Below are 144,179 nucleotides of genomic sequence, written 5' to 3' on the forward strand. Positions count from 1 at the left end.
CCAGGCAAATCCAGGCCTTGGAAGCTGCCCTGCCACTGGCCTGAGGGAAGGACAGTGGGTCAGCAGCAGTTTCCAGACTTCCTCAGCTACTTCCTCAACAGACCAGACCTCCCCAGCAAGTTTCCAACCCCCATGTCCTAGTAATAGGATGTCCCTAGAGATGGAAGCAAGATAAAGGTCACCTACCCAGAATCCACTAATGTGCTTTAAATGAGGCCTGCAAGCTTCCTTGGTTGTCTCTCTGTCTCAGTAATGGAAGACCCCAGCATGCTGGACTTCTGCAGAATAAAACACTCTTTGCATTCATTGACATACTATTTGAGTCCCAGGGTATCATTCTTTAGCGAATCATGGACCCTTACGAAAGGACTTTTTGACTTTGACTTTTTGTTACTGGGTAACTTCAACCACTGTCAATCTGGAGGTGCTGATGCCTGCCAAAACGGAGCGAAGCCCTTGTATTGTTAACATGACATGCCCCAGCATCTGAGGACTGACCTAATTACTGCTGCAAACACCAGGCAGTAGTCCCTGGGTCACTAACAGTCTGTCTTAGCTTTGATAGTGCCAGCTGGTTGGTGACTTCATTAGCCATTCTCCAGAACCGAGTTTGTATAGCTCATGCTTGGCTCTTCCATCACCCTCCTTACGCCCACTACCACACGGGTTTTGTTTTCTGTTGTCACTGGTGCACGGTTTCACTTTCAGTTCCCTGCCTATCTGGTCTATAACTTGGGCCACCTTTTCCCTACCCTCGTACCACTGGCTCAGACACCATGCTCCAGCTTCTTCTCTTACTCAAGTCTTCTAGAAGATTCCAAACGCTGTCAGCCTCTGCAGTGTGGCCCGAGTTAAAGGACAGATGGAATCACGAATGCCCTTCTCTCCCTCAGAATTGTCCTCATCCTCATTTTCAGCATCTTGAAACTGGCTGTGATGTTCTCCCCCCCACCCCCAAGCCTCTCACCCTACAATCTAGCCATGGGTCTGTTGTTATTACTGTCCGTTTTGGCTTCTGTTTCCCCTATACCTGCCTTCTCTAGCTATGGAAATCCTACCCTTTGTTCAATAACAGACACATGAGCCACCTCTTCGGGAAGCCCTTTTGCATTCTCCTAAGACCAGTCATTTGCTTGGCCCTCTGCACCCTCAGCACACCTGTGGCATCTTCCGCCTGCTGTCTCTTATCGTTGGTCTGGCCACTCTGCTCACTGCCAGTTCACAGAGGGCAGGAGTGCTGCTCTCTGTCACTAGGGTCAACAGATTGGCTCTAACTTGTCTTAGACATGAGCTGATAGTGAAGCCTTGTAGCTTCAGTGTCCTCTGAGAGATAGCCTGCAGTCCTTGATTTACCACACCCCCACCCCTTCAGAGGGTGTTGAGGGTTTCCTTAGAAACTGCCACTTCAAAGCCACAGAGGGGAAAAAAAAATCTAGCTAAATCAGGCAACGTTGCTACCTTCTGAGGATGCTTTCCTGTCCTCCTGCGCCCGTGCATGGCCTCCAGTCAGATTTTGATACTTAACTATTGAACAAACCAGCATTCGCACACATAGTCACTGAGGAGAAGTGAGGGTGCTCAGAGAAGGTCCACAGAGAGCTGACCTCTGCCCCCAGGCCCTCTTTGGAGGTAGGACAGCCATCCTTACCGGGATAGTTCCTTCTCATAACTGCCCCAAGGGTATGTGGTAATTCCTCCGCCCGGAGGGTGTGTCTTTCTGCAACCGCCAGAAACACTTTGGATTCTCACTCTGGCCTCTAGAGTGACCTGGTGCTTACTTTCATATATATATATTTTTTAACAATGATGGGACTGGAACCCAGGGCTTACTGTTCTGCCACCCACTTACCTCAGCAGGCTACAGGCTTTCTTTTTTACTTTTAAATTTTCCAGGTGCCCTGGGTTGCTCTTCCTAGCGGGAGTCCTGCCCTAAATCCGAGGCATTTGCATTTTCTCAAGGACCCTTTGTGGCAGGTAGGTCCTTGCCTCTTGCAAATGACCTTGAATAACACTGCCCTCTGCACTCTTTCTGGCAACCGCAGGAAGAACGTCTTGCCTGCTGTGAGTCTGGGGCCTTTTAGAGCAAGGCAGGAAAAACAAACAGCCTGTCCTTATTCACCCATTACTGGTGACCAGTGGATTAGGCATTTAGGACTTGGATTTGCAGTTTGTGAATTGATTAAACAAGGAGACTCTACGGAGCAGCTCCCATGGGTCCTAGTCTTTCATGCCTCTTTTACAGAGGAAGAATCTGAATTATGACAAAGTTTGGCGCACTCAATTCCCAACCAGACTCCCCCTTCGGGCTCTTTATTCGCGCTGAATCACGGGCCTGACTGTCGCCCAGAGCAGAGAGGGCGTCTCCTGTGGCTGGCGGATTTTTACTGCTTCCTTTTCATACTTATTCACCTCTGTCTGATCTCAGTCCTTGCCTGGCCACTCCTGCATGCCCCACAAACACGGAAAACCGCTGCCCTTTTCTCAGCCATTAGCTAGCAGGAGAGAGGCGTGCTTCCCCACTGAGGGCTGCCGCCGTCATGGCGTGGGGGTGGGGGCGCTAAGAGGTAGCCTCCATTCACCAGGCCTGAGCCCACAGGCTCCCTCACCAGGCCTACATCTTCTGGGTCTGGTGAAAAGAGAAGGGGGTTGGGGGCACCCTCCTGGGAGGCCGATCCCGAGGCTTTCTCTGCCTTAGCGCCGTTGTCTAGGCTTGCCAAGTCCCACGAGTTGGCAAACTGGAGAAGTGCTTTCAAAGCCGGCCTTCGCCCTCCTTGGCAGATGCCTCAAAGCCGTCTTGCTTTGCTTTGCCTGTGCCTGGGAGTCTGTACAGGGCATTTGTTCACACGCCTCAGTGGGGGCATCCCTGGAAGCGGCTCACAGAGGCACAGTGGGAGCTCGGCTGGATGACCCTTGAGGCAGGACCACTTGGGTGGGCGTCAGGAACAGGGGCCAGGTGGCTTGAACACCAGAATGGGGAAGGGATGTGTTAGAAGCTTTCCCAGCTCCTCAGGAAAAGTGTTTAAGGACTGGGACGCATTGCCCAACAGTTACTTTTATAAGCTGTAGGCAGGGCACTGAAACTTTTTCTATTTCTGTTTTGTTTTAGTTATCCTGTTAAAATCATAATAAATACATCGGGACATAGAAATGAGTACTCCGGATCAGACAGAAGTGAAGATGGCCTTGGAATTTACTGGCCTCAAAACGTTTTTCTAAAGTTTCATTTCTGAATCTTCAGAGACAGTCATTCTCAAAGCTTTAAAATGAGGTCCTTTGAAAAAAGCCAGGCACCTTTAATCCCAGCACTCCCAGAGGCAGAGGCAGGGGTCTCTGTGAGTTCGGAGGCCGGCCCAGGTTACAGTGAGTTCCAGAAAACAGAGTTACATAGTGAGAATCCTGTCTTCATAGACAAACAGACAGACAGACAGACAGACAGACAGACAGACAGGCAGGCAAATAGATGGGCTTATGTGAACATGATTGGTACCAATCCAGACATCACAAGTAATGGCCCGACTAGGGCTGCCAATCAAGATATAATTATTTATTTTATGTCTATGTGTACACTGTAGCTGTCTTCAGACACACCAGAAGGGGGCGTCCGATTCCATTTCAGATGGTTGTGAGCTACCATGTGGTTGCTGAGAAATGAACTCAGGACCTCTGGAAGAACAGTCAGTGCTCTTAACCGCTGAGTCATTTCTCCAGCCCCTAGGGTTGCCAATAAAAATGCCAAATACCATTTCTGCTTCTAGAAACACAGCATTTGGGCTGGTATAGCATTACAACGACAGTCAGCCTTATAGGAGTGCAGTGACAGCCAGCCCCATGTTAACAGTGACAGAGAGCCAGCCCATTCCTTGCCTCTGGCAAAAAAAAAAAAATGTTTTATTAGTTCCAGTGAACTTCTGTTGAGATAAGTTAACAACAACAAAATTTAAGATTTTACCGATGGTCTTTTCTGTGCATTCTATTGTTACAGGAAGACCACTCAGTCTGTGGCTGGGACTACACTCAGTTATACAGGGGTAGGTGTGGCTTCAGGTGTTTAGGGTAAGGGTTTGTTTGTTTGTTTGTTTTTTAAAGGCAAAAGCTACATCCTGGTATCTCTCTCTCAGCTGCAGGGGAGGTTTTGCACAAGCAAGCGGTTTAGCAGAAGCTAAGATCAGTTAGCTGGGGCCCCTTGACCTCAGGTTGCTAGAATAGAGCTGGGTAGTTTTCCATGGGGTTCTCCATCAAGGAGATCAAATCTAGTTAAATCTAAAATGTCCTCGACAAGAGTACAAGATGGAGGACCTTCTGTATGCCTGCCCTGGCACGTTACCTTAGGAAAGACTGTGGTCTCCATGCAACACAACATGACCTGGCAAAAACGACTCCCACCAATACACTTGCTTATTAAGCAGAAAGTCAATCTTTCCTCCCTGAAATGTTTTTTAAAAATCAAGTTCCCACAGTTTTCTTTGGCATTGGTCCTTTGTGGCTAGGGTGTCAGGATTTTCTTCTAGTTTTACTGAATAAAAAGCACATTTTTTTTAAAGTTTGCTTTTGTTTCAGAAAAGATAAGTGACTATTTTATTCAGGTACCTGTCCCTAACAAACAATGGTCAAAATACAGCATCAGCCAGCCCTAGTCTCACCGTTACTCACTATCAAACATTATTAATTGAGGTATTTAATAGCATGAGTACTTTAATTACTTCATCTTTTAGGACGCCTTGACTTTGCCTATTTATTTACAAAAGATGTTCATAAAATATAATTGAACTAACTTAAGGTTTGTATGCACTCTTTAATTTTTTTTTTTTTTTGGTTCTTTTTTTCGGAGCTGGGGATCGAACCCAGGGCCTTGCGCTTCCTAGGTAAGCGCTCTACCACTGAGCTAAATCCCCAGCCACTTTAATTTTTTTTTCAAAAGTATTTTATGTGTATGAGTGTTTTGCCCGAATGCACCTAAAATGTCCTCCGCAAGACATGGGTTTCTGGTGCAAACATCAGGACGACTGCAACTGGAGTTACCGGCAATTGTGGCCATGTGTGCATGCCGGGAACTGAACCCAGGTCCTCTACAAGGGCAGTCAGTGCTCTTAATTGTTGAGCCTTCCCTCCAGCCCCTTGAATGTTTTCTATACAGCATAGAAATAAATTTTATTTAAAAAATGTTAAAAGGTTTATTTACTTTATTTTACATGTATGAGCAAACATGTATGAGTTTGCTAACATGAATGTATGTGTATCTCATGCATGTATAGTTCTAGAGAAGTGAGAAGAGTATGTCAGATCCCCTGAAACAGGAGGTTTAGGTGGGTGCCAGCCATCATGTGGGTGCTGGGGATTGAACTCGATCATCTGCAAGAGCAGTAAGTGTCTTAACACACAAGCCAACTCAGCAGCCTCTTGACCGCTTTCTATAAAGCATAGGAGTGAATTTTATTTTGATCTTGTAAAAGGTAAATTATAAATTCTTTCTGAAGTAGGGAAAGAATATCGACTGATTGATGGCCTTGCACAAGCACCTCTACTCCAACCAGCAAACCAAACAGGAACAAAACACCTCTGGTGCTTGTGGTCCACAGTCTATACGTTTTGTATTGGCTTTGTCTCCCTTGCCCTGCCCTTAAGTTGACTTGCTTATTATATTTCAAACTTGCTGCTTGCAAGGAATGTCCAATTGGTTTGCTTCTGTCTTGTATTTACAAAGAAGGCCATGGGGCCGGTTCACAAGCGAGCGGCCCTGGAAAGACAATGTCCTTTCCTTCCTGAGACAGATATTTCAGGATTGGGGAAGCAAGGTTTCCTGTGTTCTCACAAGGGGCTGAGAAAAAAAAAAAAAAAAGAAAGAAAGGAAGAAAGAAAGCCAGGGTAATTTCAGAAAGAACTCAGCCTGGGCTAAACAGGAGACATGCTTTTGTGCACAGCTTTCTCCTACAGGGAGAGGCCTGCCTAGCCTCGGGGCTGCAGGCATGGGAGGAAGTAAGGCCACGATTGTAGCTGGACAGTTCTCTGGCAGCCTGATACCCAGGGCAGGACTCACTGGAGGTCAGGACTTCCTTCCCTCCACCCATCTCCCGCGCCAACCCCCACTGCTACGCGCTTTGATCACACAGCAGTTGTGTCTTACTTCTGTCCTCTTTCTCACCAAAGAGCATCAGGAACTTTGGCTCCCTCTAGAAATGTTTGTGTAGTTTAGATTGAGTTTACACCTTGTTGCTGTATCCTGCATGCGCGACCCCGTCAGGCCAGCTTTCCTTCGATTTCCTTTTACATTGTCTTTCACTTTTTATTAATAAGTTTTTAAGTTAGTGTGCAAATGTCGGTATGAAGTTATCGTTAAGCTATTTTCATTCTTATGTGTTATTACTGTACTTTGCTTAATTCCGTCCCTTCTGCCAGTGGTCTCTATATCCCCTCTCCTCCCATCTTGTTCCCGTCCTGCCTTCAGACTCCTCATTACAAATTCACAACGTACATGTTCCATTCGTTTCTTTTATTTCCCCTCTTTTAAGATCTTCTAACTCTCACGCTCTCTTTTCCAGTTTCATGCACACACATTACGGATTTAAACCTAAGTTCCACATGTGAGAGAAAACTCGGCATCAGTTTTTATAAGTTGGCTTTTTCACCTAACATAATGATTCCGAGTTCCATCTATTTTCCTGCAAACCACGTGATGTTATTTTGGACCTTTTTTTTTTTTCTGATTTTTGTTTGTTTGATTGTTTGTTATTTGAGACAAGGTTTCTCTGTGTATCCCTGACTTTCCTAGAACTCACTCTGTAGATCAGGCTGTCCTCGGACTCGGACTCAGACATACTCCTGCTTCTGCTTCCTGACTGCCACCTTGCCCTGGCCTGCGGGGGATGGGGGGGGTGGGGGGGTGGGGGGTTCAACGGAGACCTAGGAGGGGGCGAAAGAATGAGGGACAGGAGGTTCGAAGAAGAACAAGTCTGATCAAGCTCTCAAATTTTATTTCCATACAGTGGCTGATAAAGGCAAGCCAGCGGGAAGGCCAGGCTGGGCCCAAGATCAATTTCACTATCGTCTCCACCCTCCTATAGCCCTAAACTGTAAATTGCAGGTGCGTTGATAAGAGCAGATAACAGGCTAGGTTTCTCCCAGGGTGTAAGTGGGCTTGATATCTCCGAAACATTCCTGAGACAGAGGGTGGGTAAGCGGGCTTGGCTCCCGGCACCACCAAGGCCTGGCTATTGCTTGAATTTTTAAATAGATCGACAAAATAACATTGAGTATATGTTCCATATGTTTTGTTTTGTTTTTGTTTTAGAGATAGGGTCTCTCTGTGTTGCTCTGGCTCTGCTACAACTCACTCTGTAGACCAGGCTAGCCTCAAACTCAGAGATCCGCCTGCCCTTGCTTCCGGAGTGTTGGGATTGGATTAGAGGAATGGTCTGCCATGCTCAGTGATTTTAATGTTTAAATTATTATTTTATTTTGCCTTAGTTTTTGAGACAGGGTGTCATGTAACGCAGACCTGCTATGGACCTGAGGATGACCTTGACTCCCGATTTTCTGTCCTGCAAATGCAGAGATTACAAGGATATGCCAACATGCCCAGTTTTCAATGTGTTTCACATTAAAACCATCCATGAAGTTAAACAGCAACGGCAAAGCCCTTGGCTTTGTCAAAGAATAATGGTAATGATATGTCCACGAAAGAGAAGAAACGCAGCAACAAAATGACAGAAAGCGGCTGTTGGAGAGGCCGGAGTGGGCGGAGGAGAGGGGAATAATGACAACCTCATTATTTTCTCATCTTCCTTAGCCCGGAGGAAATAGACACCATTGGAGGAGGTCTAAAATTAATTTGTGAAATAGAAAGTTAAGTGTCATCAAAATTTAGAAAGTCACAACTATTATAATGAAAATTCAAATTATGTAGTAAAACTGGAGTGTAAGTCAAGCATTAGAAATGAACAAAACCTTTAAAATGAGAACATGGTGAGCAATAGATTATGGTTATACTTGTAAGCAAGATCGTTTATTAAAAGAAATAAAATTGGTTTTAAGAAAACAGCTTTAATACAACTTGGTACTGTCCTAAAATATATATATCTATCTAAAAAAGTTACTCAGAATCAGAGATAGGGCTTAAATGCCCAGAAATATCTCTCTAATAGTGGAATTCCAGGCACTGTGGCATTTGGGAGGGGGAGATATTTTTGGACTGAGCTTTCCCGGTCTCTAAACTCAGACCCTGCGGTTGCCAGCTCATAAGACCAGCCTTGTGTGCCTCGGGGTTTGTTCTGGATTGTTGAACTTCCACAGGGCAGGGCCTGGGGACTCTTTGTCTAATTCCAGGCATTGCAAAGAGGGATCTTTGTGAGGACACGCTCTCTGGAGCATGTGACAGAAAGTAGGTGGCTGGGAACACTTGCTCTCTGGAGTCACTAAGAGTGGCTGCTAGAGAAGCCTCGAGGATGTTCTGGTAACTATTTTGGGCTTTGAGTGGGCTAGTTGATATAGCCAACCATTTGTATTTAACAGGCCAGTGCTTGATTTACCCAGATTTTCCTATGTGAGCTAGAGTCAGGCAACCCTGGGTTAGAATGCCAGCTCTTCTAAGTACGGACTGCACAGCCTTGGGAAGATGACTCAAGACTCTGACCCTGTTATCTCATCTGTACAACATGCTTACTGTTCACTCACTGGCCCGTTGGTAGGAGCCAATCATCTATTACACGCTTGCCGTGTTAGAGCCTGAGCCAAATGTTCCTTCTTGGAAGAGAGCTCCTTAGATTGTATTCTAGTGGAGCGTGATAGAAAAATAGGCACAGAAATCAGAAAACAAATGCATAATGTATCAGGTGGATTAGGAGAGGAAGGAATAGAGGCGCAGCAGTGAGACAGTATGAGTGTGTGTGCACGTTGCGTGCACTCCTGTGCACCGGTTGCTTGTGACAGGATGGAGGAAAGACTGCCTGAATGAACCACGTGAGCTACACGGAGACGTGGAGAAGAACTCATTCCTGCAGAGGAGAAAGCAGAGACTGCAGCAGCAGACGAGAAGCTAAAATGTAGTAAGGTAGAAGGAGAATGGTTAGCGTCTGAGGACTGCGTAATAGGACTGAGGATGTCTTAGGCTAGTCTAGCCCAAAATAAGAACCTGAGATTCTGCTGAGTGTACTTGGAAATCATGGGAGGTTCTGTGCAGAGCAGTGGTAACTCTGCTTTCTCCTCAGGGAGGATTATTCTGTGGAGGGTTATACAGCATGAGGGGAAAAGGCTTAGGGATCACAAACTCAGAGCTACCCTGGGGCGTGACTTGACTTCATCTCAAAAAGGAATTGTTCTGCCTTCTGAGTTGAGAATAGACTGACTATGCAGAAGGGGCATCAGGGAATATAGTGAATTTAGAAGAAAGATTCCAGGACCAAGGGGGTGGTGGGAAGTGGTTGGCTCTGGGTCTAACTTAAAGCCCTGCAACCAGATTTCTGATAGGTTGAATGTGAGTGAGAAAAAAAGAATCAGGATGTCATGGAGCGGCCAGAGTGGAGCTCTACGATATACAGCGATAGAGGTGTTATGGTGCAGCAGACGAAGGGCCCACATTTCTGTGATAGCTGTGTGAGATACCTGTTATATACAGGCATGGTAATTCTGAGTTAAAAATGAGAAGGAGGGGACTGAGATTTAGAGGTGACGTCACGGGGGAGATAATCAATTTAGTTATTGCAGCTTGAATCTGGGGTCCGGATAACATCATACACTGAGTGACTGTGGGTAGAAAATAAGAGAGACCTAGACCAAGACACTCTAATCCGGAGGGACCAGGGGGATGAGGATAAGCTGGGGAAGCTTCACCTGTGCTGAGGTAGGTGGAAACAAGGGGTAGACCTCAGAATGCTGTGAAATAAGACACCAAAAGACAATGCCGAGATAACGTTAGCTCTATTCAAAGCTGGACATACCGAGACACTCATAGTGATCTTTTCTTTGGGTGAAGGAACCTGATCAAGAATAGGAAAAAGAGGGGGCTGGAGAGATGGCTCAGCGGTTAAGAGCACCCGACTGCTCTTCCAGAGGTCCTGAGTTCAATTCCCAGCAACCACATGGTGGCTCACAACCATCTGTAAAGAGATCCGATGCCCTCTTCTGGTGTGTCTGAAGACAGCTACAGTGTACTTATATATAATAAATAAATAAATCTTTAAAAAAAAAAAAAGAATAGGAAAAAGAATGAAGATCCTTGGTGGAGGTGCTGGTAAAGATTCTTTGCTCAATCAGACATTAACCAAGCTTAAGGCCTCCTTGTAGCCTCATCTCTAAGCTTCCTTGTCCAATCCAGTTCCAGCAGGATCCCTGCCAAGGCAGTGTGGCAGTTTTTTTTGTCCTGGTTGTCTGGCCAGGTCCCTCGTCATCCACACCCCCAGGCTATGTGTGACTGTGACCACTCTGCCTGTCTGTTCTGTCAGTTTACCCAGAATTCCTTTCATCCCAAGTTTCCTCTCAGTAATTTTCTGGCTGCTGACCTCCACCCTGCTCCTTGGCCATTTCTTCCAGTGGCCTGCGCTGTATTTGTAGTTAAGTCCAGCCTCTCTCCTATGCTTCAAGAACCTGTTGCTGGGGTCTCTGTGCTGATTTACTCGGAGTAAAAGTTTGCCTTTTTAAGGTTTAAAAAGTGTCACTGAACAATATCTTCCTTGAAAACAATATGCTCCTTCCCCAAAGGAGCAGGAACATAGGACAATGGGAAAGGTAGCTGAAGGTAAATTTCTGTCGTGGAAAAGCCTGCTGTTAGTATTGTATACTGAGGGTGTATCAATCTTACATCAGTTGCTTGCTCATCTTTTCCCATACACACACACACACACACACACACACACACACACACACACACACACACACACACACTGTATATATATATACATATAAATTCATCTATCTATCTATCTATCTATCTATCTATCTATCTATCTATCTATCTATCTATCTTTTCTTTCTTTCTTTCTGGAATGTTCTGTGTCTGCTGGGATTTGGCAGGGACTTCAGAGATGGCCCAGGCTATTCTATCTGATTGCTTTATGTCCTGCTTGGGATGTGGTGCCATTATTAATGCTGAAAAACTACCCTTGAAAATGCTCAACTGGGGGTTGGGGATTTAGCTCAGTGGTTAGAGCGCTTGCCTAGGAAGCACAAGGCCCTGGGTTCGGTCCCCAGCTCAGAAAAAAAGAACAACAACAACAACAACAACAACAACAACAAAAAAAAAAAAAAAAAAAAAGGAAAATGCTCAACTGGATTGATTAAGGGTGAACCAAGATATAGATCCTCCCAAACACAGCACTTCTTAACAACCAATTCCAGGGCAAACCGAGGAGGCAAGGAGTGGTGCCTTGAGCATCCTCAGGACCCAGTGTATGTGGATGCTACCACAGTCAGCCACCCATCCCACGAATGAGAGATGTAATGGTGAAGAGAAGAGGGAGGAGATGCGGTACACTGGGAAGAAGACCAGATACAGCGACCCAAGTCTGTCTCTTGCTACTGACATGAGCTTTAAACAGGAGCAGTCAGGGTGCAGCCAGGAGGATTGATTGTATAATCAAGCATCGCCGGCCTGAGTGTGGTCTGGTTGAGCATCATTTTAGTTCTTGGCCTACAAGGTGGCTCAAAGAAATTCTTATTGCTTGAGATAACAATATGCTCTCTGTAAGATAATTATAGCTACAACCTGACCGTCATAGATAATTGCCCTCATTTGAGGGGCTGGTCTGTCTGGTCACTCATGCTTGAGGGTTATTTAAATCCTTTGTTATTAAGGTATTTATCAGTTAGCTCTATCAGTTCCTGGAATTTAAGGTGACGGCACATCTAGATACCTTGTATATGTGTGTGTGTGTGTGTGTGTGTGTGTGTGTAGCTTGTGTGGCTCTGTAGCCATGGGTGGCCTAGAGCTTGATATGTAGACCAGGCTAGACTCAAACTTAGCTAGCACAAGACTTTTGCCGCTAAGCAGGGATGACAGGTGTGTGGCACACCCAGCAGGGCTGTAGGAGTCTGACACACTTTTTTATCTTTCCGTTTTAGTAGGAACTGAAAAAAAAAAAAAAAGCAATCAGAGTAGTGACTCAAAACAGCTAGGCCTTAAAACTGAGCTCTGTAAAGCATGCTTTGGGGCTGTTCTCAGGCCTAAAGGAAGTGCTGCGTCCTCTCTTGCACACAGCCTTCCTGAGCTCTGCCTCCTCCTGCTGCCTCTTCTTGGCTGCAGACCTGACTTCTCATGGGGAGATGCTGGTTTCTCAAACTCCACAGATGACTCTTGGCGCCACCAAGACCCTGTTTCCCTCTTAGCCACTGCCAGCACTTGAACTCAGTCACTCAGAAGAGGATGTCTCAAACTTCTATCTTTTCCCTCCTAGTCAATAAATTAATCATCAAATTTCTCCAGCTCTCTCCTCCTGGTATTGCCCAAATTGGACCTCTTGGCTGGCTATTGGGTACCACTGTAGCTACCCTAACCCAAACAGACTATTGACTTCCTCGACTTCACCAGTGAGCTTCTAACCATGGTTGCTGAGTTTGCCCCTTGCCTTAGAACGTGATACACGCAGAGTTCCCACTGTGAGACTCAAAGCTCCACCCCCTCCGAGCTCTGCGGGAGTCGCTCAGGCTTGGAGTCACTCAGTACTGGGCTTTTTTTTTTTTTTTTTTTTTAAACTCATTGGGTTGGCTCCTTCATCTTCTGGGGGTCTTGATTCCTTCCCTGACTCTTCATCAGAGGTAGAGTCATTGTGAGGGGATCGTTCCAGCCTCGGTGAGCCTTTGGAGCTTCCCATGGTCTCCATTTCCCTATCTCTTGCATCACTCCCCAGCCCCATCCCCAGCTGACAGTCATCAGCTGGGTTGTGCTTATGCTCACAGCTTGCCCCGGTGTCGTCGCGAGCTCACTTGCTTCCCAGTTCTCGGAGCTTTTGCATAGCTCAGAACTGAACTGAGAAGAATGCATCAACCAATTATTTCAAATATAGCATGTTTTGTAAAGAGTGGTTTTCTGGTTGATGAATCTACATGTAGTCTATGTACAGTTGGTGGGAGGGGGCTTCTGTGAGACATTCAGACATTGTGACCAGCTCTCCTTGTGAGTGCCCACAGCGAGGAAATTTTCTGCCAGTGATTTTGCTTCATATGACAAAAGACCCCGTCTTCTGAAGTCAAAGTCAGCCTTTGGCTCGCAGTGGGTTGACATCCTTCCTCCCTGGGTTTCAGAGAAATTCACACCTTCTAGAAGCTGGAAGACAGCTCTGGAAACATTTAGCATAGTACTTAACATTTCTATTATAAGATAAAAATGGAACCTGGGGAGGTAGTGAGGCCGGGCCAATGTCATGTAAATGATCAGACCCTGCCCTTCTCAACCGGGGTTCTGCTAGGTCAGCTTGGTCCCACTCTGGACCTTCTAAGGAATGTGTCTACACGGAGGGTGCTGGAAGCTGTACTTGGGAGGAAAAAGACTAGGGGGAAAAATGGAGAGGAGGAGGGAGCTAGCACCGGAGAGGGGAAGGATGCTAACAGGAGGTGGAGGTTGGGGTGGGAGCGGTCCTGTGGAGAGGCTCTGGAATGTGAATTTACAATACATAGGCATAATCTTCTTTTGAAAGGCTAACATTTTGGCGGGAGGCTGGCAGAGCTAGCTATAAGATAGGGACAGTCTTACTCTTAGCATTTTAGACTAACTTCCTCCACTCTCTTATCTTCTTAATTTCACAGCAAACAATGGGCTATTGACTAAGCTTTCAGAGCAGTGGGTGTTCTCAGAGGGAGGCCGGTCAGAACACCGGCTCCTCTGGCTTTTGCTCCAACTCCTAACCGCCACTCAAATCTACGAGAAAGAGGAGAGCTGGGGATTCTCGCTGTTTCGCATTTCCATGTTCTAGGGGTGCACATAAAGTGCCTGGCCATGCATTTCTATACATTTGTATGTGAGTACATGTGTGTGCGCACTTACATATAAGTGTGAACCCTTGTGTGAGTGTGTGCCTGCATGCATGGGTGTATGCCCTTTAGAAATATATTCATGTGCGCATGCATGTTGGTATACATATATATGTGTGTGTGTCTTGTGTGTGTATGAGTATATGCATGTGAGTGTGTGTTAGCACAGGGTGGAAGTATACAAGTCCTTCAGTTTTACTTTTTTCAGGGAAGAGATGTTTGAAATGAGAATATTAACATCTGTTTTTGATGTTAAAAAGGGCAAGAAACCAGCTCCAGAGCTAGTCCCCAAACTCCATGCCCAGGTAATAAGGAAACCAACCAGCGAGTCACTTTAAAGTGTGTAGCGAACTACAGCAAGACCCAGCAGGCCTTGCAGGCACATTGGTTGGAACCTATGAGGAAATGGTATTTGGGTCACTTCCAGTAGAGACCCCAACTTCACTGAACCACTCAGCCTTTTGCTACAGATGGGGAAAATCTGGACATACTTTACACGTTTTGGAAGGCAGTTGTAGAGTATATGAATCACACAGGGAACTCTTGTGGGGTGGGGTCCCTAGTCTGTTTGGCACAGACCTGCCACATGCTATAAAGAGCTGCCAACATCTTATTCTTTTCTATACCATTTCTCAGTCTCCTTTGGGATGGTGCAGAACTCAATGGCCTGATGCACAGATGACCCAGGGTGTATAGGGAGAAAGTACTTCAATTGCTACTTAGAATTTTTTCTCATAATTTCAATTTGTAGTGTATATTTTATGGTAGTCAAAATATTTTAATGTGTGCAGATATAATTTATAAATATACATCTTTAAAACTGTTTATTTTAGGGCTGGGGATTTAGCTCAGTGGTAGAACGCTTACCTAGGAAGCGCAAGGCCCTGGGTTCGGTCCCCAGCTCCCCCCCCCCAAAAAAAAACACTGTTTATTTTATGCATTTTGGTACTTTGCCTGCATGTATATCTGTGCACCACGTGTGTGCCTGGTACCTGTGGAGGCGCGAAGAGGGACTTGGGATCCCCTGGGACTGGAGTTACAGGCAGTTGTAGGCTGCCCTGTGTGTGCTAGGATTCAAGCCTGGGTCCTTTGCAAGTGCAGCAAGTGCTCTTATCCAAGGCGCCATCTCTCCAGTCCTATAAATCCCATATGTGTGTGTGTGTGTGTGTGTGTGTGTGTGTGTGTGTGTGCGTGTGTATCTCCATAAATAAATGTATCTTATATAACATGTCATATATTATGTATCTCCATGCATTTTACCAAAAAAATGTATTGGGGGCTAGGGAGATGACTCACTGGGTAAAATGGCTTCCATGCAAATGGAAGAGCCTCAGTTTGAACTCCTAGCACCCATACAAAGCCAAACGTCTGTAAACCCCTATAAAGTCAGATGTAGTACTATGCAATCTCCTAGTACTGGAGCTGGAAGATGAACATGGCAGAATCTTTGGAATCTTGGAAGCCAGCTAGCCTCATGAACGAAGTGCAAAACAAGACAACCCATGTCAAACAAGGAAGACAAGGACTAATGCCTGAGGCTGCCCTCCGACTTCCATAGATGTATACTGTCATCTGCATGCCGGCATCCACACACACAGGATCTCTGATGCCGGAATGATGATACCCACACGCGTTGCTAAGGACAGATCTTCACACAGTCCACGGACTTGAATACTGGTTTCTTCTGCAGGTTCCCTCCCAGACACACACAGAGGTACTAACTACTACCTTACCAGCTCTCAGGAAATCCCTTAGCTCACTACAGTTAAGAAGTAAAATTAGCCCTCAAAGAGCCTTTGTTCTCATCCTTCTTCACACAAGAACCTTTCCAAATATGCTAAGAAACAAACCTGGTCTTGAAGAACAGGACATGAAAGCAAACAAACAAGGTTTGTGGCAAAAATAAATAGCTTTCCTCAGTCTCCAGGAAATTCAGGCATGAAAGCCGGGGGAATGTTGGCCAGAACACTCAGCCATCCCAGAATGACTTCTCGTGGTGACTGTCTCAGAGTTTCTCACTCACTGAGCATCCTTAGTACCACGAGAGATAGACAGAGGGAGAGGAAGTTTTATGTGCAAACTAGCTGCACAAACACTGAAGTTTAATGGAAAGAATGACCCATCAAAGGACCCATCACTTTCTCCTGTGTACATGATTTAAATGTTCTTGGAAACTTAGAACCTTACAGGATTATTACTGGAATTTTGGGGATCCGTTCACGGTTGCCAGAGGCTAACAGGAAATCAGGGTCTCGCTCTTAAGGGAGTCCTTAGTAGGGAGTCTTTCTAGTAAAAGAATTTAAGAAGATACTCAATGGACGCTAATGACATTTTTATTAGAGTTTAAAAGAAAAACCCCCGGGGGCAAGCAAGCTGTAAATCTCAGCAGCTGCCCAGAGGAAGAGTGGAGGAAACAGTGGCGGTGCATAACTTTTGTTGTGTTTTATAAAAAGAAAAAGAAGCCTGGGATATGTCTGGTGGAGGAAGGGGGTGCCTCTGGGGGCCCATGCTCTTGCCCCTGAGGTACCAGCCACTGGATTGTCTAGTAGAACAGAGTTTATTTAGGGCATGGGGGAGGGGAGTTGAGGGAGTAGAGACAGAGAAAGGCAGAGAGGGGGGAGGAAGGAAGGGAGGGAGGGAGGGGGAAGAGAAGGGGACACAGAGAGAGGCCGGTCATGAAGAGAGATGTGTGTGTGTGTGTGTGTGTGTGTGTGTGTGTGTGTGTGTGTGTAGGGGAATGGGGAGAGAAGGCACAGAGAGGGGAGAGAGGAAGAGCAAGAGCAAGAGAGAGAGGAGGGGCAAGCAGCCCCTTTTATAATGAGTCAGCACACTTGACTGTGCCAGGTAACTGTGGGGCAGGGCCTAGATGACATGCCAGCACTTTTAACCCCAAAACTCTGCAGTTGGAGGCAGGTGAGTCTCCAAGTTTAAGTCCAGCCTGGTCTACAGTCAGCCAAGGCTACAGAGAGAGACTCTGTCTTGAAAGCCAACAAACAAGAACAAAATAAACAAGCAAGAAATGGGAGGGAAAAGGCACAACATTTGTTTACTGCTAGTGCGGGAATGACACATGGAAATCTGCTGTGGAAACAGGCAACTGTACACGGAAAGGGCAAGGAGACGTTGCATTCCTTCTGGCTTAGAACAGTTGCAGACCCAAGCAAACCTCACGGCTGCTCCGCTTGTAGGCACTGCACTAGGGTGTGGGAATTCTGGGAAGGAAAAGCACAGTATTACATTAAAGGAATAGTTATTCTGTCTAACTCTTTAGCATGGCTTAACAGGAGCCTGCTTCCTAGGGGTGGCTCCTTGCCTAGGTGAGGAACTGTTAGGTCCCCACCCAGGCAGAGAATCTAGCCTCTTGACATCTACCATCTACCAAAGAAATGAATGACAGCCAGAGAAGCCACTTCCTGCTTCCAGACTGGGGCAGGAGTGGCGTAGGAGGCCAGGAGGCCTCGTGTGGAATTTACCTTTTGGAGGCTATCAAAGTGAAGCACCAGACTACCCAAAGAGTCTCAGGCTTTTATATGTAAACTAAACTGGCGATAGACCAATTAGCAGGAGAAAAAGCCAGTGAACCCACTTACTGTGCCTATGTGCATAGGAGCCATGCCATCCTGAACCTCAAAGTAGGGGAGACACAAGTAGGGTGCTGATGTTAGTCTCAGAGGGGAAGTGATTGTTAGGGGAAATGAGTAGACCCTAAGAACAGACAATAGCTTGTAAAGAAACCAAGTGGGATCCAGAAACACAATGGCTTGTGACCAAGTCTATCTCGGTGTGGTGACATTCCCGTCTTCCTTCCCGTGGGGTGAGCTTAGCCTTCCCTGGCTACTGAGATATCGGGGAAGAGATGGACAGCAATTGTGTTCCTTCTGGGAGACCATCCAACAAGAGAACTGGCTCTTGGGAGTGGAAGCAGGAGTGTGTGTGTTTTCTCAGACTCCCTCTGAGGCCTTGAAATTTTGTTGTAGTGCAAAGGGCTCTACATGGCAGGGTATGATGTTCCGAGCCCCATCGAAACCTTGGGAATCCCTAGCACCCCAGAGTGAACGTGGTCTGAACCCAGTGCCCCTTCCACCCTGGCTGAGACCCAGAAGGATGAGAGCGGTGTCACCCTTGCCAAACTGCAACTGAAAAGTAGTCCTTAATGACTGGAGCTTGCTCACCCACTTCCTGAACACTTGCCACTCTGAAGTGATCTATCAGAGAGACCACGGGGATGGCTGGCACTTTGCCCTTATGAGATGATAGGGCTGTTTTATAGTCTCGAGTTTTGCATTAGAATAAACTCTTCAACCTCGAGCACTGTCAACACTTATCCCCACATTCTGGGGATGGAAACTGGCAGTGTGTGCAGTAGACTCTGTGCTTGTTAGCCTAGCCAGCAATGCCTGGTCCTGCTCCTTTGGCCTTTGCGATAGGTCTGTACCAAGGTATGCCAAGGAAGAAATGTTGCTTTTGCTTAAGATGGAGAAGCCAAGTCCCATTTACTGTTTTACCTAAAAGCACTAAAACACCAGATAAGAGAAAAAAAAAATCACAAGAGCCTAGACATCCGGCAATGAAATACAGAGATCCATAGGAGATGGGAAAGAAACGAGCCCAGATTTATGTGTACCCCAGCTTTTTGCAGAGACTACAGCTCGGGGACAGGGAACTCGGGTGGTATCTTTCTGAGGTGAGGAAAGGAAACTAAGTGTCCAGGAAAAGTGATGCTTCTTTTTTTTTTTTTTTCCGGAGCTGGGGACCGAACCCAGGGCCTTGCGCTTCCTAGGTAAGCGCTCTACCACTGAGCTAAATCCCCAACCCCAAAAGTGATGCTTCTTATGCAGTTCACAGGCCAGAGAGCTTCAGGGAGAGGGCTGCAAAGACGGAGACTCGCTAATTTGCTTCTGATTCGCCACACAGATGTGGCGGAGGGCCCCTCAGCACCAGTCTGTGAGGAATCCACACAGACCAGCGAAAGAACAACATGAAATAACCAGAGGGAACGGGCTCCTTACCCGCGCCGAGCTGGGTGCGCCTCCTCCTCTCAACCAGGCTGGAGAAGAGTCTCACACCAAACAGGGCAGCGAATAGAGCATTTAGAAAGCTCTTACCTCTGAAGTCATCCAAACAAACAGCTTCTCTTGGAGAGATGTTTAGAGAAGGAAGAGGCAGACCACAGGCTAGGAAAAAAAACATACTTACAAAGCACGGAGTTAATACAGGGTTTGTATCTACAATATACAATGAGCTTACGTTTAAAATGACCCAAAGATCTTCATTGACACTCCAGTCAATAGGATATTCAACATTATTAATCACGCAGTCCCCCCCCCCCCATCTATAGAAATGTGCCCCTATTTAAGTGTGTGGGATCGAGGAGATCGGTAGTCCTACCTGGTGTTGTCAAAGGAACACGCTCTGCTACTCTCATGCCTTGCTGAGGGTGAGAGGTGAACGGCACGGCCACCCTGACAAAGTCATGCTTGGTTTCTTAAATCCTTGAGTGTGATCCACCTAGGAAAGAGAGCATGCGTGTATCCACCTCTTTCAGTTTCCTTGGGTCTCAGTGAGGAAGTATGGCAAGCTGAGTGGCTTAAATCTTCAAAAAAGCATTGCCTCCAACATCTGGAGGCTGGAAACCTGAGGTTAAAGGGTCAAGAACCTCACGCTGAAATCTGAATGGAGTATCCTGCCTGGACTGTTCGTAGCTTTGGGTTGCTTCTGGGCAGGTTTTGTAAACCTGCTTGGTTACAGGTGCATATCTTCAACCTCCTCTTTAATTTCTATGTGGCCTTCTCCCTGTCTTTATATGGGATCTCATATGGATCTTGGCCATAGATTGGGCAGTCTTCTGAGTAGCTGGGGCTATAAATGGGTGTCACCGTGTCTGCCTACATTAGAAGTTTCTTAATCATCCAGGAAAATCTCCCTATTTCAAGATCATTAACTTAAGTCTTTTTTGCCTATGTAAGGTAATTCTTGGTTCCAAGGCTTAGAACATGGGTATCTCTGGTGTGGTTATTATTCACATATATGTTTACTAAATTTGTATGTTTTAATGTACATAGTTCTCTATATCTATCTATCTATCTATCTATCTATCTATCTATCTATCTATCTAGAAATGTCACAACAGAATCCATTTTTTGTCCAATTAATATATGATAAATTCCAAAAGAAAAACATGTTGGCTAGTTTTTGTTAACTTGATACAAGTGAGTCACCTGGTAAGACAGAATCTCAGTTGAAGAGCTGCCTCCATCAGATTGGCCTGGAGGCGTGTCTTGTGGGGTATTTTCTTGATTAATGACTGATGTCCAGTCTCCTCTGGACAATGTCATCCCTAAGGAGAATTGCACAAAAAAGTGAGCTGAGCAAGCCCTGGAAAGCAATCCAATAAGCAGCATTCCTCCATGGTCTCTGCTGCAGTTCCTGCCCTGAGTTCCTGTCTTGACCTTGAGTTCCTGCCCTGACCAACTTTGATAATGGACCATGAAGTATAGATGAACTAAATCCTTTCCTCCTCAAGGTGCTTTTGCTTCTAGTGTTTATTTTAGCACCAGAAAAGTAAACTAGAACAAAAAACTCAGCCTGATAAGTTACTCAGACTGCATTTAAACACAGCAGGGCTCTGCTTATTGTACTAAGTCAGTTTGCCACAGTTCTTTGGAGTCCTCCCAGTCACTACTGAGCAAGGACTTTTTCCAGAAAATTGAGACTTCTTGGGGAATGGGCAAATGACTTGTTCAAGCTTGGCTTGGTTGTCATTACTAGGACGACTCGGGGACAGATGTGGGGCAGATCCTTCAGTCTGCAGCCTGTGTCCTCCCTCTGGGGACTCAAGGATAAAGGAGGTAGCAATCATTTGACAGCTACATAGTAACTAACGAAGGGAAGCTGGGGGTCCCGTACTTGAGAAATTGATCCATTAAGATTTGTGACTTTGTTGTTGTTGTTGTATAACTGGATGACTTATTATGTTTAATTGTATATTTTAGTAGAGCCCTTCACATGGCCAAGGGCATATGTGGCACATGCCTTTAACACCAGCACTTGGGATACAGGCTGGTGGATCTTGGTGAGTTTGATGCCAGCCTGGTCTACATAGAGAGTTCCAAAGTAGTCTATGTAATAAAGAGAGCCTGTCTCTAAACAAATAAACAAACAAAATACCCTACTAAAACAACGACAAAAAACCCAAAAACCCTTAACATGAGATCTACAGTCTTAACTTTTTAATTCTATAGAATAGCATTGTCAAGTCTACGTACAATATTGTACAGTAGGCCTCCAGAACTTAATAGTTTCACTGAAACTCTTTGACTGGGGATACACAGCTCCCAGCTCCCAGCTCCCAGCTTCCTCTTCCAGTCTCACCGTTGCCCCTGGGCCACACTTACCTGACCCTGGACTTCCAGGGGAAGGGGATTGCTCTTGGTCTATAATTAAGCAGAGAAGAAAAGGACTCAGTATCTCAGCAGTTTGTTTCCTCACCTACAGATGTCTCATCTCCTGTCCCTGGGGAGTCAGGAGATGATGGAGCGACAAAGATCCTTGGGTCTTCCTGAAGAGCTGACGATGGAGTTTATATATTTTTCATATGACACCTAAGGGCTCTGCTGTCAGCTTAGGACCTGAGGGACTCCACCTACCACTTCTCCTTACAGCCAATCATAACTCCTGCAGGAAGGACTCGTCCACATACTAGACCACTCCCACTTACACATGACCCCCGTTTCCATCTTCTCCTCCAGCCTTTTCCCCTCTATGTGAGGACCACGCACTTTGATTGCCGCCTGTCCCCTGGTAAGGAATGGTTTTCAGCAGACGAGGGGCTTGTTGTGTGTTTGATCCCTGCTCCAGTGTTTATTCATCATGTGTGCACATTTTCTACCTGCATCTGGGCTTCAGGTTGAAGAGGCTGGTTCAGGACAAGCCTTTCTGGATGGCAAAAAGCCATCCTCTACCCACTCCTTCATGTGTTAACTTCTGTTCGTGCTGCAGTTGAATCACCGGCAACCTAAGGGAAGGAGAGTTTATTGACTTACATTTTAAAGGGTAAGGGGAACGAAATAGGAGAGCAGATAGAAAGTGAAGCTGAGTTATGAATCCTCAAGGTTCCTGTCTTCAGTTAGCCTCTACCTCCTAAGAGTTTCACAGCATTGTAAGTGTTATGGCTGGGAACCAAGTATCCACATATAAATGGGAGACATTCCATATTTCAACCACATGACTGAGTACTTGCAAGGGACTACCAGATACTCCTGATAGGGATAAGGAAACTGCTTTGTGTATCCTGTATTTCTTGGGTTGATTGTTTTAAAGAAGGGGAGGGAGGCTAACAGTCCATTACCCCCTCTGCCTGCTCCATGGATAGGGAGACTCTGAATTGGGTTATACAAGCAGTCTGTAGTCTCCCCCTCCCCTTCCCCCTCTCCTTCTCTCTCCCTCTCCCTCTCCTATCTTCTCTCTCTGTAGGAAGGAATCCTGGATTAATTTTTTTTAATTGGCAAAAATTTCACTTGTGAAGGAGATAGCAGGATTTGCCAAACTAAGCCTCTAGAAGAAAATATAACCAAAAGTGTGACATAAATCCACATTCAAACATTGGCAAGTGTGAAACATTGAAGAATTTTGTGTGAAGATTATATTGTCAGAGAAAAATTAAGTTAAGCCAGGCTCTGGCAAGTGTTTGCAATGAGCACAGGATTGTTCAAGCTGCTGGAACATTTTTGCAAGAAGCCAAGACATCAAATTCAGCCCAACCCAGGGATCCAGAAGGCTGAGCCTTCACTTCAGCCTCCAATATATACGAAATTCACCCTAGCCACCAATATGCACAAATTTTACTTCAGGATTCAGTATGTATAAACTTAATTGCTGTGCTGGTTTATGTCAACTTGACATAAGAGTCATCAGAAAGGAAGGATCCTCAATAGAGAAAATGTTTCATAAGATCCAACTGTAGGGTATTTTTTTTTAAATTAGTGATTGATGGGGTCCAGCCCATTGTTGGTGGTCCCATCCCTGGACTAGTGGTCCTGGATTTTATAAGAAAGCAAGCTGAGCAAGTCATAAGGAGCAAGCCAGTAAGCAGCATCCCTTCATGGTTTCTGTATCAGTTCCTGCTTCCAAGTTCCAACCCTGTCTGAGTACCTGTCCTGACTTCTTTCAGTGATGGACTATGATGTGGAAACGTAAGCCAAATAAACCCTTTCATCCCCAACTTACTACGTTTCCGCAGCAATGGTAACACCAACTAAGGTCATTGGTTTGCATCCCAAGGATCCAACAAAGATTCCTGGGCAAGAACAGATACTTTTATGTCCTGCACATCTTATAGGCAGAGAAGAAATCAAATGCATTTTAAAATATTACTGAGCATCCTGATAATACTGTACGCTAGGGCTCCAGATGGCACAGGAAAGAGATGGTCCCGGCTCTTTTAGAATCCACACTCAACAGACTCTTCAACAAACCAGAATAAAAGGCAACATGTAGCACCCACCCTGTTGGCAACACAAGCAAAAGGCTGGGAGTATGGGGGCCAGAGTAATAAGTTCTCCTTTTCTCCTCACAGCCTTTAAGGAGAGAAGAATGTTGGAGAATACTTCTTTCACAGAAAAGAAGTGGACATTTGATCTGGGTACTGAAATAAAAAGAATTTGAAAAGGATGGGAAGGAAAAGCCAAATTGTGACTGAAGTTGATATGTAGGGTCATAGGATGCAAGGGAGGATTCGGCAATGAGGCAGAGACTAAACAGCCCTGGCTCCCTTCCTGGATGCTCTTCATGCCTGGGAGAAGAGAGTGTGGTTTTGTACATCTACCCAAGGCGTCTAAGCACCCAGGGAGGGCAGCTGCCCAGTCAAGGAGCTGGTCTCCTGCTGTTTCTCCATCTTGTCATGCACATTGGCCCAGTAGATATGGGGAAGACACTTGTTGGCCTGTGTGTCAGTCACATTAGTGGCTGTGTTTGAGGTAACAGGAGCCAGTGTTTCCAGTCACCTTCTCTGATTGTGTGGGGTTAAGACTGCTCTGGCCATTCATCATTAGAGAATCAAAACTAAGCTTCCCCTCTGTGTGGACAGCAGATCATGAATCCCTTTCTCAGGTGTTTGTTAACAGTATCCTTTGACTCTAGGTTCCCTTCTATTTGGGGTGCCTCAGGCTGGAGATGTTCACTTTCTGGTGAGGTCAGCTGTTGCTGTGTTATGAGGTACAGTGCAGCTGTAGAGGGCTTGCCCAGAGCAGCCTCTGTGCCCCACAGCTGCTCCTGGCTAGCACCAGCTGCTCTCATTAAGGTGGCACACCTGAGCGCCTGCCAGGGCCTCTGAAGCTGGCTGGGTTAGGGAAGCATGCACTGCACTCTTCTCCACAGCTCAGGCAACTGTAGTTTGCTTAAGGTGCTGAGCTCACCAAATACTTCACAATGAGACTGAAGTTCTGGGCTTCTGCCTGAGTTGGCATCTTGAATTCTCTAAGCCAATATTTTTGAGAAGGTGAGATTGTTGATGAGTATAGATCTTTTTTGGGAAGAGCTGATAACTGTTAAGCTTCGACAAGGTGGTTTATCTTTCTTGTTCTGTCCTTTTTAAGGTGTGTATTTCTTACACGCCTCGTCGTTCTCACTAAGGGAATTTATACCGAATTATGTATTTTCATTATGTTTTCCAGTTTTGTGTGTAGGTCTGCATATCTATGCAGAATGGTGGCTTACATTCATAATTCTAGCAGTTGGAAGGCAGAAGCAGGAAGGTTGCTTGGGACCCTCTCTCAACAAAAACCAAAAGCAAGAAAAGAAATGATGCATAAGAAAGCAAAGGTCCCTGAGTTTATGTTTTGTTTGTGTATATATATACCCATCTGGCTTGGTTTTACACAGACAATTAATTATATATCAGAAGGAAATTTTTACCTCCTTCTCCTTCTATCTTGCTTAGTATTGCATTGATCATATACATGTACACGCCCAATAGATACTCAACATGTATATAATACGAATATGAAATATGGTGTGCCAGATCATTTTATGTCAACTTGACACAAGCTAGAGTTATCTGAAAAGAGGGAACCTCAACTGAGAAGACAATCCTCCACACGGTTTGGCTGAAGCGAGCAACAGCTCACGCTGCTGAGGAAGTCACTCCTCCATTGCTGGTAGGAGTGTAAACTTGCATAGCTACTTTGGAAATCCATGTGGCGGCTTCTCAGAAAATTGAGAATTGATCTAGCTCAGGACCCAGATATAACGCTCCTGGGCACATACCCAAAGGATGCTCCATCCTACCATATGGATACGCCGGGAGCCAAGCTCGCTTACACAGCCTCTGTCTCAGGACTGTCAAGCCCACTTACACCCTCCGGCACGCCTAGCCAGTTGTTCGTCCTTTATCACTTTTACAGCTTCTGTCTCCAGCCGTCTGTTCTCATCAGTCTATACCTGCAATGTACGGTTTAGGGCTATAGGGAGGGTGGTGATGGTAGTGAAATTGGTCCTGGGTCCTGGGTCCTGGGTGATCTTCCCTCCTGCTTGTCTTTATAAGCCGCTGTTTTTTAATTAAAGTTTGAGAGCTTGATCAGACCACAGAGCCTCCTGTCCCCCATTCCTTCGCCCCCTCCCAGGTCTCCTCTGAACCCCCGCAGGCAAGGGGCAAGGACACTTGCTTAACTATGTTTGTAGCAGCTTTATTTTAATAGCCAGCAACTGGGTACAACCTAGACGTCCCTTGACTGAAGAATGGATAAATGTGGTATATCTACACAATGGAATATTACTTAGCTATTAAAAATAAGGACATTATGAAATTTGCCAGCAAATGGATGGAACCAGGAGAGATCATCCTGAAGTAATTCAGATCCAGAAAGACAAACAAGGTATTCACTTGTAAGTGAATATTAGCTATTACTAAAGGATAATCATGCTGTAACCCACAATCTCAGACACGATCAATAACAAGGACGGCTCTAAGGAGGATGAACAGATCTCTTTGGGAAGGAGAAATAGGATAATTTTTGTGAGTAAATTGGGGCAGATGGGAATAGGACCAAGAGGGATTAGGCAAGAGGGAGGAGAAGGGATGGGAGGAGAGTGTTCTGGGAGAGACAACAGGAATTGAGCAGCACTTGCGGTTGCTGTGGAAACTCCCTGGAATCTATGAGGGTGACCCTAGTGAGGACTCCTAGTAATGGGGGATATGAAGCCTGAACTGGCTGTGTTCTGTAACCAGACAAGTTTTCAAGTGGTGGGACATGAAGATGTGCTGGGTGAATGGTGGTACAGAATTTGTGAGAGTGGCCAACTAACGACCACTGGTCCAAATTGCCCAGGCCAGGAGAGGGAGCCCATGCTCGACAGTGCCTAGATGGCCAGGAACCAGAGGCTACCCAGGATAGAGTCAAGCAGGACTGGCAAAAACAAAAACAAAAACAAAGTCGTATTTTGCTATACTCATACATCAGTGCCTAGTCCAATCGTCATCAAAGACGCTTCATCCAACAACTGATAGGAGCAGATGCAGAGCAGCTTTGGGAGAGACCCACAGCCAAACATTAGGCAGAGTTTGGGGAACCTGGCAGCAGAAAGAGTGGGGATTGTAGAAACCAGAGGGGTCAAGGACAGCACAAGAACTTGGCTCACATAATCAACTAAGCAGGGCTCATAGGGACTCACAGAGACTGATGGCAATCAGGGAGCCTGCATGGTTCTGACCTAGGTCCTCTGTGTACATTCCATGGTTGTGTAGCTTGGTGTTCTGTGGGACTAACAGTGGGAGTGTGTGGAGGTGTCTTTGACTTTTTGCCTGCTCTTGGGATCCTTTTCCTCCTACTGGATTGTTTCATCCCGCCTTGATAGGAGGGTTTGTGCCTATCTTATTGTAACTTGTTAAGCTGTTTTGTTGATATCCCTGGGAGGCCTGCTGTTTTCTGAAAGAAAACAGAAGAAGAGTAGATCTAGGGAAGAAAGGAAGTGTGTATGCATGCATGCCTCTGTGTGTGTGTGTGTGTGTGTGTGTGTGTGTGTGTGTGTGTGTGTACATAAAAATGCATACACAATGATAATTATAGAAGAAGATGTCATGAATTTGACAGGTAGTAGAGGAAAATGGAAGGAACTGGAGAGACTATTGGTTTTCTTTGATCTGATCATGACTGTGCCCTGGTTCTTCCCTCTCAAAGTAAGAAGGTATTTAACTCAATGTTTGATTTTTACAGGAACACACAGTTGAGAGTTTAAAAGTTGAACTTTTAAAAGAGATTGTGGATTTTTAAAGAAATTGGGTATTATACAGGGACCAAACTTTAAATGTGTTTGAATTCGTAAAGACTGGGATTTTTAAAGTTATTTATATTTTTAGTGTGAGATCTTAGGGATGAATGAAAAAAGAAGGGTTATGGCTTAATGATGATATGTTTGTGAGTCATGTTGACAAGGGGTTAATTGTGCTAGATAGTTTTATGTCAATTTGACACAAGTTATAGTCATCTGATAGGAGGGAACCTCAAATTAAGAAAACGCCTTCATAAAATCTGGATGCAGGCAAGCCTGTACATAGGGCATTTTCTCAATTAGTGATTGATGGGGAGGGTCCAGCTCATGGGGCCACCTCTAGGCTGCTGGTTCTGGGTTCTACAAGAGGGCAGGTTGAGCAAGCCATGAAGAGCAATCCAGTAGGCAGCTCTTCTTCATGGCCTCTGCACATATGCACGTAAGTGTAGCATCCATTATAGCATGGACAATCAGTAACGGTTCTTTTATCCTTAATTTATTCACTTCATTGTCTAATTTTTTATTATTTTAATTTCTCACATCCACACTGGAAGAAATAAGAAGTCCAAGGTAATATAATTTCACTGATTTCATATTCTCTGACCTACCTTCATGTTGTGCAAAAGCTTCCTTCAAGATTGAAACACTCCATTCTTCAGCAAGTATCTTAAGAAGGAAGATACACAACTGAAAATTGCTTCAGGAAGTCCCTGAAACTGACCAGATTCTATAGGCTATACCTTGCTAGACTAAGCCATAAAAGCTGAGAGTTCCTCTCTTAGATAGAAGGAAGTTGAGCTACAAAGAAGACTCCAAGACCAAACCAGAGGTCTAGAAGAAACGCAGACCAGTTAAGGTACCTGTCCACCTGCCTGTAGGCTGTTTGGTATGCACCATGTTCCTAGCTTGGTGAGTTGTCATGCGTGCTGGAGTGGGTTTTGGTTCTACAGCTGTCTTTGAGTCACTTCTGTTCCTGTAAGTAACCTCTCACCCATACTCCTATAACCCCAATAAAACTTACTGGTTTACCAAACTAGACCTTGGCAGTATTCTTACTTTGGTCTGTAATAGGAACCCTATCTGGGGTCAGTAGACAAGTGTGCTCCACCTTCTCAGAAAGTTTTGTCTTCCAATACTTCAGGGGGACAATAAATTCCCATATCCACTGAGACATTGAACCAATCCTTTTTTTTTCTCTTATTCTTTTTTGAGACTGGGGCTCTCTTTGTGTTCCTGTCTGGCCTAGAACTCAATAGGCAGACAAAGCTTGCCTTGAACTCAGAGACCAGCTTTTCTCTGCCTTTTGAGTGCTGAGTGATGGGATTAAAGGCCTGGTCCATCAGGCACAGATGTTACTGTGTGTGTTTTTGCTTTGTTGTTTGTTTGTTTGTTTTGTCTTTTTTTTTTTTTTTTTGAGTTAGGGTCCTGATTTTTAACACAGGCTGTACTTGAACTTGGGATCTCCTTGTCGTAGCTTCCTGACTGCTAGGTTTACAGTCATGTGCCAACAAACTCAACATAATATCATTGTGAGGAGCAATGTGAACCTATTGAGGACAATGCTTTCCCCCACCCCCATAAAAATCTCCTTCAACCTGGTATTTTATTGCTTCTCTGTGAGATTAATTTTATTGAAACATCACAAGTACTCTCTAACGTTGCCACTGGGAAATACCTGATTGTTTGCATATAATTTATTAGTCCCAGGAGTGTGTGGTAGCAATGACAGCAGCAGAATGCCACAGCATTTCCATAATCTGAGGAGAATTAGGATGTCCTTTCCATCCTACCTAGTAATACAGGAATGAAGCTGAAAGAGGTGATTGTCTTGGTTGCAAATGAGAAATAGGTATAGGTGTAAGGAGGCCTGCCCATGGCCACTGAGCACTGGGAAGTCTGTTTAGTGACAGGGCCTGATTATTGGCTTAGATCTGCCAGCCTGGAGCATCACTTAGGACCACAGGACATTCAGAAGAGAAGCTTGACTGTTTCGTGGTTGTTACAATTTAGGGGCTTCTAAATGTATGCCCTTGGTTTGCAAGCTTTATAAAACTGGCTAGTAAAATTGTTCCCACATACTCTGAGTGGTATCCTCTATAAATGGGCAACTGGGCCAGATAAGGGTCCCAATTATACCAAAACCTTTGCTTTGCAACCATGTGAGTCAGGTAGTTCAGCTTGCAACCATGACTGCCTATGCAGTGATGGCTTGTCACCATGAAAACAGGGGAAGATGGTGGCACAGAGAGACCTTTGCGTCATAGGTTGCATTACTTTCAAATTAAAAAAGAATTTTTATTTCATGCGGATGAGTGCCTTGCTTGTATGCATGTACGTGCACCACGAATCTGACAGGTGCCTGTGGAGGTCAGAAGAGAGTGTCGGGTCTAAGTTACAGATGGTTGTGAGCCACCGCATGGGTGGTAAACTAAAGTGAGCTTGGTGAGGTCTTCCTACATCAAAGGTGGGACCTCTAGCTCCCAGATAGAGGCCCTCGGCCAGCACAGAAAGGAAATTGCCATGCTCTTTAACCGAGCCCTCTCGTTAATAACATATCATATTGTAGGCATTTTTTCCCCCAGAAAGCAGCATCTTGAAGTGTGAGAAGATGGGGGTTGCAAAGGTTTTGTACACACAGACCTGAAAGCTTTGTAAGCATGTGAGTGGAGGCTGAGGACTTGAGAGCAAACACCGGCGTTTTAAAGGCAACATTGCTTCGTATAATGCACGGTGCAAGCTGTTCATTCGTTCCCACCTCTGCTGTCTCTGGTACTCCTGAGGGGGTCCATCGGGGATCTTTGTTAAATTCCTGGTGTCCAAGGCTTCTCTGGAAATTAGGTTTCTTCTCTTGCGTCAGCGTTCTACCCAAATGTAGGCGCATATGGGAAAGGGTGCCGTAGGATGTCATACAGATGAAAGCAAGTACAGAGCGAGGCCTGTCATTGGACGAGAAGGAAGGATGGGCGGGAGAAAAGTTTTAGAGAGGAGACTGGAGCGAGGCAGGAGAAGCAGCGGAGAGAACACGGAGGCTGATGTTAAGATTCCTCTCTGCACCTTTACAGGTTGTTATGAATGTTCTTAAGGGATGGATGTGTACAGGGCTTTGTGTGTGTAGGTGGACGGTTATATCCTTATCAATTGGTTGTAAGTTAATTGTGTGGATGCATTATACGTTAAGCATTTAACACATAAATCTGGCTGTTGGGTTCCAGTTTGCTGAGTAATGGTTTCACTGGCTGTTGGGAGTGTGAACAGAGTTTGTGACAGGAAGCCATGCTAGTCTATAAAATGATTGGGGCTAGCATGGTGTGGGGCCACGCTAGCACAGCCCATGGAATGCTATGTGAGTCTCAGGCGTGCTAACAATCGCCAAGGGGAGGGTGTGTGAAAGTGGTAACAGAGAAACAGCTAGAGAGCGCGGATCCTCTGGATTGGGAACTCGCAGGAACCAGGATGAGTGTTATCATTTATAATTTTACAGCAACAAGGTACAGCAATCAAATCCAGATCACGGTGTAACTGTAGTAGCTCCAAGCACTTCTAGGCTTTAGACTGTGTGATAGTAGTGTCCCAGAATTACCCTTATGACACAGTTCACCTTAACTTCTTCAGCCTCTTCTAGGATCCCTCACCATACCTTCTGCCTCAGACTTAGGTCATCTGCCCTTTATCTCCTGTCTGAATTGCAACCTGTGGACCACCAATGAATATTAGCAAAGCCTTCTTGCCTCCACAGGCTGTAAGTAACATGCTCTCCTCTGACTGTGAGAGGTGCTCTTCACGTATATGCAGCTGAAAGGTCTATATTCAATCAACATTTAACTACTATTTATATAAAGACATCTGATATTTATGTAAAGGTTCTTTACAGTGTTTTCCCATGTGCTCCTGGTTCTGGCAATACTGCCAGGTATAGGGCATCCGTGTCTAATGAGGGAAACAGACTGTTTCGAAAACTTGTGCAAATTTACACAGCTGGTGAGCAGGCGAGCCGTGACAGAATCCACACAGTTTTCCGATACAAAGCATTTTCTTAGCACAGGACCAAAGATTTGGATGAGAAGAGTGCACAGGTAGTAATAGGAGATAGTCCTGTAGAGGCTCTTGTACCTGGGCAGGCCCACGGAGTGAAGGGTGAGGTTTTAAACCAAAGGAAACACCAACCTTTAGCCACTGTTCAGAGGCTAATCCAGGTAGAGAAGCACAAGATAACAAGGTGTTACTGCAAATGTTTGCTCTACATTCAAACCGGTCTGTTTCTGATTGTGTCTTCTTGTCCATCTGGAGGCAGGGGAAGTGAGGTACAGACAGCAGGGGCACAGGGGGCACAGGAGGCTGCCACAGCTCTCCGGGGGCTTTCAGGATTTAGGGATTTGGGGTTTGGCAAGAGGGATGGAGAATAATTTCAAAAGCACAGTTTAGGTTCTATTGTCCATGCTAGAATTTCTGTTCTGTATCCTGACAGGTGAAGGGTGGAGGAGGGCCCTCAAATTCTTTTGTATTCTTCTAGTCTTCCAAAGAGAATTCTAGACATCAGTGGTTTTGACGATTAACTAACTAGTTACTTCATGTGTGTGAGCATGTAGGTGTGTGGAAGGTCTGGGGTCAACTTTGGTTGTCACTCTTCAGGAATTGTCCACCTTATTTTTTTCCAGACAAGATTTCTACTACTGGTACTTGGGGGTTGTCACTTTGGCTAGAATGATTGGCCAGTGAGCCCCGGGGAACTTCCCACCCTGGCACTGACTTATAATTGTGTGCCACCACACCCGTCTCTCTCTCTCTCTCTCTCTCTCTCTCTCTCTCTCTCTCTCTCTCTCTCTCTGACATTTCAGCTTTTATTAGTGTGAGTAAAGAATATTATTTTAGTTTCTTTTTTAAAAGTCTGTTCCTTTTACTCTTTTAACTCTACCTCCCACCAGAAGGCACCTCAGGTCCTACCTTCCACAGACTTTCATTTGCAGCCCTCCACATTTTAGTTGGTTTTCAGAATGAATTGCTTGTTACAGATTTCACAGCTGATTAAGGAGCTAACTGCTGCACCACAGAGCTGGGGTTTGAACTAAGATGTCTCTCTCCTGAGCCCAGCCCCCACCCCACCTCCTATGTAGTTTCTCAGGTAGGCTGTTAGTTACTCTGTCTCAAAAGGTACTTGGGCTCTTTCTAGTCTGCATTCAATCTTCTCTAGAAAACTCAAGAAAGAGTAGAAGCCACTGACTGCTCCAGAGAGTGTCTGACCTTGTAACCCTGACCCAACTTAAATATCCTTCTGTTTCCTACTACATTCCCAGTGCTTTACAAACTTTTCAAATTTTGTTTTTTTGAGAATTTCGTGCATGAGTATACTGTAATAGTTTCCACATGTCTGTCTCTTTGACGCCTTCCATTTTTCTCTACTCCCTCTCAATTCATAACCTCTTCTATAATTACTGTTGCAAATGCATGTGTGTGTACCTACCCCCAACCCCCCAACTCAATCCAGTGCTCATCTCTGGAGAAAACTGATTCTCCTTACTCAGCAGCCATTGCTTGTCTGTAGTTCTTCATCGAGGGCTTGGGCCTTGTTTAATTTACCCCTCCATGTTGGGATATTTCCTGGTCTTGTATAGTTCTAATGTGGGCAGCCATCGTTGAGAGCATCTCTGTCATGTCTGGTCGTCTGGCTCCCACAGTCTTTCTGCTTCTTTCCTTTCTGCTATTTGAGCATTAAGTATAGAAGTTGTGTTATAAATGTTCTAATAGGATCTGGGGTCCCCACAGCTACTTCCTCTCTGTCTTTTGACCAGTTGTAGATCTCTATAACAAAGTTGTACATTTCTATAAGTAGTCTCTGCTGCAAAAAGAAGCTTCCCGGTGAAGGGTGAAAACACTTATCTAGACAGCGTTTGATACAGCTGTCATCTGGCCTCACCCAGCATTTTCCTTTGGTTCTTGGAGTTGAGCTCAGGTCCTCATGCTTGCAAGGCCTTACCAACTGAGAATCACAGATAATCTTTGTTTGTTTGAGACAGGGTCTCTCTTTGTAGTCTCCACCGTCCTGGAACTCAGTATATAGACCAGGTAGACCAAACCTTCAACTCACGGAGATTCACCTGGCTCTGCCTCTCAAGGGCTGGGATTAAAGGCATTTGCCACCACATCCAGCATAATATATAATCCTATTGAGTGGGAAGCTGGGAATAGATCTTCCTCCAGGTCTTGAACACATAACCACTCTTGAACACATAACCAAAGGACTTTACATCCTACTACAGAGACATGCTCATATGTGTTATTGTTGTTCTATAAACAATAGACAGAAATTGGAGACAGCCTAGATGTCTATCAACAGATAAGTGAATAATGAAAATGTGGTGCATTTATACAATGGAATATTACTCAGCTGTTAAAAGAAATGAAATCATGAAACTCTCAGGTAAATGGAAATAGAAATAGAAAACAAAACAAACATCCTGAGTGAGTTTAAACAGACCCCGAAAGACAAACATGGTATGCATTCTCTTTTGTGTGGATGTTAGTTTTTAAGCCTTCGATAGACCTGCTACAGAGGTTAGGCATAAAGGTCTAGAGGGCAGGGAAGGGAAAGTAGAATATATTTCTGTTTATGGAGAGATGTGGAGGGGAGCCTAGAAGGGAGGGAAGGATAAGAGGGGGTAAGGGATAGGGTATAGGGAGGGACAGCTAACACTAAGGGCTGTTTGAAGTATCACATGGAAACCTACTGTAGTAAAACTTCTTAAAATATATTCATATACGAAAGAAATCTAAATGGGATCACCAAACAACAGGAGAGACAAGGCTCAACCGAGATATCTCTCAGTGAAATCTCCAGTGCCCGAAATGGATTATATCTTATTGAATTGTTGGGCAAATGAACCCCATGGGAACCCCCAAACAACTCAGGATAACCCCAAATAACAACTAAGGTTATTGGTTGCTCTTCACAAACTGATGACAAGGTCCTATTGCTGAAGACAACACCTACATACCTTAGTGAACGTGGAAAAGTCGACCTAGTGTCTGCCTAGCGCCTTCAACCCTACTGACTAGTGTGGATGGTACTGGAAGGTACTCTGCAACCAGCCACACACCCTTTGATCTGCAACGGAAGCCTGCCTGCCTGCCATGGTGGTGTAATAGTGGCACAAACGTTGCAGGAGTAACAACTATTATCAGATTACGTTTTAAGTTCACTTCATCAGATGGAGCCCATGCCTGACACTGTTCAGGTGGCTAAGGACCTGAGACTGGGTAGGCCAGGGACCTAGGGGAAAGAGCAAATACTGTTGTTCTACTAAGGAATATGCAAGAAAGTGACTCCTAATGACATTCTGCTATATACAAAGACCAGTTTCTTATTTAGCCATCACCAGAGAAGCTTTCTTCTGCAGTATGGGAACAAATACAGAGACTCACTACTGGACATTATGCAGAATGAAGATATCAAACCCCTCCACTTACAGCTCAAGAAACTATGTAGAAGCAGAAAGATTCTAAGAACCAGTGGGTTTCCTTCTCAACCCCCAAATTTCTCCCAATTCCAGTTGTTTCTTCCAGGATTTTCTCCCTCACTCCCTCCCACTTGATCCTTCCTGTTCCTAACCTGACATGCCCCCAGTTCATCTACAAAATCAATTCTATTTCCTTTTGTCCCCCTCCTTAAGCCCTCCTTGTTACTTAGCCTCTCTAGGTCTGTGTACTGTATCATGACTGTCTTTTACTTTACAGCTAATATCCACTTATAAGTGAGTACACACCATGTTTGTCTTTCTGGGTCTGGTTTACCTCACTGTCTTAGTTAAGGTTTCCACTGCTGTGAAGCAGCACCATGACCAAGACAACCCTTATCAAAGACAACGTTTAATTGCCTGCAGAGGGTGCGTGGACTGGAGCCTAGCAGAGTCATCATCAAAGAGACTAGAAAGACTTCTTCCAGCAACTGAGGGGAGCAGATGTAGAGTCCCAGAACCCAACATGAGGCAGAGTTCAGGGAATCCTGCAGAGGAGAGAGGGAAGAAGGATTGGTCAGGGACACACCAGGAGAACATGGCCCACAGAAATCAACTGATTGGGACTCAGGAGAACTTGCAGGTATTAGGGAGCCTGTAGGCAGAAAGGGAGGCTGAGGGGAGAGGAGGGAGGGAAGTCTTCTGTTAGGATATAATATATGAGAGAAGAATAAAATTAGAAGAAGGATGATGATGAGGAGGAGGGGGAGGGAGAGAGGGATAGGGGGAGGACCCAGTGATGGTGGACATTGCTTTCTAGACACAAGAGGACTGATACGTATAAGAAGTCACAGAGACTGTAGCAGCATGCACAGAGACTGCACAGGCAGATGGGCCCCCTCTATGAGAGGGGACATGGACACAAGCCTCTATCCTGAACCCAGAAGCTTTCTCTGTTTGAGCATCATTCACAAAGGAAAATTAATTCTCTCCAATGATAGGTTAGTTTTCTCCAGTGTGGTTTGTCTCCCTGGATACACAAACCACACTGAGGGGCCGGCCCCATGCCCAGCAGTAGATGGGCAACACAAAACAAACCTAATGGTGGTATTGGAGATGTTTTGTTTCATGATGTGTTGTTTGGGCTTTTTCTTTTTAATATGCCTTTGCTTATTATAATGGTTTCCGATTTTGTATCTATGGGTTACTGTGCTTTTTTCCCTTTCTGTTTATTTTATTCTCATTTGTTTCTACAGAGATGGAGAAATAAGACATGGAGTTTGAGGATTAGAATATATTGTATGAAAAAAATTATTAAAAAAAATTTACTGAGTAAACCCAGTGAAAAAATACGAATGAGATTTCCCATTCCCAGTTTCTTAATTCCTTTCTGTTTGTGTTCTTATCCAACAAGTGAGTGTTTGATTCCTACTGATATCCATGGCTGTGATTAGGTCACATAAAAAACCTACTCCCTGCACTTCCGTTCAGTGTGAGGGAGACATCAAACCCGCAGGTATCCATGTTAGAGCAGGGACAAATCACCAAAGTGATTCCATAGAGTGATGGAGGAAGGGATGCTGGGTGGTCAGAACACCAGTGCAGCTCTGGGTGGTGAGGAAGAGGAAAAGGAGGAGGGGGAGGAAGGAGTCAGCTGGACCCAAACTGAGCTTCAGATGTGCAGATCTAAATGAGGTGGGCTGTTCCCAGAAAGCTATGTGAGAAACTACTAATCGGGTGGTTGAAACAAGAGAAATTTATGGTCTCCGAGCCCTGAGGGCCAAGCTTTCCAAGCAGGGCTGAGTGGGTTGTGTCCCTCCGATGCTACTTGGCCTGCAGATGTCTGCTTTCATCTACATATGAGGCCTCCCTTTTCAAGGACACCAGCTCTGTGGGAGTAGACACATCTCCACGACAGTGGTTTACCTTGGTCACCTCTGTAGATCCTTATTTTAAGCAAAATTACTCTCTGAGGCACTAGGGATTAAGACTCCGACACACTTTTGGGCTGGGGGAGGGCTGCAACTCGTCACATGACACCACCATTCCTGAATGTCCCGAAACGTCTGTATTACTCTTGCTCATATCATTCATTTGTTTTGTTTTTATTTTATTCTAGTTTTAGCAAACATGATTAGATATATAAAACAGATATTATATATTATAAATATCATATATTATAAACATTATACCATATAACTATATATTATAGGTTATATATTTTAAATCATATATAAAATTATATATTATAAATATATTTTATACAAAGGTAAATTACAAGTCTATATATTATATTATTTATATTTCAATGTTATATAAAATATATTCTATATATTATATATCTTATATATTATGTAAGTTGTTTTATATATTATATATATTTATTTCATTTTTTATTACGTAGGAAGCCTTTGCATCACCAACCCACAGCCCATGGACCATATGCACCCTAGGTTAATTTTACCCCCTAAAAATGTAAATACTTTTTTTTTTAAAGCTTTATTGTGCCGTTCCTCTTGGGTGAGAACACTGTATTTGACGTCTTGTCCTAGCTGACAGGAAAAATTGCCAACAAACCCAGAAGTTTCCTCCCTACCCAGGACATCACGCCGACTGTGGGCAATGTGTTATTCATTCATGTCTCCAGTGAATCTAACAACAATGAATCCTGAATATTTAAAGGGGCTGGACAAGTGGCCTTTAAAAAAAAAAACAAAAACCCGTGGGCTTTATTTCCTCTTTGGAACACTCTGATGAAAACAAACTGACTAGGCAGCATATGGTCACAATAACAGGTGGTTCTGGAGGTCCCCTGTGACTTGTTGGCCTGCAGCGCCTGGCCTCCTCAGAGCCTTGGAGGAGAACTGTGTTGTGCTGGGGACCTGCGTGGAGACTGCAGCACACAGGGAGCCAACAGAGCGTGTCTGCAGCTGGCCTTGCCTGATCTTGACTCATAAGTGAGCTGCAGGGAAGTGTAGACAATGCTGAGAAGATTGTGGGAGAGAGCTGTTGGGGGAAGGAAGTGAGACTGACCAGGGCTTCCCCCCAGCTGCTCACAGAGCTGTGCTTTCTGAGGCATGCCTTTCTCCACGGAGCTCAGTCAAAGGCGAACTAATCATCCAGAATGAAGACTGTATACACGCTCTCCCCCAAGACCGGGGCTCCCTTGAATTGGAGTACATGGCCATTATTGGTTAGGTACAGTAATTTATTTATTTTTGGGATAGAGTCTGACTATATAGCTCACGCTGCCCTGGAGTTTGCAACTTAGCCACTCTGGCTTTATAACTCAGGGTCTCCTTGCTTTAGCCTCACAAGTGTTGAGATTACAAGTTTGTACTGTCACAACCAGTTTAAGGTCTTTTAAAAACCACTTCCTTTTTGCCAGAACCACCTGGGCACAGGTGATCCGAGTTGTCTCAGAGCCATACTCACTACAGCTATGACCTGGTGGAAGTCACCCAACCCCAGGGCCCGTCTGTGAAATCGGGTTTGGAATGCTCTCTTCCACATTATAAAAGCCAGAGTCTGGCAGGGGATGGCTCAGCTGGTCAAGCGCTTGCCTGTCCTGTAAGCATGAGGACTGGGCTTAGTCTGTAGAAGCTACATAAAAATGGGTGGTGTGAGGAGCTGGAGGGATGGCTCAGTGGTTAAGAGCACTGACTGCTCTTCCAGAGGTCCTGAGTTCAAATCCCAGCAACCACATGGTAGCTCACAACCATTTGTAATGGGATTCAAGGCCCTCTTCTGGTGTGTCTGAAGACAGTGACAGTGTACACATATACATAAAATAAAAATAAATCTTAAAAAAAAAGTGGGCGGTGTGGAGGAGCACTTGTAACCCAGAGACAGGAGTCTCCTGGGGGCTGCTTAGCTAACCAGTCTAGTTGTGAGGTGCAGACCAGAGAGAGCCTCCTTTCAGAGGAGGTGAATGGGCGTCTGAGGATGATTCCTGATGTTGTCCTCTGTCCTCTCAACGTGCACATACACATGCACATGTTCTAGCACAGACATGCATTTGCACACACTAGATACATACACACACTCAAAGGTGAACACCCACATGCGTTAGAAAATTAACACTAGCACGAAATATGATGGTTGAAATGTAAGAGATCTATAACTGTCTCTACCTGAATGTTTCAAACCCTGACCAAGAAAACATTCTAGCAAACACGATGGATAGGAATGGTTTTGCCGTAAGCAGGGTCTGGTTTTGCTTTCTGAGCAGGACTCAGCATTGGCTAGGCCAGTTGCTCACGAGGCATAGTGACTGGCATGTGCAAACCCATCCCCCAACTTAGCATGGTTGGCTTTATGACTATTCGACTTTACGGGTGTGAAAACAATTACATATTCAAAGGAACTTCAAACTCTTTGAATTTTGATCCCCCTCCTGCTCCCTTAGCTGATATGGCAGGGAGCTTCTAGCACTCAGAGATCCTGAGAGTGACAAGACACTTTACTCCATAGTTGCTTGGCTAGGGTGTTCTGTAGGTTAAGGGGATCCAATGCAAGTCAAGTTATGGTGGCATTTTCATGTTTTATTGGGACGTGATCCCATTGGAAATGGTGGATATCTGTATTCTAAATGAGCTGCACTAAATGAAGGAAGTCCACTTGGGGATGTGCCTCTCATTAGCATAGTTAGTTACCTTAGTATGTGCTGCTAAACGGAGGTGGACTGAATGTGTGACTCTCTTTCTCTTCTGTGATGGCGTGGCTTGATTTCCCACCTGGGTCTATTCATCCAGGGTGTGGAGTAAGGTGGCCGGAGAAATCTGGGCATCATTTTCTCGAACAGCTGTTCCCTAGGAAGCCAGGGAAATTTATTTCTTGCTCACAGGGTGACAAGCATTTTTCCCAGATTTTCTACCAAACCACTTCCCATATATCTCTCTCATTTTCTTAGTTACATGCACATTCCAAATGCAAGGGGACAGGGTTGCCTTCAAGGACTCAGGGGCAGCATGGGAACCAAATTAGGCCCATATTCTGACAGAACAGAGGTAGTAATTGACATAGAATGAGTGTGACAGTAGTTGGTTTGGGGAAAGCTGACACAAAATTACTCTTCGTAAGTGAGCTTTGTTGAGAGAGAGAGAGAGAGAGAGAGAGAGAGAGAGAGAGAGAGAGAGAGAGAGAGAGAGAGAATTGTACTCATGGGAGCCATGATTAGGCCTTAAGGTGGGAGAGCATTAAAAAGGGATAGTAGATCGTGTCAGTGACAATATAATGAAATCTTGATGGGAAAGAGAGGCTTCCCTTTAGAACCTCAGGAGGGGCTTCATTAAGAAGGATAGCTTAAGGTAAAAGTCACCACAGAGGACCTGGAGAGATGGCTCAGCGGTTAAGAGCACTGACTGCTCTTCCAGAGGTCCTGAGTTCAATTCCCAGCAACCACATGGTGGCTCACAACCATCTGTAATGAGATCTGATGCCCTCTTCTGGTGTGTCTGAAGACAGATGCAGTGTACTCATATAAATAAAAATAAATAAATTACGGGGCTGGGGATTTAGCTCAGTGGTAGAGCGCTTGCCTAGGAAGCACAAGGCCCTGGGTTCGCTCCCCAGCTCCGGAAAAAAAAAATAAATAAAAATTTTTAAAAAAAGTCACCTTGGAGAGGGTAATGGGGTAGGGGGTGGAGGAACCCAGAAGAGAGCCTTCAGAGAAACCCCCAAAGGAAAGTATTTTGTATCCTTTCAGGAGATGGTAGGAAGTTTCACCCCATGTGACTTCTGGGACAGGCCACTTGACAAAGGACTTCGAGTGGCACTGGGAGGTACCAAAACCTGAGGTTGGGAAGTCATAGCTAAATATGGCTTCTGGATTCTCCACCCCAGAAAGAGAGGGACAGAAGTGCGGGGTGGGCTGGGGCATGACCAACTTCTTCAGCTGTGGGATACAGCTGTTTAGAGTGACCAGTGTCTTCAAGTGGCAGGCCCATGCTCTAACAGTAATTGGTAGTGTGGTTCATGTGCCCCAGTTGGAATGCTGACCTAGGATTTAGCCCTCTGGTTTGCCTCAGTCCTCTGTAACTTTAATTTTTTTTCAAATCCTATTTTTAATGATAGTTCCTAAATGCTCTAACCTCCCTTGTAGCTCACCACCCACCAGAGGTAGTAGGAAAGAATGGACACAGGGGAAATGGATCTCTTTAGAAAGGTTCTTTGTTGTCTGGAAATCAGCAGTTCAGTTTACAGGTTAGCAGGAAGCGGCAGCTCGATCTATTCGCAAACACTTCATGAATACACCAGAACTCCAGTTTGATAGTGTCAGGTTTGCAACAGTGGTGACAGGACCTAGCAGAGACAGCCAGGCCTCAGCCTCAGCCAGAGTCAGCAGGAAGGACCAACAGTAATGACCGGAGAAGTTCTTGGCTGTGCCTCTCTCAGGGAAATGAAGACCAGCAAAGACGTAAGACCCACAAGCATTGCACAGTTAGCTGTACCAGCAAGCCAAGCTCTGTCCCTGTCACTCTGTGATGTCCTATTTATACCCTCCAAATATCCCGTGTCCTCCACGTGCCTTGCCTCAGCATGTGCATCCAATCAGCCTGAGTCCTCGGAGTCCTGACAAATGCAGCTTAACTACACGATGTAAGGTGGACCAATACATGCTGTGTTATTAGCAAAGAGTACTTCATCACATACATGTCCTCTCATATGTTTGCTTTAACAGAACATCCTTTCTCTTGTGTCAGCTTCAGTGAAACATTCCTTCATGAGTCTGCCTTAGTCTTTCACCTGTGTCCACTTCAGCAAAACACTCCTTCATGTGTTTGCCCCAGCAAAACATCATCCAACACAACTGACTCTCAGAGAACCCTTAAGTTTCCACTTCATCTCTTCTCCTCCCGAGTAGGAGCGAATTCTTAGTAAGTCAAAGAAGGTCTAGACAAGCTTTGACCTGCCCAAGTTAGACATCGGAGGGTGACTTCCCCTGAGGATCGGCTAAAGCAAAGAGACTCATTTTAGTCTAGATGGGAATTTGTGAATGGAGGGTACTGTGGGGGGGTGGTATGCATGCAGGAGGAGGAGGAAGAAAAGAGGGAGAAGGAAGGAGAAGAAGGAAAAGAGGGAGAAGGAAGGAAGAGGAGAAGGAGAAGGAAGAAGGAGAAGGAAGAGAAGGAAGAAGGAGAAGGAGGAGAAGGAAGAAGGAGAAGGAGGAAGCAAAGAGGAAGAAAGACTTGGGGTTGTACCAGACTGGAGGGCCAGAATCAAAAGGTGAAGACAAAGGATGGTGCTTCCCCGTGAACCCGCTCAAGCTGAGCACCAGAGCGATCCCAGTACAGCAGTGCCCGAGGAGGGGCACTGTCATTTTAATGCTCTGCCATGACTGCCTTGAAACTCTTCGTGTTGAACAGTGTGTGCATCAGATCACTGGTCCCCTTCTAGTAAGGGAAGAACCCTTAGGGGTCACATCCACATCTGGCAGAGTTGTCGGTTAAAGATTACGTGGTTTCAAAAGAGAAACAAGCCGAGAAAGAAATTAGGGAAACGACACCCTTCATTATAGACCCAAATAATATAAAGTACCTCGGTGTGACTTTAACCAAGCAAGTAAAAGATCTGTACAATAAGAACTTCAAGACTCTGAAGAAAGAAATTGAAGAAGACCTCAGAAGATGGAAAGATCTCCCATGCTCATGGATTGGCAGGATTAATATAGTAAAAATGGCCATTCTACCAAAAGCAGTCTATAGATTCAATGCAATCCCCATCAAAATACCAATCCAATTCTTCAAAGAGTTAGACAAAACAATTTGCAAATTCATCTGGAATAACAAAAAACCCAGGATAGCTAAAACTATCCTCAACAATAAAAGGACTTCAGGGGGAATCACTATCCCTGAACTCAAGCAGTATTACAGAGCAATAGTGATAAAAACTGCATGGTATTGGTACAGAGACAGACAGATAGACCAGTGGAACAGAATTGAAGACCCAGAAATGAACCCACACACCTATGGGCACTTGATTTTTGACAAAGGAGCCAAAACCATCAAATGGAAAAAAGATAGCATTTTCAGCAAATGGTGCTGGTTCAACTGGAGGTCAACATGCAGAAGAATGCAGATTGATCCATGCTTATCACCCTGTACAAAGCTTAAGTCCAAGTGGATCAAGGACCTCCACATCAAACCAGACACACTCAAACTAATAGAAGAAAAACTAGGGAAGCATCTAGAACACATGGGCACTGGAAAAAATTTCCTGAACAAAACACCAATGGCTTATGCTCTAAGATCAAGAATCGACAAATGGGATCTCATAAAACTGCAAAGCTTCTGTAAGGCAAAGGACACGGTGGTTAGGACAAAACGGCAACCAACAGATTGGGAAAAGATCTTTACCAATCCTACAACAGATAGAGGCCTTATATCCAAAATATACAAAGAACTCAAGAAGTAGACCACAAGGAGACAAATAACCCTATTAAAAAATGGGGTTCAGAGCTAAACAAAGAATTCACAGCTGAGGAATGCCGAATGGCTGAGAAACACCTAAAGAAATGTTCAACATCTTTAGTCATAAGGGAAATGCAAATCAAAACAACCCTGAGATTTCACCTCACACCACTGAGAATGGCTAAGATCAAAAACTCAGGTGACAGCAAATGCTGGCGAGGATGTGGAGAAAGAGGAACACTCTTCCATTGTTGGTGGGTTGGTGGGATTGCAGACTGGTACAACCATTCTGGAAATCAGTCTGGAGGTTCCTCAGAAAATTGGGCATTGGACTGCCTGAGGATCCAGCTATACCTCTCTTGGGCATATACCCAAAAGATGCCCCAACATATAAAAAAGACATGTGCTCCACTATGTTCATCGCAGCCTTATTTATAATAGCCAGAAGCTGGAAAGAACCCAGATGCCCTTCAACAGAGGAATGGATACAGAAAATGTGGTACATCTACACAATGGAATATTACTCAGCTATCAAAAACAATGACTTTATAAAATTTGTAGGCAAATGGTTGGAACTGGAAAATATCATCCTGAGTGAGGTAACCCAATCACAGAAAAACACACATGGTATGCACTCATTGATAAGTGACTATTAGCCCAAATGCTTGAATTACCCTAGATGCCTAGAACAAATGAAACTCAAGACGGATGATCAAAATGTGAATGCTTCACTCCTTCTTTAAAAGGGGAACAAGAATACCCTTGGCAGGGAAGAGAGAGGCAAAGATTAAAACAGAGACAGAAGGAACACCCATTCAGAGCCTGCCCCACATGTGGCCCATACATATACAGCCATCCAATTAGACAAGATGGATGAAGCAAAGAAGTGCAGGCAGACAGGAGCCGGATGTAGATCTCTCCTGAGAGACACAGCCAGAATACAGCAAATACAGAGGCGAATGCCAGCAGCAAACCACTGAACTGAGAACGGGACCCCCGCTGAAGGAATCAGAGAAAGAACTGGAAGAGCTTGAAGGAGCTTGAGACCCCTTATGAACAACAATGCCAAGCAACCAGAGCTTCCAGGGACTAAGCCACTACCTAAAGACTGTATATGGACTGACCCTGGACTCTGACCTCATAGGTAGCAATGAATATCCTAGTAAGAGCACCAGTGGAAGGGGAAGCCCTGGGTCCTGCTAAGACTGAACCCCCAGTGAACATGATTGTTGGGGGGAGGGCGGCAATGGGGGGAGGATGGGGAGGGGAACACCCATAAAGAAGGGGAGGGGGAGGGATTAGGGGGATGTTTGCCCGGAAACCGGGAAAGGGAATAACACTCGAAATGTAAATAAGAAACACTCAAGTTAATAAAAAAAAAATAAAAAATAAAAAAAAGTAAAGTTATGGGCTATGACTTGTAAAAATCCAGAGCAAAATTACGTGATACATAAAATAATCCAAATAATAATAAAATATGTACTATTCTAGAAAAAAAAGATTACGTGGTTTGCATGGCTAAAGAGATCCCATTAATAGACAGTTCCCTCCCATTCCCAGGCCTCTCAACCTGATTCATCAGTGCTACGTGTGCCGTTGTGAGTTCCTGCCTACTTCATACTATGGTGTCATGAGCTCCTCAGCTGGGTGTATCCACATGAGACTCAACAGACAAAGCTGAGGCTCAAACCGGCCAGATGAGTTGAAGTGGGGTAGAGGGGTTGGCACTGTACTGGAGCATTCTGCTTACAGTTGGCTTCAAACCGTAAGGTTTGTTGGGGTTAATGTCCTGCTTGGTTTGAATAGAAGGAACTGCCCTTGTGTTTACTAGGGGAGTAAAATGGATGAGGTTCCCTTTGGAAAGCCCTGTCCACTCCATTCAATTTCTATCCATATAGATGCTTTTTACCATCTTTTTCTGCACTGACAACTTGGCTTTTGAAGAAATGGTTACTATGCACTTAATGAATGCTGACACGAGCTCTGGGCAGCCACATGGTCCCACACACATGCCTTTTCTCAGGGGCCGGTCGGCATTTCCAGTGAGACAGTTCTGAGACGTTTTATTCAAATAACACCCCACTCTAAAGAATTCCTCCTGGCTTAATGGGAGCTAGGGGAATATAATTGACTTGAATATGGGTTTGGATTGGCCATTTGAGATATTAGAATTTAGAGATGCGGGATATCAAACCAGCTCTTAGAATTTAGACTAGAAGAAGGAAGAGCTTCAGAATAAAACATCATGAAAGTATTACACAGTCCACATTTAGATATGTGTGATGAATGTTTTTTACTCTCCTTCATTCGAAGGCCGAGATATTTTCTCCTTCAATATGAAAAAGGAAAAATAAAAGCCTCTGGTGTGTGTGGCCTCTCCTCCAGGCTCCTGGATGATGCTTGAGGACTCAGCCAAAGTGAGGCTCATTACACTGGTGACAGCAGGAGAATGCAGCGCAGACCATGGGGGATAAGAGAACAGAGTGGAGTCTTTCCGTTGAACTAGCTCATTCAGTCAAAAAGGTCATAGTGTGTAAGCAAAGGGTGTTTCTCAGATGGCGTCATCACATCATGAAGCAATGTCATACAATTCTAGGAATGCCACCCCCACCCCAAATTTATTTTTTTAATATATTTTTCTGCTTATTCTATGTATCATTATTAGTGTGTCTGCATGTGCATACATGCTCATCTGTGTGTGTGCGTCATGGGGGCATGCACTTGCCTGTTGGTGTTCTTATAGAGATCAGAGGTCAGCATCAGGTGTCTTCCCCTATCACCCTTTACCTCATTTCTTAAGACCTGGTCTTAGGAGTCACCATTTCAGACTGACGGTGTCTCTAGGCTCTGCCTGTCTCTGCACAGAAGCCCTGCTGTCAGTCACTGATGCAGGCTACTGCATCCCACTTTAAAACAGGTACCAGGAAACCAAGCTCCTGTCCTCCCTTTACCCACTGACCCATTTCCCTAGGCTCTACCCTCTATGTTCTAAGCCTTGTCAGGGTTTAATGATTGGATTTAAAAAAAAAACAAATTTAAAAAGAACTGGAGTGAGACGATAGTTAAGAGCAGCGGCTGCTCTTCCAGAGGACCCAAGTTTGAGTCTCAGTACCCACATGGAGCTCAGAACTGTTTGTAAGTCCAGCTTTAGTGGATCTAGTACCCTCTTCTAGCCTCCATAGGTGCCAGACACACAGGTGATACACAGACATACATTCAAGCAAGAGACTCATACACATATAATATTAAATATATACTTACTATATAGTATAATATGATATAATATTATACATAATATAATATATTAGTTAGATATATATTTCTCATGATGGTTTCAAACATCTAATGGGAGATCGTTTATATTATTTTTAATTAATTAATTTTATGTATACAGATACTTTGCATGCATATATGTCTGTGAACCACATGTGTACAGTACCCATGGAACCCAGAAGACAGTGTCAGATCCCCCGAGACTGGCAGTCTAGAAGGGTATGAGCTGCCTTAGGGAAAACTATCCAGTGCCCTTAATCGCCGAGCCACTCTCCAGTTCGTTGACTCTTAAGTTATCATGCAAAGTAGATTGTTGCATTCTCATATGTTCATGTCCCAGCTCACCCCTTCCCTGTGCTCCCTCCCTGTTTCTGGCTGGCTCACTTCCTTAATGCTTTTTGCTTCTGGGTTATAAATAGTCCATTATCCTCTCCCTCAACACTACTAGGATCTCCTATATCCTTTTCATGATCGATGGAAGGGGTCATTTAATGCCCTACTCTTCAGAGTGTGTTGAAAGCCAGTCTCAGGTTGAAGTCTCTTCATACCAAATGACATCCTTTGCAAGCCCTTCCTAGTGACGGTTCCCCTGAGAGTACAGGTATGGGAGGTGTGCGAGAATCCTAGAATTAGCCAGGCATGATAGCACACACCTTTAATCCCAGTAGTCTGAGGCAGAGAGGTATGGAGATCTCTAAGTTCACGGCCAGCTTGGTTTATAGAGCAAGTTCCAGGAAGGTCAGGGCTACTCAGAAAAACCCTGCCTAACACACCTTCCACCTCACCCTGCAAAAAACTCTCAAAAGAATCCTGGAGTTGGATGGTCTTTATCAATCAGCCATAAATACCCCCTGCTCATCCTGCCTTGTGGCCTCCCTGGACTGAGTACCAAGAAGCTGGCAGAGGGACCAAATGCTCATTCTGACCCATAGCACTAGGCCTCTTGCTGGGTCTAATATTTCAACTGGGAAGCTAGCAGCCCACATTTTGAACATTCTTTTTCTCACTTTCATGAAACTGGCTTTGAATTACCCACGTGCCGATTGGGGTCAAACTTTATGGTGGTTTGTCAGAAGTAACAAATACGACGGGTTATGTTCAAGCCAATCAATTCTGTGATGGAAACTATGATTCATGAGAGGCCATGAGAGACGGAAAAATGGTCACTCAGCTAAGGCTCTTAATACAAGATCAGTAGGGTGTCTGAGGAGCTGTAGAGTATTCAAAAAATATCTATGGCAGAGTTGAATATTTTCAACCATAATTTTCTGGAACTGTAAGAAAGGACTTGGCCAAGAATACATAGAATATGCCCTGGGATGATTTTGTTTTTAAAGTTTATTTACTAAACCTTGTATGCATATATAAAACTAAGTATAAAGTGACTGCTGGTGGGTCTAGCATGTGGGGCTTGTGTCAAGCCTCGGACTCCTCACTAGGGTATTTACTGATGATCCAGAAAACGACTGTAGATGCAGGAAATGAGTCTGCAGCTCGGTGTGCACATTGTAGGTAAGAGGATAGAGAAGGCGTCTGTCCGAGGTCATCTGTGTCTAATATCAGCCTCTTTGCAGGAGAGCAATTTATCTGTGGTGTCTCAGAGTTCACTCTTTAAGGTCAGAGTCTCCCCTGCCCTGACTAATCTTCACTGTCCTCCTCTGCAGCTCTGTTGGTTGTTTCTGTTTCTACTTCTGCTGGTGACACAAAGCCACAGGTAAAAAGGTCCAACTGAGAGCAACTTGCCCTGGGTAGGATGTTTGTGTGGTGAGCTGTTCGGTTGACAGGAGAGGGTTTCTAACCTTGGTTTGTGTTGCAGGGAAAGGTGTGCCCCGGGCTAGGGAATCCATGAAGCCATGTGTCATTTTCTGCTCTTCCTACTGACCCCACCTTTACCCTTTCCTCTGACTCATCCTTGACGACAGCAGCTGGGGTCATGGACTGCCTCATTTCTAACAAAATGTCTCTGATCCAGGGCTTTGCTGAGGGTGATGTTCTCACCACAGTGTAAGACAGTCCACTGGCAAGTCCCCAGGGCAGATCCGTGCTGAGCCGAGCTGAGCGACGAGACACCTGGCAGGTCTCGTTGACACGCCTTGCCTTGCCCCGTTCAGGACATCTCAGACTGACCATTTGCTCAGGGGTGATGACAACTGAGATAAAACTCTTGTCTGTAATTCCTTGGCCGGACTAAAGTCTAGACGCACTGCCTGAAGCCGGTGCACTAGAAATCCGTGGGTGGCCAGCGGCGAGCAAGAGCTGAGGCATCACTGGTCACATTCGGTCCTAGAGATGTGCCTGGGGCCATGCTTTTGTAGGGCTTTCTTTGAGATTGATTTGGGGGCCCTGCCAAAATATATATTTGTAAACTCGACTTATTAGCATCAGTGATTTTACTTAAATATTCTTCATGCTGCATGATGGTTTTCTTTATAGGAGGACTTCAAACAAAGGCAAAACCCGAAAGACTCCTGCGTGTTTGCATATTTGTAACAGTCTGACAAAAACACCTCGCTGACACTATTCCCCATTACCCACAATTCAACTGAATTTCAACTATAGTGTGCTATAGTTTATTATTTCCAAAAGTATTTGCATGTGTGTATGACCATATCTCGCCCCACCCCACCAGTGGAAATACGCACCAGGAAAGAAAACCAATGCTAAACTTGAACTAGCATCTGCTTTGTGCCAAAGCCATTCTCTGTAACGGAGTACACACGCTGATGTACCTTTAAGTAGCCCAGACCCTCCTTGAAATGGTCACCTCACCAGGCCCAGGGCCCAGGAAACTGAAAAGGGAAGCCCCAGTTCCCACTCAAGCTGCTTGCCAACCCTTTGCTAAGCCTTGGCATGCTTCCCCCTCTGCCTTGCCCTGTGTGGCCTCTGGGACCTGTGAGTTCTGGCATGCCCCAGGGACTAGGAAGGATGAATGGCCAGTGGCTAGCATCAGCTGCAACTTCAATCAACTTAATACTGAGGAAAATGCCTTTCCTGTTCCTCACACGATTTCCCATGTGTTCAGGTGCTTTCCAACGATGCTGCTATTCCTAAAATAAAGTTTTGTTGTTGTTTGTGAGATAGGATCCTGTTATGAAACCCAGGCTAGTCTGACCTCGAATTTATGACCCTCCTCTTTAGTGTTAGGATTAGAAACTTGTTCAGTCATGCTTGGTGCTATGACACCCTTTGTTTACAGTCTTCTATATTATATTGTACAGAGGCACATTAGCAGAACCTTTGTGAGCTCTTTTCTCTGGCTAGCATGCCTTTACCTCACAGTCTCCCTTTCACCCAGATCCTGTCATTCCTGTCTTGGACAGTCAGCAGCACGAGACTCTGGTTTGCGGCCTGAGTATTCCACTCATTTTCTTGCTTATTTGGAAACACACGAGAGACAGGAGGGCTTTTGGGACTTTCATTGTTACCGTGCACAGAGGATTGTGGTAGGGATGGGAGCTCACAAGTAGCTAACAGTTTGCTAAGTTGCTCTGGAGGAAGCTGCTGTGATTTTTATCAGTGGACTCTTCTTGCTCCAACCCATCCAAGGCGAACAGAATGCAGAAGGTCAACTCGGGTATTTCCTCCAGCAAAAAATAAGTCCCTTTCCTTTCCCCTTTCTGTTGACGGTCTTCTCTCCTTGGTGTTTGACCTGTGTCTGATGCCCTTCTGGCCTAGTAGATTATTTTAGGGACTGATGTCATGGAGTTCAGAGGGGGGAAATAGCTGGGATGGTCAGTCACATCTGCGTAGTTCTTCAAAGAAAACGAGAACTCTTCTGATGAAAACGAACCACCGGAACACGCAGTTGGGTGGAATTTGGTTTTTACGTTTGGCCCTAGCCAAAAGGCAGAGAAATTATATCCACTCCTTTTAAATTAAAAGTTTAATTGGTGCATAATAATCACATGTATTTGTGGAGCACAGCAGCTGTGTGCGATACATATAAGTTTGATGTATGTATATATTTGTAATGATTAAACTGAAGAAGTCCTTAGCATTCTTATCTCAAACGCTGGTGTTTGCTTGCTTTGTTTTGCTGTTTTGAGATAGGCTTGCACAAAACACAGGCTGGCCTCCACCTCACTGTGGGTGAAAATGACATGGAACTTCTGATCTGATCCGCCTGTGACTACCCTTCTAAATCCTGAGACTGTATGTGTTCATATCACACCCAATTTTTTTTTTTAAACGGAATGCTGGGAATTGAACCCTTGACTTTCTATGTACTAGCCAAGCACTCGACCAACTGAGTCCCATCTCCAGTGCACTTTTTAAAAGTCACTTTCTGGCTTGGAAGCATTCTGAGTCCTCTCTTCTGACTGTAAATTTGCAGTGACTTCTTTTTTTTTTTATTTCTATATTTTTTTTTATTAACTTGAGTATTTCTTATATACATTTCAAGTGTTATTCCCTTTCCCAGTATCCGGGCAAACATCCCCCTCCCCCCTCCCCTTCCTTATGGGTGTTCCCCTCCCAACCCTCCCCCCATTGCCGCCCTCCCCCCACCAGTCTAGTTCACTGGGGGTTCAGTCTTAGCAGGACCCAGGGCTTCCCCTTCCACTGGTGCTCTTACTAGGATATGCATTGCTACCTATGAGGTCAGAGTCCAGGGTCAGTCCATATATAGTCTTTGGGTAGGGGCTTAGTCCCTGGAAGCTCTGGTTGGTTGGCATTGTTGTACATATGGAGTCTCGAGCCCCTTCAAGCTCTTCCAGTTCTTTCTCTGATTCCTTCAACGGGGGTCCTATTCTCAGTTCAGTGGTTTGCTGCTGGCATTCGCCTCTGTATTTGCTGTATTCTGGCTGTGTCTCTTAGGAGCGATCTACATCTGGCTCCTGTCGGTCTGCACTTCTTTGCTTCATCCATCTTGTCTAATTGGGTGGCTGTATATGTATGGGCCACATGTGGGGCAGACTCTGAATGGGTGTTCCTTCAGTCTCTGTTTTAATCTTTGCCTCTCTCTTCCCTGCCAAGGGTATTCTTGTTCCCCTTTTAAAGAAGGAGTGAAGCATTCACATTTTGATCATCCGTCTTGAGTTTCATTTGCTCTAGGCATCTAGGGTGATTCAAGCATTTGGGCTAATAGCCACTTATCAATGAGTGCATACCATGTATGTCTTTCTGTGATTGGGTTAGCTCACTCAGGATGATGTTTTCCAGTTCCAACCATTTGCCTACGAATTTCATAAAGTCGTTGTTTTTGATAGCTGAGTAATATTCCATTGTGTAGATGTACCACATTTTCTGTATCCATTCCTCTGTTGAAGGGCATCTGGGTTCTTTCCAGCTTCTGGCTATTATAAATAAGGCTGCAATGAACATAGTGGAGCACGTGTCTTTTTTATATGTTGGGGCATCTTTTGGGTATATGCCCAAGAGAGGTATAGCTGGATCCTCAGGCAGTTCAATGTCCAATTTTCTGAGGATTCTCCAGACTGATTTCCAGAATGGTTGTACCAGTTTGCAATCCCACCAACAATGGAGGAGTGTTCCTCTTCCTCCACATCCTCGCCAGCATCTGTTGTCCCCTGAGTTTTTGATCTTAGCCATTCTCAGTGGTGTGAGGTGAAATCTCAGGGTTGTTTTGATTTGCATTTCCCTTATGACTAAAGATGTTGAACATTTCTTTAGGTGTTTCTCAGCCATTCGGCATTCCTCAGCTGTGAATTCTTTGTTTAGCTCTGAACCCCATTTTTTAATAGGGTTATTTGTTTCCCTGCGGTCTAACTTCTTGAGTTCTTTGTATATTTTGGATATAAGGCCTCTATCTGTTGTAGGATTGGTAAAGATCTTTTCCCAATCTGTTGGTTGCCGTTTTGTCCTAACCACCGTGTCCTTTGCCTTACAGAAGCTTTGTAGTTTTATGAGATCCCATTTGTCGATTCTTGATCTTAGAGCGTAAGCCATTGGTGTTTTGTTCAGGAAATTTTTTCCAGTGCCCATGTGTTCCAGATGCTTCCCTAGTTTTTCTTCTATTAGTTTGAGTGTGTCTGGTTTGATGTGGAGGTCCTTGATCCACTTGGACTTAAGCTTTGTACAGGGTGATAAGCATGGATCAATCTGCATTCTTCTGCATGTTGACCTCCAGTTGAACCAGCACCATTTGCTGAAAATGCTATCTTTTTTCCATTTGATGGTTTTGGCTCCTTTGTCAAAAATCAAGTGACCATAGGTGTGTGGGTTCATTTCTGGGTCTTCAATTCTATTCCATTGGTCTATCTGTCTGTCTCTGTACCAATACCATGCAGTTTTTATCACTATTGCTCTGTAATACTGCTTGAGTTCAGGGATAGTGATTCCCCCTGAAGTCCTTTTATTGTTGAGGATAGCTTTAGCTATCCTGGGTTTTTTGTTATTCCAGATGAATTTGCAAATTGTTCTGTCTAACTCTTTGAAGAATTGGATTGGTATTTTGATGGGGATTGCATTGAATCTGTAGTTATACCTAAACCACACAAAGACACAACAAAGAAAGAGAACTTCAGACCAATTTCCCTTATGAATATCGATGCAAAAATACTCAACAAAATTCTGGCAAACCGAATCCAAGAGCACATCAAAACAATCATCCACCATGACCAAGTAGGCTTCATCCCAGGCATGCAGGGATGGTTTAATATACGGAAAACCATCAACGTGATCCATTATATAAACAAACTGAAAGAACAAAACCACATGATCATTTCATTAGACGCTGAGAAAGCATTTGACAAAATTCAACACCCCTTCATGATAAAAGTCCTGGAGAGAATAGGAATTCAAGGCCCATACCTGAACATAGTAAAAGCCATATACAGCAAACCAGTTGCTAACATTAAACTAAATGGAGAGAAACTCGAAGCAATCCCACTAAAATCAGGGACTAGACAAGGCTGCCCACTCTCTCCCTACTTATTCAATATAGTTCTTGAAGTTCTAGCCAGAGCAATCAGACAACAAAAGGAGGTCAAGGGGATACAGATCGGAAAAGAAGAAGTCAAAATATCACTGTTTGCAGATGATATGATAGTGTATTTAAGTGATCCCAAAAGTTCCACCAGAGAACTACTAAAGATGATAAACAACTTCAGCAAAGTGGCTGGGTATAAAATTAACTCAAATAAATCAGTAGCCTTCCTCTACACAAAAGAGAAACAAGCCGAGAAAGAAATTAGGGAAACGACACCCTTCATAATAGACCCAAATAATATAAAGTACCTCGGTGTGACTTTAACCAAGCAAGTAAAAGATCTGTACAATAAGAACTACAAGACACTGAAGAAGGAAATTGAAGAAGACCTCAGAAGATGGAAAGATCTCCCATGCTCATGGATTGGCAGGATTAATATAGTAAAAATGGCCATTTTACCAAATGCAGTGACTTCTTGCTGACTTTAGTCACCCTGCTGAGCTTCAAAACACGAGGAGACTTATTCTTCGTGTCTGGCTGTGATTTGCTACTTCCTATGATCCACTTGCTGTCTTCACTCTTTCCTTTTGACCCTTGATGGCCTCTGTTCTACTCTCTTCTGTAGAGAGAGATCATATGTGTGTGTGTGTGTGTGTGTGTGTGTGTGTGTGTATGTGTGTGTGTATGTGTGTGTGTATGTGTGTGTGTATGTGTGTGTATGTACACATATGTATGTATATGTGTATATATATATGTGAAAACATGCAGCATTTCTCTTTATGTCTGGCTTATTTCCCTTAACATATGATCTTCTAGCCTCATCTTATACTTCTTTTTATAACATTCCATTGTGTGTGCACACTATACAACATACCCGTTTTCTGCCCTTTGGTACACACCCAGAGGAAGGACTGCTACGTTATGCAGCAGGTCTCACTCTCATTTGTGAGGCACACCTATAGTGGTCAGTGACTGTACTCACAGTTCCCCTCAGCAGTGTATGTGAGTACCCTTTTCACTGCAGTAGCCTCGAAGAATTTCTTATTTTTATGTTTTGATAACCTCCTAACTCTAACGACTCACGCGGTGTTGACTTACCCTGTCCTGGTCTGCACATCGGTTCCTGGCACGTTGTCTTTACGAATGATCTATTCTAACTGCCTGGCTGTCGTTAAATTAGATGATAAGGGTGTAATGATAATGAGAAAAACTTGGCAATTCAGTTTGATTTCTTAAACAGTCTAGATATTTGTCCCTAGTTTCCTCTCATTGTAAAAATATTTTCCCCATTCTTTAAGTTTCTTCTTTACACTGTTGGTTTAAAAACAGAAGCCTTTAAATCTGATGCAGCGCTATTTGTCTGTTGTTTGCTTTTGTTGCCCACACTATACTTTCGGATCTTTTAAAGAAGATCTATGTATTTTTATGTGTATGAGAGTTTTGCCTGCATATATGTCTGTGTGCCATGTGATTTACCTATGTGATTTACATATATGTATGTGCACCATGTGCATGCAGTGCCTAGGAGGTCAGAGGAGGGCATTGAATCCTCTGAAACTAGAGTTGAGAGGAGGGTGTGAGCCACCATGGTGTAACTGAGGTTCCAGGTAGGATAGTTACTGTCATGCGGGTGCTGGGGGTTGAATCCAGGTCCTCTGAAAGAATAGTCAGTGCTCTTAACCACTGAGCCATCTCCCAGTCTTTACTTCAGAGTCTTATGTAAAAAGAAAGAAAAGACAAATCTTTGCCAATTCCAATGTCCTAAAGTGTTTCCCTGTGTTTTCTCTTAGTAACTTAATAATAACAGGTCTTACATTTATGCCTTTGACTATTTTGAGTTGTTTTTATTTATAATGAAAGATGGCTCTGCTTTTAATCATTTATGCACAAAGACACAAATACACTAATTTTTCCAGCACCATTTATTGAAGAAAACATCTTTTGTATTGTACATGTTCTTGGTAGGTTTTTTTGAAAACCTGATCAGCTGTAAGTAATGAATTCATTTCTTTTGATTTCTCTATTCTTTACCATTGGTTTATGTGACCATTTTTTTTTTAATGACAGTATTATGCTGTTTGTTACATTGTTTTGTGGTCTATTTTGAATATAGCTGTGTTAGCAAGTTAGAACAAGTAATTAATATCTACAGTGCTAAGCCATGCTAACTCTAATCTGCCCTGTCTTGAAGAGGACATGGCCTATGGGGTATAAATTCTTTCTAGAATGTTCTAGAAAGATGTCTAACCATAAGTAGAAGTTTCTAGAATAAGTCTTAGGATCTGTGATCGTAAGTCTGGATTCCATATTTTTAGTTATTTTTTATTCAAGGAAAATGTCTGTTTGATATCCTCTTCCTCCTTCTCCTCCTCCTCTTCTTCCTCCTCATCTACTAGGTCTCAAAATATAGCTTAGGCTGGCCTTAAACTCTCAGTCCTCCTAATTACAGGCATGTACTGTCATGACCTGCTCTGAACTTTAAATTCTTTTTTTTCTTTTTTTTTTCCTTTTTTCTTTTTTTCGGAGCTGGGGACCGAACCCAGGGCCTTGTGCTTGCTAGGCAAGCGCTCTACCACTGAGCTAAATCCCCAACCCCTGCTCTGAACTTTAAAAACTTTAATATTTAGTACTTTTTCCTTCCTTCCTTCCTTCCTTCCTTCCTTCCTTCCTTCCTCCCTCCCTTCCTCTCCCTCCTTCCTTCCTCTTCTTTCTTTCTTCCTCTTTCTTTCTTTCTTTCTTTCTTTCTTTCTTTCTTTCTTTCTTTCTTTCTTTCTTTCTTTCTTTTTCTCCCCCTTCCCTGCCCGCTCTCTTTGAGACAGGGTTTCTCTGGTAGCCCTGGCTGTCCTAGAACTTACTCTGTAGACCAGGCTGACCTTGAAATCAGAGATCCACCTGTTTTGCCTCTCATGTTCTGGTATTAAAGGTGTGTGCCACTCCACCTCCAGCCTTTATTTAGCATTTTTTCCAGTAGGAATAATATTAGTTCTTTTCTTACAGGACGGTTTTGAGAGTCAATGAGGGACTGGAGAAATGGCACATAGGTTAAGAGCACTAGTCTCTTTTTCAGAGGTCCTGGGTTTGATTCCCAGCACCCACACTCAGTAACCCTCTGTAACTTCAGTTCTAGGCGATCCAATGTCCTCTTTTGACCTCCTAAGGCACTACATCCCATGGTGTACAAGCATACACATATATCAAATGAAAATAAGATCCAAGGGCGCTAGAATTTGTGGTACTTGCCTGCAATCATAGCACTTGGAGGCAAAGCAAGGAGATCGGGAGGTCAAGGCCATTCTCAACTGCACAGTTTGAAGCTAGCCTGAGTTACACAAAACCCTATCTCAATAAAATAGAAGCAAAAATAGGAAAGTTGTCTTTTAGCCAAATGGCAAGGTTGTTATAGAAACGTCGGAGCTGCACTTTCTTTTGTTCACTAGGAATAAAAAGAATACATTGTTTCCTTTCCTTGTGAGACACACACACACACACAGAGAGAGAGAGAGAGAGAGAGAGAGAGAGAGAGAGAGAGAGAGAGAGAGAGAGCATGCGCCTGTGTATGCCACACAGTCAGAGGATGTGCTGGTTGTTTTTTGTCAACTTGACACAAACTGAAGTCACCTGAGAAGAGGGAGCCTCAGCTGAGGAATTACGGCCATCAGATTGGCCTGTGGGTATGCCTATGGGGCCTTTTCTCGATTAGCAATTGATGTGGGAGAGCCCGGACCACTGTGGGCGGTGCCACCTACCGTAGGGGAGTAAGGGAGTGAGTGGAGCGGTCTGTGGAAGCACGCCAGTAAGCAAGCAGTTCTCTATGGCCTCGGCTCCAGTTTCTGCCTGCAGGTTCCTGCCTTGATTTCCCTTGATGATGGAGTGTGATCAGAGTTAGCCGCGCACACCCTTTCCCGGCCAGGTTGGTTTCAGCCAGTGTCTTATCACTAGAGCGGAGCGCAGCTCGCAGGAGTCCATTCGGTTTCTTTTCTACCGTGTGAACTGTGGGGACTGAACTCAGGTGGTCAGGCCTGGTGGCACATCCCTGTACCCACTGAGCCATCTGGCCTGCCTCCAAATAGTGGGTCTTTCAGAGGAGTTGGTCCATGTGAGTGGCACAGAGTCTTAGAAGCGTTAGCTGCCCCATTTTTACAGGTGGGGACGCTGGCGCGCCATCGTCACATCTTGTCTCGACTGCCCATTTCCTCTTAGTTTTACTTATCTGCCAAGATCTTTCTTTCTCCTCAAGGGTTTTTCAAAGTCCTTATCAGGGACACTGGCTAAGCACCGCAGTGCACAGGACTCTGTGCACTATGATTGCTTCCTCTCTGAAAATGAAAGCAGCCTTCTGAGCCTGCCGTGGAGGTCATGTGCCCCTTGTCACTGTTCTGGAGACCGTGGTGTAAACAAGGGTAGAGTGCGTTCTGTCGGGCACAGCAAACATAGTGTCACGAAGCTGCTGTCTAATAACTAAGAGCTTTGTTGAGGCATGCCTCATTTTGGCCTGGCTCCATATTTGATGGAACAAGAGAGGAGTATACCTAAAGTAGAAACGTATTCATCATATTTTTTTATTTATCAGATCTCGAAAACTGTAACCTTCTTAGGTTAATCCCATCTAAACATTCATTAAAGCATCAAACTATGGACACCATTAAGCCCAGAATGCATAAGGGAGATCTTAGCTCATCAATGTATAGAAACAAAAACCTGTTTGTGTTTTTCTTTTAGGGGATGATTGACATGAGCGCTGGAACATTTAACTGTGGATTGTAGCAAACGAGTGCTAAGAGAATAGACCTTACCTGAACTCACAGGGAATCTTTGGAAATCGAGGTGCAGAAGGTCCAAAGGCATTTAGAATAATTGGATTGTTTTTTTTTAAGAAAAGAAAAAAAAGCACCAAGAACATACTTTTTTTTTTTTGCATCTAGTGAACACCGATAACAAAAAAGAAAAACTGTTCACGCATGAAGAGATGAAATAAAGGTATAATTTTGGGGGTGAGGGAAGGAACTACATTCCCAAGCAGCAACTGGCGTACTACACAATGACAATGACTTGGAGGAGGAGGTCAGGCTAGATCTGCAAGAAACCATTTGCAGACTGAAGAACAGGGGGCACCGGTGCGTGTTAGCCCCACTTTGTGAGACAAGGCAAAGCACTGGCACTAATGCGGTCAAAAGAACACATTTCCAGGGCTGAGGATGTAGCTCGGTGAGCAGAGCCCACGCGCAACATGCCCGAAGCCCTGGGGTTCTGTTCCCGTCCATAGGCAGCAGCTCACTCACAGAGACACTAAAACACACTGAACGTTTCACTCATAAACCCTAAGGTTTATTAGTAAGTGAGAAAACGTGTTGAAAGTAAAATTTCAGGGTAAAAATACTTGCTATACCTCGAATGTTCAGTGTTTCCCAAGGTTTCTGTGCTAAGGATTGCTCTGGGAAGTAGTAGAACTTTCTGGAGATAGAGCCTCAAGGAAGGTTTTTGGACTTTGAGAGCAAGCCGGTGAATGGGGCTGTGTGGGCGTGGTCTTTTCCTCTTCCTCTCTTTTACTTCCTTGACTTGAGTTGCATTTCTACCATGATGCATTGCCCCATGTTCAAAGCTACAGCAGCAACCAGTCACACAGACTGAAACTTCTAAAAGCACGAACCGGCACAGATCATCTCTTTTTACCGAGCATCTGAGGTATTTGTTCCGTAATGGACTGCTGACTGACATCACACTAGTGCTGAAGTTGGGAATCTCTGTCTACTCGGCGTGGTTTCTTGCCCTGGAGAAGGTCTGGCCATGTGGTCAGGGGGATTTACCTGGTAGAGTGTATTTAGCTTTGAGAGATTTACCTGGTAATTTGGCTTTCAGAGATCCTGGCTGTCCAAGGCAGTCATGAGTCAGCTGACCAACAGTTCCAGTCAGCTCCTGTGTTTGTTCCTCCTTCTGGACTGACCTTTCGTGTATTGCGGGCCAGTCATGTTTTATTTCCCATTGTTTCTGGTATAATTTTATAGCAGAATGTATCAGAAGACAAATGGATTTCACGAATTACATGGCGACTTAGCTGTATTACAAAAGGTAGTGAATTTAGGATGAATTTTGAAACGACTTTTGATCCCGGTGTATTCGTGCTTACTTCGAATAGAAGTCTGAAAGCCTTCTAATGGCGTTCATATGCTTGAGATAATTCAGGACTCTTTGAGACGATTGTCTCTTAAGTACGTATTTATCCTTAAAAGAAAAAAAAATAGACAAAGCTCAAAATTAAAGAATATGTAGATGTTTTCCTTTATTTGTACCTTTGAGGACATTTTCTAAAACTTTCAATAGAAAACTCATGTTACTATTGCTCTCATCCATGCTTATCAGTGAAAACTCCCCAGGCTTACAGTCACCCTTGAAGCATGTAGAATATCAGAGGTGCTGAGCCTGGGGGTAGAGAGTTTTAGAGGTGGATAGATAGCCAGGATATTTAAATTTCTGTTCTTTTCCTAATTACCGAGTAGCCTTGGAGATGTTCAGATTTTTTTTTTTTTTTTTTTTGTCTCAGGGTCTTCAAGGTCTTGTAAGCCAATGTATAATTCTTGGAATGTTCTAGAATTTCTGTGTGGTGATAGACTCAGTGTTCGTGGATCTTCCTCACCCTCCAGATGAAGGAAAGGAGGGTCTCTGAGTTAACCCCACTGCCACACTTCCATCAGTAAGACGACATGACTCCCAGCTCAAGTTTCTCCCGCTCCCCCAGTTGGCTCCCTCTTCAGGCAGTGGCCTGAGAGCTCTTCCACTAACACATACATTTAATGAAACATCTACAGAATATCCTTGGGACTGCAATTATAGGAGTAGTCACCTATAGGAGTGGGCAATTAGTGTTGGAAGCTCCGGAGGTGAAGACCTGGGAAGCCAAGGTCTATAACTTGGCTCACCTCTGAGCGCTGGCTGCGGGAAATCAGCGAGCTGGCTCTGGTACCAATTGTGTGTTCATGGTCCGACACCAGGCTTGCCTTTGCTCTCTCTGTTGTCTTGATGGGGACCTCTCAGGCCATGCATCACCCTTTAGGTCCCTTGGTCTCTCCCAGTTGTGCAATTCTCTCCACATCTTTATGCCTGGCGAGATTCAGCTTTGTGCATCAAGGGGAATGTTAACCTGAGTCTTTCTCATGGAATACCCTTTAAAAGAGTAGTTCTCACCTATGGGCCATGGCCGCTTTGGTATAAAATATTTATATTATGGTTCATAACAGCAACAGATTATAGTTAGGAAATAGCAACAGAAAGACTTTTATGACTTGGGGTCATCACAGCATGAGGAATTGTATCAAAGGGTTGCAGCATTAGAAAGGTTGAGAGCCACTGCTTTAAAGAAATATTAATATGTATTATATGCACGAAAGTTTTCTTTGGCTAAGTGGATTTGTAGAAAGCTATGTTAGATAGTTATAAGAAAGTTCTTTTAAAATTGTCTTTCCAGAGTTGTAAATATGTCTAATTGCTCCTGAACCTCTGAGAGAAAAATAAAATATGTACTGATCCCAAACTTAATGGGCCACTGGCTTTTCTTTTACAGATACCTGGGTACTCAGGTTCCTTGAGCACTCTTTGGTAAAACTTGGTGTAGGCAGGCTATTTTACCTTGGACTCTCACTTCCTTCACCTGAGGTCTTTACTGCCTATCCCTCCTCTCCCACCCCCTCTCCCACCTCCTCTCCCACCTCCTCTCCCTCTCTTTCCCTTTCTCTTTCCCCTCCTTTTCATTTTCTATCTCTCTCCTTCCTTCCTACCTTTCCTCCATCTCCCCTTTTCTTGGGCAGAAATTAGGAATTTGTCCTGGAGTGATCGTTGAGCTAAGAGGGCTGGATAAAAATGTTGTTCTTATATGAAAGACTATACCCGTCCCTCTGTTGGAGTTAACTCTACTCATTAAAGAAAATTAGTCAACAGTCGAGCAACTTTGATATGCTTTTTCATTTTTCCCAAAGGCTGGGCCTTTTTTAAGTATACATCGTGGCAATAGGGCTTGAATATTCATTCATTTATGCAACAAGTACTTTCCTAGTTTCTGCTCTGTTTGAGTCTATTTGCTTTCTCAGAAAGAATGGGACCGTCTATACAGGGACACCATCCTGAATTCTCAGTTCTGCTCCTATTTCCTTTCAAATAATACTGTTTGCGTTTTCCTTTGAATAATGATGTTTAGTATTTGTGGAGTTGAAATAAGCAGTTGGAACATGCCCAGGCTTTATGCTAAACTCTGTTTATCTTCTTAATTTCTGCAGACAGCCAAGAAGAAAGCTAAAATCTGGGTGGTACGAAGAAGGACCCCTAACAAAAGAAGAGACATCTTCCTGAGCCACATCTAATATGCCAGAAAAATAAAATCTGATTTCTCTCCCTGAAGCACTCTCTTTCATCTTGTAGGAAGTAAGGATTGAGCCAGCTCCTCAAGATCCTCAGAGCATGTGCATTTGAACGTTTTTAACAAAGATGAAGAGTAGCCTCTGGGCTCAGGCCTGGAGGGGAAGTAGTTTGCTACTTCTTGGTTACATCTGCCTGGTGCATGAAGAAAAATTCTCAAGACACTGCCACTGTCACTGTTAGATCTTTTATCCTGACCCCTCTTTTTGCTGTAGACGGTGGTGAGAGGCATCATGGGCCATAAAGGTATGGACATAAGCGAATAGGTTCTCACATGCTCACAATTAGCTTCACACCTATGGAGACAACTACTTGGCCACAAGTGAAATTAAAGAACTAGTATTTGCTTAGGCCACGGGACACTTGGCTTTTGGACTTAGGGGAACACATTTTTGTTGTTGTTAAAACACCAGGGTCTGGGTTAGGGGTGCAGCTCATTGGCAGCATGGGAAGGTCCCAGGCTCTATTACCAGAAAATTCAAACAGTACCAGAACAAACAAGAAGCATCTACATGGGAAAACACATTTCCTTCCTCCCTCCCTCCCTCCCTCCCTCCCTCCCTCCCTCCCTCCCTCCCTCCCTCCCTTCCTTCCTTCCTTCCTTTGTTTCTTTCTTTCAGGAAAAACACTTGCAGTCCAGGTCCTTTATTTCCTTTGTGTCCATTAGGCCATGAATCCCTTTGGAATGGGCTCCAGCAGCTCAGGCTCCTTCCCGTTAGTCCTCACAAAGTGGGCTTCTCCGGGTGTCACAGGCTGGCGCTTCAGCTGAACTCAGGCACCCTTCTCTTTGGCTTCCTCTTTCTTCTGATCGCTCTCCTTCACCCGCTTCAGGAAGCTGTCTCTGCTCTTCAAGTGCTTGATGTGCTCGATCCACGCATTGATCCTCTTGGCCAGAATCTTGCCCTTAACTGCTTGTTTACAATGATGCCCACTGCATGCTGAGTGACGTTGTAGACTCTTCCGGTTTTGCTGTGGTAACACTTATGGGGCATTCCTTTTTGAAAGTGCCCATTCCCTTGATGTCTACAACATCACACTTCTTGTGGATTCCCATGTATGTGGTCAAAGGAACAACTCCATGTTTCCTAAAAGGCCTAGAGAACATAGACCGAGTGCCTCTCCTCTTTCCCTTCATGTTCGTCATTTTGGTGAGTCAACTGGAAGATGGCTGCCGAGGCCTGACACATTTTCTTATGGATAGCATAACCCTGACCCTCCATGTTACCTTAGAGCCTGTTGATTTTCCCGACCACCTCCACTGCCATACATCAAAGAATATTCACCACTAGAAAAATATCCAGTTAATTAACATCTCCCTTGGACTGTTTCATAATACTTATTGATCCTAGTGCCTGCCTTAAAAGTATTTCCTGCTAGCTTAAAGTTCTCATCAATTCCTGTCACAAGGTTTTATTGGAGATGTGCTCTTGAGCTCTTACACTGTTATTTTAGCTGGTGCAACAAATATTTGTTAACTGCTCACCACTTCACCAAGCCATCTATCTCCCTTTTCTTCAGACACAGAGTGTATTTCTCCAAAGAGGACATGTACTGTAGGCAAAGGGAGACCATATGTGGCTTTTTTAAAATCCTACCTACACGTGAGTCCCTGTTTTTCCCTTCTACTTATTTATTTGGGTGTGCTAGGACTTGAACCCAAGATCTCTCACTTGGTAGGCAAGGGCTTTCCTACTATTGAACTCTGCCCTTGTCCCCACCTCTATTTTTGTTTAAAAAGTGGGCATGGGGCTCTGGGTTGAGGGGATAGAATCCAGGGCAGAAGGAAGCTCCTAGGCTCTTGAATCGTGGTGGGGTGGGTTTAGGAGCTGGGGGATAGGAAGGAGGTGGAGGAAATACCTCACCCCAATATTCCTTTCTGACTGTGTGTGTAGGAGAAACAACCTTCTATATCCTCCCAGCCTCTTTGCTGTCTTGAGTTTTGTGTATGTAGTGGATGGGTCCTGTTACAGTCCCTGAGAAGCATCAGGAAAGTGTCAAGCAGAGTGGGGTAGCAGAGGCACGTGCACTTTGGAGCACAGCAGAGTTGGACTCACAGCTCTGGTATTTATTGCTGGGTGACCTTTGCCATGTTTCTTAATTGTACTGCTGAGGTAGTGTCTGTCAGATGACCAGTAAGTCCTGAGCTACTTGGTCTGTATGCATTCTGAGCTCATGTGACAAGAGCTGCTTTTCTTTCAACTTATTCTTACTCTCCTCTTTTCACGTCTTTGACAGTACCAGAGGTCAGACTTGGCATCTCTGAATACTAGGCAATGATTATAACACTAAGCTAAAGTTCTTGTCCACAATAATTTTTCTTACTGAGATTACTCTCTTACACTCTTACTCTCTTGCAAGCTTGTGTGAACCACAGAGTATCTCATATTTCTCTCTTTCGCTCATCATGGCTAATGGCTTAATAGCTAGTTAAAGGTTTCAGCTGCTCAAAGGTCCTTGGAAGTCATTCCTGAGACCCATCATAGCCGCTGAATCCAGCCATGCTCAAGCCATATCTGCATTTTCCGTAGAATAAGGAAAGCATCACTTGCTGCTTCCCTGAAAAAAAGAGATGAAATACATTTTAGAAGGGAGAACTGGGGGGCTCCAGCAGCTGCAGTTAGATGGGAACATATCTTGCAGCTGAAGAATGGTGATTACTGACCTAGAACAAAGCAACTAACATTTCCCCATGCAGGCAAGGTCTTGCTGTCCCTGGGGTGCCTGCCTATGGCCTTTGACTGCTTCCTTTACTGGCACTCAGGGGTGAGTGTTTGTGGAGGGTGAGAACCCATTCCTGGTTCCAGTCTTTGGGCATTTTCTTCTTTGCCAGTACCACCGGAGCTGTGCTGTATCCAGTGGGTACAGTTAAGTGTCTCAGTGGGGAAGAGGAACCAAGTGCTAGGAAATCCACATTCTCTGTGGCGATTATCACAGTGAGCTCTGAGCCATGACATCTCAAATCTTATGCTCCGTCTTGCCTTATAGAGACTGACTAAACTGCTAATCTCATTAAAAAAAATCATTGTAAGATCATGAATTAGCATCTATACCTATGTATGAATACATTAATTAAATATATGTATATACATTAGTTAAATGCATACATCTACATCTACATATTTATAAAATCAATTAATTTGTTTTTGGCTTATGTTGCCTGTCTTCATACTAAGCTAGAATTGTGGGGAAATGCTTTAATGGCCTCTGAACTGGAGATTATTTAGATAACTACTTTAAATGCTATCTTTGCTTTGCCTATCCAGATACAGTCACAACACAGAGCTGTCTTGTGGGTACAACTCTCCCAGCACAGGGGATGGTGGTGGTGGTTGTGGTACATTGGGGGATGTGGAAAGGGGGGTGTGGGGGTTTGAGTAAAATTGGCCCCAATATACCAATAGGGAATGAACCTATTAAGAGGTGTTGCCTTGTTAGAGAAAGTCTGTCACTAGGGGGTGGGCCTTGAGGTCTCAGATGCTCAAAACTGGCCAGTGTTGTCACTGTCATTTCCTGCTGCCTTCAGATCCAGATGTAGAACTCTCAGGGAACCTCCCCAGCACCGTGTCTGTCTGCATGCTGCCATGCTTCCCCACCATTATGATAATGGACTGAGCCTCTCAACTGTAACTCAGCCCCAGTGAAGTATTTTCCTTTATAAGAGTTGACATGGTCATGGTGTCTCTTCACAGCAGTGAAATGGTAGCTAAGACAGAGAGTAAGACGGTGGTAGTGACTGTGTGCTGGTGTTGGTTTCCATCTACCTTATTTTGCAAAAATAGAGCTGAAGCTGAGTTCTTTATTCTACTTGTACCAGCTTTTTATAAGGAGGAAGGGTATATAAAAAATTCTCATTTTAATACCGTTAAGCAGCAAAGGAATAGACTTTTATTTAAAGGCATGTGTCCATTGGGGTAATATAACTGTTTTGATATTTTCTGGTATGGTCTATTTAGAATTCTCTAAGCACTCAAATGTGGTCAATTGCGGTTGAATAAGGTTCTCTTTTATGCTTTTTGTTAAAGAATTATTTACTTAAGGAAGGGGGTCTCAATCCATTCAATTTTTTCTTCCAGCTTTCTAGGATTCCCAGTGAGGGGCAGAGGAATTCTGTGGCTAGTATAAGACCTAGAGATGCAAGTGATATGGAGATTCTGACCAGTGAGCACCCTTATCAGCACCAAGGCAGAGACTATTGTTGTTGTCCTTACAAGTAACCATTTTTGTCATAGAAAGGTATAGAACATGCATGGACGCAGCCTTGAGTATGGAGAGAAGTCAGATCAGGGACTCTCATGTTCAATTCACTTCGATCTCATGCTTCTCTGTCCTCCCAAAGACCAAGAGAATATGAGCAAAAACATCTTTCTTATTCAGTTTCTGCATGTGCACATTCACATGTGTGGCATACACAAACCTGTGCTATCACGAGTCACACGAGACCTTGCTGTGCATGGCAAACCAAGTTTGATGCCATCAGTGGAGGGGTTGACCACACCATTCAGGCTTTGCCATCACTAATTATATTAAAGAACCTGCCCTTCACTCTCACGTACGTTAGGAGATGCACAGTGGTTCAGTCAGGAGAAAGTGAAGATGGCTGTAACATACTGCTGTGTGCTCGGCCACACTCTGTGAGCAGGCATCTACTGACTTCCTTTTCTGAGGCTAACACGTCATTTTGGAGAGCATCATTTACCTGGCCAATCTTTGGTCAAAGCTAAAGATTCTTTGAAAAGTCCATGCTCCCACTGTAGAGTCCCGGTGGACTCACAGGGTCCTGGTCCCAGCCTCCTGGGCGGGTGTTTTTGTCCCAGAAGCTCAGAGAAGCCCTGGTAAGTGCAGGTGCTCTTTCTTGAGGTTGGGTCTGGAAGGGCTCCTGGACATATCTCCTCTTTCCTGGTGGTTACTCTGGGGAACAGGACTGTTTCAGGCCATCTGGTTTCCTTCAGGTTAGGGTGTCTGGGCAAGGTCCTTGTTAAGCCTGTCCAACTATAAAGAAATCCCTATGGAGAGCCAAAATGCAAATCGTTGCCATGCAGGGTGGGAACCTGCCCTGCCACAAACCATTTCTCTGCAGCCAACTTGACATTTCTGACATTTCTGTGGGAGCAGTGCTCTGTAGTCTCATGACATGCCTAATTTGTGTTGTATTTTTAATATTCTTGAACGTGTCCATCTAATGAGAGGAAAACAATGTGTGTCTCAGCAGAATCTTGTCTCCACTTACAAATCTTTCACTGGCAGAATTCACATTAATGCTAATGAAATCTTAATGCTGGAATTGTGTTCTGCAGTGGGGGGATGGTCTCCCCTGCACTGAAACACATTTTCTTCTCATTACCCCACCATCTTTATTAATGTTAACAGTAATAAAGAGAATTAGGCAGGATGGCTTCTGGCAGACCCCAGAATTAATGGGGGCAAAAGGAAGGAAGATAAATGGTTGGACGGCTCAGATCTATTTTGATAGTGAATGAACTGTGTCCTCCTGGGGCCCTCAGAAGAGTTGTTTAGTTCTAAATGAGGAGTATCATGAATCACTGTCACCCGAGAGCTGCTCACACTAACCAGGAAGAGCGCTGGACGAGCCTGGTTCTACAGAAAATATATCCTGAGGTGATTTCACAGCTGGTTTTGTGTGTGTGTGTGTGTGTGTGTGTGTGTGTGTGTGTGTGTGTGTGTGTGTGTGTGCATCTGTGTGTGTGTGTGTGTGTGTGTGTGTGTGTGTGAGAGAGAGAGAGAGAGAGAGAGAGAGAGAGAGAGAGAGAGAGAGAGAGAGGAGGGGGTTCATGGCCACATATCTGTGAACAATAAACAGCTTAATCAAAATATGTTCACTCTGAGATGTTTTGCTATGGGGCTGTATTATTTCATGTATATACACAAACATTTCATGGTTCTAATGTCCTGGAGACTGTCTCACTATGAAATATTTTACATACAGCATTGGAAGTAAGGATTGAACCAGTGAAACTTTTCTTTCACGGTAGAGGGAAGAATTTGACGATGTGGGAAAGTGAATAAAAGTGACAAATGATGCCTCTCCTACGGACTTCTTTCCTTCGGGGGTGGGGTTCTCCAAATTATTATTATTATTCCTGCCTATTCAAGCATCCAGCATCACTATGTCAGATCTCCCTCCTGTTCCCAGGTCTGTTTGTCATTCTGAAAGGAGTTGAGACACCTGTAAGTTGTCCCCAGACAGTAACTGCAAGGACATGTCAGGACAGGAGGTGTGGGACCCTCCATCATCCCTTGAGGGTTGCTTGGTTTCCTGTTGATTTAAGCAAGACCTATGCCATAGAGATTTTGGCTGGAGCAGAAGGGAGTCAAGAGCGGTCCATTTGTTGAAGGCCAGCCTGCTTATACCTGGAGGGTACATTGTTTGGAGGCACTTCCGTTTGAACTTCATGTGTCTCGTTCTAGCCTTGTTACCAGAAATCATAAATACCACACCCCTTTCCATTCAGACAGCCCCTTAGGGGCCCCTCACAACCCTAAGCTGGATGCCGCAAGATACGGTCTACATGCTGACTATCTTGTTACATCAGCTGAGTGGTATGGTTATCAGAAAGCATCATGGGCTAATAGGACCCGAGACCAGAACGTGTTTTCTAGATTGGAAAGGGTGATGATTCATGGGAGTGTCGTGTTTAAATTCAGTCTAGGTGCCATGCTTGAAGAGCAACATAACAAGTCAAAACTTACTCAGAGGGACAGTGTCCTGGGCAGGAAGAGGATGTGAAACTGTGTCACATTTGGAAGTCTCCGAGGAACTGAACCTGTCTGGAGAAACACCTGAAGGTGTGACTATCCACGAGAGCTTTCACAGATGGGGAAAGGAATTAGATTCTTTTGGTGAGGCCCAGGTGGCCACAGTGGGGACCTCTGTAGACTCCATGGAGAAATCTGATTCAGTTGCCCATCGGTCACAGTTGACTAAACATGCTTCAGGGTGTCACAACTTTTAATAACTGCCCCGAATTCTACCCCGCTGAACATTTTAGCACATTTGGACACTGGGAATCTGAATATGTCTCTTTTTTTCAGGCAGCATCAACGCTTACTGATCTACCAACTCATACTTAAATTTGTTTTTGAGACAGGGTCTCACGTAGCTCAGGATGGCCTCAGACTTGACACATAACTGAGGATGGCCTTGGATTTTTGACCATCTGCATCCACTCTGAGTGCTGGCTTTACAGTTATGTACCGGTCCGTCCAGTTTGTGCCATACTAGGGCTTTGTGAATGCTAGGTCGACTCTCTACCAACTGAGTTCCATCCCCAGCTCTTTCTTATTTTTTTTTAAAAACAAAATGGGAAGTTGATATTTCTACCCTGTTTCCCTGCTTCCTCCTTTGACGTTCTCTCTTTCCCTGGGGCTCCCATCTTGGGACACATAGCGTCACTTGTTCTCTTTGATTGGCTTAACGTCAGTCGGTTAAGTGGGTAACATAGAGGTGGATGTTGGGGTTAGAATTGAAGGCATCAAAGGAATTCTCCGTTTTATTTGTATTTTAGAGTAGCTGGCATTTTCTGCTGTTACCCTAAGGCCTCGGTTATAATTTTGCATTTTACATGTCAAGATGTCCATGTGTCAAAGTGGCCTAACCACAATATTGTTCTTATAGCTAACTGGATGTGTTAATCGAGTAAATCACATGAGGAAATCAAACATGTTAGGGGCAGCCAGACATGGTTATTTATGAGAAGTTTTGTAATTCTAAAATGTTGTAACTCAATACCTCCCAGATGCAGGTCTTTGAACTACACTGGTTTCTGAGAACTGTATTAAAATGCAGAAAAATAGAAACAATGGGTGTAGTTTTCTCTAAGAATACATTCAGCTCTAAGGATTCTTTCTTTTTAAATTTAGAGATAAGGATTTTTATTTTATTTTATTTTTGTCACTTTTAAAATTGTCTTGAAATAATGGTGGCAGTCGATGGCGTTTTAAAATTTTAATGAACAGAATAAATCTGCCCATCTCTCTAGTGCATTTTTTTGTTTGTTTGTTTTTATTTTCTTTTACTGGTATGTGAAAACCTGGGTTCTGATCAGTCTGTTTCAGGTCTCCTAAGCTCTGGATCCTTTCTTAGTTGCTTTTGCAATGTGAGCAGATCACCTGGGTCTCCCATTTCACAGCATGGTGCTAACCCTGAGTGACCTAACTCAGGCTGTAGCTCTTTCCAGCTCCAAAGGTTACATCTCCATCTGACATAAGTGCCCCGGGTGTGGCATGAACGGCCTATCTATGCTATTCAAATGTGCTGAGTATGTGTGGGTGGATGGAAGGATGGCGAGAGACAGAAAACCTTCTTCTCTTGCCTGGCCTTTCTCATGGCTAGCTTTTACTTCTTAGCTTTGGCAAGCTCACAATACTCCCAGAGCTTGTTGCCTGCATTATTCGTGTTCTGGGATCAGTGTTAACATTCCCTAAAACTGTATCTCCCCCAGTAGCCAATAAGCTTATGGAGGCTGGAAAATGTGACTAATTGTGACTGATTAAGCTGTGTAGTGTCAGCGCTGGCCGTTCTGACTAAGAGTAAAAGGTCATTTCAGAAACTTGGGAGTGAATGATGAATGAATGTCCAAGGTCAGCAAAGTTTTGCCTCCTCAGTCACCACATGGCTAAGATGCGAGATGGTTGAGAAAGTTTCCTTATGGGCTTGTGTGACTTCCTAAGGAGATAGGAGTGAAGGAGAGAAATAATTCCACCAAGTCTTGCTTGAATTTATTGGAGTCACTGACAGAAACATATGTAACAGGTTACTCACTGAACAAAGTTTAGTCAAAGGTAGCTGTATTACTGAGAAGGCTACCCTATCATAGGTGGTGCCCACAAGAGTTGTATTTTTACATCCCCTTGCACAACTTGTAAGCAGCTCCACCGGAGAGAGTCTGCACTTGCCAGCAGATGTTACCATTTCTATAACATTGGAAAAGGGTTCATGAGTCCTGTAACTGTTATGACTTTCCTGAGAGTTGTATGTTTCCTTAGCTTCCTGAGTTTTATGAGTTCCATGCTTCTTCCTAGGCAGAACATTTGAACTCAGAAGACATCTCCTTGGATTTTCTTTGTTTTCCTAAGTGTCAAATCTTTTAGGGACAGTAACAGAAGTAATGTCATGTTTTAGGGATGAAGTTTATCAAGTGTGTTAAAGTTGAAACTGTTTTTCCTGGAACCTTTGCCTTGGCCAGTTTGCCTTAGAAGGAGCCCTGACACACACCTTGTAACAGTTCTGCTTATCCTTGACACTGTGGGGAGGTCTCTTAGGCAGCTGCATAGAGCTAAGATCACTGTTTCCTATCCATCTCCCCTGGAACTCATGGTAAAACTGAGGGTTTTAATTACACCCAGCACATACTTGAGGAATGATGGAAGCAGGAAAGGTGGATAATGAAAGAAGTGGGCCACTGAAATTTGATCCTGCATTTACATCCTCATGTGCTCCAATAAAGAAGATAGTTGTTTTCAATCCAATATTCTGATTACCATAGTCTTCCTCTGCCTTGGTCACCTTGGAGCCAGTTGGGGAACTCTCAGAAGCTGTTTGGATCAATGGAGAAAAATCTATAATGAGGCAGTCATGGTGGCAGACCCCTTTGAAACAAGTCAGAGTGCCTTACAACTTTCATCTATGTGAGTCAGGACCACTGGGACATTTAAAGCAGATGTTCATCCCTTACCCTTTCCACATCCTTGCTCACATTCTGAGTCAGAACTTCAGGGGAAGGAGACACGTACATAACAATATCTCCAGGGGTGTTGATTGCTGCTCCCTTCCTTTCAGCCAGTAGTCAGCCATTTTTCAGTGTTCTTGATCTGTATTTAGGAAGTGTGGTCATATCTATCTTTCAGGTGGAGTCAATGGATCAGTTTAAAAAAAAAAGAATCTCTTCTGTGTCACTCATCCTCAATTTACTTCTTTTTCATTTTTGCTGTCATCCTTACCTGAACCTTAAGGAATAGATTGTGCAATCAACAGAGGAACAGCCCAGACCTGAGAGTGACTCAGGGCACATTGACCTAAAGACTGGATGGATAGTAGATGGTGGATGGCAGATGGCGGATGGCGGATGGCGGATGGCGGATGGCGGATGGCGGATGGCGGATGGTGGATGGCGGATGGCGGATGGCGGCCTCACAGGTCTGAGGATGCCGAGATTTGTAACACACTTAGAAACTCTGGCCAGAACCTATGACAAAGTGGCACTATTATTAAAATGTTAGGGTAGTGGACATATCTATCTCTACCCTCTTCCCTCTTCCCTAAGTTTTGATTTTTTTTTTTTTTTTGAGATGTGGAGATGTCTCAGTGACCCAAAACACTTGCTGTGTATAACCATAAGATCTGAGGGTTTAAAAAAAGTTTATTTTCTTGTTATTTTTATGAGTGGTTTGTCTGCCTACATGCCCAAGTACCACATACATGCCTGGTATCTACAGAAGTAAGAAAAAGGCCTTGGATCCCCTGGAACTAGAGTTACAGAAGGTTGTGAGCCATCAAACCTTGTGCTCTCCAAGAGCAACAAGTGCTCTCAATCACTCAACACATCTCCAGCCTCAGATCTGACCTTTTACCTTAGCTTCCACATCATCAGCCTCATAGTTCTGCATGTCTTGTAATCTCAGTTCTACGAAGGTTGGAGATAGGAAGATCTCCTTGCTGATAAAAGAGGAGCTCTAAGTTCAGGGAGAAACCCTACCTCAAAGAAATAAGGAGGGAAGGGTGTGAAACCCCTCTCTGGTCTGTGTGAAACTGCATATCTATCTCTGTCTTTCTCACAGGCAGCCCCTCCCCAAACAATGTGAAAAACAGCAGATAAGAACCTTTATCTCTCCCCATGAGTCTCAAACTGACTGGACAGGAGCTTTTCCCCATCAACTTTGCAGAAGCGTGCATGGGTTCTGGCAGCTGTGAGGTGAGTGTAGTATGTTGAAGGCCTCTGGCCTCTTCTTCCTGATTGGGTGGCCTCCTACCCTCATGTCTTCATAGCAGTGAAAACCACTTGTAGTTGACCATGTTAATTTCCCATAGGTCACAAGATCTGAGAGAGTCAGACACAGCTGTCAAAACCCAGTTTTCTGGCATATGTGCTAGGTCCTTTCTGCCATTTTCTGTCTCCTTAATGGTCTTATTGGCCCTAGCTTCACTTGGTAAATGTTCCTGTCTTACTGGGAGGAAGGGACTCATCCCTGTGTAGTGGCTGAACATTAGTGGAAGTGTTTTTTTTTTTTGTATTTTTTTTTTCTTTTATCTTTTTTTTCGGAGCTGGGGACCGAACCCAGGGCCTTGCGCTTGCTAGGCAAGCGCTCTACCACTGAGCTAAATCCCCAACCCTAGTGGAAGTGTTTTGATTAGAAAGATTCTCTGAGATATTTTGTAAGGGCTAAAACAAGAGAAATCAAGGCTGTTCTACTGTTAGCCTATTTGACCTTGCTTTTGCCCCATATGATGTAAGAAACTTACCTTTTATTAATGGCTTTGTGTAGCACACTTACTGAGTGCCCACTCTGTCAGGTCCTAGATAAGCAGAGCACAGGGGAAGGGATGCAGGAAGGTGGCTTCTTGGTAAGCACAAGGTGGGAGACAGACAGGGTTCATTATGTAGAAGCCTGGGGTAGAAGCAGACATGGAGGGGAGATGTGCAGTGAGAGGCTGAGGGAAGAAGGTTAAGGCTGTGGCTGTTGACCCTGTGTTCCATTCTGAGTCTGATGTTAGGGAGCCACAGGAGTGAGGAGGGAGCTCTGCAAGTTTCTTAAGGAATTATTCTTGGGAGGGTGGCACTTAGGATTGTGGTGGAGATGGAGATCAGTGGTTGGATTTAGGATTTGTTCTGAAGGCAGAGACAGCTGTGCTTGCTGCATCTTTCGTGTGCTGGTAAAGGAGCAAACTGCTGTGTTTCGAATATGGCCATCATGGATGGCTCAGTGGTCATTAACCTTTCAGGATATTCAAACTGAGTAGCTTCTGGCAGATGATAGGCCATGAACAATAAAGCTTTCTGTGGAGACACTGCTCCAGCTTGCTGGCTGGTTCCTTCAGGAGGTTTAGTTATTCTCCTTTGCCCTGGGCCAGCATAAGTTCATCTAACTCATCTCCAAGTCAGCTTTGTGACATGGAAGTTTTCAGTCTACCTGCCGGCCCATCTGTAGCTCTTCCATTTTTATATGGTCCCACACCCCAAACACAACAGATTGCTCTTCCCCATCCGTATTTATGGTGGTGGACCTTACATTCAGTCTAATTTTTATTTGTGTTATAGTCAGATCTTCTTTGTTCTTGTGAAACAAGTTCTTCTATTAACCTTGGGTGTCCTAGAATTTGCTATGTAGACCAGACTGTCTTCAGACTCATGGAGATCTGCCTGCCTCTGAGAGGTAGGATTAAAAGTATGTGCCTCTGTTCTTGACTAGTTAAATATTCTAAACGTGTAGCATATTTATATATTTTTTCTATGTGTTGCCTTATAGTCATGGAGTCTGTTTGTATTGTTTTTATGAATGTAATGTCTCCGTCTAGATCAACACTCCCAGAGTTGGGTCTTACTCTGGATCTGCTTCTACTTGGTATGGTCTGGAGAATGATCCACAGTAATTGCACTTTTTAAAAAAGATTTATTTATTTTATGTATGTGATACACTGTTGCAGTCTTCTGACACACAAGAAGAGGACATCGGCTTGCATTACAGATGATTGTAAGCTACCATGTGGTTGCTGGGAATTGAACTTAGGACCTCTGGAAGGGCAATCAGTGCTCTTAATGGCTGAGCCATTTCTCCTGCCCCTGTACTTTTGGTTTTGAATGAGATAGTATCAAATGGAAGTGATTGAACAAGTTATTATCAAATGGTTATTATCAAAAGGAAGTGAGTGAGAGATACAAAGAAGCATCCAAGTAGCAACTCCAGTGTTCTGAATGCCCAGCCCAGATGATGTAATCAAATGAGACAGTAGAAAAGGTACCAACAAGCCAGCAGCTTACAGTCACCTAGTAGAACTGACTGGGGAATCTGAGGCAGCCATCTAGAATTCCTTGTTTAAAGAGTCTTGGGCATACGGTCTCCTCTGTCTTCTCTGTTGATGAGCTGCCAGCTTCTTGTTTCCATTGCAGGCATCGTTATATCAGAGGATAAACCTTGGGAACCTTGGTCAACTTTCCAGCAGTATGATGTTTTTAATACCCCTACCTGCTTTCTTTTTTCCCTCACCCTATTATAGAGGTAGGGGGCCAACATGATTCAGAACACGGGATTTGGAGGGTACTCGGCACAAACACTGATCCTGAAACAGTGAAAACAGGCCCAGGAGTAGCAGTAAAGGCAGGCCTGCTTCTAGAGTTGACTTCTCAGTTCAGACAGCGCATGACAGCATAATATGTATTACAGACCGAAGCCTAGGCTCTTGGTTGATGATTTGAATTATAGTGAAGAAGGATGTTAGGAAGGAGTTATGAGAGCATTTTTGAAGCATCCAGAATTCTGATCACAACCTGTGCTGGTAAATGGAGCTGACCAGGAAGTACTCTAGTAAATGTTTTTATTCCTACGTTCGTTTATTTGTATTTAAAAAAAATTTATTTATGCTGGGTGATGGTGGCGTACACCTTTAATCCCAGCACTCAGTAGGAAGAAGCAGGTGGAGCTCTGATTCTGAGACCAGTCTGGTCTACAGAGTGAGTTCCAGGACAGCCAGGACTACACAGAGAAAACCTGTCTCAAATACACACACACACACACACACACACACACACACACACACACACACACACACACATTTGTTTTGTAAATGAGTATTTATGTACACGTATGCATTTGCACCATGTTTGTACCTTTGCTTGAGGAGGTCGGAAGAAGGCATCAGATGCTCTGGAACTAGAGTTACCTAGGGTTGTGAGCCACCCCGTCAGTGCTGGTGCTGGGAACTGAACTGGATCCTTTGCAAGGACAACAGGTGCTCTTAACTATTGAGCCATCGCTCCAGTCTCTGGGCATGCCTTTTTAAAACCTAGAAAGTTAGTAGCTGTTTCTTTCGGGATGCAGTTTGTACTCTCCAGAAAATCCAGTGGCCTGCCAGACTCCTCAGTCCCCATTTGGAGTCAAGTTGGCTGCATAATTAGATCTGGCCACTTGTCAATGCATGTGGGAGATGAGATGTGTTTAGCTGAAGTGCTTCATAGCCAGGACTCTCCATCTTTGTTTTTCTCTGCTGGAATCCAGGACATAGGGTGATATGTGTAACTAAGCAGATAGAAGCTGGATCCAGACTCCCCAGAAGGAAGAAGGTCTTGCTGCTCCCTACATGGCTTTGTAGGAGTGAGAAGAAAACTATGTGCTAATCTTTTGAGATTTGCTCCACAGAGGGTGTCTAATTCTGATTACGTTGTCTTCTCAAAGAAAGGGTAGGGAAATTCCCACATGATGGATGTGAATGACGGCCTTACAGAGTGAAGTCGCCAATGGTCTGCCCTTAGAACTCAGGAGTATCAGCTGCTAGATCCAAGGTGATTCAGGGAATGAGCTCATGGAGGCAGAGGCAGAATATGATTGTAAATATGCAACAGCTGATATTTAATTCCTGTGAATCCCTGTGTTTCTAAGGAGCACATACAAAGGGAGGTAAAAGCCAGGATTTGGTCATACCCTTGAGAGACGATGTCCTGGCTGCACGGAGGAGCAGAGGTTGAACCCTTTGGAAAATGTACCTGTGCTTTGGTGAGGGATGTGCCCGGCTGTATTGACCAGGTGCACCTTACATTACACACTCAGGTTGAACAACGCCTTACTCTTGTGAATCTATGCTTGACTGACAGCGTCCTGGTGATATGTGTCCCACATTTGACGTGAGTGGTCAAATGGTTAGAAGGCCTTCATTCAGGAACCAGTTTAGCTTTCTTCCTTGCTAGGTCATTCGTATGTATTAATTCTGGAGCAATCTAGTGGCTTGTCTCAGCTTCCGTAGAGCATAAGTCCAACCATAGCGGATGGATGTGTTCTCCAAGGGTAGTTAGTGACTGGACTTTGAGTGCAGCTTTGAGACCCAATCCTGGAGGCCACTGTTAGGCCCCTTTATGAGACTTCAGGGAGGCAGATGAGCAGCCATCCTGTTAAAGACTTAGCCTAGGCACTGCTGCTCAGCTTTGCCCCGTGAGTGAGGTGTCTTCTACATGCAAACTTTAGGTCACCTAGTATATGTGATCTAATGGGAAGCCCCAAGCTGACCATCACAGAATTTTCCCTCTTTGGGAAAAAAATGTGACTGATTAATAATAATAAAAAAAACCCACAACAAAACAGCCACAAAAACCCACTACAGACCTAAGCATAAACAGCATCCATTATATTCATTTAGGTGAACTTTCGAGAGAGAGGAATTATCCCAACTTACCATGACTCTCCTGTTTCTAGAGAAACCTCAAAGGCAATTCTGGATTGAACAAATGTCTCTCTAATGATTTATTGGAAGCTACTGACAGGTGTATGCTTATAAACATTTTTTTCTAGTATGAGGATGGGGCTTTGGGAATCTTCAGATCTTTGTTAATTTTTCCTAGTTCCAGACTTGAAAGGAAGTAGATTAGTTTCCTATATCCTTACTCCAAACGCCAAACTGAAGACAGAATGGAGAGCACTTTTTGTAAAATCATAAAATGATATACATATAAATAAGACGTTCTAAAACAGAAAGATAAGAAATAGAAAGGATCTTCCTAATTGCATCTCCCATAAGTAGCCACTGTGAGTAGTCTGGCAAATCACTTTCCAGATTTTTCCTTAAATATATGCAGCCATATGGCTTATTATTTACAAACATGGGATAATTTTATGTATGCTGTCCTATAATTTATGTTTCCTTCCCTGAGCACCGTGTTGCAGGCATCCCTCTCTTTCCAGCACAGTTGTCTATTTTAGTGGATGGAGAATATTCCAATTTACCTGCATACTGGCATGTAGAATATATGTAACATGTGCATAATCTATGTCCATATAGTATACGTGTGTATTGTATGTCTATAAGTATTTCCTTATGTTCTCTATGATACTATTATTACCACATTTTAGGTACAGAAATGTTGCATCTAAAGATATTTAGTTTTCCAGCCATGAGATGGATTAAGCTTGTAATAGCTTTTCATTAGCTCCAGTCAAAAAGTTTGTATCACTTTGAATACTTACCACTGCTCTCGTGGTTGGATCTGTATTTTGATAGTCTTGGAAAATAGAAAGCTTTCAGCTAGAGTTCCATGTGCAAAGTATAGGTATTTTTGGCTTACTGAAATGGGAAAACAGACTCACAGAACTCTCTCTGATGGTAGTTTCACAGACAAGAGTCGTGAGTAAAAACGATCATTTGTCATGCTCTCTGGGGTCTCACCTCTGGCTTTCTCCTTCCCTGTGATAACTATCATGTGCAAGAAGGTATATTGGATGGGCAAAAGTGAAAAGTTATTGGTGCAAACCCACCTTTCATAGTCATGGTTAAAAATAAAAGGTTGCCAGCTCTTGTGGGCCACAACTTTAATCTCAGCATGTTGGAAGCAGAGGAAGGAGGGTTTCTAAGTTCAAGACCAGCTTGGTCTGTGTTTCAGGCTAGCCAGAGCTATATTGTGAGACTGTGTCAAACAAACAAACAACAACAGCAGCAACAACAACAGTTAAATGTGAAAGTCTATAATGTTTTCCATACACTCGCTGGTCATGCCTACTGAGATGAGTAGGTCCATAAGTGGGACCCTCTGGGAGGTAACTGGGAAGTAGATGGAGACCCCTCAGCATTGCCTGGTAGGTGGTCTAAGTTTTATAGAGAGGATGACAGAGTCGATGAGTCCTCCAGAAATCTGCTGTGCGCCTAATGTTGACAACAGAGCTTTTGCTTGAGGACAGAACTTAACCATGACAAAATCTTGTGGCTTCAAACTCTTTCCTTAGAGAAGGTTAAGACACTTAGTTGTTGGCAAAATTCTTTTCTTGACTTGTTTGCAAGTTGTGGACATGTGATTATACCAGCGAACTTCATGCTTGTTTTTTGGTTAGAGCAACTTTCTCTAAATGTCCTAACCATGACTATGACTGTTTGGCTTTACCACATGAAAAGGGAAACAGGTCACAGTACCATGTGATCACAGTCCTCTTTAAATATGTCCATGGCCTTCAGAGGCGGCTCTACTGACCACAGTTCAAGTTGAAGCAACTGAACTTCATGAGTCCAGGCTAAGGTCAATGGAGCTTATCACCCTTGCCCACCCTTGACGTTGCCTCTTGGGTGAGCTGCTGTCTCGGAGGCTTGGAGAATCTGTTTTACTCCTGTGGCAGCTGCCTGTCTGACTGTTTTGTTTTGTTTTTTAATGCTGTAGCCATCTGACTTACTTCATGCTGCCTCACACTGTGTTGACCACAACCTGGGAACCCCACTGATCGTGGTGCATGAGTAGGACCTGGCTGCAGAGGAGCATGAGGGCCATAGTGCTCAGAATTCCTACCTCGATAACTCCACGGAGGCAAGGGACTGGGCTTCTCAAAAACTTGCTAGAGAATTGTCAGTTGCTCAGCTAGCTACAAAGACAGCTCTTAAATAGCAGAGAGAAACTACCATCTAATTTGTTAGATCCTGCATTAGTTAATGACACTCAAAGATGGAGACAGTAATCAGTAAGCATAAATAATGTTCTTAGATGTGGAAAATGGATTTCATGCATTTAATGACTAGTCCCGTTCTTCTTCTTCTTCTTCTTCTTCTTCTTCTTCTTCTTCTTCTTCTTCTTCTTCTTCTTCTTCTTCTTCTTCTTCTTCTTCTCTCTCTCTCTCTCTCTCTCTCTCTCTCTCTCTCTTCTCTCTCTCTCTCTCTTTTCTGTGATAAACACCATGACCAAAAGCAACTTGGGAAAGAATGTATTTCCTCTTACAGGTTATAGTCTATTAACTAGAAAAGGTAAGGCAGACACCCAAAGTAGGAGTCAGAAGCAGAAACCATGGAGGAACATTGCTTATTGGCCTGCTTCCAGGTTTATGTCCAGCTAGTTTTCTTACACAGTTAAGACCCACTAGCCTAGGGATGCTACCACCCACAGTGGGCTGAGCCCTCCTACATCAATTAGCAATCAAGAAAATGCCCCATAGACATGCCCATAGACCAATCTGATGGAGGCACTCTTCACTTGAGGTTCTCTCTTCCTGGGCTTGTGGCCACCATAATGACTAGATTTAATGAAATGTATACAGCTTGAACTTGAATCCAAGACCTGCTGTTGATGTTCTTTCTCTCTGCTGCTAAAGGAGCTAGAAGGGTGACAGCACCTGGAAGACTGCCGTTGGGATGCAGATACAGTGTTCTTGACTATCTGTCAAGATCTATCTATATGGAGCTCAGGAGGAGAGGTTCAAGTAGGAAGCCAGAATGAGCCTGAGACAGAGTTTCAGTTCAGTTAGGAAGCTCAGGAGGCAGAGGAACCTCAAAGAAGGGAGGCAGCTTGGTTCGTGTGTAAGCTAGCTGTTGCCTAACACATTCCAAACCCAGTGTAAAATTGGAAGGAATCAAAGACTAAGAGAGAAAAGGAAGTCTGGTTAATTGGGTTTTTAATTAGCAAGGGAGGGGAAACACCAAAGAATATGTTAAATGACAGCTAAGAGGGCAATTAGCAAAAGCCTGGTATAAGAAACTCAAAGGATTCATCTGGTTTGTTCTTCCCTCTCCCTCCTCTTCTTGTTCAGCAGTAACAGTCAGACATGGGGAAGGTCGAGAGGAAAACCAATAATTTGAAAGACACTCAGGGGCCAGGTGTGAAGGCCTTGAGTCCCAGCACTTATGAAGGTGATGGGGGAGGACTGAGTTTGAGGCCAGTCTGGGCTATGTAGTGAAATGAAACAAAAGCAAAAGAAGCCACAGAATAGTAAGAAACTTAAGAGATACAACAATGAATAGTAGAGGTCACTTGTACAGCAAAGAGTGAACTGCATAAAACCCTGTATGCCAATTTTCGCAGACAAGGCAGCATTGAGTACCCTAACAGACTTCATGTTCTAATACCATTGCCAACTAAACAGAAGCCATACTCCTTCTAAATTCAGGTGTGCAGCCTGAATTTAGAAATCCTTGTCATGCTAAGTAGCAAAAAAGGTATCAATTCTGCTAGGTCCATAGTAGGAGAACCTGAGGGCTGATGACCGAAGACTGGGACATCTGAGCACTAACAAGAATAGTTACAGCAGTGGCAAAACTTAAAGCCAGTTGGCCCCCAATTCAGGGTGCCAAGGAACAAATGCACTCACTACTCGAAACGTGTTGTACAAGTGGAAGGAATTAAGCTTTTATTTTGCTTTTCTATTATGAACAGCCAAGGTGGAAGTGAGGACAGTTTCTTGTTATAGTTCCTCAGTTAACACTTGAAGGAGGACGAGTACCAGTTTGTAACCACCAATCAACTGATACATATACCATGCGTTATATGTGGTTTCCCCCAACGGGAAACCATAAATCTTTTGTGACACTGCTTTGAAAACACAACCACCCCGATATTATGACTGAGTGACCAAAAATGTAGGAAATACAGATTAGAGAGAAACATGTTCAGTTACACTACTGGGATACAGTCACACAAATCCAGACAAGAAGACTGTTTTTAGGACAGGGCAAACCAGTTCCTAAAAATAAATCAGTAATTAAAAACTAAGGTGACTGAAAGGGACTTGAAGGACAGCAGTCAACTGTACTGTGTGACCGCTCAGGATCATTTAAAAAGTGACCTCGTTTGCATTTGCGTGTGAGTTTTCAGTATTGTTAGGAGAGTCACTGTGGTGACTATGACACTGGCTTTGTGGTTATGTCAGGATCTTTGCCCTTTTACAAGTTCCTATAGCAACATTTGCAGAACTCCTATCCAGTGTGCTCCAAAAGCAGAGAAGTGACCACCTTTGGGATGGAAAAAGGTCAAGGGCTGATGCTTACAGAGGCCAGAAGATGAACACACCATGGTCTATTTTACGATTCAGTCTACTTTGTTGGTATTGAAGTTTTACACAGTAAGAAATTTGAAGAGAAGGCTAAGGAAACAAACACTGATTCAATGTTTGGTTGTCTGAGGAGTTCCTGTTATGTGTGAGATGGAGATGCTATCTAAGGCCTTGCTTTGTCAGGAAAGCGCTCCAACCCTAAGTCACATTCTGGCCCAATGGTTTTATATTTTTGAAGAATTAAAAAAAATTATTTATGTGTGTGCATGGGTGCATGTTTGCATGTGTGTGCATGTGTGTACAATTGCAGTGTGCACTGGTGCAAGTGCTCGGGCACACACAAGTACCCTAGAGGCCTGCTGAGGGTGTCAGGACTCCTTGACTAGGACATAGAGTTACAGATGAGTAACGTGACTACTGGCCAATGTGAGAACTATATTCCTAAATACATAAATGCAACCTGCTCAGTCTGCACGATGCAAATGAACGTGTTCATGTTTTCAGAGCTGACCACTTAGTAAGCGCTCTTGACTACTGAGTCATCTTTCTACTCCCTTCCCACACAAAATGTTATTTTCTTGAAGCAAGCTAACAGTAGTTTGTTTTCATATATTTAAAAAGATAGTTTCTTGGGCTTGTCTCACAGTGGTTGATTTTCGTGGGAATTAAATTGAGATAAAAGTGGCTATTATCATGTACATTTGAAAATGTTCCAGCTTTACAGTTACATACAAAACCTAGGCTGGCAGCCAGGTATAGTGCCTCACACCTTTAATCCTAGCACTTGGAAGGCAGTAGCAGGCAGAGCTCTGAGTTTGAGGTCAGCTTGGTCTACATAGTGAATTTCAGGACAGCCAAGGCTACAGAGAGAAACTCTGTCCCAAAAAACAAACAAACAAACAAACAAACACCATAGACACAGAAACAAACAACTCCCCTCCCCTCCAAAAGACCCCAAACCCAAAACTATAGACTGAGTTACAACTGAAAGCCAACAAAAACAGAACAGTGTAAGAAAGCAGAAAAGGATAGCTAAAGGTAAAACACCTCATTTCTGTGACTAGATTAAATAAAAGCCAAGTGTTTGTTTTTATAATCACTATTTCTCATGAAGTTTTTAATAATGAAAACAAGACTTTTACATGAATTTATTTAGGCAAAGTGAATAGAAACTGGTCAAATTAAAAAAAAAAACTTTCTTTGTATCATCCCAATGAAAAAGCAGAGAATTATTCTACCCCCATTCTTCCCCTCAACCAGCTGAAGGTCAGTGATGCTACTGTGTGTGATTAGCCAAAGAAAAGCTTGTTCAGTGTCTTTTATATGAACTGCATGCTAATTTATCTTACAAGGGTAAACTCAAAGCTTATTGGAGTTAGACCTTGAAATTCACGTGTCAAAAAAAAAAAGTCAAATCACATAGGATGAAAGAGAAAAGATAAGCATGAATTTATGTGAGCTTTACAAATGTATTTGCATAAGATAAGAAAGGCATTTTTTATTTTTTTTAAACTAAAGGGCATGAGGTACACAGAGAAAAGTGACTTGACTGTATAAATTGGTCAGATTCAGACACTAAAACATAAATGAGAGGTGTTAGAAGTAAGAACTTGGGCAGAATCCGAGGGAGAACCCATGGGGTGCGTGTGTCTTAGCAATAGCTGGTGCAATGGACTGCTTGCTCAGTCTCTGTTTCATTTGCCACGTAAGCTGGAAATGATGCGGGCCAGATTCCCTTGCAGCTAGGATACATAGAAAGAATTAGATTATTAGCGATAGATACTTCAGCTTTGGAGTTGGGAAGTGAAATGACACAGGAACCTGCCTTCCTCCATCTCTCCCCTCCTTTCTTCTCTCTTTGATTCTCATGGGATTGTCTTGCAGTAGCACTGCCACCTGCTCTCTTTAGCCTCCTAAACGTCCCGATGCAGTTACAGAGGCAGAAGAAGAGGCAGCAGTAGTGTCCCCCTGACTATGACTGCCAGGTGCCTGAATCATAGCTGTATCACTGGGTCTTGAAAACACAGCTTGCCTGCTGCAACAGTCCATGACTCCACCTTGGTCTCCGAAGACCTGGCAAGCACCCAATGCCATCCATAAACTCTTAGTATTCCAAGTGGAGCTCACTGTGCACCACTCTAATCTCTGGTAGAAACAAGCTACATTTAGACGCTTTTAAGCCTTCACAAAAGAGAGTGAGTTCTGTTTAAGTCACCTTCCGGTTGTCCCCATATCGAATCCCCAACACTTCTTCCAGCTCCATTCTGTCACGTCATGCCTCATTCTCCTGGTTTTATCACTTTTGCCCTGAGTGCTCTTCTTAATGCTGGATTCTCTAACAGTGTCTTAATGCCCAGGAAGCTGAAGAGAGCAGATGGCAGAGTTGCTGCAAGGCAACCTCATGGGAAAAAAGAAACAGGTATCTGTGGCCATGGAGAGAGGAGTTGCCAGGTTGCCCAACTCTTATCTGCCTAAATTAACCTGTCTTGGAACTATGCCAGAATTCTCTGCCCTATATCAGTTATCCTAGAGCATAGACCTTTAATCCTAGTTAAGATAGGGCCCCTGGAATTCAGAAGCATTAGCCTCCCAGTTCACCATTGCATGGTGTTTGCACAGTGGGTCCTCCTGTTGGCTGCCTGTTGTGTGGGCTTTCAAGGACACACAAATGCAAGCATGTAGTAGACATTAGAGTCGAGCTCTATAGTCCTGCCAAGGGGCAAGGTAGGAGTTAAACAAGAAACAGGAGGATGTGCCTTTTATTTTTTCCTGTGCTGGTGATAGTAAGTTCCCCCTCTCTGTCTGTTGGAGCTGGTGGAGACAGAAGAGGAAGAGGGACAAAAAATGACAACAAAGATCCAGTGAGCAGAAGAGACATAGCAGAGCAGAGACAGACTGAAAGTGTTGGACTGGGGGTAACTGAGGCAGTTGCTGTGGTTTGGAATTGTCTGTCTTCCAAGTGTCTGAATATTGGGAAGCTTAGTCCTTAGCCTGACAGCTGTGAGGTGGTCTGGCCTTTGACAAGGGTGGGGGAGCGTCTAAGGTCTGATGATGGCTCATTAGGTAAAGCACTTACATTGTGTGAGGGTAAGAGTTGGAATTCCCAGAACCTAAATTAAAGATACCCATCTGTGGCCGCCTGCTAGTGATCCCACATTGCGAGACAGAGATGGGATTCCTGGAGCAGGCAGGCTAGCCCAACCAGCCAGAATGGCGAGCTCTGATTGTGAAACCCTGCATAGGCTGTGTGATGGCAGCACATACTTTTAACCCTACCAGTTGGGAGGCAGAGGCCAGTGGACCTCTGAGTTTGAGGCTAGCCTGGTTTATAGAGTGAGTTACACAGTAGGATAGCTGGGGATACACAGAAAAACCCTGTCTGAAAGAGATAAAACAAAACACACACACAAACAAAACAAAACAAAACAAAAACAACAAAAAACAAAAACAAAACAAAAAACAAACAAACAAACAAAAAAAAAGCAAGCAAGCAAGCAAACAAAGAAAAAGAAAAAGGAAAAAAAAGGGGAAAGAAAGTCTACCTGAGGAAGTCACCTGATGCCAAGTTCAGGTCTCCACACGCAGGTATGTGCATACACACATGTATCTACACCCTACACACACAAAGGAGGGTCTTAGCGGAAGGTTTTTAGGTGGCTGGAAACGATGCCTTCAAGAAGAGTTAAAGTGGGACCCCTGAGAGAGTTCTTTTGAGAAGGGATTGTAGAATGCCAAGACTGATTTCCATTGCTCTTCACCATCCTGTCTTATGGTAACGTCTCTCTTCTCACGCTCCTGTCATTCGGGACCCCAGAATTGAGCTTATTCCCATACCATGGCCATGTGAGCTAAATGCATTTCCCTTCTTTCTCTCCTGCCTCTTCTTCCTCCATTTGTGCCCTGCCCTGCTCCAAGAACCTCACTAGAGTAACACAAGCACAGAAGTTTTGGCATTTTCTTCATGCTGTTGGTGGCAGCCATGATGACAGTCCTGACACGGAGAGTGGCTCATTTCCTGCTGGTGCTGGTGGAGCAGACCTAATACTGCTGAAAGGACAATGGTGACATTTGTCCCTAGCTGTCCATTTCTACCCATCCTTTCCCTTACCATGAAATATATTCTGTAGTGAGGAACAGTGCTTCCGTTTACCGGAGAAAACCCCAGTCAGTCTGTCCAGGCTGCGAGGGGCTGGCTGGGCTTGGGCAGCGATACCTGTCTTCTTGCTGTTTGTTAACTCCCCACTCCCCTCCCGGCTATAAACTCAGATCTCCTGAATTTTGTTCTATGTCTTTACTGACTCCAAAGGGCTAGCAGGGCCTCTGTGAGTATAGCTCCATGCTAACTTGAATCTGGGAGCCCAGACACATAGTTTGGGGGTCCTGTTCCACACTTTTCTCTTTAGATGATTTTGGCCAAGTTCTGTAAACTTTTTGAGCCTTAGCTTCCTCACTCGTAAGATAAAAAAGAATTTTATTTCATGCATTGAGAATGTAGATCAGTTCTCTTAGATGTGGCAAATGCTTAGACCCGGTACCCACTGTTAGCGGTTTTTTATTTATTTATTTTTTTTTGCCTAGGCCCCGCCCCACAGTTACCTGGCAACAGCCAGGTGTGCCTGACTCACTTAAAAGGGGCTGCTCGCCCCCTCCTCTCCCTCTTGCTCTTGCTTTCTCTCTGTCCTTTCCTTCCTGCTCCTCATCTCTCTCTAGTCCCCTCCCCACTCTTTCTGCACATGCTCATGGTCACCCTCTACTCTTCTACACTCTTTCTGTCTCTCTCTGTCTCTACCGTCTCAACTTCCCTTTCATGCTCTGAATAAGTCCGTCTGTGTGGTTGGTCCCTCAGGGGCAAGAAATGCCTCAGCGTGGACCCACAGAGGAATCCCCTTCCCCCACACCTCACTGCACATCCACCAAACACATTCTCTCTCTTCTTTATTTTTATAAAACACAACACTCTTTACACTGAGCCAATACACTGTTCTACCTGAAAACGTGAATATCTCAAAGAGCGTTTTTGTTTTTTTGTTTTTGTTTTTTTTTAGGTGAACAGAACAAATTCTCTTCTAAGCTCATGCAAGATGGCTCTGCTTCCCAGAGACCAGCCGTAACTTTTGAGTAAGCAAGGACACGGTGAACCATGAGCCCTTACTGCCCGGTGTTGAAAGTAAAACAAAACAAGTGACCTGTGACTCTGATCGAAGGAGTCTGTCCATAGCCTGATCAAGTTCGCGATGCATACTTCAAATCATCTGCTGAATCAAAATGACTTCCTCCTACGAGGAGTCCATCAACCTAATGAGTCATTTTAAAACAATTCCCAATTGTACGTTTTCTAAGTGTTAAGAGCTCATAAACACCGTGCCGAACAGCTCATGTGCCATTAGGCTTAAAGGTGTCACAGAAATTTCATCTTATCCTCCACTTTCCCACAGATACTTATTTTGGTTTTGAATTAATTTACAAAGAACTGAGAGCTTAAATTGCATGTTTTTGAGAAGAAAGAGGAGCAGTCGTCAATTCTCTGCAGAGAATTGTAGACGTTTCTATTTCCAAAGCGCTTCAGAGTATATGGTGGCTCTGGGGTTCCAGGAGACTCAGGGTATGCAGAAATCACGAAGAAGGTCAAAACGAACGTGTTTAAGGGAGCCGGTTTAAAGGCTTTCGTAGTGCTTGGCCCACAGTTTGTGGTCAACAATTGCTATTTTCCTCTGAGTGCTTACTGGTGTCTTTGTTTGAAGGCTTAAATGTATGCTAGGTTTGGATGCCGTTGGTTCCACCATCCCTGTGCTTCCCTGTGGACTCTGCATGTTTCCTTTCATTCCTCCCATTGGATAGAGAGACAGGGTCAGCTGTGGCCAAGCCTCAGCTACATAGTATAGCTTCAGGTAGGTAGGAAGTGCATGAAACTGAGAAGAACCAAAAGGGGTGTTCCTCATACTCTACCTTCCTAATGCTGTGACCCTCTAATACAGTTAGTTCCTAATGCCGTGGTGACCCCTACCCATAAAATTATTTTCATTGCTTCTTCATAACTCTAATTTGCTACTTTTATGAATCGTAATGTAAATATCTGTGTTTCCTGATGGTCCTGGGGGACCTCTGTTGCACGGACAGGTCAAGACCCACAGTTGAGAAACACTGCTCTAGACTAAGGGTGTGCTCTGTTCTACCTGTCACATGCTGTTGGCTTGATTCTCTTTAAACTGTCACTGTTTTCTGCCCCTTTGCTGTTCACTTACTGATGTGCCATTGACTCATCAAAGTTTAGGCAGGACCCAGACAACCTTGCTTGTTTTCAGGTCTCCCCCTGTGAAGAGATTGTCACACCAACCTTATTACCAAAGCATGGATGCTTATTGGGAATATATTTCAGCAAAAATACAAAGAATGTGTAAGGTCTATCTCCTAATTTTATAGAATTAACTGCCTAGCCTTTGGGACCAAAATAATAATTAAAAAAAAAACCACCATGAAAGAATGTATCTTTTAATTAATTAGAAAATGCTCCAGCAATAATACAGCTTCCTCTTTTGTTGCCCTCCTGCCCCCATCACAGTCAGGGGCTCCTGCGTGTTGAGTTTTCCAGATAAAACCTTATAGATTCTTGCTGAAGGTATACGTATAGCCCACTCCTCGGCTGGACATTTGAACTGTGCTCAAAAAAGGCCCCTATTGGTGTCATGGGAAGCAGAGCTGAACTGCCTTCTCCAGGAGTGCCTGGTCTGAGCTGTGTCTAGTACCTGACTTAAGGCTTTGGCTCCTCAAGGTGGGACACATTTCATTGATGGTAAGACTGTCCTGGTCAGGGAGGAAGCTTGGCTATGGATAAAGAAGCAGCTGGAGGGGCACCCCTCCCAGGTAGTCAGCTGGGGTCAGGAAACCGGAGTGGAGGATGACCCTTTGACCTACAAGGTAATAAAACAAGCAAAGCTAGGAGAGGTGGGAGTGGCAGTTTGCCACTTCCCCTAATTTTAGAAGCAGACAGTGTGTTGGAGGATGGAAGAGCACACCAAAAACAAAACAAAACAAAACAAACAAACAAAAAAACCCCAACAAACAAACAAACAAACAAAAAAACAAAAAAACAAAACCGTGGTGGTACTGAGTGCAGTGGTGGGACCCAAATCACAGAGTTCGAAAGGGTGTACTTCCTCATAGGTTGTACTCCTTTAAGGGTCTCAGGTGAGTAAGGCCACAGGCCTGGTAGCAAAAGAAGGACGAACAGTAACTTTTCCAGCTCACCACCCAGAAAATGGCTAGGCAGGGGAAGCAGAGACTCCTAGGTGGGGGGCTTTCTTGAGAGTCTCTGCCTGGCTTTGCAAACAGTGGCTTGAAGAGATAGCAGGACTCAAGTGGCCTGGACAGATGGACAGATGGACGGATGGACAGCAGGTACATGCCTAAGCATTGTACCTGGCATTCCTTCCCAACAATGGCCACAGACACTGACTGGGAGTCTCCCTGCTAAGTTTTGCCTACTGACACAAGAAAGGACTGGTGTCAGATTTCAGTTTGCTTTTACTCTCACCCATTGAGGTGCTGCTCCTGGAGCCTCTGAGACTGAGTCTGTTAACTCAAGGACTGAGGGTTTTGTGTATTTTTTCATATTGAGAGCAAGGTTGATTTTTCAACGACAGAATCATGCTAAATCAGATTTGAGAAACTCACATAGCAAAAACATCACTTTGTTAGTTGTTCTGTGATTTATTTATTTATTTTTATTGGTTTTTTAAATTTACATTTCAAATGCTATTCCCTTTCCCAGTTTTCTGTTCATAAACCCCCTATCCCATCCCTCTCCTCCCTTCTTCTGTGAGGGTGTTCCTCCATCCACCCACCTATCCCTTCCCACTTCCCTTCCCTGACATTCCCCTACACTGGGTCATCAAGTCTTGGTAGGACAAAGGGCTTCTCCTCCCATTGGTGCCCAACAAGGCCATCTTCTGCTACACATGCAGCTGGAGCCATGAGTCTGTCCGTGTGTACTCTTTGGATGGTGGTTTAGTCCCTGGGAGCTCTGGTTGGTTGGCATTGTTGTTCTTATGGGTTTGCAAACCTCTTTAGCTCCTTCGATTCTTTCTCTAACTCCTCCACTGGGAATCCCGTTCTCAGTTCAATGGTTGGCTGCGAACATCCACCTCTGTATTTGTCAGGCTCTGGCAAGGCCTCTCAGAAGACAGTTATATCAGGCTCCTGTCAGTATGTACTTCTTGGCATCAGCAATATTGTCTGGGTTTAGTGGCTGTATGTGTATGGGCTGGATTCCCAGGTGGGGCAGCCTTGGGATGGCCTTTCCTTCAGTCTCTGCTCCACACTTTGACTCCATATTTCCTCTTGTGAGTATTTTTGTTCCCTTTCTAAGAAGGACTGAAACATCTACATTTTGGTCGTCCTTCTGCTTGAGCTTCATGTGGTCTGTGAATTGTATCTTGGGTAATCCAAGCTTTTGGGCTAATATCTACTTATTGGTGAGTGCACACCATGTGCATTCTTTTGTGACTGGGTTACCTCACTCAGGATGATATTTTCTAGTCCCATCCATTTGCATATAAATTTCATGAAGTCATTGTTTTTGATAGTTGAGTAGTACTCCATTGTATAGATGGACCACATTTTCTGTATCCATTCCTCTGTTGAAGGACATCTGGGTTCTTTCCAGCTTCTGGCTATTATAAATAAGGCTGCTATGAACATAGTGGAGCTTGTGCCTTTGTTATATGTTTAGTCTGTGATTTTTATATTTGGGATAATTTGGCTCAGGCATCAGCCTCATGTGAGGTATAACTAAAAAAATGGAAAGGGAACGGAATCATACCTAAGTTTATTAATTTTTTTTCTGATCATTTTACAGGGAAAGTGAAGGACCCTAGTTCTTACTGAAGTATAAGAGCTATTAAGAGGCTTGGCCTGGTGGAAAGTAGGTAGGTTATGGGGTTCCTGTGAAAGACCCTAGGGGCTTTCGCCAGCTTTACACCCACCACCTCAGGTCAAGATTAGGCCAAGTACCAGCTTCCCACCTCAGTCAAGGCTAGGCCAAGTTCCATTTTCCACTCTCAGGAGGAAAAGGGACATTCTTGAAAAGCAGAATGTACTGACTGATAGTCACCTGACCCTCTGGTCTCAGATAGAGCTCGAATACATGCCATATGCTTGCTAGGCAATAGATTCAAAGGTCAATATGCTTAGTCAATAACTTTACACTGTAACCTTGCTGATGTAACCTGTACCCCTAAAAAGTATAAAAACTGCTTGTTATAGCCATTCAGGGTCACCTTCTAGTCATTCGCCATGAGGGGCTGATTGAGGGTTGACCCTGATGCGCTGGAAAGATAAACCACTTGTGTTTGCATCGAACTCCATTCTTGTGTCTCACTTGGGGCAGGGGGATGTCTCCCAGTAGTCAAGACTCACTTCCAGCCTTACAAAAGCAAAGTGTATATTTTATGACAAAAGTAAATGGGAAACAAACACAGGCAACCAATGAATAAGCAGGTAATTCTGAACAGGATTCAGTACACAGAGGAAGAAGTTCCTCTCCATTTAGCAAGTATTCTTTGCCATGAGATGTGGACCATTGCTGGAAACTTAAGAGGATAGCACACAAAGTCCTCACTCTTTCCCAACCTCCATTGCAATTCGGAAAGAGAGGGAGAGTAAGCAAATAGATCTAGATATGGCACATATCTGAAAGAGAATGGTTAAGTCTTATGAGGAAGAATAAGGCAGTGTAATCGGGGTAGGGTAAGTGTTACTTTGGAAAAGTAGTTGAGGGATGTGGGTGGCCAGATAGGAAACAGTTTGAGGGGACACAGAGGTCAGATAATGTAGCATCTTATTGGTCATGGGAACTTTAGAATTATGATGGTTCCCTATCCATAGTGGATATGTTTTTGAATCCCTCTTAAGATGCTTGGAAAACTGCACAGTCCTGAACCCTAGAGATATGACCCCCTATAATATACATACACATGTAGATAAAGTATGAATCATAAATTAGGCTCAAATAAGAGAGTAACAACTTAGATAATAACATTGAACAATATTAAGTGCATTGTGATACCCTACGATGGGATGATTTGTGTCTTGGGCAGTCTGAGGCAGGATGGTAGACAATTTTATCATGTCATACAATTAAAAGTTTTATGAATTAAAATTTATTTCTGGAATTTTTCATTGAATCCTTTTGGATTACAGTTGACCGTCAGCAACTAAAACTTCGATGGGACTTTCCTGTGTTCATAATAGATTGTGAAGTCTTTGGAGGGCTTTGACTTAAGGAAGCCTCTGCCATAAACTCTATTTTAAAGAGAATCATCTTGTGTTTACATCCTGTATTATCTAGAGGCAGTGGGACCTGGGAGAATGACGCTGTTAAGTGAGGCAGACTAAATTCTCTTGCAATAGCCAACTTTATTCAGAGCATCAGACAATTTATGCTCTGAGGATTAAGAAGAGTCACATGAATGTAATGGACAGTCACCAGCTGCATGCGACAAGAACATGCTTTTCTGTGGAGGAATATCTACAAATAGCAGTAGCCAATTGAAATGAATAATCCAAAGTAGACTCACCCTTAGCATCTATGCCTGGGAGAAGCATGAAATCTTATCCCAAGAACAGTTTCATGTTCATGAAGAAACTGAGACCACACGACTCTTGTCTTGGTTTCTTGTAGGAGTTTTCTCACAAGCGCTCACAGTACTACTCACAGGACTCCTTTCTTGGACCATGTTCAGACAGTCAGGGCTCCTGGGTGGAAGATTGTCTGCAGGAGGCTGAGGTCAGAATCAATGGCTAGCACGCCAGCTGATGTGATTTGAAAGGAGTAAGAAGAGACAGAAAGGGTCTGGTATACAAGGTATTGGCCCAGGAGGTTTTTATTCTGTTTGTGGTCTGAAGCATAACAAGGGAACATACTGATGGACATTGGCTCCTCATGAACTCTTCACTCCCATCAGTGTCTGCACTGACCTCATCAGCTGGTCACCATTCTCCTTGCCTTCATCAAGGCACAGATAACATAAGGACCCTTTCCTACAATGCACCAGTTGTGCCAACTCAACATCTGTTTGCCACCAGCTATGCTGTACCATGTTCTTAATTCCTGTTGGAAATCCTGGAAGCATGGCACAGTCTCCCCCATACTTGATTTGATGTGGCAAGAGAGCTATGGGCCTTTTGCCCAGGGGTGGCTTGCCCTTAAGAACTCTGCTTCATTTCCCTCTGTTTATCTGGTTAGAAGACAGATTCTCCTTGCAGGGCCATGAGCTGTCCTTCGGGAAACACTGCTTTGCTAGGCTAATCTATTTAAATGATAGGGAAAAAAGAGTAAAAGGGGAACTGAGAAGACTCTCTGTGCTCTTGATGAAGCTCTGGATTCAACAGTTCTGTTATGAATGCTAGAGGCTGAATGAGATCTATTTTCCTCTCCTTTGGCATTATTATTTTTATCTTTTAAGGTTTATTTTATCTATTGTAATTTTAAAAGGATTTATTCTTTTTAAAAAATGTGTATGTGTGCTTTTCCTGCATGTATCTCTGTGTACTATATAGGTACCTGGTCCCTGTGGAGATCAAATAAGGGCATCGGCAACTCTGGAAATAGAGTGACTGGGGATTGAACTCTGGTCATCAGATTTGTCAGAAGACCCTCTCACCGGCTGAGCCATCTCCCTGGCCCGCTTTCAATTCTGACGTTTTATCTCTGTGATGCCATGACTCCTCTGCTTCCTTTGCCACCTGTGGGGGTTCATGGAACCAAAATCAGGTCCTCGGCAAGAGTGATACACACTTGACCATTGAGCTATCTCTCCAACTCGTGGCACTTTTATCTTGGCATCCCATTATTCTTCCCTACAGAACAGTCCATTAACTGTGAAGGTCATTTAAAAGGGGACCAACAGACAAAGCACACACAAGCTGGTGTGGTGGAACCCACCTATAATTGTAGCCCTTGGGAGTTGGAAGCTGGAGAATGAGCAGCCAAGGCCAGTCTCTGCCACACAAGACCATAGCAGAGCAAAATGAAACAAGAGGCCCAACCCTGCAATCCAACGGCCAAACAAAGAAGCCCCCAGAGCATATCACTCACCCTTGTCCTTGACTGATGATTATTAGCTGTAAGATTTTAATCCTTTGAAATTTACTAAGATTATAGGGTCAGGTATGATTTATTTTCACCAATTTCCAATCTTAATTCAGAAGTATATGTTCTTCCGTTCTTGGGTGATTTAGATAGTTAATAAGATTTAGAGATTGTTAACTGTTGGTGTGGGTTGTAACTTTCATATCTTTATTGTTTTATTGAGAAACATTAAATGTATTAAAATCTCTAACAATGATTCTTTTTCTTTTAGTTTCATGTTTTTGCTTTATAAAAGCATTTTGAATTTATGACATCTAGGACACAGAAGCTACATCTTCTTGGTAGATATTTTTTATTTATGTCTGTTGTAGTATTTGCACTACTTATCATGGATATAGTCGTTGGTATCGTATACTTTTCCTGCCTTTGCATTTTGAATGTGTGGATTTCTTCTTTTTTCAGTTGAGCTGTTTAGGAGCAGACTACAGTCTTTGGTTTCTGTCTTTTCATTGGCTGTTCAATCGATTCATGTTCAATGTAATTATTGGTATACTAGGAATTAGATATATCCGCTTTTACTTTCCACATACTTTGCTTTTTTCCCCCTGATTTGCCTTTGTTTACATAAGCTAAAAGACTCCTGTGTTTCATTCTCTAACAGCTTTTGATCCAGATGTTCTTTTACAATTCAGTCTTAACTGAGACAGTGAAGCAAGCATTCTCAACCTTTTAAATCCAGCATGGATGACCGTAGCACTTCCTAGGCACGGTTGGACCCTATAACACCACGACTCTCTCTCCCTATAGTCCCTCATTAATAGCTGATTTGCATTTTTGACTCTGTGTGTGCTTAAAGCACCATGGGACTACTGCTGCTCCTGTGATCTTGTCTCTGTCTGTTCAGAGTCACCTGTGGGTCACCATCTGCCCTTTCTTCATTCTCTCCTAGCTTTTGAGCTTTTGACTAAGCTAGTTTTTCTTTTGAGAAATCAGTTTCAACTCAGTGTGAATTGGTATGCTGCTGTAATTTTTTTGTTTTGTTTTGTTTAATAGTATCTTTATTTCTGAGGAACTTATTTTGTCTGAACATAGAATTCTAGATTGTCACTTATTTTCATTCCATATTTAAAAATATCGCTTCAATGACTTCTGGAACCCGCTGTTTCTCCTGAGAAACAAGGTATAAGTATGTGCTCCCAAATGCTTTTTAGACTGTGGCTTGGTTTTTGCGTGACCTCACTGCAAAGTCGCGCTTTCCTGTAATGTTCTCCTTCTGGGTGCTTGTAGCATCTTCTTGGCCAGCGGGTTGCTGTGTCTGATCACATGGCGGGGTGGGGTGGGGTGGGGTGATTCTTAGCCAGTTCTGTCTTTCCTGTTTTCACATACATACATAGTTTTATCCATTCTTTCCTTTCCTCCTCCCCTTCCTCCTCCCTTTTTCTCTTCCTCTTCCCTTTTCCTTTTCCTCCTCTTCTTCTTTCTTCCTTTCAGTCTGGTACCCCACTTTAATATTCTTTACTTCACAAATTCTCTTTAAAGGTAAACCCACTGATGACAGTTTCTGCTTTTAGAATTCTTACTTGCTTTAAAAAAATTCATTGAACAACAATATCAACCAACCAGACCCCACCAGAGTTCCCAGGGACCAATCAACCAATGACTACACATGGAGGGACCTATGTCTCCAGTCATAAATGCAGCAGAGGATGGCATTGTCCAGCATCGATAGGAGGAAAAGCCCTTGATCCGGTGAAGGCTCGTTTCCCCACCACAGGGGAATGCCAGGGCATTGAGGTGGGAGTGAGTGGGTGGGAGTTGGAGCAGGGAGAGGGGCTATGGGAGACGGGGAAAGGGATAATATTTGAAATGTAAATACATAAAATATCCAAGAAAAATAAAATTAAAAAATTCACTGAGCCTATATTTTCAGCTCCTAACCAACATTCCTTATCTTTCTGTTTGTTTTGAAAACATTAACAAATATAAAAAATGATCCTTGAAAGTATCGTTTTAAAGATATTAAATATAGTTCTCTTGAATTTAATTTCTATTAGTCACCTTTCTTCTAGTCTGGTTTTTATCATTCTCTCTGAGGTTCATGAGAACTCCTTTCTCTTTGTTTGCCTGGTTATATATGTCCTTGTGTGTATTACATGTAACTATATTTCTATTTTAACCAACTTAAGGGTACAACTCAGTGCCATTCACAGTGTGGTAAGGCAGCACCCAGACAAGTGAAAACTTTCTCTCTACTTAAGAGTGACACCCCCCCACCCCCCCCATTTCCTCAGCCGTAGGTGATCCTGGATCTGCTTTCTGTCCATCTGCACTTGCCTATTCTTGATAAGGGATTTAAGGAGAGTTGTCCAGTATTGTTGCTTTGTATATCATGTGGTATGTTTTCATGGCCCTTCAGTGCTAATGCAGGGATCAGGACCTCATTTCTCATGGGGACTGGGGGTGCATGGTATTTTCACTCATTTTTTGCTCATCCATTCTCTTGTTGGAAGATATCTATCTGGGTAGTTCCCATCTCTCAGTTATTATCAAGAATGCTATTATAAACAAACAGTAGGATATATGTATATGTTTGAGTCCCTGCTTTTATTTTGGGGGCATGTACATAGGAGTGGATTGATTGAGTCATATAGTAATTCTGTATTTAAGTACTTTGGGAACAGGAAAATACTTTTTGCAGCATTTACTTTTCTATTAGAAATTTAGGAGTGTCTTAGGGTTTTACTGCTGTGTATAGACACCATGATCAAGGCAACTCTTTTTTTTTTTTTAAGATTTATTTATTTATTATATGTAAGTACACTGTAGCTGTTTTCAGACACACCAGAAGAGGGCATCGCATCTCATTATAGATGGTTGTGAACTACCTTGTGGTTCCTGGGATTTGAACTCAAGATCTCTGGAAGAGCAGTCATTGCTCTTAACCACTGAGCCATCTCTCCAGCCTGACCAAGGCAACTTTTATAAGGACAACATTTAATTAGGGCTGGCTTACAGGTTCAGAGGTTCAGTCCATTATCATTAAGGTGGGAACATGGTGGCCTCCAAGCAGGTATGGTGCAGGAGGAGCTAAGAGGTCTACATTTTCATCTGAAGGCTGTTAGCAGAATACTGACTTTCAGCCAGCTAGCATGAGGGTTTTATAGTCTATGTCCACAGTAACATGCCTACTCCAACAAGGCCTTCGGATAGTGCCACTCCCTGGGCCAAGCATGCACAAACTATCATGAGGAGGTTCTATATCATTGTGGATGCTCATAAACCAACCCTCCAATATAGCCATCTTCACTGGAGAAATGTTCGATTTCATTATGACTGTTGTGTTTCTTTTCCTGTCTTCATTATTTCTATGTCTTCTTTGCAGGAATAGCAAGTCAAGTTCATTTTATCTTTTAATAGGACATTGGTTGTTGAGTACTAAGAGTTATTTTTATATTCTGGAATCTTCTTAAATTTGCAAACTTCTTCCATGGGTTGTCTTTTCATGTCGCTGATGAAATCTTTGATGATGTGCTTAAGAAACTGTTGCCAAATCCAAGCACATATGTTCATATTCTCTGTCTCTTCTTGTCCTTGTACAATACCTACCAAGTCCATTTTGCTTTTTACATTGAAGTCTTTGGTGTGGTAATTAATTACAATGTCTTGTTTTTGCTTCAGATTGTTTGTTCTGGATGTCTTTTAACTTTTCTTCATGATTTTCAAAAAGTCGTACCTATAAATAGGATAAACTAGATTTTTAGAAAGGCAATCTGATTGGCAAATCTAAATTCGTTTTCATCGTTATTCCCTTTGGGAACTTGGATTTTTTTATTAATCCATAGTGCCATTCTGATAACATCTGGAATTTATTTCTGGATCATTATGAATATACTTTTGATATTTTAATAAACTCAGTAATTATTCACTTAAAGCATTCCGTGTACTATGTGCTCTCTTGAATTGTGCTATGTCCATATACAGCCCTGGGCTTGCTTCTTTCTTACTAATAGTCTTTCCATGAGTATTTCCAAGGACAGGTTCTCTATTGTCTATCCTCGTGTTACTGAGAATTTCTTGTCTTTTCCTTTCTTTCCGTTCCTCCCTTCCTCCCTCCCTCCCTCCCAGCCTCCCTCTCTCCCTCCTTTCTAAGGTCTCACTATGTAGCCCAGGTTAGCCTTGAACTGTTGATCCTCCTGCTTCAGCTTCCTGAGTGCTAGGATTACAGGTATGTGGCACCATGATTAGAAACTTTTACTCTTCAATGATAGCTTGGCTGGGTATAAGATCCTGGTAAGTTTTCTACCTTTGGCTCCTTGAGCATAAAGCTTTGTCTTCCCAGGGCTGAGGAAATGTTTGTCATTCTGCTTCTTTTAATTCTATCTAGAATCAACTTATACTCTGCAAGCTATTAGAATTGTCTTTTAGTCTTCATTCACCTTAAATTTTACCCAAATGAGTCCAGGTATTGTTGAAATGACCTAATCCTAATCCAGGGTTTCTACTCTACCTTTTATCATTTAGTTCCTGATAACACACACACACACACACACACACACACACACACACACACACACACACACAACCTTTATATTTACAATAAGCCTTAATCAGCACTAGAGCTGGGCAGATATCTGCCCTCTATGCTATTAGAATCTACCTTTCTATTGATAAGCCCGAATTATTACTTTCTATGTTCTACTGGGCTGCTCTTAACTCCAGTTGGCCAGTCCTCAGGGCCATTTCTTTTTTTTTCTTTTCTTTTTTTTTTTTTGGCTCACATAAATCATGGAGGCTTTTCCTTCCTCTTCTACCTTCTCCTCCTGGTTTACCTCCGACCCCCAAACCCAGGAACCCTAAACCCTGCCTAGGTCTCGCCTGCCCAGCTCTTGGCTGTCAGCATCTTTAGTCACCAATCAGAAATAACTTGGGTCTACATTCGGAGTCCCTCATCTGTGGGACAACCAGGTCTTTGTGGCTCAATATTAGCATTAGAGTAAGGCTGTGTGAGGCCAACTCGTTACAACGTATCTTTTTTTTTTTTTTTTAAATTAATTAACCTAGAAGTCCTTTGTGAGAAATTTCTACTGGGGGTGTTAAGCATTTATTTTGTTTTGGGAAACTTACTGTTGATCTTCCCAGACATTGTTAACCACACTCCTTCCTTTCCAGCACGTCTGCACACGACCACTGAGCTACAGTTTCTGCACTAGAGACTCCTTCTGCTCGGCATTCTATATTTCACGCAAACCTAAATTTTATTTAATAATTCCCATGTCTTTGTCACTTCTGAGGTCTGCTTGGAACAAATGCTGTTGTACTTAATATTCTGGCTCAGTATTTTTTCCCGTTGGCTCCTATTCAATCCATTTACTGAGCCCTTTAATGAAATACTTTCATCTCCAGTGTGATGGTTAATCAACTTGGCCAGTATAATACTGCCCAGTTGTTTGGTCCAATACTTGTCTAGATACTGCTGTGAAAATATTCTTAGAGATGCATTTAATGTTTATCTCAGTTGACTTTGAGAAAAGGAGGTTATCTTTAAAAGTGTAAGCATTCAGGGCACACATAGGTGCTGCACACCTTAAAGGAGATTATCTGTAAAAGTGTGAGCATCCAGGGCATGGAGGTGCATGCCTTTAACAGCAATGGGTGGATCTTTGAAGATTCAAGGCCAGCCTGGTGTACAGAGCAAGTTTCAGGACAGCCAGGACCTCATGGAGGCACCCTGTCTCAACTCCAACCCCTCGATGTGGACATTTATTCAGAGAAAGCCCTAGGAGCAAAAACTGGTATTTCCCAGAAAATAATTCTGTTTTTCTTAAGACTAACAGAAATTCTTGCTGTGTTCTCATCCTAGACATGAACTTTGAACTCAAGGCCTAATTTCAGCTCTTGTTTGAATTTCCAGCCTGCTAGCAGTTAGACTTTGGACTTGTCCTTGTGCATGAGCATGTGAGAAATCTTTAAGTCTGTTTGTCAATCCACACACACACAGAGACACATGCAAACACAGACATGCACACTCACACACACATGTTTCTACATGTATACACACATGTACATGCATATTCACTCATACACATTCACACTCACACAGACATACAGAAACACACATACTCACACATGTATACACACATTCGCACACGCAGACACACAGAGAAAGATACATACATACACATTCACATTGAGAGAGAGAGAGAGAGAGAGAGAGAGAGAGAGAGCATCAGCCCTCCCTCTCCTCATGCCCTGCCTACACAGATTTAACCACATGCAGCTGATAAGCAGTTGGAGGAACATATAAGCATTGATATTGATTACGTATGGATTTTCTGCCGCCTTATTCCTTGAATAGTAAGAGGAACAACTAGTTACATAGCACTGTCTTCCTTTTTTCATTAAAAGTTGTTACACAGAATAATGTTTGGGGTGCTGGAGAGATAGATGGCTCAGTGCTTAGCGGTGCTCGACACTCACTTCCAGAGGAAGAGCAATCGGTCCGATCAAGCCAAATAATCAGGGACCGAACCCTCTGAGACCATGAGCAACAGATATCAGCCTTCCTTTACATTTCTTTCTCCACCGTTTGATCGAAGCAATGAGAAAAGTGATGATCATGGCTTTCCAAAGTGTCTCCCTTGAGGCAGCTCTCTGGTGAGCCCTTGGTTCAGCAATGCTGGCCAGAGTGAAGCTGTTTCTGCACAGTGAGAATGCCTGGCTGTGTGCTTTGTACCAGTGTAACGCCTAGGCCGTTCCCCCTGCACGCAGGAACCTGCGGGGGGGGGGGGGGAGGGACTACCCAGTGAAGCCCTAATGCTGGGAGCTATAATGATATATTGGGAGCAGAAACAGTTTCAACACCCGGATGAAGCCTTGTAGCTGCAAACAGTCACGGGTGGAAGGGTTTAGAGCAGGCATTTCATGTGCTGCTACTCCCTGCTTTTTGAGACTCTAACAATATCAGTGACAACCACAACTAATGCTTATGAAAATGTAGTTAGTACAGGGTTGTGTGCTAAACGTTTTCTTTTTAGTCGGTTTAGTTAAGTCACACGAACATTATGAAGTAATCATCATGGTGGTATTAGACAAATGTCAGCTCTGAAAACTAGAACGATTAACGGCTCTATGGCTTTGCCACAGGGAACACGTGGCAAAGTTGGTCCAACGGACTTGGGGGGGGGGGTCTTGTGCTTGGCAACTGGCCCAGTAGCTCTTGGCACTGCATCTTTTGTTTAAGAGTGGGCTGGCCACCACAAGCCACCCGGTCAGCCATGGGGAGACGGGCTTCACTCTCTTTCGTCCGCACGAGCCTCTGGTCCTGGAGAGCCACAGAGAGACTCCTAGCAGGTTCCCTTCGTCCAGCAGCCATTGTTGGTAGTTTGCTTGCTGCCTTTGGTCTCATTTTCCTATGGCAAAGGACTTAGGTACATGAAGCAGGATAAAGGTAGCTGCGGGAGGTCCTCGGTCAGGTCAGAGTGAAATGGCAAGATCCCTACTACCACAAGGGAGGCTCAACAGTCTTGTCAAGGATCTGCCTTTCCCGAGCCTCCAGTGTGAGTGAGGGGGAAGCTGCACTAGGCTTCTTTCAGTGTTTGATATTTTCTTCCATTTCGGTCTGATGATCCTGAGGCAAGATTTTAGGTCTGTTTTTATATATCTGTGCTTTTTCTTTCTGAAGTAGAATGAAAGCTTGTCTTTGGCTAAGCACCCTTTCCATCTCTGGTACATTTGAGGTTGTATATAGAGAAATGGAATCTTGAACTTTGTGATACACACACACACACACACACACACACACACACACACACACACACACACACAGATATCCTCTGGATATTCCTTTGGATAGTTTGAGGACCTGACAATACCATTCTGTGCATTTTTTTTCTTTGAATCATAAATTTTATTTAGCCCAAAGTCGGTACATTGCCAAGGTTGGTGTTGGGCTGTGAGGGTTAGTGGGTAGTGTGAGATTTTATTCTGCTAATGCTTACTCAGTTGTCTCCTCCTGGAACAGTAGAAAGACTCTGGTTTCAGGTTAGTGTGTCCATGTGAATGGGGAATAGAGAAAACAGGGAGAAAAAAAAAATCTCTCTCGATCACTTACAAAGACCCAGGCCTTACAGAAACATTGCCTCTGCTCTGCAGTGAGGTTGGAATGGAATTTTACTTCATTTATCCTGAAGAACATACTTTCCATCCCCTCTTTCGTGGACTCAAGTGACCTAGGAGGCAAGGAGGTCCAAAGGATAGCATCTTGACTCTTCTTTTCCGAAAGAATCACAATCTTTCCTTTTAAACTGGGTCCTTGTAACCGCATCATTTCTCATGCCGGAGCTAAACTCTGACAGACGCAGCTTCAGGAAGAACAGGCTTGTGTGGCTCACAATTTTCGGGGATATGGCCCATCATGGTGTGGAAACGTGGCAGCAGGGATATGAAGTGATTGGTCATATCATGTCCCTGGGCAGAAAGCAGAAAAAGGTGAATGTTGGTCCTTGAGGTGGTCTTCCTTTTCCTTTGTAATTCAGTTCAGGATCTCACTGCCTCTCCATGGTAGGTCTCCCTTCTCAGCCAAAGGTCTCAAGAGGTTCCCTAAAGGCACACCCAGAACTCTGTTTCTTTGGTAACTACAAATCTTATCAAGTCGACAATCAAAACTAACCATCCCGGTCCCAATCTATCAAAACTCTGAAAAGAACATAGAACTGTCAGGGTGGTAGCATCTGGACCTGGCACAGGTATGGTGTTGGGTGAGGCAACTTTTCATAACTTAATTCATGACATACTTTCAGTTTTGAGTGCTGTTTGCATAAGAGGAAAAGCACGTCGCGTGGGGCCCATTAAGTGATTTTTTCCCACCTCGGTTACAGGGCTCCTGGTTGAACCTCCTCTACAAGTTGAAGCTGGCCAGTCACCTTGACAACTAAGAAAATCCAAGTAGGCGGGCGGCTCAGTAGGAAGAGAGTACCAACACCGTCACCACGAGGCTGCGCGTACAGAGATGTGAATAGAAGCAGCGTGTCAGGGGAAGCATTATGACTGAGCTTTCTGCGTTTCTTATTTTGTTTCCATGGTAAGTCTTTCTAAAGGCTGAAGTTAAGTGTCTTGGCACACACATGGAGCAGTCAGTATGAGGCATAATGCCGCGCAGTTACCGAGCACCCTCTCTGCAGTACGTCATTTGATTTCCGCAAAAGCCTCACAGGCTTAATAATATTCTTGTTTTATTGAGGGTAAACTGAGGCCTAAGGAAGCCAAGCGGCCTGATCATGATGATACAGTAAGATTACAGCTACCTCAGCTGTGGTCTGGTGTCTCCACTGTGGTTTTAAGAGGTCAGGCCCGAGTGTGTAATCACAGGTGACATCAACAGCCGCCCACTTCCTGTGGCATTGCTTAATGGGTTGAGCTCTTAGTGAGCATGATACCCACCAAAGACACTTCAAAATGCATGGGAACCTTCAGTTCCAACCCCTAAGATAGGGCCTAGGATGCTAGAGAACCTGCTGCATGTAAAATATAACAAAATTTTTAAAAAGTAAGCAAAATATATATATAAAAAAATCTTTAAGAAGCAAGGCCAGAGAGACAACTCAGTGTTTAAAGAGGCCTGTCCCTGAGCCTGACAGCCTGACCCACATGTTGCAAAGAGAGAAAACTCTGCCTTGCCCTGCCTTCCCCACTCATACCGTGGTATGAATGCACATAGATACACACTAAAGAAATGTAATAGAAAATCTAAGAAGTAAAAGACCGTTCCGAAAAAATGAATTTTCCTGCCCCAAATTTCAGTCACACCCTGTTAGACATTAAAGAATTCCTTCTCCTTTTTAAAAACACACATGCAGGAGGGCGGGAGATCACACACTGCAGTGTGTACATAGGGTTTCACGTGAGCTAAGAAAGATTTTCTCTGCTAACGCGAACTCTTGAACACAATGGGCCCAGCTTTGGTCCTGGCTCTTCTGAAAGCAGCAGGGACACAGACCCAGACGGCTCTCTGGTCTACGATTCCTGCCTGGAACAGACTGAAACGGGAAGGTGGCGCTTGCCGAGCGTACAGGAATCAGACTTTGCTGTTCCTTACCGCTCAGATAGAAGGAGGTCAGAGACAGGAATCTTACAGCAAATCTTGTGGTTGGTGCGGCTGGCCAACACATCCTGGCCAGACCATGCATCCCATCCTGGTCCCACCCTCCGACCCATCCTGATCTGGTAGGCCGGCTGTTCATATCAGCCTCACTTCCTTTGACTTCCAGTTGGAGGCTAGCCTGGCCACATATTGAGATCCTGTGTTAAAGAGATTAACAAATCCCTCAGAGGTGTACTTACTGAATGTGTCATACCTGGCAGTAGCTCTCATTCCCTAGGGCCCTCTGGGGCAGGTAGGATTAGTAGATCCACTCTACGGTAGAGAAAGAGACTTGAAGCAATTGTATAAAGTTTCCAAGATCTCAAGGCTCCTAGGTTACGTAGCCAGGATCCTCCTGTGCACAGTTGTGTGGGCTGAGGAGGGTCTTAGTGGCCATCAACCACTGTGACCATGAAAGCCAAGGAACCATCTACAAGGAACAGCCAAAGGTGCCTTTGTCTCTGGGTTCTTTTTTCTTGTTACTGGAGCCCAGTGTCCATGATTTCCAGCTCCTTGCAGTATCCTGGTTTGCTTTGATAACCATCGTGCGGGATCCTCCTGTGGGATGCACACGTTGGAAGCCTAAGCTCCCTTGATCTACCTGTGCCCCACCAAGAGCCACCCTGTATCACAGCCCTACTGCTCGGCTCAGTGAGGCGATGGGGGTTCAGGATAGGGGATGGCATCCACGAGGAAGTGACCGAATACAAGATGGCAGGTAAGGGTTCCTGCAGCTCGGGGGTGGGGTGTGCTAGGTGAAGTTGGAGTTCATAAACACAGGCCCCAACTCCCCTCAAACTCAGGAATGGGCTCTAGTGAGAAATGACCCATTACCAAGCACTAAGAGGCCCCCATATGAAAACTCGACACTGTCAACGAGTGCTGTTTGCTGAGCCACAGGAGCCGAGGCACAGGAGGGTCTCACTCACATCGATCCTGTCTCCATTTATATGATTGGGGTTAGATTCATTGTAACTTCTTACATTAGCTGTGATTTTAAAGGAATATTGTATTAAAATACTACTTCTCTTGATTACTGAGTTTTTGGTGGCCTTTACTCTTACACACATAGCAAGCACCTGACCTTGTGTCTTCTTCCCCTCCCCCCGCCCCAGACAGATTATCCTTCACCCAGGCCTGTGCTCTGAACAATGCAGGGAATATCAGACTTTTGGCCTTAAACATCTTTTTTAAAAAAATTTATTTACTTCAGCCAGGAATGGTGGTGCACATCTTTAATCCCAGTACTCAGCAGGCAAAGGCAGTGGAAACTGGGTGAGTTCAAGACTAATCTATACAGAGAGGGCTACATACACATAGTACGCACGCACGCACACAGACACACTGTATATGATGTGTCTGACCTGCATGTATGTGCACACATATGTGCCAGGTACAAGGGAAACCAGAAGAAGGCATTAGATCCCTCTAGAGGTATAAATGATTGTGAATCACCGTTTGGGTGCTGAAAACCAAAACCAGATCCCTCCTCGAAAGAGCAAAAAGTTCTCTCAGCAGCTGAGCCTTCTCTCCAGGCCCCCTTAGCATCTCTTCATGAACGGGTCTCTTTTCATCTGTCTCAAACCTTTCTGTCTTTGCTTGCTGTCTCTGCCCACTGTAGTGTAAACCTCAGAGTTTAGCTGGGAAGGGGCCTAACAGGCACACATACTCGGGGGTTGAAGTTTGAGAGGCAAAGCAGTTTGAGGCTTCTGAAAGTGGAAACAAACCACAGGGTCCCTGTTTATATGTGCAGGTGCTGAGTTAGGTCCTTTTTAGAAGAAAGTGAGAGATCACAAGGTTAAGGAACACACCTAAGGCAAAGATCTTGGACGTTGATAGAGATCTCTCTGAGCTTTATTTGGGTTCCTTGCTGCTTGTAGGAGGGTCTGGGTCAGGAAGAAATAGCCAAGTTTGGAGGATAAAAAACAAACAAACAAACAAACAAAGAAACAGAACTCCAAACTAAAACAAAACAAAACGAGATAGGGAAGGAGAGGATGTGTCAGGACAATTACCCTCGATCCCTTGCCTTCTTCTACTGCCTCACACCACCACCCATCCACAGAGTACAAAGTCTGAGAAATTCACAGCCAGTCGAGAGACTGGAGGTCAGAGCTAAGTAAGGCAAGCCTGTGGCTACATCCGACCGAACTCCATTCAGGACCTCCGTTTAAGTGAGGTTTTAATTTGAGCAGCAATGGCCATCCTTTGCTGTATTAGGTATGACAGCATGCTCATTCACCAGCAGTTCCCAAATGGGGAGGCCAGCTGGGCAAATTGTTCTAAACATCACGCAGGGACGAGGGCATCGTTAAAGAAGTACAACCCAGGAAACCCTAGGTTGACATCTTGGTTCCAATACTTTGTCTTTCTGAGTCCATTTGTTCTGGATATGCTGATAAGAAATCTTTCCCTGTGGGGTGGTAAAGGGAACGAGGCCCACAGTGCCTAGCATGATGCTGGGTGGATGGGAGAACTGTGGGGGTGGGGGTGGGGATGGGGTGGGAGTGGAGTAGGGTAAAAGTGGAGTGGGGCTAGGGTGGGGGTGAGTGGGTGGAGTAGGGTAAGGGTGGAGTGGGGCTAGGGTGGGGGTGAGTGAGTGAGGTAGGGTGAGGGTGGAGTGGGGCTAGGGTAGGGATGATGGGGTAGGGTAGGGTGAGGGTGGAGTGGGGCTAGGGTAAGGGTGAGGGGGGTGGAGGTAGGGTGGGGGTGGGGCAGGGTAAGGGTGGAGTGGGGTTGTATTTCTTTTTTCTGTTTCCCAGTTTTCCTTTGGAGGTTAGTCAGCCAGGACAGAGAGAAGGGTGAGAGATGGCCTCTAGTAAACCCTGCTAATCAGACACAGATGACCCTTGGCATTGCTGCCTGATTTCGAAAGCACGGGCTTAAACATGACACATGATAAGGAAATGGTGTCAAAAGCCATGATTCCTTTGGAGAGTGCAAAGCGCTTTACAATGCTCTCAGTGACAGCAGTGGGACCCCAGACAGGGACTGTCACGTCCCTGTTCAAGGGAGAAAGGAATCTGGAAAAGAGCATGGATCTGCAAGGCCTTATGCTTCCCTTCTCCTGCCTGCTCGGACCTGCGACCCACAGAGCAAGCTGGGCCTGGAGCCCCAGAGCAACACCTTCACACAGCCTCCTATTTATTTATTGTAAGAAAGGAGAGTTTTCCAGGAAAGGCTTTTAAAAACACATTCCTGGAACAGCAACTTCATGCTGTTAGAATTAACATACTTTTGGTTGAGCTTCATTCCAGAGCTTACCGTGACCAGTTGAAACGTGTTAAGGGTTTGTCACTAATCCAAGGATCACACCCCCAGTGGTTTCCTTTCTTCCTCCGTTTCTTCCTCTTCCTCCTCCTTACCCATCTGTTAGAGTGTGCTTTGTCCGTTCCTAATTCTTGCAAATCCAAGCAAGCCCGTGTTTGACTGGCGGTTCTCGCGGAGATGAGGTTTCGCCCACTCTGAAGCACCACTCTACGTTTTGGAACCACTGCCCTGTTCTAAGTGAGTCTGTAGTGTGTAAAACAGTAGCTCTCGGGAGAAGCTTTGTCTGTGCCGACACCATTTTACAAAGGGACATTTGGCTTCGTTTTGAGCATAAACAGAGGCAAGATGACTGTGTCTTGTGTACAAAAAAAATAGCAACGACTGTCCAGGGTGAGCCTCTGGGCACACACTGGCACCTTATTACTTCAAGTGAGAAGGTATCACTCATAAACTTACAAAGGGAGACTGGGAACACCGAGGGATGTGGGCATAGTTAAGCTCACCGAGAACAAGCCCTTCAAACTTATTGGACAGGTCAGAACCAACGAGAGATGCTATAGTCTAACTTAACCATTTAAAAGAAAGGTTACCTAGCCCACGGACAACAGTGGTGCCATGGAGCTGCCGTCTGACCACTGTGGGTATGTGTGTGTGGTGCACATGTATGTGATGTATGTGTGTGTTTGTATATGTGGTATGTATGTGGTGTGTGTTTGTGAGTCTGTGTGTGCACTCATGAGCTCACATATGTGTGTGAGTGCATATTTAGTGTATGTAGTGTGTAATGTGTGTACGTGTGTATTTGTGTGTGAAAGACTAACAGGCAGAGAACTCTAAACTGTCCCTTGAGTTTCAGCTCTGCATGACCCCTCCTGCTTGATGTGGTCCACTTGAAATGTCATCTGTCTGTCTGTATGTCTATGTATAAATAGAATGGGAGCTAAATCCTCACTTCTCTGGTTCTGTGACTCAGAGCCTTGGAGGGTTGAATCTGTGGTTGAGATCTGCAGCTCAATTTTCCTAAAAGTCAGCTTCTTAGTATCCAACAACCTTCATGGGCTCTCGGGTACCTGTATCATCCGCCTCTACCTTCAGTGAGGCCCCTTCTCTGTATTTCGTAAACTTTAACTCTTTCATAGTCATTTGTCTCTCTGTGTCTCTCTCTATCTCTCTGTCTCCCTCTCTATCTCTCTGTCTTTCTCTGTCTCTCTCTGTCTCTGACTCTGTCTCTCTCTGTCTCTGTCTGTCTGTCTCTCTTTCACACACACACACACACACACACACACACACACACACACACACACACACACACTGGCAACATGTGATTTCAGAATAAAAGAATCTGAGATGGTCATTTACTATGCTACCAAGGGGAAATGGTAATAGTTACTCGGTAAATTGTAGCAAACAAAACAAACATAGCTTGTGAGTTTATTATTATTCAACACATTCTGATCTTGTGGAGAGGCACAAATGTGCTGCTCCTCGACGTTCCTGACACAGCACACCCAGGCCAGTAGTAGCTGGCTGGTAGTTGCTTTGTCAAGCGACCTCTACAAGTGGCAAGTGGCTGATGGGCTACATTGACGATTGTGTACAAATAAGCCATTGGGAAAGTTCATAGCTAGGATCTGTCCCCCAAAATTGACATGGGAAACTGAGATAACACACCTGTTTTAAGGCCAAGAAAAACATGTGGGATGGTTGGGCCAGGTGTCCCTCAGCGCTCCTAGATGACTGGTTGCCTGTTAGCGAAGGTGCTTGAACATAAGCAAATTAGTCATGGCCAAGCTCACCTCCCCTTTCTGAGAAGCAAAAACCTGATGCTTCCTGTGTTTGAGTGAGTGGCCTGATCTGTTACATCTGAGGTTCCAAAGGTCTTGCCTGTGTCATTCTACTGTGTCTGTGTCATAACATCCCACCACAGAGTGTCACTGGGACCACAAGTCTCAAAGACGTCAGAGTGCCACTCTGGATGAATCTGTTGGTGACTGCTCTGCCAGAATTCACTCTAAAGATGCTTTGGCTTCTCTGGCTCTGTCTGAGTACAGTGCTTCACATCAGCAAACTTGTAGGGCTCAAATAATGCCCATATCCCCATGTTTGCCCAATCTGTTTTGGTAAATTTAAGGATGATATGTTCTGGTCTCTTGTGCCACTTGGACAGTTCCTTTCTAATTGGACACTGCATTTCTAGGACCGTGTGCTGAAATAATTCTCTTTTAGTTATTTTTGTCTATATTTTCTATAGATTATTCTTCATCAATTTTTGCTTATTCTGCTCATTTGTAGCTTGAGACAAATGAGTCCATTTGGACAGTATTTTCCCCTCAAGTTGTCTTGCTATTTGACTAAAGGATAGAAAGGCTAGCCATGGGAGCGCATGCCTGTCATTTGAACAACTCTTTAAATGAAAGTGTTAAGATGAATAGGCACCGAGTCGCAGTGTGGTTCTGGAGAGAACTGGATGTGAAGTGAAGAGGCAAATGTCCAGTAGGAAGGCAAGGTCAATCTCTGACCTCCAGGCACCCATCCACAAACACATACACACACACACACACACACACACACACACACACACACACACACACACGTACACGCCACACATGTAAACATGCTTATTCGCATGTCACTCTTCATTTGCTGTTGGCCTTTATTGCAGACAACACTCAATGTGCAGACACAGTGGACGTTAAACCCATCTGCTAGGTGAACAAATACATTTGTCTTGTCTCTGAGGATAGTAGGAGGCAAGACCAAAACACACCAAGGTCTGGAGGTGGGTGGGTTTGGCTTGACCATGCCAACTTGTTTTCCTAAAAGGACTGGAGCAACAAACTGAACCTGAGGGAAAGTGTTGCTCTGTAACTGGCACCAGAACCACCATATCTTTTGGACTGCAGTTCCCAAAGTCTCATCACAAGTGCTTCAATTTTAATCAAGATGTTTGACTGGTAATTAAATACTTATGCATAGAGATTTATATGCATTTATTCAGGCTGGGCAGAGGTCGATGCCTCTTAGGAGCCAGGTATAGAGCAATAGAGCAACCATAAAAACATGCTGAAAATTTTAGGCAAGAATCAAAGTTTTATATCCTAAGACAATAATCTTTTTTAAATTAATTTTTTTATTTATTTATTTTACACTTGCTCAGTGCTCCCTCCTGGTCACCCCTTGCCACAATCCTTCCCCTATCCTCCCCTCTTCTATGAGTTGGTGGGGGCACCCTGAGTATCCCCTGACACTGGCACTTCAAGTCTCTGTGAGGCTAGGTGCTTCCTCTCTCACTGAGGCCAGACAAGGGAGCCGAGTCAGAAGAAAATATCCTACATGCAGGCAGCTTTTGGGAGAGCTCCCAGTCCAATTGTTTGGGTTGCACGTGAAGTCCAAGCTACACATCTCTTACATGTGTGCAGGGAGACCTAGGTCTAGCCCATGTATGTTCTTTGGTTGGTGGTTTAGTCTCTGAGCCCTGAGGATCCACGTTAGTTGATTCTGTTGGTCTTCCTGTAGAGTTCCTTTCCCCTTAGAGTCTGCAATCCTTCCTCCTATTCTTCCACAAGAGTCACCAGGCCCCATCTGCTGTTTGGCTGTGGGTGTATGTTTCTGTTTGAGTCAGTTGGTGGGTCGCACCGCTCAGGACAGCCATGCTAGACTCCTGTCTGCAAGCATAACAGAGTATCATTAATAGTGTCAGGGGTTGGTGTTTGAACATGGGATGGTTCTCAAGAGAACAATAATTTTAACAACTAATATCAGCACAATCTTCAGCGTCCAAGGCTTCACATTACAGCAATAGTTCTCAACCTTCCTAATGCTGCGGCCCTTTAATACAGTCCCTCATGCTGTGGTGACCCCCAACCATCAAACTAATTTTGTTGCCACTGCATAACTGTAATTTTGCTACTGTTGTGAATCATAATGTAAATGCCTGTGTTTTCCAAAGGTCTCAAGCCACCCTTGTGAAAGGGTCATTCAACCTCCAAAGCGGGGATCACAACCCAGAGGTTGAGAAGTGCTGTGTTACAGGATTTATTGTATGGAGTTCTTATAAGAATCCAGTGGAAAGGGGTTGGGGATTTAGCTCAGTGGTAGAGTGCTTGCCTAGCAAGTGCAAGGCCCTGGGTTCAGTCCCCAGCTCCGAAAAAAAGAAAAAAAAAAAGAAAAAAAAAAGAAAAAAAAAGAATCCAGTGGGGGAAAAATGGATATCATGCATGAGGGCTCAGAAAGGCTAAGGGAGACTTCGTTTCCTTCTGTGGTGATGATGTCAGCCCTTGTCTCTTCACAGGGTTGGTTCAGCAAACATTTGCATTCTGGGTACACCTTCTACAGCTACATTAAAGCAGTCCTTTGGAGACTGGGATCAGTGTGTAGCCTGTGTGAAGGCCTGAATCATAGTTTAGTATTCTTGACCCGGTTGTTTTTGTTGGGGGCGGGGTGGGGTTCCAGAAGGCACCATGAGTACCCACATTAGTAATGCATCCTTACCACACAACCCAAGGTTTTCTGGCCCTTGCTCTATAAGAGCAAGGCTTGGGAAGTAGTAGCTTCATGTCGTCTGTGCAGAATTCCTCTTAGGTCACTGCTGCTGTTGTACCCATTGTACAGAGGAGTAAATGGAGGCGCAAAGAACCTGCATTTGTCACAAGATACCAACAAATAGAGACCTAGCTAATAAATAGCAAAGTTAGGGTAGTTGGTAAGACATTGGCTATTCCTACCTCATGGCAAGCTGCACCCAACAGAGCAGCTCTGTTAGCCGTTTGCACTCCTCCATCTCCCCACGGACAGTCTAGAGCACTGCCTACTGGGGTGTCCTGTGTCCTGGGGTGAAGGCTGTGGAGTGGTGTGGAGGCTTTTCTGTGAGAACAGCAGCTTGTGTTCATTCTGGAACCTTCTGGGTGGCTTGTGATGGAGTGGGATTATTTTATTTATCTCTAGGTGAGTAGCTTGTTTTATACATAGATCTACGATCAGTTAATTCTTCTGGTTTGATTTGTTAAAAAAACTTACTGTCACTCAGGGCTTTAGGGTCAATGTAAAGGGAACCTTTATCCAAGGTTGAATGGAGCAGGCCCAAATGCTTTAGATTCAGAGAGTAGTTTTCAAGGTTGCACTGCAAGCTATGCTGTGGTCTTCAGGATGGCAGTGATGCTTGCTAAGGCCTAGCCTTGGTCACTTGAGTTCAGTAAAGATTAGGTGGGGGAGACAGCCAGGCAGTTGACTGAGTGGCTAACAGCTCCTTCCTCCATCCTGGATTGACTAAGTCTTGAACGAAGTGAAGGGCATATTCAACATTCAAATGCTGTCCGTCTTTAGCAGCCAGCAGAACCAAGGAAGCCAAGCAGAGCTCTAGCTGGCCCTGAGATCTGGGTGCTGAGCTGAACTGCCCAATTCTCGAGTCTAGGCAGAAGCTGGAGTCAGGGTCCACCTGAAGGAGCCTGTGCTAGGGGCTCTAGGGGTTGTCAGTTATGGGAGTGAGCCTCATGGAGTGGGCTTCCACAGGAAAAGGCTCCTTCCCACATTTGTAGAGCAAGAATGTGAGGACACGTTGTTCCTGGGGAGAGGAGGGAGGGAGGGATGTGGGGCATAGGTGGGGAGTGATGCCAAGTCAGCAGGAGGAAAGTGTGTGTTGAAGAGGGAAGGAGAGCAAGAGGCACAGGAGCCTGCAGCTCTGGTCACCGGCATCTTAGAAACTGGAAGTCAGCTGTGACGTTTGTCCTTGTACTGTTGTAGAAAATTTAAAGTGTACTTACCAAGTCATAGGAAAAACCGTCTACAAATTTATAGCAGCTATAAACAGTTCTATATTCGGATTTCTAGGATTACCCTTAGAGGTGTGTGTGTGTGTGTGTGTGTGTGTGTGTGTGTTTGTCTGTATGCCTGTGTGCCTGTGTGTATGCAGTTATATTGTTTTTATACAGTATATACTTGTTGCTTATGTCTGAAGGTTGCTGGCTGCTTGTAACCTCTCTGGATAGACCTATTACCATTTTGTGTGTTGAATCTATGTGTGTCTGTATGTACATGTGATCACGTCAGAGGACAAGCTCAGGAATCATACTTTAGAACACTGAGCATTTCCTTTACGACAGAGTCTCTCATTGACTTGGACCTCATCTACTAGGCTAGACTGGCCAGTGTCAGGATCCTCCCACCCCTGCATCTTCAGCACTGGCTTATACACGGGTGCTGAGGAGTGACGTGAAGTTCCCATGCTTGTCTGACAAGCACCCACTACAATCTCCTTGGTCCCCTTATTACAACGTTTGGAATGATTTCCCTGTTGTCAGGAAGATTGTTTCCTTTTCCGAACGGCTATAAACAGAATGTTTTGGACTACCTCGTTGAAGACTTCTCCTTCACCTGTTTTAAAAATAGGTGCAGGGTTCCAATTTGGGCTCTTTTGGATTCAGATTCAATCTGGGAAGGAATTTCAATTTTGTATCCAGACTTTCAGTTGCTTAACAGGGGCCAAAGGTCGTCCCTTGGAGCCAGTGCTGTGGCTGCTTCCAAAGTTAACCTGGTTTTAATGTCAATTAATAGGAAATGTGTCCAGGCCACATTTGGAGAGAGGTGCAAAGGTAAAAGGGGACCAGCCAGTGGGAGTTGTAGTCGTTTAGGAGGATATAGGGCTCTTTGGTGGGGTCCCCAAGACACTAACGCATTTGTAAAATAAAGTCTTTTTTCCTCCTAGTCACAGTGAGCCAAAACATTGGAAAACGCAAGCCAGCAACAGATCGGGCTCCAACATAATGGAATTCTACAAAGGAAATCAGGGTCCTCCTTAGGGACCGCCGCTTCATCCTGTACTCCATGTTTGGTGCTTGGCTTCCATTTTAGAGATCACTTCCTGGGTACATGCGACAGCGAGAGCCCCGGACATCACATCTTTATTCAAAGAGGACTGGTCTGCATGGACCAGACATGTCTGATCGATAAGCTGTTTAAATATCAATGTATTTATACAGGTGGGCATAGTACTGCCTTTCAACATCCCTGGTTAGCAACTGTGAAAAATTAACACAGTTCCGGGAAGGATCATCATCATGCTCTAAGAGTGATGCTAAATCTGTTTAAAAACACTCCCAACTTCAGTTGGAAGGATGGGAGAGACAAGTAAATGGTCTCTAGTCCCAGGTGAGCCTGCCTTTTCCCAGAAGCACACGCCTCTCAACTCCTATTTACAGCGCCCTGACTGCTGCTTCCTGCAGTGCATGCTGGGTAATGTAGTTCCGTAACTATTTAGTTTATCCCGCCAAGAACATATTTAGTGTGAAGTTCAGAATTATGAAGATTAAGCAACGGAGCAGAGGCGCTGAATAAGAAAAGAGCAGCCCATAAGCAGGTTAGCAACATTTGTTGTGGCTGCAGAGGAAGAGGCCATGTTTTATGCTCTAATATGAGTAACATTCTAAATCAAGACATTTGGGGACATTTTCCCATTATAGTTTTTCCTTCTCTTTTCTTTCCCTCCCCCTCTGCTGAACTGACCAGCCTGAGAACACACCTCCTAAACTGGGTGTGGTGGCCACACCTGCAACCCTGGCACTGAGGAGGAGCAGGGAAGGCCACCTTAAGGTCCAGACTGTGCTATATTTAGTAAGGCCTTGAAACTAACGAAGCTGGGGATAGAGTTCTCTTTTGGGTAGAGCACCTGCCTTGCATAACTAAGATCCTGAGTTTAATTCCCAGCACTGAAGGAAAAAAAACCAAAAACCGAAGCAAAACCCTTCTCCAAACACAACCCACAACAAACAAACAAACAAACAAACAAACAACTAAAAAGAATCCTCTCTTTAAAACAAAAACAAATACCCCTGCCCCCCCCCCCAACCCCGGCCCGCCCTCAAGCTGGTAGGAGTATAAATAGGAAGGCGATTTGATAGTAGTTAATCTAACAGAAAATCCACCCACCGTTTGACCCAACAAATCTACTTCCTGTAATCTATTCTAAGAAATCGCCCTTTGCCCGTGTGAATGTGTTCACACAAAGATACCGATTGTCCTGCAGGCTTCAAAGGGGGCAGATTGGAAACCAAGGGGGCATCCATCAATAGGGGATTTGTTACTCTACTTTCGGGTATATCCATTCTGAAGCAGGCTTACTGTATAGGCATCCGAAAATCTACAAACTATCTGGAGAATCAGCAAGCTATACAGCAATTGGCAAGGACCGCGAGTGATGGGGCTTTTGAAAGAGTGTGTCTGCGGCTGTGCCTGTGTGGAAGGGCCGGGCAGGACGCACACTGGCAGCAGTGGGACGCTTTGGGAAGAGCTTGAAGGGACTCTTCAGCCTCCTTCTCTATGTTGCTTAACTCTTTCAACCAGGATGTGTTCATGAATTATTTATGCAATTAAAAAACTCCCGTTGACAAACCTGTAGAGTCTGCTGGAGCTGGCGGGTTGAAGAGAGGCATCTTCCAGGAGTGGCAGATGAAAGATTGTTGCATTTTCAGCACGGCTTAAAAATAATGCGTTAAAATGAATGTAAATAACTTTTAATACTTGCACGAGGAACACTGCCAAGGCTCAGCTACTTCTTGCATGGCAACTCCATTCTGGTACGAGACATCTATTCACTTGTTTAATTTTCATGACAAGTTTGGCGTTGGCGCTATTATGATTTCTATTTGATTGATGGAGAAACTGAGGCACAGGAAAGGGAAGTAAGTTATCAAAAGCAACACAGACACTCAGTGGGGGTGGGAGTACACCCCCACTTGCTTGGCCATGAGCACACATGTCCCTTGGATGACAGAGCTCTGTGATGACAAGATCTGAACCACAAGTTCCCTGGCTCCTCCTTAGCCATGGCCCAGAGCAGAAGTGAGAGCTGGAGAAGAAACAAACCTTGAATCAACTGCAGCTACCCTGACCCCTGGCTGGTTTTCTTGTTCACCGTTGGCCAAGTGGGAGCCATTCTAAGGCTCCGTTTTGCTTCTGGCTTCCTCCTGAGTGAACAACAACAGCCCAAGGAGAGAAGTGCTCTGCTCCGTTCCTGGTAATTATCACAGACCTGCTGTACTGTGCTCTCTCGGTACAGGGGTGTGTGTGTGTGTGTGTGTGTGTGTGTGTGTGTGTGTGTGTGTGTGTGTGTGTAACAATCTAGAAGGAAGGTGGAGAAGGAGTAAGGCTTTCCGAGGACACCCTGTGTAATCAGGCGGGGTAGAGAAAGATACCAAAGACAGCAGACAAGACCTCTTCAGACATCTCACTGAAGTTGTGTAGGCGGTCCCTGCCCACCTCTTGGCCTTACCTGGATATGTGACAGTGGGCTTGGGAAGTTCTCACTGGTGTGCAGGAAAGGATGGAGGATTGTTGGGTCCTGAGTCTCTGCTTGAGAGCACCTGTAGGTGTTTTTCAGCTCAGCCTGGTTCAGGTACCAGAGTTTCCTGGGGGGACACCCTGGATGGACAATGGCCACTATTTCCTGTGGCCATTCAACCCTGGATTCTTCTGGGTCTTGCCTTGGTCCCTGTCATCCCTATGCAGGGACATCCTTTTAAATAAGGGACTTCGAAGGCCTTCAACAATTTCAGGTCACATGCTTTCTTCTTGTGGCCTTAACTGTCCAATGTCTCCCTCACTGTTCCCTGAGAGTCTGTGAAAGCTGCCCAGATCTCCATTTTCTGAGCACCACGTTAGTGCTGTGCTGTATTGGAGAGCTGTTCCTGTGTCACCTCCTCCATACAATGACCCTTCTGAGGCCCCCATGAGAGAGGCAGAGGGCTGCCCGTGCAGGAATTGCCCTACAGTGCCAGCAAGCATCTGGGAAAAATTGCTGTGCTCTTGAGTGGTCTCAGCCCCTCCCGGGGATGACATATGCCCCGCCCTGGTGATGACATGTGCGACTTGGAATGGCACTGGAAGTGACAGGCTTCTCTGTAGAAAGTCCCAGAGCAACTGTGGTTCTGGACTTTTTCCTTGCTGGTGCAGATAAGGGGTGTGTCTCTCTGTCTGGTTTCAGGGATCTGACAGTCTTTAGTTACAATAAACACATAATGGGGGCCAGGGAAATATTTGTGACTCTAAGTCACTAAGATTTGAGGGGTGTTTGTGGAATAATCTAGTAAGTCTGTAAAGACAATACACACTACATTTCACCCCAGAACAGCCCTGGGGACAGCATGCACACACCATTGCAATATTTAAGGTCCCCCCGCCCCCTTACAGACCCAGTCTGCATATTCCATGTCCATATGGAGACCATAGGGAGCAGGGCAAGAGACAAGGCAAGCTAATTGAAAGGGGATTTTATTCTTGCTTGTTTAGGGAAATACATATTTTTCTAAAGATTAAAAGTTATCTAAATTATTCAACTCTGACCTGAATTCCTTCTGGCCTCCCTCTTATTCTCCCCCAGCTTCCTTAAGCCTGACACCAATTCCCTTACGTTTCATTTTTACAACAAGAGAGTACCCAGGATTTCCCTCATTTCCATCCTAGACCCCTTTTTCCCCATTGGGGCAGGGGAGGAGGGATTGGGGATCTCAGCCAGGTAGGGTGGTGGTACATGTCTGTAATCTCAGACATAAGTGTCTGAGGCAGGAGGATTGAGTTCCAGAGCAAACAATGCTACGAAGTGAGGTTCTGTCACAACACACAGACAGATAGACATTGTTGATCGGACTTGTCACGGAGCTCTATGTCTCCTCTCTAGGCTAAATGGGTAGAGTGACTGCCACTGCCACAGGCCCATGGAATTCCAACTCTTGGCGTGTTGTAGCTCAGACTGGGTGACCAGCTCAGCTCCAATCCAAGAAACCAGCAATCATCTTTCATTGAAGGGAGAAAGAAGAGAAAATGGGTTGGTGCAAAGGGTAGAGACTGTGCCTGTCCCAAGTTAATATTTTGAGTATATTCTCAGCAACAAGCTTGCATTTCAAAATCTCTGCTTGATGTTTTAGGTGTAATTACCTAATTTTTTGTTAACGAAATCCTATTAAACCCCCCTCTTTATAGTACAACACTGAAAAGTAATGCGTTTGACAGGAGACACAGCTGAGATTCAGAGACGAGTCCATGTACACGCGCTCACCTCTCGTTCTTCAGTAGCTTCCTGGAAAGCCAGAGATACATTTTTAGGCCCCAAACATGTACAGGAAGCCCTTCATGTCTGTCCCCTGACATATTTGCTTAGCTATATCCTCTCTCTTTTGTTTCCTTATCTTTTAAAGGAGTCTCCCTCAGGGTTCCAGTCCTGAAGGGGGGACACATTCGTGTGGTCAGAGATGCTGATCTTCTATGACTTTTGCCTTGAGGCCCTGGTAGCTCCCTTCACTGTATCTTCTATTTCCCACGTGGCCCCAGGCCGGGACCTAGAGTTTATTTGGTGAGCATTTATTTGTCTAACGAATGGGCGAATGCTGTCTATTTTTTCTTTTCATATTAAATGGTTTGTCTGGTTGCTCTTACTCTCCAGACGTGCTTCCTGGAATTATAGTTTCAGGCTATCATCGTGGAGCTAAGACCTGGGAGTTCTTCCTTAGTGCTTGGCATTCGCCTTTTTGATATTTACCAGATGAGATTTTTTTCCCCACTGCCGTCATCTCTAATCCATGGGAATTGTGGCTATTTGAATAAAAATAGGTCCCGTAGGCTCATGTATTTGAATGCTTGGTCTCCGAGTAGTGGAACTATTTGGGAAGGATTTAGGAAGTGTGTCACTGGGGATGGACTTTGAGGTTTCAAAATCCCACACCATTCCCAGTTGGCTCTGTCTCTCCCTCTGCCTCCTGCTTGTGGATGAGATGTGAGCTCTCAGCTACTGCTCCAGCGCCTGCCTGCCTGCCTGCCTGCCTGCTGCTACCAGGCCTCTACTTATGATGGCCGTGAACGCCCACCCTCTGGAACCAAGAATCCCAAAATTGAATGCTTTCTTTTTTATAAGAACTGCTACTGTCCTAACGGTGGAAAAGTTATAAGACACCATTTTTTTTCCTTATTAACAAAAACCCTAGACATTCCTCATTTAGGAGACTCAGAGCCTTCTTTGTGACAGGCAGGTTGCACACACAGAGATGATTCAAGAACATCTCACAAGAATGGCTGATGGGTTCCTGCTCCCTTGCTCTCTGTCCTCTCCCTCTGCCCCCCTCTACTGCCAAAGCCTCCCTAAAGAGAGAGACCTTTGACCTGGCAGTTGTTAGTGGATGAAGAGTTGGTTTTAGGGGGATACACAGGTGGACATAGCATGGTAGCTCCAGGCTTAGAGACTGTTCAGTAACTCATCTGAAGACTCCTCACGGGTCATAAAGTGAACCGGAAAGGTCATAACTACTCCTGAAGGATACGCTGTTTATGAGATGTTATTTATTTTTTTAAGATAACTGTTTGCTCAGAAGATTGAGAAAAAACATTCCTCTTGGTCTCCCCCCAACCCCCGCCAAAAATCTTTAGTCTGTGGGTTGCTGAGGAGATAGGGAGTGTTGGGTGGAGTGATGTGGGGCTCCAGAGATGAATGTCGGTCCCTCAACTCTCAGCCACGTGGAGCTGGGGCACTGGAGGTAGCCTCAGAGGAGGCCGACCTCAAATTATGATCTCGTAACGTGGTGTAGTGTGACAGACCCAGAGCAGGACTCTTGTACTGGAAGGTGGACAGTGACAGCTTGATGTGTTTTTGGCCAGTTCCTTTGCGTTTGCAGGATACAGTGTCCTGACCTTCCCTCTAGATCTTCGCCAGCTAAGAGTTTCCAAGTCGAAGCCGTTTTCAGAGGCCAAAGCCCAAGCTGCCAGAACGGCCTCTCTGCTCTTCTTCTCCCAGACCATGCCTCCTCGCTCGGTAGGGCTGACTACACAGACCCCATTTCTATCTCTGGACACGCAGCTCGCGACAGGTGATTTCAAAGTGGTCCCGAAGGGTTCTGTGCGGAGAGAGAGGTGCACCATTCATGCGACTTGTTCCAGAAACAGAAAGGAGGGAGGGACCGTCTGAAAACACCAGTCAGCAAAAGGTGAGGGATCTGATTGCAGGTAACTAGACTTTGAAGCCGAGGATTCTGGACTACACAGAGGTGAGGGCTAGTTAGACAATGGAAGTATGCAGTGCCACCCAGTCCAAGCGTGCTACTCTGCCTGATACATTGCATTTAATCTCCCTTTGACCACTTCAGGGCTTTCCTTCCCAGGGGGATAATTCCCTAATTACTGTGACCTACGAACTTGGGAGGACCCACAAGATGTACAAGTATTTGTAACAATGGCAGAAAGGTAAAACTATGTATATGCAGCATAGTGAAGTGATCTGAAACAAACAAACAAACAAACAATCCAACAATAACACCAACATCGCAAACTAGCTAATATCCAAAGAACTACTTAACCTTTCTCCAGGGAAACTGTTTTGCAGTTCAGAGATGGAAAAAAAATTGACACCATCAAATCACACTTGAATTCAGAGCGAAAAACGTTTTAAAAGTCTTAAGTTAGAGAGAATTAAGAGCATGAAATGAAGCGTGAGGCTGTGTGTGTGTGTGTGTGTGTGGCATGTGTGTTATGTGTGCGATATGTGAGTGTGTGGTGCGGTGTGTGTGTGTGTGTGTTATGTCTGTGATGTGTGTGGTATATGTATGATGTGTGAGTGTGTGTATGTGGTATGTGTGTGAGTGTGTGTGTGTGTGTGTGTGAATGTGTGTGTGAGCTCCATTCTCAGGAACTCCCCAGCAGAGGTCAGGGCTGGCGCCTCTTCATTAGGAAAGTGAGGTTGAACCTTGTGTCCAGATTACAGAATGAACCTTGGCACTTGATCTCAACAACTTATTTCCCTTAGTTTAGCTTTTCTTCTGTTTGTCTCTCTCGTGTGAGCACAGCATAGTACAAGCAGGGTACAGATTACCCAGCAGTCTCTCCACACTGAATAGAAACTCAAACTAGTGTTTGAAGCAAAGGGAAGCAAAAGGCCCAGGTTTAATTTGCCACTTGAAATTTTATTAATTTTCCTTATTTATGATAAGTTTATTACTAATCAGTTTGTTTTTTTCCCAAGGCTATTGAATTAAAGTCTAGAGCTTAGAGGAAACAATTTTTTTCCTTTTTTTTTTTTTTTATTAACTTGAGTATTTCTTATATACATTTCGAGTGTTATTCCCTTTCCCGGTTTCCGGGCAAACATCCCCCTCCCCCCTCCCCTTCCTTATGGGTGTTCCCCTCCCAACCCTCCCCCCATTGCCGCCCTCCCCCCATAGTCTAGTTCACTGGGGGTTCAGTCTTAGCAGGACCCAGGGCTTCCCCTTCCACTGGTGCTCTTACTAGGATATTCATTGCTACCTATGGGGTCAGAGTCCAGGGTCAGTCCATGTATAGTCTTTAGGTAGTGGCTTAGTCCCTTGAAGCTCTGGTTGCTTGGCATTGTTGTACTTTTGGGGTCTCGAGCCCCTTCAAGCTCTTCCAGTTCTTTCTCTGATTCCTTCAATAGGGGACCTATTCTCAGTTCAGTGGTTTGCTGCTGGCATTCGCCTCTGTATTTGCTGTATTCTGGCTGTGTCTCTCAGGAGCGATCTACATCCGGCTCCTGTCGGTCTGCACTTCTTTGCTTCATCCATCTTGTCTAATTGGGTGGCTGTATATGTATGGGCCACATGTGGGGCAGGCTCTAAATGGGTGTTCCTTAAGTCTCTGTTTTAATCTTTGCCTCTCCCTTCCCTGCCAAGGGTATTCTTTTTCCTCATTTAAAGAAGGAGTGAAGCATTCACATTTTGATCATCCGTCTTGAGTTTCGTTTGTTCTAGGGATCTAGGGTAATTCAAGCATTTGGGCTAATAGCCACTTATCAATGAGTGCATACCATGTATGTCTTTCTGTGATTGGGTTAGCTCACTCAGGATGATATTTTCCAGTTCCAACCATTTGCCTACGAATTTCATAAACTCGTTGTTTTTGATAGCTGAGAAATATTCCATTGTGTAGATGTACCACATTTTCTGTATCCATTCCTCTGTTGAAGGGCATCTGGGTTCTTTCCAGCTTCTGGCTATTATAAATAAGGCTGCGATGAACATAGTGGAGCACGTGTCTCTTTTATATGTTGGGGCATCTTTTGGGTATATGCCCAAGAGAGGTATAGCTGGATCCTCAGGCAGTTCAATGTCCAATTTTCTGAGGAACCTCCAGACTGATTTCCAGAATGGTTTTACCAGTCTGCAATCCCACCAACAATGGAGGAGTGTTCCTCTTTCTCCACATCCTCGCCAGCATCTGCTGTCACCTGAGTTTTTGATCTTAGCCAATCGCACTGGTGTGAGGTGAAATCTCAGGGTTGTTTTGATTTGCATTTCCCTTATGACTAAAGATGTTGAACATTTCTTTAGGTGTTTCTCAGCCATTCGGCATTCCTCAGCTGTGAATTCTTTGTTTAGCTCTGAACCCCATTTTTTAATAGGGTTATTTGTTTCCCTGCGGTCTAACTTCTTGAGTTCTTTGTATATTTTGGATATAAGGCCTCTATCTGTTGTAGGATTGGTAAAGATCTTTTCCCAATCTGTTGGTTGCCGTTTTGTCCTAACCACAGTGTCCTTTGCCTTACAGAAGCTTTGCAGTTTTATGAGATCCCATTTGTCGATTCTTGATCTTAGAGCATAAGCCATTGGTGTTTTGTTCAGGAAATTTTTTCCAGTGCCCATGTGTTCCAGATGCTTCCCTAGTTTTTCTTCTATTAGTTTGAGTGTGTCTGGTTTGATGTGGAGGTCCTTGATCCACTTGGACTTAAGCTTTGTACAGGGTGATAAGCATGGATCGATCTGCATTCTTCTACATGTTGCCCTCCAGTTAAACCAGCACCATTTGCTGAAAATGTTATCTTTTTTCCATTGGATGGTTTTGGCTCCTTTGTCAAAAATCAAGTGACCATAGGTGTGTGGGTTCATTTCTGGGTCTTCAATTCTATTCCATTGGTCTATCTGTCTGTCTCTGTACCAATACCATGCAGTTTTTATCACTATTGCTCTGTAATACTGCTTGAGTGCAGGGATAGTGATTCCCCCTGAAGAGGAAACAATTTTTTAGAGTTTTGCCAAATACTGTGTAGGGGGCATATTTATACTAAAAACATGTTTGTATTATTTAAACTCCAGATTTAACTGGGGTATTCTGTGTTTTAAATTGCCAACTTTATCAGCTCCATTTGACCTATGTACTAAACCTATGTACTAAATGTCTCCTGGAAATTTTCAGTTTGGGTAAGGATTTTGCAAACAAAAGTATGGTTAGATTTATGCTTTAAGGATGTGAATGTCACTGGGCATCATGATGCCCACTTAATCCCAGCACTTGAAAGGTAGATCTCTGTGATTTCAAGGCTAGCCTAGTCTACACGGTGAGTTCTAGGACAGCCAGGGCTTTGTAGAGAGACACTTCCTCAATCCCCCACTTCATAAAAGGATCTGAATGTCTAGTTGTTAATTGACTGAATCGAGATTTTTCTATACCTGTCTACAGCATGATTACATGTGCTTTATAGACTCACAGTTAAAACTATTTTAAACTATCAGTCTTTCATCAGGAAGCTACACACGATAGTCTCTCGTGTTTTCTAGCTCACACTGTCCAGTTCAGAAGTGTATTGTCTGCTTGCTAGGTGTGTACACTGCAGGGCATTTCAGCGGGCTTCTCCCTACTGTCCTGTTTAGAAGGGTATCACTGTCTACTTGCTGGGTACTTACATTGTATGGTATTTGAGGGTGCTTGAGTGACAGGCCAGGTTGCTGTGAATTCTGTGAGAGTCATCCCTGCCTTTTCTGCCTATCACGCTAAAGTCCTATAAGGCATGGATGACCACAGGAACAGTTGTTGAACACACACTGTTTTGTGCCAATCGTATCCGTGTTCTCTGGTGCATTATTTCAGATGGTAGTCCTACTGATCCTGTCCTCCCAGTAAAATTATTTTAGGTTGAATATTTCTCATCTGAAAATCTGAAATCCAGAACACTCCAAAAATCTAGAATTCTTGGAGCACTGGTATGGTGTTACGGATGCAAAACTTTACAGTGGACATTGTGTGACAAGCCGCAGCAGTGACACTGTGTAAGGGGTAAACGCAGCTTCATATTTTGGCATTTGTCTCCTCCCAGTATGACTCATCACACAGATAAAAGGGTTAAATTTAAGAAAAATCCAAAACAAGATGTACATCTGGTGAGTTCAGAGCCAGCTGAAGCTGCGTAGTGAGAGCCTTCGTCATTTCAGATGGAAGGACGCAACCTGTCCCTCCCTCCATCCACCTCACAGATGAGGAAACAGAGCCCCAGTAGGATGTTTTCATACATGATCACAGACAATTATGAAAGTGAGACTCGTGTCTGATTTTACTGCGATTCTCTCCCACCTCCCTCATGAAGGTAGGCAGGGAGATCATTGTGAGCCCTGAGAAAGGTGGGATCTTCAGATGGGAAGTTTTCTTTTACCAAAACCAACACACAAAGGAAGACTTCACGGAGAATGGATGTCTGCCTCTTCCCTCAGGAGATGGGCTGTTGCTCTGAAACCCTGAATTTGATGCCTGATCAGCATGGAAGGACGTACTCGGGGGTCTGTGGTTTAGCCTCTCGCTGTGTAAGAAGCCTTCGCTGATGGTATGAAGCTTAGACAGCCAGGTCAAGAGTCTTGGTTTGCCCTTAGAGGCTCAGAAACTGCTTCCAGTTCTATGGTCCTGGGTGGAGTCTGGACCTGCTGCCTGTGCCTCACCAGCACATGGCCCGGAACTGCGCTGGAGTGCCTAGGCAGACATATAGTGAGGAGCCAGCGTGAGACCGTGAGCCGCATGTGTCCCAACGGTCTGTTTCCTCTAAGTTGGAACAGAGTGAGTTACATAGTAAATATCCACAAAGTGCTGAAATTTACAGCGAGGGAAGGGTTTCAGGGGCATCCCAGGCTAGTGCGAGTAACCAGCCAAATGCCAGCCCATGGCTAGAGTTTTCTTCTAGAAATAGAAATCTGGGTAACATTTGACTTTGATCTTCAGGCTCTCGGTTTTCGCTGAGGGGTTGGTGGTGGTGGCAAGCAGAGTATTTATCCTTGTGTACAGTGAAGTCTTTGCTGTGTTCAGCTAGGGAAGCCTGAGTACAGGATTCTTAGTGTGTGAATGAACGTCTCTGTGTTGCCGCTTTGCACAGCTGACACTGGAGATTAGAGTCGAGCTGTAAGCCTCCAAAAAGCCTTTGAAGGAAACCCTTAATGAGGAACTGATCTGCTTAAACTCAAGTCTAATTACTTTTACAGCAACACTTCTATTTTGGATGCTTCCTATGAATAAGGTTTCTTTTGTGCCATTGATGTAAGAGTAGCCCTTCCATTTGAGCAGAAAAAAAAGCACCCACCACGTGGCCTGAACCATAGGCTCCAGTGAGAAGCCAATGGCTCTCTTTTGCTCGAGCAGCTGGCTTGCTTTCAAAGGCCACCAGAAAGGAAAAACTTGGATCTCATATTGACAAGCCCTTGAAAATATGTCTATTTTTCCCTCTGTGCTCCAGTCTATTCATGGGGAGTGACAATCAAGCCAAGGTCGTGAACCTCTCAGCACAATGTCCTGTGGGTTTGTAAGAAACTGGTTATTGTGGTCATTTTAGGCTCACAGACACATGTCATTTCAAAGTCCAGTATTCTACAGAAACTTTATGGAACAGACTGCCGGTCATATTTTAACAAGTAGTATTTGGGGACATAATTCAAAGATGGGGCTGCTTTATAAGTTGTTCTCCCATCATCTGTTAAAAAGAAGACTGTTTTCCTTGAGTGCCTGCACTTTCTGTATCAGGAGATCCAAATAAACATAGTTACACTTTAAAAATCATTTCCTTAACAATAATAGTATAACAATTTGTATAGCATTGTGCCGTATTCTTATAAGACACTTTGAGATGGATTAAAGTTTATGGAAGGATATGTATGAATGGTATGCAAATATGAATGTGATATAAAAGTGGGCCAGACATAGACTTTGATATCTGTAGGGATAGGTGGGCTGGGCGGGTTCTAGGACCAATCTCTTAACTTTCAACTATGCTTAAAATATTTCGTGTTAGTATAGGAGAAATTAGGTCCTAATGTGTCTTTGTTAATATCCACTAACATGCACTTTTATTTTTAATGCAGATAGTACTTTTGGGGTCATAGACAGGAAGGCAAAAATGGGAGAAAATGTCAGACTAAGACTTAGACTTTCAGCTGTGTTCACTGGAACCCCATTATGAAAAGACTGTAAGTTCTGTAAACATCAACTGTGGTTCTCACTGTCTAGTGAATAAAGGTGAATGGGTAAAGGGTTGAGGGAAGGTATGTGGATGAGCACGGATGAATCCTACTGTCTGAAAAGAGAACATGCAGCCTGCACTCCCACAACAGCCTTTGGGTTAGGCAAGGGAGAGTTACTCCAACCAGCCTTGACTTTGGAGATGTGATCTGAATGTAAGCTGAACACAGGGCTAATATGGGGCCCAAATGACATCGACACTTGTGATTTTTGTGGCCATAATCAAATCACTGAATACATTTGACTTCAGGAGGCAGAGGCAGGCAGATCTCTGAGTTCAAGGCCATCCTAGTCTACAGAGTGACTTTCAGGAAAGCCAGGGCTACACAGAGAAACCCTGTCTTGAAAAACAAACATTAAAAAAAGTGATCCAAAGACAGTCATTGACTATGTTATATACAAGGGAGCATGATAGAAAATGCAAGTGAATTCCAGCAAGAAGATTTAGGTCTTCATTAGAATAACATGATTCTCTGCATGCTTAGACACTAGGATAGAATTTTATCTTGCTTTTGATTTCTTGTAGTTTTCTCTGAGTTCTTAGCTTTTTTTCCCCCCGTTGCATAGTAATAAATTAGCAAGACTACACTAAGCAAAGATTTGAAAACACTAGCATTGTTTGCTCCATATACAGCTCACGACCCTAAAATCAGTCAGTGGCGTGGTAATCCAAAAGTGGTCCTATAGCCCACATATAATCTGGAGATCCCTCAGGGAACATCTGGGGTCAAGATGGTACCTCAATGCAGAGCACCAAATATTGACCAATTTCCCGAGTGCTCAAAGCCATAGGGAAAGATCCTTGCCTTGGAAGAACAATCAAACTGGCTGGGGCACATCTGGTGACAGATAATAGGAACACTGGCTGTGTAGGTAAGACTTGGCCGAGAGTGAATCTGCCTCCTGAAAGTTGTTGCTCTTTTATTTTTTATAATAAAAATCCTGTATAAATACTCTGATTCCCAGGAGACAAGTTCAGAAGATGAGTCAGGGCTAAGGTGTGCTCCAAGCACTATTTGAAGGCAGGCCCTCCTCTCAGGCACTAGGGGAATGACTCGGCTTTACTGTCCGATTTCATTTTAGTGCTCACATTTCCTGATACAGTGCTCTCACTTCTCCCAGAACCAAGGCAGCAGAAGCATTCCCACAATCCTCTTGGAGTCTTGGACCTCCTCACCCTTTCTAGCTGCGTAGTCTTCTGAGCTACATACTTAGTGACTGTGGGTAGAGATTGCTGCTTTGTACATGTGGGAAGGAGAGGTCTTCTGTGGTGGGGGTGGGTCAGATGGTGGGTGCACTGATGGAAGAAAATGAGGACAAGGCTTTAACGTCTCAGGTTAGAAGCAGGAAGGAATGTGAGGCTGCTGATGGTTGAGTCACTGGATTTGGGGTGAAAAGATGTCCACCATCTTGGTGCCTTTGTCCGTTTGTGCTGCGATGACAGAACACCATAAACAGAGTCATTATTTTCTCAGCTCTGGAAGATGGGGAGTCCGTTTCAGGATCTTGAGGTTCCTTGTGGGTCTCCTAGCCATGCATTCACGTAGGAGAGGCAGGAGGATGAGCGATCAAACCTGATTTATAAGATCTTTAATCCTGTTTTTGAAATTATATTATATTATTTAAAATGTATTTTTCCCTCATGTAATATATCTTGGTTACATTCCCTCTACTCCTGCTGGTTCCTCCCTTCCAGATCTGTCCCCTTTCTGCCTCTTATTAGAAAACAGGCTTCTGAGGGATTATAATAAAATAAGATAAAAATCAAATATATTAAGAGGAAGCAAAACCTAACCCACGGAGATAGGACGATCTAAGCATACAGAAGGAAAAGAGCTCAAGAAAAGACCCCAGGAACAACAGATGAAGAGGCTGACTCATTCGCAACACTCAGAAATCTCATAAACACACAAAACTGGAAGCTAACTCAAAGGACATGTAGGGTGAAAAAGAGAAGACAACGTGTTTAAATAAAAAGTGTCAAAGCCCTGGCACCAGAGACAAAGAATCTCCGAAGGTGCCACTGAGTTCGTTTTCTGTTGGCCATGAATCGCTGGGCGTTCAGCCCACCCGTGGCGAGACTCTCTTGAAGAGACCTACATTTTTCATTTGCAAGGGGTTACAATTGGAGCCAGCTTCTGGGTTCGGGGTGAAGGCGTGTATCCATTTCCCCTTCAGCTCTAGGGCCCCGTCAGGTGCAGCCAGAGCCAGACAGGGAGCAGCTTTCATGCTCCAAAGCCCTCTCCCCTTGATAGTACCATACTGAAGATGGTTGACTTTGGGAGTGGGGTGGGTTAAGTCTCAACATGAATTTTGGAGAAAAGTGTTGAAAGCATGGTACTTTGGTTTGCTATGCAGGAGTAAGGGTCTTGGGCATGTCTCTTCAGGGTTGTTTTACAGTCTGAATTCAAAGCTCTGGCCGCTCCCATACTTTTTTGCTGAATTGGCTGAATCAGCTCAGCTGCCTGGTTACCAGAGCTCGTGGGGTTGTGGGAGACACAGCTTTACATGGGAACCTGTGGGTTGATGTGGTTACACCCTTATGTGCTCTGCTGTGAAGGAGCCAGGTGCGTGTTGGATGTGCTTTGAGTCTCATGATGAGCAAAGAGTATCGTGTAGGGGGCTTTGTTTGAGTGACAGCAGGGCCTCCTGGGTTGGGTCTCAGTTATCTGTCTTTCTTTGTGCTGGTTCCTGGAGGCCAGAGCTGAGGAGTGAGGGCGAGGGACGCTGTGTGGGAAGAACGTTTGTCTGTAATGAGCTGTGTGGTGAAACAATTTCACGATCAATGGCCTTACAAGTACAGGTACTGGCTGTGTGCCTCTGGGGGCCAGGCTCTCTGCTGCCACACTGCTGGGTTCTTGTCATTGTCTCAGCCAGGTGTTCTCAAGCAAGAGCCTTCATCAGGGTCACCTGGAGGGCTTGCTTCCTTCCTTCCTTCCTTTCTTTCTTTCTTTCTTTCTTTCTTTCTTTCTTTCTTTTTTCTTTTTGAAATAATCTCTCTCTCTCTCTCTCTGTGTATGTGTGTGTGTTTATGTATGGTGTGAGGTCATGTGTGTTCATATGTGAGCATACACACATGCACACACATATGCAAATCACACACACACACACACACACACACACACACACAGACACACACATTTCCTTGACCATTTTCCACTGTATTTGGAGGGCTTCTTAAAATACAGATTTCATATTTCATGGCTGTAGAGATGGCTCAGAGGTTAAGAGGACTGACTATTCTTCCGGAGGTCCTGAGTTCAATTCCCAGCAACCACATGGTGGCCCACAACCATCTGTAATGGAATCTGATGCCCTCTTCTGGTGTGTCTGAAGTGAGTGATTGTACTCACATACATAAAAAAGTAAATAAATAAACCAACCAAACAAACAAAGAAAATCTGCAGATTTTAGGGGTCCATATACATGCTTTTGTATTTATTGGGTTGGAGTAAGAATCTACAGTTCATTCTCTCTCTCTCTCTCTCTCTCTCTCTCTCTCTCTCTCTCTCTCTCTCTTTCTCTCTGTGCATGTTTAAGACAAGGTCTCTCAGTGTACCAGGTAGGCTACGCTAACTTGCCACATAGACACTCCATCTAGGGTCTGCTTGTCTCTTCCTTCCTAGCGTTGAGATTTCAGGTATGGACACCATGCTGCCTTTTAAATGTGGGTTCTGGAGATTTACCTCAGGTCCCCAGCCCCTACTAAGTGGGTAACTCTGAAGACTTGTATACATGTTTTGGATGAGAAAAGATGTCACTGGTAAACACTGTGTTAACTGAGTCCCCTCTTTGGCCCGAGACTCTGCATTTGTCTGGTTTCCAGGTGATGGTGCAGGTCCAGCCTATAGGACCACTACAAATCCTGCTCACGTGCCCACCACTATTGGGTGTTCTCAAGCCAAGAAGGCATGAACCTGGTAAGCAAGCCAGCAGACAAAATACTATCGCGCTTCCCAGATAGAGTCATGCTGGAGAAGTTCAATACGGCGAGGTTAAGAGTTTGATCTGCAGTTTGGGGCAGAAAAGATAGCAGCTGTTAGCTCTTTTTACTACGACTGCCCTCTGCTGCGCTCAGTCGAGGTTATTTCTTTGCATTTTATAATGTGGAGAACTTTCCAGTTGGCTTCTGGAAAACAACTTGCATTAGGAAGGCACGACGACGACAAAGAAATCTGTAACTTCCGACCTCCTGCTACACTGGGAACAGACATCGTGTCTCATGAAGGAGATGACCGTGTCGTAGCCACTAGATGCTAAGCATGGTGGTATTTGCACGTATGGCTTCATGTGATTGTCAAAACCTGTGCCTCCTGTATTATCTTTATTTCATAAGCAAGGAAACTGAGGTGCGGATTCATAAGAAAACCTGGGATCATAAAGCGTTTAGTAGCCCCCAACTTTATGGTAGTTTGTCTTATAATTTTAGTACATTATGATATTTCAAAAGCAACAGACCTTCAGTAGATGCTAGGTAGAGGCAATGAGCCTCAGGCCTCAGTGAACCCTGGCATCATGAGGGGAAGAGAAATACTGACATCCAATGTGTCTAAGCATTTGGTAGATTAGGTATCCCAAGAGCATTTGGTGCTCTAAATGGTGTTTTCAACTTGCTATGAATCTATTCGAATGTCATTCCTTCAATAAAGTAGGGGAACGTAATTCGAGGAGGTAAGACTTAAACCCATGCGTCATCCATATCCCAAACTGGTCTCTTGATTCACCACTGAAAATCCAGAGATTGTTACAAAAACACAGAGTTTTTAAAACATAAGAGTACTTTTTGATTTAAAAGCAAAGTCAAATGTCAGGGTCCAGAATTATAATCATGGATACGTGGGAGTTGTAGATAAAGGAATGAAGGCCACAGAGGACAGGTAAGTACATCAGCATCAATCAGATTGGCTGTTTAAGCTCTCTTAGGCCCACTGTAGTGATTGTATCTACAGGTAAAAGCTTGGAAGACCTGGTGAGTCTTGTTAACAGTTAACAGATATTAGCTCGTTGCTGTCTTCATCATCATCATCATCATCATCACCACCATCATCATCATCACCACCATCATCATCATCACCATCATCATCATCATCACCACCACCATCATCATCATCACCACTACCACCATCCTCACCACCATCATCATCATCATCATCACCACCATCCTCATCTTTTCCTCCATTATCATCACTTCGTGAATCTCAGGGAGGGTGAGATTAGGAATTAGGTGGATACCAGAGGCACCTGAATTGAACCAAAGAGGAAAAACACACGGCCGAGAGAAGACCACATCAAATCACAGAAGCTTTCTGAAAATTCTGGACTCCAACTTAGTAGGCAAGTATGACTTTATAGAAAAGGCAAACTAGAGAGATTGGGGAGTGGAGTAAAGAAAGGAGTCGGTCAGTCTGTGAGAAATACATGGTGAATCCTCATTGTCAGCCCAGAAGATTAAGTTGAAAATTGGGTCCATCCTTGCTGAAATATAAACCAAGGAGAAGACTCTTAATCTATTGGAGAAATCCTGCTGGGATACTACTTATGTAGTCAATCCTTGTGGTGGTCCTTGGAAAACTTGGGGGAGAGGACACAGATAGGGTAAGAACAGACATGCAGGTGACTGCCCAAGAAGGGACAGGTGACAAAAGGCAGGGTAGCCATGTGAGTTCCTTTCCAGTTGATTTCCACAGCACAGAAGGAAGAAACACCCAGGGAAAAGGCTGGACTTCTCGTGGGAGGTTAAAGGGAGCCAAAGATGGACGACTGCCAACTGTCACAAAGCTGGGAAGATAAACAACTGGCCAGATGTTCCAGAGAAGACCTGTGTGACAACCTGAACGCGTGCCAGTCATCTAGACGGATGAATAAACAACAGCCAACTGGGGCGGTTGAACTTGTGGGTCCTCCAGGTCGTGCTGCCAACGCGTGGTACAGCGAGCCACTCACTCGAATGATGCAACCTGAAGTGATTCTCATTTCCTCAGTGTCAATTAGGATTTTGGTAGCAAAACAAAAGCCTAGCAAGGAGGTGAAAGAGAGACCTCTCAGGAGCTAATGGCAGCCTGAAGCTCGATGTTCCAAGCTGTGATTGACGGAGAGAGGCTCCAGGGTGCAGCCACCGGTGGAACATCCTGTTCCTGTTACTCTGAGAGCTGGAGGCATTAGCAGCCTGGTGATGTTGACTTGGCTTTTCTCTCCTGGAAGGCTGGCCTCTCCAGCCTGTTTCAGCATCCCGGGACTGTGCTACATAGCCTTCTTGGCACCACCCACAGATCTCTGAGCCCTTAACAACCTCCCATTTTGCTACTATGCCAAGAGAGTTAACTATGTGAGTTTTTTTCCCCCAGTCAATAGCAAGTAGCCCTGAACTGTGCGGTAGTCTGTCGTCTGTCTCTCTGGCACCCACTGTGTGACTAAGATGGTCTTGGGTCAATGTCTGCCATCTGTCCTGTGATGGCACAGCTTTCCTGGGCCTCTTTAGCCACCATCCCTGGCCTCCTGTTGAGTAATGTTCTTTTTCTTGTCCCAAATGTTGAGTTCAGTCACTATTTAAATGTGGATAAACAGGGGAGAGAGGTAAAAATGAGCTCCCAGAAATCTAGACTAGCAGGCATTGCATGCTTCTAGGGTAGGCATTAACTGTGGAAGATGGGTCTCTGGAACATGAGGCAGTGCTGTAGGGGGTTGCTGAGATGGATGGGGTGGGGGAGGTAGGAAGGAGAGAAGAAGGAAGTGAGCCTGAGTAGCAGGAGGAGGAAAGGAGTCAAAGGCTCTTGACCCCAGCAATCTCAGGGATCACTGGTGACAAAGGAAGCCATTGTCCCTTTGAGGTGTTGTAGGGGGGTGAAGCCAGAAGTTAGAGCAGTGATGAGCCAGGGTTGGGACATGGTGACGATAGGAAGTTGACTATTTAGAGACCTGGAGCATTGGTGGGAGGATTGGTTGAAGGAGGGAGCCCCCCTGCTTTGGGGAATTGAAAAACAGCAGAGAATAGGAGCTCTGAGAGGTGCCCCTCAATGTTAAAAGGGCCCTGGAACTAAACTTGTTGAAATGACACAGAGTTCTTAGTTAACATGTCTTGCAGGATGATTGATTAGAAAATATGACTGACCTGATAGTACAGCTTAGCGGACAGCTCCTTGATTGAACCAGTGATCTCTCTCTCTCTCTCTCTCTCTCTCTCTCTCTCTCTCTCTCTCTCTCTCTCTCTCCTCTCTTTTTCATCTGTCTGTGCCTCTTTCTTCCTTCTTTATTTTTCAGCTGAAAATAAAGTAAAATGCTTGACATTTGACATCATCCCTCTGGCTCGGCATACTGTCCCATTTTGCACAACTAGATGTCATCTCAAACCTAGAGCCAGTGCCTGGGCAGGAGCTCCTGCTACCCCTTTCCTTCTGATACTCCCAGCGGCTGCCTTCCCTGTCTGCCTCCCATGCCTCCCAGATACTCCAGAAATTACCACTGGGGTCTTTGGCCATGAGACAGGCTCATTTATTAAAAGTTGGAAAGTTGGAGTGTTGGAGAAGCACAAAATAAGAGCCTTCTACAAAAAGCTCCTCTCGTGTTTTCCATTTTCTTCAACTGTAGGTTGAGGACATAAACAAGCACACCTTGAGCATCGGTTCTGGACAATGCGGCATTTTTATGAATAACAGTACTATGGTGATAGCAGAATGTGCTAAGAACACTAAGAGGCATCAAGCGCTTTGTGAGTCGAGAGGAGGAGAGCTTTACTGTGCACGTTCAATTGTATGAAAGTACAAATTGTACCAAGGGAAGATAAATAATCTACTCCCTTCATAGTAATGTAATAAATAAAATATTATTGGCACACCTGCCAAGGCTGCTAATACCTTTTGGGTGTTTCGAGAAAGTCTGATGTATAAATAACCATGGGCTGGTGGAACCACAGACTTTAGAGTGTCAGTGCTGCAAATAAGCTGGGGTGACATATAACTCAGCCTCCACACTTTGCAAGCTTATAAACACATGTCCAAATAGGTTAAGTCAATTGCTCAAGATCACAGAAGTAGCCAAGGCAGGGCCAAAGGTTAAGTCTCCTTACACACTCTCCCCAAAGTCCTTCTCACTCGGGTGGGGTGACATCAGCTATGTCTTGTCTCTACTAAACAGTGTATTCTGAAACGTACTTCTTCGAACTGGGAGTTCCAACTCCCATCAGAGTGCCCTCATAGCGTCTCTGAGACATTTCCACCTCTTCTTACTGTGCAAACTTGTGCTACTTTTCTGGGAACTTAGATGACCCAGAGGAAGAGAAGCAGAATGATGAACAGAAACATACATCACTTTTGTTTTCATGTTAAAAACAACGCTGGAGATGTTTTTCTTATAGAAGTTGAGAATAGAATGTGCTTACCAGTGGTTGCGGGGAATAGGAGCGATGGGAGAAGTGGGTCATGGGTACAACATTTCAAGTAGTCAGGAGGGACGTTCGGTCCTACTGCACGACAGGATGACCACAGTTCACTCAATTCGGCATACGTTTCCAAACAACTAGAAGAGAGGATTTATAATAATGTTCTTAGAACAAAGAAATGATAAATATTTGAAATTTTAGATATGCTAATTACTCAATTATCCCTACACATTGTACAAACATCTCAGTACACCCTTTAAATGTGTACAATTAGTACGTGTCAATCAAAAACAAAGCTAAAAATATCATCAGAAAGAAAACATTGATAGGTTTGGAAGTAAAGCTCTAACACTTTGGCCTGTCTCTTCCAGATTATCTGGGCTCTATGGGCCCAGCCCACATTCTCTCCTCTTGGAGGTCTCTCAAACTTAGCAGTCCTGTGTCCAGAGTTGAGACACCGGCCTCTGAGTCTGCCTTTTTATCAGTGAGGTTTGTTGGTTCCCATGTCTGTCATCCAGCCTCTCTCTCCATCTCTTCCTTCTTTCTCGACCTTTCCCCAGACTGCCCAATTTCTCTCTCGCTGTGTGTTTACTTCTCTTAGCTTCGTTTCTCCTCTCCTGTTCTCTCGTAGCCCACATGTATGGTAGCTGTGACACCACACACTGACTTCCTTTAAAATTATTTGAGTTTAAATTAACGTTTTACTTATATATCTATGTATGTCTCCACATGTGCACGTTTGCCTGTACATGAAGAAGTCAGAGGACAACTTGGATGTTGTTTCTTAGGAGTACCATCTGCCATATTTTTGTGGGCCGGACCCACTCATGGGTCTAGGCTGTCTGGTTAGCAAGTCCGGGGACCTATCTGCCAGTCACTACCTCCTCCCTACTGGAATCACACGTGTGTGGCACCATTCCTAACTTCATTTTGGGTGTGTATGGATTCTGGGGGTCTGGTCTTGTGTCTGTATGCTTGCCAGGCAAACACTTTATCAGCTGAGGTATTTCCCTAGTTGGTCCTGCTGATTTCATTTCAAAGTCTGTCACCAGGCTTCTGGCTCGGTCTGGTCACCTACCCCAGTTCCTTTGCTGTTCTTCCTCTCGCCTCGGAATGGCTCAGTGTGCACTGCTGCCGAGCCTGCTCCCTTAGTTAGACAATGGCTTATCGAGTTGGTCAAGTATACTAGACTAAGGTTACATGTATGGAGTTTGGCCATTTGCAATTTCCCTTAAAACCTGATTTATAAAAGGTATAATTAAGTTCATATTCTCTGGTGCCACACCCATTGATCCTAGAAAAGCCTTCCTCCTCTCGTGACACTAGCAATGACTATACTGTCCCCTGACCCCCAGGCCATTGGAGTGTGAGTTTGGGTGGCACTTCTGCCTCGATGCCTTGCTTTGCTCCCCATCTCTGTTCCGGAAACTGTAATGAGTGTTTCAGTCAGACTCAGCTCACTGACTTGTGCAGAGAATGCCTGCTACAGAGAAAGAGATTGGGCGTAGCTTCAGTTTAACTACTCTGGCAAACTTTTAGGCCTCCTTTGAAAGGTGGAGAGCTTAAGATATAATAAGCCTGGATTCACAGAAAGGATTTCTCCTTAAAATTATAGTCTCCACCACTGTCACTATTCCTAGAACCTCTATGTTGGGTGTTTCACATATTACATCTCATATAAGACTGACAACCCTTTAGGGCTAATATCATTCCTCTTTATGAGATGAAAAGAGGAACCCTAGGGAAATTACACAGCTTCCCTGAGGTCACAGGGACTGATAAGTAGACCTGGATTATTAGACCCAGAGGTGCCTAGTGCCACCTCGGATATCAGTTGTCACTGGCAGAATGAGGAAACAAATGTCCCAATCCCCTCTTCAGCCAGAAACCATTTCAGTTCCAAGTGTGCGTAGGTACCTCTGCCCTTGTCTGCTTGGTGCTCTTACCACATAGCTGGTGACTTTTTTCTCCCTCTAGATTTTCCTTCCCAAATAAATCATTGATTGCCCTTACTCTGAAGCTATGTCACAGCCTCTGACCCCTGGCATCAGAGTTACCATTAACACGTCTTTTGGAGTCATTCTCTGGGACACTACAGTCAGGGTTCCTGCAGTGTGGTCTCCCGTGCTGATTTCTCGGTTGCATTTCATTTGAATGATGGACGCCTCCGGTCTGTCCTTCTGGTCTGTCCTTCTACACTCATGGACTCATTGCTCAGGCCTTTTATCCCCTCCGGACGGCTCAGCTTGCTCCCAGCCGGGGTCCAGGAGGGTTGGCACTCATGGTACCTTTGGCTATTGTTTGCCTCCCCTTTGAGTTCACCTGGCTGCTCCTCTCTTCCATTTTCTGTCCTCTGGCTCCTTTGCAGCTCCCATTAGCCACCATTAGCCAGTGAGCGGTCACTGTGCCTGTTTTTCCCTGGAGTAGCTGCTGCAGCATCCATCTGATGCTTGTTTTTCCTCTGTCCCACATCTTGCCACCCATGCTTCCATTCCTCTATTTAACCTCTTCTGTGTGCTCTGCATGGGACTGTGTGCTTACCGGGTAGAAAGCACAGTCTTAGGGTTTCTAAAATAGCTAAATAGACCTTAATATTTTACTTCTTACCCTTACGTATACAAAGATTACCCTAACTGCATTCCACTAAAGTGATATTGGTTAACCATTGATGAAACTGCGTTGACATACCATTATCAGCCACAGCCCATAGACAACACTAGGTTACTCTTGGTATTATGTGTTCAGTGACTGGACAAATGTGTAATGGCATATGACTACGTTTCACAAGGATCCTCATGCCTTAGGAATTTTTAATGCCTAGTAAAAGATGTTGGAGCATAAAAGAACCACAGTTACAGTTTTACAGGTGTTGACATGTCAATAGCAATGCAAACTCGATGGAGGGTCGGAGGAAATAATCACATACTGTTTAGTGGGGTCTGTAGACATTCGAGGAATCCAGGAAGACATTTGCCTTCTATGTATTTCCAGAGAGTCAGAGAGAAAGTTGTGAGGAATGTGGGGAAGAGGGGAAAGCTGGCTTCTGGTGCCTAGGCACATTTGACTGAATACAGAATGTTGTGTTGGGGGAGGTTAAGAACTGAGAACAGCATCCTACAGACTGAAATTAGGTTCTGACTTCTATGATGTATTTGTAATGGGATCTTGGCCATGTAATGCAACTGTGTAAGCCTCAGTGTCTTCAGCTACTAACTGGGGAAGATAATAGTGCTTACTTGTTGGGATGCCTGTAGGTAAGTGGATGGATGATACATGTCATAGTTAGGGTTTTACTGCTGTGAACAGACACCATGACCAGGGCAACTCTTATAACAACACCATTTAATTGGAGCTGGCTGTTAGGTTCAGAGGTTCAGTCCATTATTATCAAGGTGGGAACATGGCAGCATCCAGGTATCCATGGTGCAGGAGGAGTCAAGAATTCTCTATATTCATCTGAAGGCTGCTAGTGGAAGACTGACTTCCAGGCAGTTAGGATGAGGGTCTTAAAGTCCACATTCACAATGACACACCTACTTCAACAAGGCCACACCTCCTAATGGTGTCACTCTCTGGGTCAAGCATATACAGACCATCACAATACAAACCATTTTTCTTGTGTTTAGCTTCTGGTCTATAGACCTGGATGTCAGCCAGGAGTGGTGAGACAGAGAAGTGGCTGGAAAGGCAGATTATGACCATAAGGCTCATGTGTCACCAAAATTGGGAGTTTTAACATCATGAAACCATAGTAAGGACTCTAGTCTCTAGTTCAATGCCATCCAGTATTTAGGGTGTGTAAGAATTATAGAAAATTTTCTTGAATGCATAATTATCAATACTTAAATATTTTATATTTCTGTTGACTTGCCTTGGGGTTCAGGAAACCTGGCTTTTCATGAATATACTCTCAGTGGTCCAGACAATAGTTCGGCCTCCATTGACAAGGTCATGACTTCTGGTGATCATGTGTCTCTGCAGAAGAAACACACTTTATGGATGTAGAAAGAGGTTTGGAGCTCTCTAAGGTCAATGGCAGACTCTGGGTTGGTGTCCTGATTTCCTGCCCAAGCTCTTTGTCTCACACCCCCACACTATCCCTTCAATGCCCAATAAAAGTCAAGCATAACTTCTGCCTGCTGGGCTTGAAGGTCAGGTGTGCATGAGGCTTGTGTGACATTATAGATAAATGTCCTTCTGCCTTACCCCATAAAGACTTTATGGACTAAGAGAAAGCATGCACATGAACTTCCAGATCTCGGAATCTGACTTCCTGTGGCAATGACCGAGCATATATCTTTAGGGAGGGAGACCAGACATCCCTTATGAATATGGCTTTCTGCTAAACGGCATGACACACTGTATAGCAGGCCTCCTTGAGTTCTTCATCCTATCGGGTAGGACATTCTTCTCCATGTACGTGCGGCCTGAATGCCCACCCATGGATCCTATAACTGCAGCTAACACTCTTCTTCTGCCCTCTGTTGGGAAACCCCTTGCCTTTGCTATTAAGCCTTTTCCTCTGAGCTACTTCACTGTAGGTCATCATGCTTACTAAGAGAGCCTTGCAGACCAACTTCTTTCCATAAAGTGTCCTGAAGACAATGGAGGTAATGAAGGCATTGCCTCAGGTGAAGTAACAGAGTCCAGTGTATTCTGGATTAGGAGTCCTTGTCCTGGTTTTTAATGTATTCTTAAATTCCCTGAATTAGTCCCTCTTCACTTTTAACTACAAAAGTCTGGAATACTTTAGTACTTGAGGTCTCTCTTCTTGACTTGCAGGCTCCCCTTATCCCATGGCTTTTGAAGCAAACTTGTAGAATTGACTAAATCCCACCCTTCCCCCTCCCTCCCCCCTCCATTCTCTACCACGTGTTTTGTAGAGGTAAATGAACACCTCCTGGCTATGAGATGCTGGGAACTCTGGGACAATCCGTTGTATCTTCCCTGAGTGATAGAAAAAGTTCATACACTGATTAGCAATGAGAGTACCAAAGGTTGATTCTGAGCTTCAGGAGGACAGAGGCTTTTATTGGGGTCTGTCGCCATGGCTGCCTCTGGATGCTGAAGACTTTGCATAAATGATACCCCCAGGTTCCCCACACCAACTGCAACAACAAAAGCACAGAGACAGCTGTTTCTACAGACTTCTAGAGGGCTGTGAGACAGCAGGGGGCTGGAGTGCTGTAGAATTTTCTGCTCTCCATTAATTTTGACAGCTACAGGACTGTCCCAGATGTGAAGTGACCCCACACCGAATATCCAGCTGACATTTCTTTATTGCTCTCAGGCTGGAGTAACTAGATGCAGCCATTCATGGAGCGTGGGCTCTGTGCCACGTGTTTTAAATGCATCGTCTCAAATCATAACCAGCTGGGGAGATGTTCCCTTCACTCTCGTTTTGCACACAGAGGCTAAATGATTGACCTAGGACAACTCAGCAGCTGGGTTCCACACCCAGATTGGCAAGGGCTCCAAGAGGTGGGGTTCCGGCACCCAGGCTCCCTCATTAGGTTGCCTCCCCCCTGGAAATAGGTCATTATGTTGAGTGACAAGGTAGTTGCTTGGTAACCTAGACCAACTAAAGAACATGAACTGTAGCTTGGCAAATGAGTCAGAATTAATTGGTCCTGAACCTGAGCATATGCAGTTCTGGACATCATCCCCAGAATTCCCGAAATTACTTGGGAGGAAGATGGTCAGAGGATTATGTGCCCAAAAAAGACCAAGTGCTGGAGCTATATATCAACCAGGATTTGCCTACATACATCAGACATACATGAATTACATTTGCTTCATGATTTCTACTACTTATTCCTGCTGCCACTGTTTGAACTGTCAGCCCGGCTGTAATCTCCATGAGACTTGGGACAGGAACAAGCTGACTTCGATGATGGACCTAAGTGTGATTTTTGCATTCAACGTCATCATTATTATAGGTTGCTATGTTTGTTGACTGATAGCTTTAGATACAGTTCCAGTTGGCAGTGGGCTTTAATACAGGTGTCTACAGCTAATTCTTGCCATCCATGTGTGAGCTAAGGAGTCAAAAGGAGAAGAGCTCTAGTCTTCAACCTTGAAATTCATGAGTCACTGAGAAAAAACATACAAACTTCAAATAAGCAGATTTTTAAATCTTATCAAACCGGGAAACTGATTTGGTAGGGAAATTGTATTTTCAAAGCCAAGATAGTAATTACAACATGCAGACAGGTTTGGGAAATTTTTTTTTAGTGTGTGTGTGTGTGTGTGTGTGTGTGTGTGTGTGTGTGTGTGTGTGCGTGTGTGTTAGGAGTGGACCTGAAGTTGACATTGGGTGTCTTCACCGATCTTTCTCCACTGATTTATTGAGACAGGATGTCTCACTGATCCCATAAATTGTCAGTCTGGGCTGTTCTAGTCAAGTATACCTTGTTTCTGTATCTTGAATGTTGGGATTACAAGTGGCAGCCTGGCTGTTTATGTGGGTGCCAGGATCTGAACCCCACTCTCTATGCTTGTGGGATCAACACTCTATCCATTGAACCTTCTCCCCAGACCAGAGTTTGTGAAATCTTGACTGAACAGTCTTAGGCAAATGATGGATTCTAATTTTTTACTTGCCAGCTTTAGGAAGATTTCTCATCTTTGAATTGAAAGACTATACTAATTATAAAACTCTTGGAGCCAAGAGCAAACAGCATCTATTTTGGTTGCAACCTTGGGCCATGCAGACCTTGAAGAGAACAGGTACTATTTTCATAATCATGATATCCTGTAGGTTGAATGTCTGAGTTCTAGTTCAGCTTGTAATCAAATGGGTGAGGATGGAGGTGAATTGCCACATCCCTTTGTAGCTCTGTTCCTCATCTACAACACAAGGGCTTGCTTTGCTCCGTTTCGCAGATCCCTGCTGGCTCTTAAGTTCTGTGATTAGCATCTCTCCTCCATTTTGGAATATTCTTGCATGTCCAGTGATGTAAATCAACTTATCAAATGTTTGTTGAATACACGCTATTTGTTCAGGATCGGAAATCATTTGAAAAAGTGGATTGGGGGTGGGGGGGGGAAGAGAGCCGAGGAAGGGAAAAATACTGATGATAATAAATGGGCTCAAGGGTGAAGAACGTTGGAATGTTTACTCATCTCTAGCGTCTACTTGTTTGTTTAGAGCCACTTTGTGTGGTAAAAGTGCCAGTCACAGTGCGACAACTGGCTGAGGGAGAGCCTCACATGTGATCTACTGGATGGAAACTGAGCTACGAGGCCCTGGGGATGACAAATATTGCTTGGTGATAAAAAGCACTGATGTGTCCGGGACTAATCTGCTGCTAAAATGCTGCTTCAGGAAAAAAAATGTATGACCAGAAAGGAAGTCCTGGTGATTTAACTGATGGTGACAGCTGGAGGCCCTGTAATTGTCCACATAGAAAGTGGAAAGAGAAAAAGTTGTCTTTCTATGGAAAAGATGGTGTAAACTGGCATCACTAAAATCTTCTGGCTTCTAAAGATTTCTGAGGGTGGTCGAGGAGATTGATCACATGCAGTGCTCATACATGGGGTGTGCTACAGCAGCCAAAGCCTTTGAGGGGCATAGCTCTCCCTTCTGTAGAGGAGAGGCATGGGGGAGGGGTATTCTTTGAGAATTGATGTCATTGCTACAGGTGACCCTGTGTGAGAGGGAAGTAAGTGGTAAATAGCCCCAGCAACATGTCCTTAAATCACAACAATTCCGAAATCAGTTGCTGAATAGATTGGGGCTCTCCGTGATGGAACTGGATAACGTAACAGGCAGAACTCAGGCGCTACTTTGGTGGCTGTGATGGCTAATCTTGGTTGGATCTGGAATCAACTAAATTGCAAGCCACTGGGCATTTCTGTGAGGGATAGTCTTGATTCCATTACTTGACGTAGGAAGATGTCAAGTCTAAATGTGGATCTTAAATGTGGATGGTCACTTCTGGCCCCAGACCAGATAAAGGACACAGAAGGTGGAAACTGCCTTCTGCTTGCCTTCTCTCTTGCTGACGAGTTCACCTGTCCTATGGTTACAATGTTCCTTTGTTAAGAATAAGACCACTTTCTTCCTGCTCCCAATGCAGACAGACCGATGACCCACAGCTTTCCAAGAATCCTCAAGACCTTCAGTGCCAGAGACACTGCTGCCGAGACATCCAGCCTCCTGATGTGAGCAGTTACCAGATCCTTAGCTTATTTCGTGTGAATCAGCATTGTTGGACTGCCAGGAGGACCATATTGTGTAAGACAATCTGATAAATCCCCATCACACACACACACACACACACACACACACACACACACACACCCCGATATATATATGTATGTATATATGTAGATATATGTAGATATGTGTGTACATAAATATGTGTATACACACACACATATATATACGTATATATACATATATATATATATATATATATATATATATATACACACACATACAGATACACACACACACAATCAGTTCTGTTTCTTTAGAGACCCCCGAGTCTAGCATTAGCCACTCATTTGGCTGAGTTAAGTCAGGCAAACTTCTGATGCTCAGTAGCTTGGCTTTGCTGTGGTCATGACTGGTGTTTCCTGGATACTGTGATCAGGATTCCTGGCACTTTTGACACTCCACACCGCTGCCCCCCAGGCCATGACTCCTCTGTCACTATCTAGGGGTGGCGTGGCGTGGTATGGCATGAAGATTGAAGTAGGGACCGCACAGGAAATCTTGTTTAGTCCCTGGTGTTGCTGCCGCTTTCCACAGCCTTGATAGTGGGGCGGGCTCTGAAGTTCAAGGATCCCATATGGGCCATTCAGCTGAAGAGATGCATTAGAGAAGCCCCAAGAAGTGTGTTCTGCAGTCACCCCAAAAGATGACTCCAAGAACACTCTGGGCTGTAGTTTAGGCCTGGAAGGTACAGGGATCTTCTCTGGTGGTGACAGCTGGTATTCTGGGAGGCAAATCTGGGTATCCGGGGAAGAAGGCAGTGTGAGCTTTGAGTGTTATAGGATCCCACGCCCTGTGTTGTTGTGGAACATCTTATGGAGAGGTCTAGGAAGTCCACTAATTTATCTCTGTCCAGTGACAGACCTGAAAGAACTCAGGCAGTGTGTCGCTGGCAACAAAACTAGTCACAAAACATGGAGTTGTACTCGTGGTTGGCAAGTCTTAGGTGGTTGAGTTTTTTAAATATAGAAAGAATAAATCTTGGGGACAGCTCAATCTGTCCTCTTGATATAAATTGATTGATACCCTTTGACATCTAGGGAGCCATGTTTTTGTTTTCTGAAATGAAGAGAAGTTGGTGTTTGGAGTACAGACATTTCTTAAATTGGTAGAGAAGAAGAAAGGAAAGTTCTGTCCTGGGATTTGTGTCTACTCCTTGATCCTTCACAAGGTGCTCTTGTAGCCCAAAGAGTGTTCTTTACTTTAGAAGAGTTAACTGAAACTTGAGGTGATTTTCTACTATTACT

At 44.3% G+C, this 144,179-nt stretch overlaps 3 long non-coding RNA genes across 10 annotated transcripts in view; 2 read left to right on the plus strand and 1 right to left on the minus strand.

The window, feature by feature from the left end:
• Positions 1-8,044, plus strand: part of LOC147996249 (uncharacterized) — an 18,934-nt gene extending 10,890 nt beyond the window's left edge. For 2 of the 6 annotated variants that reach the window (XR_015678035.1, XR_015678040.1), the window contains 3 exons: positions 1,894-1,974; positions 6,981-7,078; positions 7,462-8,025. This is a non-coding gene — a long non-coding RNA (uncharacterized LOC147996249). Of the gene's footprint in view, positions 1-1,893; positions 1,975-3,106; positions 3,333-3,760; positions 4,029-5,836; positions 6,040-6,980; positions 7,079-7,461 lie in introns of those variants that run through there. The other 4 variants (XR_015678039.1, XR_015678038.1, XR_015678037.1 and 1 more) reach the window with 4 other exon arrangements.
• A 48,756-nt stretch (positions 8,045-56,800) lies between these two features.
• LOC147996250 (uncharacterized) lies at positions 56,801-61,620 on the plus strand. Its single transcript, XR_015671641.1, has 3 exons — positions 56,801-57,147; positions 57,957-58,919; positions 61,502-61,620. It is a non-coding gene; the product is annotated as an uncharacterized LOC147996250 (long non-coding RNA).
• A 39,943-nt stretch (positions 61,621-101,563) lies between these two features.
• LOC147996251 (uncharacterized) lies at positions 101,564-107,334 on the minus strand. 3 transcript variants are annotated; one of them, XR_015674594.1, is made up of 4 exons: positions 107,084-107,334; positions 104,034-104,377; positions 102,547-102,674; positions 101,564-102,147 (listed from the first exon to the last, which is right to left on the minus strand). It is a non-coding gene; the product is annotated as an uncharacterized LOC147996251 (long non-coding RNA). The 3 variants fall into 3 exon arrangements; XR_015674583.1 differs by lacking the exon at positions 102,547-102,674 and having other exon boundaries at positions 107,084-107,324; XR_015674601.1 differs by lacking the exon at positions 102,547-102,674 and having other exon boundaries at positions 104,020-104,377; positions 107,084-107,250.
• Positions 107,335-144,179: the final 36,845 nt, after the last annotated feature.

Source organism: Rattus norvegicus, chromosome 2, assembly GCF_021556685.1.
Source record: "Rattus norvegicus strain SHRSP/BbbUtx chromosome 2, alternate assembly SHRSP_T2T, whole genome shotgun sequence".
NCBI lineage: Eukaryota > Metazoa > Chordata > Mammalia > Rodentia > Muridae > Rattus > Rattus norvegicus.